The 126,458-nt window shown below is 37.9% G+C and overlaps 6 protein-coding genes across 20 annotated transcripts; 2 read left to right on the forward strand and 4 right to left on the reverse strand.

Annotated features, from left to right (window-relative positions):
* Window positions 1–5,067: 5,067 nt before the first annotated feature.
* ACADSB (acyl-CoA dehydrogenase short/branched chain) lies at window positions 5,068–16,536 on the reverse strand. The gene is made up of 11 exons (XM_026669160.2): window positions 16,420–16,536; window positions 15,165–15,324; window positions 14,498–14,598; window positions 13,747–13,953; window positions 11,952–12,122; window positions 10,606–10,731; window positions 10,059–10,151; window positions 8,921–9,010; window positions 8,197–8,334; window positions 7,117–7,216; window positions 5,068–5,936 (listed from the first exon to the last, which is right to left on the reverse strand). Exons 1-11 carry the CDS (start codon window positions 16,471–16,473, stop codon window positions 5,866–5,868), a joined length of 1,311 nt encoding a protein of 436 aa, XP_026524945.1. The 5' UTR covers window positions 16,474–16,536; the 3' UTR covers window positions 5,068–5,865.
* Window positions 16,537–16,852: 316 nt separating this feature from the next.
* On the forward strand, window positions 16,853–32,608 carry IKZF5 (IKAROS family zinc finger 5). Of its 2 annotated transcripts, none has more exons than XM_087964360.1 (6): window positions 16,853–16,986; window positions 19,481–19,600; window positions 27,667–27,753; window positions 29,435–29,598; window positions 29,751–29,933; window positions 30,357–32,608. In XM_087964360.1, the coding sequence occupies exons 4-6, from the start codon at window positions 29,466–29,468 to the stop codon at window positions 31,298–31,300; spliced, it is 1,260 nt and encodes a 419-aa protein (XP_087820486.1). In that variant the 5' UTR covers window positions 16,853–16,986; window positions 19,481–19,600; window positions 27,667–27,753; window positions 29,435–29,465; the 3' UTR covers window positions 31,301–32,608. The 2 variants fall into 2 exon arrangements, with proteins under 2 accessions (XP_087820486.1, XP_087820487.1); XM_087964361.1 differs by having other exon boundaries at window positions 16,862–16,986; window positions 19,481–19,591.
* Window positions 32,609–37,021: 4,413 nt separating this feature from the next.
* PSTK (phosphoseryl-tRNA kinase) lies at window positions 37,022–47,106 on the reverse strand. Of its 9 annotated transcripts, none has more exons than XM_087964366.1 (7): window positions 47,033–47,106; window positions 45,249–45,368; window positions 42,260–42,551; window positions 40,411–40,609; window positions 39,991–40,066; window positions 38,186–38,279; window positions 37,022–37,291 (listed from the first exon to the last, which is right to left on the reverse strand). In XM_087964366.1, the coding sequence occupies exons 1-7, from the start codon at window positions 47,084–47,086 to the stop codon at window positions 37,095–37,097; spliced, it is 1,032 nt and encodes a 343-aa protein (XP_087820492.1). In that variant the 5' UTR covers window positions 47,087–47,106; the 3' UTR covers window positions 37,022–37,094. The 9 variants fall into 9 exon arrangements, with proteins under 9 accessions (XP_087820492.1, XP_087820491.1, XP_087820490.1 ...); XM_087964365.1 differs by having other exon boundaries at window positions 45,133–45,368; window positions 47,033–47,072; XM_087964364.1 differs by having other exon boundaries at window positions 45,133–45,496; window positions 47,033–47,072.
* Window positions 47,107–51,387: 4,281 nt separating this feature from the next.
* Window positions 51,388–90,707, reverse strand: LOC113413149 (disintegrin and metalloproteinase domain-containing protein 9-like). 5 transcript variants are annotated; one of them, XM_087964371.1, is made up of 23 exons: window positions 90,530–90,703; window positions 89,398–89,495; window positions 87,460–87,536; window positions 84,068–84,146; window positions 81,320–81,396; window positions 78,549–78,750; window positions 77,972–78,037; window positions 77,576–77,644; window positions 74,130–74,302; window positions 72,925–73,009; window positions 72,035–72,156; window positions 69,155–69,326; window positions 68,275–68,364; window positions 66,657–66,852; window positions 65,268–65,373; window positions 64,444–64,618; window positions 62,595–62,675; window positions 58,484–58,589; window positions 57,559–57,691; window positions 55,306–55,399; window positions 54,511–54,563; window positions 53,623–53,663; window positions 51,388–53,592 (listed from the first exon to the last, which is right to left on the reverse strand). In XM_087964371.1, exons 1-23 carry the CDS (start codon window positions 90,600–90,602, stop codon window positions 53,393–53,395), a joined length of 2,568 nt encoding a protein of 855 aa, XP_087820497.1. In that variant the 5' UTR covers window positions 90,603–90,703; the 3' UTR covers window positions 51,388–53,392. The 5 variants fall into 5 exon arrangements, with proteins under 5 accessions (XP_087820497.1, XP_026524997.2, XP_087820499.1 ...); XM_087964372.1 differs by having other exon boundaries at window positions 53,164–53,472; window positions 53,533–53,663; XM_026669212.2 differs by having other exon boundaries at window positions 51,388–53,663; window positions 90,530–90,707.
* A 7,486-nt stretch (window positions 90,708–98,193) lies between these two features.
* C4H10orf88 (chromosome 4 C10orf88 homolog) lies at window positions 98,194–110,402 on the forward strand. Of its 2 annotated transcripts, none has more exons than XM_087964378.1 (7): window positions 98,194–98,536; window positions 98,567–99,019; window positions 102,408–102,611; window positions 103,970–104,042; window positions 105,166–105,369; window positions 106,615–107,075; window positions 107,969–110,402. In XM_087964378.1, exons 2-7 carry the CDS (start codon window positions 98,838–98,840, stop codon window positions 108,189–108,191), a joined length of 1,347 nt encoding a protein of 448 aa, XP_087820504.1. In that variant the 5' UTR covers window positions 98,194–98,536; window positions 98,567–98,837; the 3' UTR covers window positions 108,192–110,402. The 2 variants fall into 2 exon arrangements, with proteins under 2 accessions (XP_087820504.1, XP_087820506.1); XM_087964380.1 differs by lacking the exon at window positions 98,194–98,536 and having other exon boundaries at window positions 98,669–99,019; window positions 106,615–106,831; window positions 106,982–107,075.
* CUZD1 (CUB and zona pellucida like domains 1) lies at window positions 109,276–119,220 on the reverse strand. Its single transcript, XM_087965680.1, has 8 exons — window positions 119,123–119,220; window positions 117,486–117,694; window positions 115,332–115,476; window positions 114,511–114,734; window positions 112,569–112,741; window positions 111,346–111,731; window positions 109,737–110,005; window positions 109,276–109,445 (listed from the first exon to the last, which is right to left on the reverse strand). Exons 1-8 carry the CDS (start codon window positions 119,218–119,220, stop codon window positions 109,276–109,278), a joined length of 1,674 nt encoding a protein of 557 aa, XP_087821806.1.
* Between the last annotated feature and the right edge of the window lie 7,238 nt (window positions 119,221–126,458).

The raw sequence follows: 126,458 nt of genomic DNA on the forward strand, positions 1-126,458 counted from the left end.
TTTCCCCATGCTTTTCTCCCCTTCAGTACTTTCAATGCAACACAGATTTAATAATTTGGGGATTGAATGGAAGCACTCCTGTGCCCTCTGCTGTATAGATTCCAATATGTTCCGTTTATTTACAATACTGAGAAATGCACAGCCCTCTGGTGGCCGCCTTAAGTGGGGGAAAATGCTAAGCCACATGGTTGGTTGTTGTGCAACATTTCATGCTTATGTAATAAGTTTCAGAAATTGTCCCATGAGGAAGAATGTGGCCATGTTAAACTTTAATGACTTATCAATGCATTTTTTTTGTCTCCATGAAATGGACTTCAGGACTCAGAAAGTCTTTATTTGAAAAATATTTTTCCCATCTCTTGGAAACCTTAAGGCAACTTCTTAAATCACTCTGACAACAGAAACCATGATAAAATTATAACAAAAATGGTCCTAACAACATACCCATTTTCATAGGCCATCCTGGAAAAAGATGGCATTAGGTACAACCCCAAGCAGTTGGGAAGAAACTGGAGTCATCAAAGGACCTAAACAATTCAAAATAGATTTGATCCTTTGGGATTGTGAGTAAATAACTCCAGCAAAGAAACATAGCAATGATGAGTTATAGTGATGAGTTATAGTGATGAGTTATGTATTCTTGCCAAATTGGACCAGCTAGGATATTGGATATTAAGGCTGCTGATTACTGTTTATTAGGCTTGGGTCTCTTTCCAATCAATTTACAATGCAGGCTACAAGGTCATTGAAATGCACAATAGAAGCTTTTTTCTTTAAAAAAATCCTGGAACTAGTTCACCTTATACATTTCTTTCAAACAAGGCTCACAGACTAGAAATAACATTTTGGGAATAACAGCTGGGATGTTGGTGAGCACAAGGAAAGGCACAAAGGGACTCTTTCTTTTGCTTTCCCAGCCATGCTTCAAAACTACACACTTCCCTACAGAAAGTTTGCATATATTGTGTTATCCTACAATAGCTGCTTTTCCAACCTTGAGCTGTTTTAGTTATTAAGTTCAACAGGACCTTTCCCTGTCTGTCCTGATAATGTGATATCCAAATATTGTATATCAAGTGAAAGTTAGAGAAACCATAGCCCAACACCTATTGAGACCAATAGGTTGGGAAAGACATTCTTATAGAATACCTTTATTATCATTGCATTCTACAAATACAATGAAATTTGAAAGCTACTCCAGCACAGTGTCCCAAACACCACATCACAATCACACTACAGAGTATTTAAAAATTAAAATAATTAAAATAATAATTAAAAATCTAGTCTAAAACCTATCTAAAACATATAGTAAGTTAGATAGTTTAAAATGCCACTATATACACAGGGCTAAATCACATGCATTGCTTGATTCAAGACAATTATTGCCTTGGAAAAGAAACTGTTTCACAGTCTATTATTCCTCATTTTAAGACACCTATAATGCCTCCCTGGTGGTAACAGTTCAAAATATGAATGTCCAGGATGAGAATGGTCTGTGGAGATTTTCAGTGCTCTAGAGAGGAGTCTGGTCTTCGCAATCTCTTCCAAAGAACAAAGAGAGCAACCGATGATTTTTTGTGCTGTGTTTATAACTCTCTGGAGCATCTTCTTATCCACTGCAGAGCATCCGCATACCACACCGTTACACAGTATGCCAAAATGCTCTCAATGGTAGAATGGTAAAAAGTAACCAGCAACTTCTCACCCAGACCATTCTTTTTCAGCAGCCTCAGAAAGTGCAGGTGCTGTTGGGCCTTGTTTGCAGTGGCCATAGTGTGGATTGACCAAGTAAGGTTGTCAGAAATATGAGTTCCTAGAAATTTAAAACTATGAACTCTTTCCACATATTATCCTAGGGTCAGGATAATTAATCAGAACACTTTTAGGGGTCGAAGTAAATTATGTCAATGAAATCACACCAATTCACATACATGTTGATGTGGTCAAATTTAAAAGGTTGGTAATGCAAGGTATGTATGTATGTATGTATGTATGTATGTATGTATGTATGTATGTATATGAAGTAATTTTTCTTCAGCAAGCTTTCTTCTTCCACAGTGCAGAAATGTGCTGTACATCTTTCACAGCACATTTCACCAAAAGGGTCAGCAATTTTATGCATCACCCCAGTTCTTTATATATATAAAAATATTATTATAACCACATTTTAGTTTTTTGGGAGGTCAACCTTAAGAATACACTGTCATTAGAAAAATCAATCATTTTATATTTGATCTGAATGTTTTGGCTAAATTATTAATATTAAATCTATTTGCGACATATCTTGCTTCTCTAGGCAGCTCACAACCATAAAAAGTGAAGAATTAAAAATGAAGTTTAAACAAAACAAAAGTAATAGAACAATAAATAGATAGCACAAGAAAACAAAGAAGAAGAAGAAAAAATACATCAATATGACTAGTTAAAAAAATAGCAACTGGATGGATTTGACTGGTCGAAATAATTCAAAACATAATGCTCCCTCTTATTGCCATTATTATGGTTATCATTGTTCAATTGCTTTGCATATACACTGAGAACTTCTGCACCAAAGACATCCTTGCATGTCTAATCCCCCTTGGCCAAATAAAATATTCAAATCCATTCCATTCCTGGGAAAACTCAGTTCAAATATCTAGTTTGCAACTTTCTGATAAAAATGTTATTGTCTGATAATATACCTTTGATATTAAATTTTATTTGGTTAATGTTCTGTTATATATATATGTTGTTTTCTAAATTTCACTGAAAGACCATCCTGGATGTTTTTAAGCTGGGCAGTAAACAAATCTATGGAAGTAAGATTTATTGTTCAACTATCCCCCTGATGGTTTTCTAGTTGTGATGCATTTGAAGCTTTCCTGGTTGTGTTTTATTACCTACTCTTTAAAAAAAATCCTCTTTTTGGCGTCTCTTTTCTACTTGCATCTCTTTGGTGGATATGTTGTTTTTATTTTGTGAAGGAAAAATTTCCTTCTCTAATAGCTTCCTTGGCACTATTGCCACTACTTATTAACTACATTGATGAGCTGGTGGACTTGTTGAGACCTTTCCTGACCTGCAATATTCATCCTAGCTGAGTTTCTATTCGTGCAGTTTTTGAGTAACCCCAGATACAGTGGAGACATTTGACCTTTTTGGCTTTAATCTCATTTTTGAGAAGTTTCCTTTTTCTGAAGTTAAAAGAAACTATTTTGGATTTACTTTGGCAATTTTCCACATAAATATACATTAAGTTTGATGAGGTTATGCTCATTCTTTCCAATTGATTCAACAACATTCCCATCTTATACAAGGTCAGAGGTGAGCAACCAGCAGGCCTCGGGGGCCTCTGGTGCCGCCTTTGCTTTGTCACTTGCCAGCCCTTTCCTGACTTACCGATACTGCAACCGGAGCTGATTTTCTGGAAAGCTCTTTTTGCAAGATCCAGTTTCCACAGAGTCCTATCCATACTGATACAAACAAGGCTTTACTTCTGTAATAAGAATGTCCAATGGTCAGCATGTCTTGTTAACGAAAACTGGCATTATAGCAACGGCTGCAGAACTGGTAAATCAGAAGCTGACACAGAAGCGGAAAGGAACAAGAAATCTTTAAATTTCCCCCCTAGCAATCTAAATTATATTGGGATCAAAAGAGGACAGGCTTCCAATAACTTCAAGCATATAAACATTAAAAGCCTTCATATTGGGTTTTTTTCTTTTTGCTTTTTTGTGAACCTCACTCAACAAACCCTATTAGAAAGACATAATACACAATACTTATCAACTCAGATATTAATTCAGTTGGACTCAATCTTCTTTCATCTAGGATACTACTATCAACTGCTCTTTGGAAAGGTTCCTAAAAGTTAGTTTTAAAATATTTACTGTGTATTTATGTACAATACATTTTAATGGGTTTTTTTTAGTATTATGTTAAAAAATACATACATAAACCAACAGAACTTGAAAAGAAAAATGCTGTCTTTCTACCTTCTTCATGGCAACTACGTGGACTGAATATCTGGATGCCCGATAGGCTGCCAACATCGATTTGGGAATGGAATTGTAGCTTGAACAGCCATGTTGTGCAAAAATAGCTAGTCTGTAAACCACTTGTGTGAGTGCATGTGTGTGGACATGCTTATGCTTAGGAACGAATACAACCTCTGTCCTATCATAATAGCAATAACACTTAGACTTATACACTGCTTCATGGTGCTTTACAGCCCTCTCAAAGCAGTTTACAGAATCAGCATATTGGCCTCAACAAACTGGGTCCTTATTTTTCAAACTTGGAGGGATGGAAGGCTCAATCAACTTTGAGCCATTCAGATTTGAACTCCTTGAGCCTGCAGTAATGCATTCTAACCATTGCACCTCTACGGCTCTACCAGTATCATATGTTGATCTTGAAATAAGCAAGTTTCCCATCCTGTACTAGGATGTTATGTCCAAGGTCACCTTCTCTATGGCCAGTTGTGTGTCTTCTATTTCAGGATACAGTAAGCCAGTGGTGGCTAACTTTTTTGGGCTCCTGTGCCAAAAATTGTGCATGCATGCATGCACTCATGTGCCAGCACCCACAATACAATGTGCGCCCCCCTCCCCACGCCCCCTGTGCATGCACATTCAATCCCCCCCACACCACCCCCTTACCTGCACTGCACCTCACAGCTGAATTTGCAGTTGGTTTGAGGCCTTTTTTGGCCTCCCAGAGGCTTGGAAAAAGCCTCTGCAAGGCTTTTCAGGCCAAATTATAAGCCTGTTTCATCACTTCCGGTATTAAACCAACCGAAAAAAATCAGCTGTGAGGTGCGCGCTTGAGCAGTAAGGTAAGTTTGCCTGTGGCTGGCGTGCCAGCACATATGGCTCTGTGTGCCACTTATGGAACGCATGCCATAGGTTCGCCATCACAGCAGTAAGTTTTATATGACATCTGACATGTATTTGATTTTTTTTTAATGAATAGCTGGCAAGAATAATGGAAGAAGCAAATGAGGATTATGCTATGGGAGGAAGGTAAAGAAGCATGGAACTCAAACACTTTGTGATCCTTGTGTTGTGTAAATCATACCGTATAGGATTTCATTAATCTTTTATTTAATCTTTGTATTTAATTTTCAGATTCACAGAATCATTTTGCAATGAAGCTTATATCATTGTATGAAAATTACAAAATACATTTCCAAGAATCAAGTTTCCATCACCAATGCAAACATACAAGCAATAAAAACATATGTCCGTATTAGATGTTCTGTTTACAAAATTTACCTTTAGGTTGGAAAAAAACCCAGCATCTTTTAAAAAAAAATGAATATGGTTCACTGCATGCAGCCCAAACTAAACAGGATAACATTTATCCAAGCAGAGAATACTTCATGCAAATAAAAAGTATAGTTCATTTCAAATAAAACGTTAATAAGGTAAATGTAGAGTTTGCTGTGTAGGTCTAAAAATGGACCGGGGGCGGCACAATGTCGTCACAGGGGGTCCAGAATGCTTAAAGAAATGTTATGATTTAAATTTTGAGTTAAATTTTGGGGGTCCGTGGCCAGAAAAGGTTGAGAACCACTGAGCTAATACAAAGAAAGTTTGTTTCTTTGTTTGTTTAAAAGGGAGTGTGGAAGTGCATAAACTCTTATTTCAGTGATTGGGAAAACAACAAAGCGTTCTTATGGTGTAATTACTGATTCCTAATAGCCCAGCCATTTACATTGCACTCTTGCACAGAAAGTTGCACAGTGATTAAAAATTACTATCATTTGGTGCCTTGTTCTCAAACTTGCAATGAACGGATAATCTGCAACCCACAAAGAAGTAAAACCACATTTAGCTTCTGAGAAGAAATGAGGTTGGCAACAGTCATTCAATTCCTGGAATTTCAATACTCTTGGGCAATGCACTTTGCAATAGTGTTTAACTGGATATTTGAAGTTCCTTCGTATATGGTACCTGAAACAAATCATCAGGGGGGAAAAAATGAATCAAGGAGGCATTGAAAATCAAAGCGCTTTCAGCTTTACTTTACCACAAGGTAAACGAAAGGGAGACAATCAACTGTTGTTTGTCTTCTGTGTAGTCCAGACATGAAGCACAACCACAAATACAAGCTCTATCTTTATTATAAGCTTACATTAACATAATTTTGCAAGACTGAAAATATTTCTCCTCTATGTTTCTTTTACTCCCTGGAAAACTAGGGAAGAGTCCCTTCTTGCTTCTCATGCTCCCTCGTGGTTCTGAGAAATCTTCTGCATGCTGTTTGTCTAGTCAGCTCCTCCTCTTATCTCTCAATGTTATGCCCACAGGCGACTACAACCATATAAATGAAATTGCTATATTTATTTCAACGACAACCTGTATAAATGACAGTTCTCTGAAGTCAGGGATGCATTAATGAGTAAATCGTTTACCGATGAAACAATGATTGCATTTATTAGTGTTCTAAAGCATAACATGATTTATTTGATTTTGATTAACCCTGTATCAGCTCAGCCATAAGCATGTTTTATAGCATTATGTGTGAACAAAACCATCATGGCTTATTTAACAAGGATATTAATTAATTAATTAAATGAATGAAAGGAAGAAATATAGATACATTGTGTGTGAAATTAGGAAAAAGAGAACGGATGTAATTGAATTGAAGGAAAGTGGTATACACAGAATTGATGAGAATATTCAGGGAAGTGAGACGATAAATAAATGTAAAGGCTAAAATGGATGTAATAAGAGTACTTGGTATGTTTACTACCTTGAGTTACTTATAAAGTAATAAAGGCAGGGTAAAAATCTAATGAATAAATGTAATGAATAATAAAATATATACACATACACATGGATACAAAGGAAAGTTACTGCGAACTTTAACTACTACTCCTCTAAGAAAATTAGGCAGAAGAAATGTATCAGCTTTCGTTACCATATTTTCAACTCATCTATGCCACCTATCCCATTTTAAAGGTAAATTACTAAGGAAGATAATGAAGAATTTATTCTTCAGATAAATGAAGAATTTGCCTCTGAATATCTATTGGAAAACTCTTAAAATTAATGCTTTTTAAAAGCTTTGCAATAATTAAACTCTGAATTCAATACAATGCAACAAAGAAATGCATCATATATAACTTACCAATCTTGCAGTCCCTGTAATATTTTTCAATCGGATAATCTTTTGTGAAGCCAACTCCACCCATCCATTCAATGCATTTACTTGTTGTTAGCGCTGCAACCTTTAAGATATAAAAGAAGCCTGTTGTGAGGGTTTATGAACTGTTTGGTTTCTACTATTAACCACCCCTCTAATAAATATATTACAAAAGATACAAAACATTAATCGAATAAAGCCATGCTAAGCTAATGATGCATAATTAAAGAGCTCTAAAGCTTATGGATCTCAAGTGGAAAACTATAATTCTTTTGATCATTGCAGTTTATTTTAAAATATAATTTCCAGATAAGCTGGGCAGAATCTGACAATGAACTTTGATACTCATATGACCAAAAAATTAAATGGGGATGCTTAAACCAAACCAAACCAAACCTCTGAGCTCATGGCAGCCTGTGCTTTAATTTTATTTCAGAGATAACAAATCTCTATAGGGTTGGATTTACAGTCTTCTATAAGATAACGCTTGCAGTGATAGCACATTCGAATTTGTTTGTATTTCATATCTTACTTTAAGAGGGTCTATTAGCCATTGAAAGCCAATTTGGTGTAGTAGTTAAGGCATCAAGCTAAAAATTGTGAGTTCTAATCTTGCTTTTTGCACAAAGCCAATGTGGTGCCTTGAGCTAGTCACTTTTTTTCAGTCCTAAGTAGTAAGCAATGCAAACCACTCCACTCCCCCCCGAAAAAAACTTGCCAGAAAAACTGCAGGGAGTGTTCCAAGGGACCAAAAATATCTACAAAAAACCCAAAACTCCACTCACTAGTCCTTTGGGACCGGAGCAGCATATAAGTCATAGGTAGCAAATAAACCTACACATAATCAAAATGTATAATATAATTTCTCTCTTTTAAAGTAGGAAATAATTTATTCTTTCATTTTTAAATAATCCTATAAAATGCATTTAAGGTTTCATTTTTCGTCTTTCTTCTGCCCTCCCCTCTACATAGCTGACTGAAACAAAGAGATTTGAGACCTGAAAGAAACAATAATTCCCTTCAGTTCTGCTTAAAATTTAAACATAAAAAAAATGGAGACCTTACCTCTGCTGTGTAATATTTGGCCATGCTTGCTTGTTTTATAAATGGCTTCCCAGTTTCTGCAAATCGGGCTGCATTGTAGGTCAGCAACCTTGCAGCTTCAATCTGAATGGCTACCTGAGCAATCTGATGTTGCAGTCCCTTAGAAATAAAACTTTTATTGAAACATTGCCCTCAGGAAAAAAAATTCACAGCCATCAACAATACGTGGAGTTTTCAGTAGCATCCTTGCAATTAAGCAATGCTCAATTATACAGTATATCTAATTGCTCTTGAAAGTGCTTAGTTATGAGTATGTAAAGGTCAGTGGCTAGAATGGCCTAAATTGAATTAAAAACTAGACAAAGAAGGAGAAACCATTGTTGTTCTTCAAAATGAGTTACATATACTACTATTATGTACTACTACTGCTACCTGTATTGACAATGCAGAGGAATTCTGTAATAATTTTGTCATGCCATATGAAATAATAAAAGGCAAACTATTTTCATCTGCAATGGTACTGACATTTTAGATATGTTGTTCAGTTAAATACTTTGTGAGTATTATTTATTTTGCGTATGGCATATTAAATATGGAGTAGTAATATTATTACTTTATGGTAATTACTCAGTATTAGCTGCAGTAGAATAGTAACAGTACAGTATGGCTCATAATGTTTATTTCTATCAGTCATAATTATTTATATTTTATATTTATCTCTTTTACAGAACATATCAATCAATACCTGAAAATCAAAAATGCTTTTTCCAAATTGGGTTCTTTCCTTTGTGTATGGGATAGTATGATCAAAACACCCCTGTGCTAATCCCAGCATCTGTGTGCAGATAAACAAGCATTAAAATTATTGCAAAACACCTTAATTCACACAGCGACTTAATTTCATACCAACTATTGCAATAGGTTTATCACTAAATAGTGGTTCCTTAAGGGCTGGTAATTTAATCCTAGATTTGTTCATTCTAAAATAGGGCTGGCATGCTGTCCTAACATAGTCAGCTAACATGACCCAGGGCCATGAAACATGGAAACTTTAATCCAGAAACATCTGGAAGCCATAAAATGCCTCCTGTTAAAAAAAGAAGTTACTCAAATGCAGAAAACCATATTATCATTGTCTTATTCTCACTAGGAAAATACTGCAGCAAAGAACAGATTACAGAATTATTTGCTTTACTCCAAAGATTTGGATCAGTATTTTTGAAGGGAGGTCCTTCTGCAAAACGAAAGAAATCCATCTGCCAAATATGGGATTTCACAAAGAGATACAAATGTGGTGTAAGAATGATTAACTGTCTTTCTTCAGGAAAAAGTTACAAACCTTCAAAAGGACTTTTCAGAACCGCTTATAGATATGTATAGGAATTTTCCCTTCTTATTCTATTTTAATTTGTACTAATTTTTCCTCTTGTTTCTAAAACTTTCAATACAATTATATTAAGAATAAAAATAATTCCTTTTTTTCATAATGTGCCATTTTTGGAAACAGACTGCATGTTCAAAAATAGATTGTAGTATGTGACAGTTGCCTGTAGTTCAAAGGAACAAAAAAAGGCAAAAAATCCAAGCTCATGTTTTTGAGCATGCCTAAAATTATTCTTTGCACTATTTGGTATGGTCAACACTTTAATCCTAAGTATGCATTTTTTTTTGGAATTAACTGTCAGAACTGTTTCCATACTTACTGCTCTCATTCCAGCTTAACTGACTTTCTCATGCATCTGAGCTCTCTCTGCATGTTGTTATTGAGCTTCTGTTTTAGCTTAATATTGCAGGGGCAATTGTTCTCAAAATCAAAGGGGAACTCAAGTTCTACTTTTACTGTGATTTGCCCATCAAGGCCAACTATTTTCAAATATATTCACCTGTGCAGCTATGCCAATTCTTCCTTTATTCAGCATTCCAATAGCATACTTATAACCCTGACCAATCTGTCCCATTATGTTTCTTTCAGGAACCTATAAAAACAAAAACAAACAAAAGAAAACAAAGCATGATCAGTATCAACTCCTTTTTTGTTGCTGTCATTTCCAAAAGTCAAAAGGCCATTATTATGACACTGCATTCAAACACAGTTCTGGGAAAATCTAGTTTTACATTTTTAAATACATGTTTTAAAAATGAAGAAATTAAAAGCAGAGCAGAAAACAAAAAGGGTGCAGCTTTTGATATTCAGAAGTTTGCTTTAAGTTTGGGTCACTTATAAATTATGGCCATGTGCCTTCCAATTGATAATATGTATTGATAAGATATTTAACATATTAGGCTATCGCCCATATACAAAATGCAAACCTGAAATACATCATTCTCTTTCCAAATTAATGGCTTCTATAACTTTAGCCTATAAGGCTTACCTCATAGAATTACAAACTCAAAACCAAATGCAACGCTGCTTTACAAATTTTATTCTACCTTCACATTTTCAAATGTTACAGGACATGTAGATGCTGCTCTGATTCCCAGTTTATCTTCTTTCTTTCCTACATGTAGGCCATCCGTATTACGGTCTACTATGAAACATGTAATTCCTTTATAGCCCTAAGGGGAAAAAAAAGCAGATACAGTAACACATTAACCATGATGGCGACTTTATACCACATAAATACATCCCAACCCTTGCAAAATAATTCATACTCAAAGTTCCATTCAAATAAGTGGGTCCTTCTTTAGGCATCCATAGCTGAGGATTACTTTCTTCTACAAAGGTGATCCAACTGCAGTTCCTGCCATAACGTTGTATTTTGTATCAAGACTTGCATGGATTCTCTATGCCAGAGCATCCATGTTAATATAATAAACAAGTGTCTAGTTTGGCAACACGATGTCCATACTATTCCACACCACTTCTGGTCAATCTATACAGACACATATACATACCTCAAATGAAATACAAAGCTCCCAAATTTTGAGAGACTTCAATGTAAATTGCTCATGGGTAATTTCAGGCAAAGAATCTGAAATTATGTAAGATTTTGTTTTATTAAATGAGATTCAACGAGGTATCTCTTGTGAGATTTGGCACTTTTATGAAACTTCAGCTGTATTAAAAATGTATGCTTGCTATTTTACAGCATGAGATTCTGTAACATACTCCTTGATAGATGAAGAGATTACCAGTGTCAGATTTGAAGTAAACTTCTTTGAGAGCAAGATACTGTCAGGTTTCCAAGTGATGAAATCCATTTAAAAAGAAAAGAACAAAGAAAACAGTGAAGCAAAGAAAAGAAAAGCGGGATTTTGTCTGCATTGCAATTGGATCACCTCTGCCTCAAAAGACAATCCCTTCCTGAACAATCTTTTAGGCCACCTGAAAGTGGTCAAAACTCAGTGTAGTCACAAAGTACCAACACCTTATTTCCAAGCACAGTAGGCTTTGCTGGTCTGAATGAACAGGTCTCCTCAGATGAAGGGGGAAAAAACTCTCTGGAGGCAAAGATCACAATTTCTGCCCCTATTTGTCTGCTGAAATTTACAAGCAGTTTAACACGGATGTCAAACTCGCCGCGTGACATTGCCGTCACGTGACATATCGTGATGTTTTTCCCTTCATGGAGCTGGGTGGTCTGTGTGTGACGCATGGAACTGGGTGGTCTGTGTGTGACGCATTTGGCCCGCAGGCCGCCAGTTTGATACCCCTGCTCTATAAACTGAAGATTTATGTGAAAATGGCAATTAGAAAAGTTGGAATTATCCTATATTTTTAACCTTAGTATAACAATACATGCACAATCACATTGCAGTGATTTTTAACTACTTACTGCTGAAGGGTTTGCATTTGCCATCACCAAAAACACCCCTGCTTGTTCTGCAAAGCTAATCCACATCTTTGATCCATTGATGATGTAATAATCCCCTTGCTTTTCAGCACGAGTCTTCATGGAGAAGGCATCACTACCAGCTTCTGGTTCAGAAATGCAGATGGCGCCCATCTACCATTTAACATAGAATTCAGCGGTCAGCTAATCCCACTGGACACTGAAAATGTAGGTTTGGCAACGTAATCAGAGAAAACTTTCCTTTTATGGTGTTGGCCCTTGAAAGGGGTCAAGACAATTTATAAAATACAGAGGCAAAAGCCTGGTTACTGCTGTATTGGCAAAATTAGCCATTGATATAATGAAAAAGGCAGGTAGTAAATCAAAAGCAGGGGTGTCAAACTCAAGACCCAGGGGCTTGATCTGGCCCTTGGGGTCTTAGATCTGGCCCGCAGGGTCATCCTGGAAACAGTGAAGGACCACCCCGCAGTGCCTCTGCCAGTGAAAACAGAGCTTGGGAGGGCCGCATGCAGGGTTGCAGGAGACTGTCGCAGTCGAAAATGAAGCTTGGGAGCCCATTGTCTCTGGCAGAGTGCTCGGGCCACCACAGGCGCCCCTGACACAAGTGACGTTGAGCTGGCCATGCTCACCCTGACCACACCTTCTCCAGCACACACACCCCGAGGTGAAACACAACCCTGATGCGGCCCTCAACGAAATCGAGTTTGACATCCCTGATCGAGACATTTGACGAATTTTCTCATAACAACAGTTTTGAAAGATATGCTATTCAAATGTAATTAGTCATGCTACCTTTTCTATTTCACATCTATATTTCCTGTATATTTGATCACTTCAAAGCTATTAATTTAAATGTGTGTAAAGATGCTCCCTTCTTGTATTTTTAAATATTCTTTTTTAAAATTTATTGTTTTTTTATGGTCTGTTTTTTATTGTACGCCATTCAGTCATGTTCATGAGATGGACGGCTATATAAATGTGATACATTTAAAAAAATGAAATATTTAATCATTTAATAAAATTTAAACTTTAAAAGTAACATTTCAGACTTTATAACTTCCATCTTAAACCACAAGATTGACCTTGGTTTTCTAGCAGGGAAATACACTATAATTTCGAACTGCAAAATTTACAAGTATTTAAGACAGCAAAAGACCTAAGTAAGAGATTATGTTTTAAAACATAGAGATTTAATATCTAATAAATAAATAGCAACTCTACATACAGAAGGTAGCCCTCAATTTATGCCCATTCATTTAGCGACCATTCAAAGTTACAATAACACTGAAAAAAGTGACTTAGAACGGATCCTCACATTTACGAATACTGCAGCATTCCCCACAATCACATGATCAAAATTTGGATGATTGGCAATCTGCAAGTATTTATGACAGTTGCAGTGTACCGGGGTCATGTGATCAACATTTGCAACCTTTCCAGCTGGCCTCCAACAAGAAAGGTGAATGGAGAAAAAGCTAGATTCACTTAAACTGCAGTGTTTCGCTTAATGACCATGGCAAAAAAGGTCATAAAACTGGGTGAGACATACTTAATAACTGTCTTGCTTAGCAACAGAAATCTTGGCTCCAATTGTGATCCTATGTCGAGGACTACAATTCCAATTGGGAGAATGTTAATATTAACTTGAACATCACGGTGTTTCAATGTAACCAGAATGGGGATTGGGATCTTAATTTCATAGTAATAGTGATAGTGACATTACTGCAAAGTTTGTAAATCCTTTTGTTTAACTTAGTCATCAATGTGCTTTACCTACCATGTCTTTTGCCAACCTGGGCAAATAGGTTCTCTTTTGTTCTTCTGTGCCATATGTTGTAAACATTTTATTAGTGAAAGTATTTTGGAGTTCGCACGCAAGTGATACAGATGGGTCAACTTTGGCTAACTCCTCAACTACCAGAATGGTAGAAAAAAAAGAAGATCCAGTTCCTCCATATTCTGCTTCAAGCTCAATACCCATTAACTAAGAAAAAAAAGAATAAACTTTTGTTATGGAGAAGAAAATTGTACAAGTTGAGATTGATATCCAATTGAACTTCCAAGTAATTCCAAAATTAGGGGTAATTACTTGGGATTGAATCTAGAAAGTCAATGGAATATTAGGCAGCAGATCTTGAAATCAGTGATACATAAACCACTCTTGTTGATTGTAAGATCTTTATTCTTACTAAAGAATAATCAAAATGCTTGTTGCATACTACTACACATGTATCCCCCCAATATATTTCCACTGAAAATAATTTGCTAAATTGTCTCTCCTTTAAGCAGAAGATAAAAGAATAAAATCGACAGAAAAAAAGTGAATGAAAACCAGCATTCTGTCCCAATGTTCACTTGGCAATTATCATAATTTATTTTTAGATTATGCTATTCTACAACAGACTATATTATTGTAGCTAACAACTAACCAATATGCTGTACGTGCATAGAGCTTATACTGTATAAAACCTAGTTAAACTTGAAAAAGAAGCTTAAGTCATTTTAAGCATAAAAAATAAGATACAAACCCCTTGTTCAAATAGTCCTTGGAATAAAGAATCATCAAATTTTGCATCAGCATCCATTTTTTGTACTAATGGAGCAACTTGTTCTTGAGCAAATTTTTTTACTAGAAAAAATAAACAAGGATATTATATACACACACACTATATATACATACATACATACATACTTACATACATACATACAGCAGGCTAACTGACTGCCAGTAGACTGCACACACTTCCAAGCTGAGGGATACAAGCAACAATATATTGGCTTGTAAGGTAGTCTCTAGATTAAAGAACCTAGCTTGTGAAAAGCAGTACTAGAAGAACTGAATGTGTTGCACTCATATTATTAGCATATCTTTAGTATAAACAACCCAGTGTTCTGTCCTTCATAGATTACTATTTGAACAATGCGCAGATAGGAGAAAATATTTCACAAATGAACCCATTTACAAATTACTATAAATACTGGATTTGGGGTATTTCTGTATTATAATTTATATTTTTTTAAAATCAAACTTCCATCATTGAGGTTCTGCAAAATCTAATCTTATTACTGTTGCATCAGCACAGCAACAGTTGAATGATTCTAGAGGATGTTTAAATCACTAGTGAGGATCCTCCCAAATTTTTAGAGGATTTTGCTGAAAGAATTTGAATCTGTTTGATTAACTAGACACATTACCTGATTGTTTAATCATTAACTCTTCTTCTGTAAATGTCTGAAGTGGAGCACAAGTTAATCCTTCTTTGACTATGTGTGGTAAAGCTTCTGATTTGAAAGATTTAGAGAGACAAGGATGAGCCATCCAATGATTTATGCAGAGCGGCATATTCCACCTTGGCTATGGACAAAAATATTTTAATATAAAGAAAAAAAGAAAATACTTAAGAGTTAAGATTAGATTCAGAAAATGACAATTCAAAAATAATCTGCACTTCTTTGTTCCACATGGCTGTAGTGTGTGTGTGTGTGTCTGTATATGCTGTATATAAGTATATATATATGTATATATATATATATATATTCTTAAAAATATGGGCAATATTATATTTCAAAAGGTGCTAAAATATCTCGACTTCACTTTTGCAATTAATGAAAAATGGCACACATATGACAGAATATAATATATTGCATGCATCTGACAGTCCCAATGTAGCATATGTTTAAAGCTTGCCTATTACAGAGTCTTTCCTCAGTGTGAAAAGAACATAGGAGAAGGCCATCGACCAAATCAAAAGTATTTTTGTATCTTTAATGTTGTGCAGGAGGAGAAATTTCAGCAACTGGATCTCTATGAAAATTAGCATAACAACACAGAAGCTCTGACATTCTTGTACTTTCTCACTGAAAAACCCTAACTCTATCTGTACCCCTTCATTACATACCACAGCAATGCATTCTTAATTTTAAAAGGTGACAATGCTTTACCACTGTATATCACCTGAACCCTGCGATCTCAGAACTTAAAGCTGTGGACAGCAACCAAACGTGGCCATATCTTAGAGATAACAGTGAGTAAGGGAATTAACTCTAAAAATGCCCCGTCTGGATTCTCATCGGTTTACCTACTCGGTCCAATAAATATATTTTCTGTTCCCTGTCAAGGTTCATGCATTGCAACACACAAGTAATTCTGTGTTGCGAGCCAAAACGTTTGCTTCACACAACACCCCAAGCCAAAATATCTGGCAACACCTCAGAATTTGCAAAACTGGCTTCCTAACTTTCTCGCCTCGTTCCCACCGTAAAAGGACACGGATTCGCCTCGATTAGTGTCCTCGAACCAGCAACATCCCACCCCTAGTTATTTGAACATCTGGATGTGCCAGGCACCGAGCGCGACACCCTTGGGCGTGATAAACTTGCGCTCTGCCACGGAGCTATCCAGGGCGGCAGCTCTTCGCCTCTCGCCCTTACAGTTTTACCAGCCGCTTACTTTCCTGCAGCATTTCAGCAAAGCCAAAGCTCCGCCAGGTGCCATCGTTGACATCTAAAGCAATCCCGCTCCTTGCTTCTCCCAATTCGCCTTCTAGGTTCGTTCCCTCAAAGAGATAAGAGATGGTGCTATTTTCCCCCCATTTCTGGTTCCCGTTGGAATCCAGCATCTGCGGGGCTGGCCACTCATTTCATCCTTTCCAGAAGAAACGTTGCCATCCGCCCGAACGACGAATCTTTGCTTCAAAAACGACGCTCAGGTAGACAGCGTTATGCGCACCAAAATGATTGCTTTAATCCCGTTCTTCACCCGCACGCTCCGGAGCCTATCTGGCGTTTGACAGCCGGAAGCCTTTAAAAAAACAAAACATGAATCAACTACGAACTCTTTGGGAAATCCTTCTTAAAGCCCTTTTCCTTGGCCCGAACGGGACGTGCTGTGTGGAATTCTCGCGGGACTTTGTTAAGGAGAAGCGATAGGTTACGTTTAAGCTCCGGGAGACACAACAAACATGGAGGCGGTAGCGACGAGAGTTGGGGGCCCGGGTGACTGCAAAGTGCAGCGGCGGTGAGTCAGGGAAGGCCGTGTCGTCCTCCGGGGTCTTTTTCTTCCTTTTTCCCCCTCTTTCTCGCTCACCGGTAATTTAAGAAGGCGGCGGCAGCAGGCTCTGGCTTCTTGCGGCTGGCGGGAGACGGGCAAGTCAAGGGCAAAAGGCTGGCGTGTCCCGGGAGGCGCCTTGAAGAGTCCGCGGGCGAAAGGACGCCCGGAAGCTCCGGGACGAGTTTGGAGCCGTGGCTTTTTAAGCCCTTTCCCGGGAGGTGCGGCGGCGGGGGGAGGGACGGGGGGGGGGACACACACCGGTCAGTTGCTGTGGCCTTGCATCGTCTGGCTGCGCCGAAGAAGATCCTCGGCAGTCCGTGGAGCCCTGCAAGCGAGGAAAGCCGAAGCTTACTTCGGTTGCAAGGCAGCCGCTTCCCCCCACCCTCCGTTGAACTCCGTCACTCTGGCGACCATCCCAGGACCCCGTTTTCTTGGGAGGGGGGGTGGTCTATCTGGAGAGATTTAGGCCAGAGGTCTCCAAACTTGGCAACTTTAAGACTTGTGGACTTCAACTCCCAGAATTCTCCAGCCAGCTATGCTTAGCATAGAATTCTGGGAGTTGAAGTCCACAAGTCTTAAAGTTGCCAAGTTTGGGGACCCCTGATTTAGACAATGCCCAACTTTGGAGGAAGAAAACGGCTGCTGCCAGAAGTTAAAACCCGGAGAGTTGCAGACGTTGAGAGGGTGTCTGGAATGAGGTCCTCCCTCATTTTCTTCTAGTGTCTCTGTAGGGTCTACAACAACGTTTGTGTTAATAAAGGAGTGTGATTGTCTGGGGTGGTTAAGTGTGGTGAGAAAGTGAAGGTCTGGCGAGGAAAGAAAAAGGCTGGGTAAAAGTGGCTGGTCAGTAAGGAAAGGAAGCTGTTTAGGAATAGGAAGCAACAGTGGGAAATCTTCAGTGCATCTTCATCACTGTTCTTTTTACCGGCTGTGTAAAATGCTTTTAGCACTGTTGCTTCTTATTCATATACCTTTCCCTTACTGACCAGCCATTTTTATACTGCCTTTTTCTTTCATTGCATAGTAGACCTTCGCTTTCTCACATGCTTTAACCACCTCAGACAGCCCACACTCCCTATTAACACAAACGTTGTAATATAGGCTCTACAAGGAAAATAAAATCAATTCTTGACACTTCCTCACACGCTTAACTGCCTCAGACAGCCATGTTCTCCTTTCTGTTAACACAAACCAGAGAGGTGGCAATGACGCCAGCAGCCTTTGAAAGGTTGGTTGCGTCTACAAGTGTGTGTGTGTGTGTGTGTGTGTGTGTGGTCAACACGTAGACTGGCTGGCAGCTAAGCAAACAGGGAAAGTATTGGCAGTCCTCGTCTTACAACAGTGTACTTAGTGACCGTTCAAAGTTACAACGGCCCTGAAAAAAGTGAATTATTGTTTTTCCACACATACAACCGTTGCAGCATCCCCTGTGGTCACATGATCAAAATTCAGCTGCTTGGCAACTGGTTGACGTTTAGGCTGGCTGCAGTGTCCTAGAGTCATGTGACCAGCTTTTGCGACCACTGGACAAGCAACACCAATGGGCATTCCAGATTCACTTAACAACCATGCCATCAATTTAACAAATGCAATGATTCACTTAACAGCTGGGGCAAGAAAATTCGTAAAATGGGCAAACTCACTTTACAAATGTTTCACGTAGAACAGAAATTGTGGGCTCAATTGTGGTAGTAACTCAAAGACTGCCTGGCGATCTTAGCGATGAGAATAGAAGAAATAGGAATTGCATTCAATGTTTGTAGCATAGAGGTCTGGTAAGGTGTAAAAGCAGTAAGCCAGTTTTTGTGTGGGCCTGAAGAAAGGAAGGCCAGAGACTGAGTACGTCATAGAGCAGGCCTTTAGAGTTCTGGTGAATGAAAAATCTGAGTTCTATTCCAACTGCCTACTCATCCTCCATCCAGTCTCCCCAGCTTTTATGTATAGTAATTATATGAAAGAGATTGTAACCATAACTTCACAGAATTGCACAGGCAGAGTAACTAAACAGGTGCTAGCAAATGAAGTATTATTTTCTAACAGGATTGTGCATAATTAATACAGCAAAACTCTCAAGGTACCGATGAAGGTACAGTGGGTTCCTCTGCTTCATATCCTTTCAAGTTTTGTTGACTTTTTTCTTTAGCTAGGGTCACTCTTACGGTCGCTAACTTTTAACACAATTGTCTAGTGTGGTTGAGGAAGGAATCTTTCTAGTTCTAGGAACTAGTTGGAGTTCCCAGAAGATGTGAGAGACATGAGATATACAGCATTGGAAGGAAGGAATGTACATTTCTTCCAGAATACTTATGGAAACTTTCCTTTTTCTGAGACCACACTAGCATTTCCTAAGTTATATTAAAAAAAACTTGACTAGTAAAAATACAAGCAATCCTTCTGTTAAAGTACATAAAGCAAATGTCACACTTATTAAAATATATGTCCTGGTTTCATTTTCTTGCAGGCTGATTGTAGAGGCATTAATGAGGAAAATGTATTTCCAAGTATGATGGAACATAAATCTCAGAAGTGGATTTTTGCCTCTGTCAGTGATTTGAAGCTGATTTGGACTAAAGTAATAAAGGTAATTTATATAAACTCAAATTGTTTTTTTATTTTTGTTTTGTTGTTATAAGACAAACAATTAAAAATACTACCTGTATATTATTAATATTTTAATGTTTAGATAACTCAGACTTTTAAAGAAAAATAAAGGTTTATATCAGTATTAACTATGATTTGAAGTGTTGATGTTAATAAGCATAAGATTGTTTAAATTTTACATCCAATGCTAAATGTAGCATTAATAAGCAACTAAAAAAAATCACATAAAAGTATTAGATGTATAATAAAGGTTTCTATATTGAGCTGAATAATTAATACTAAGGTTTCTACTTATTGTTTGTGTATGATGAGAAAAAACAAAGCAAAATCGACAGTGACAATCAAAAAGTTTTAAGTAGTTTTTAAGGACCTTTAAATTTCTTTGTAGTGTCATTGGGTATGAATTAGGGAACTACTAGTAATAATAATAGAATAATAGTGCAACAAATACAAGATTACATAAGAGAAAGAGAAAGATTTAAGAGATGTGAATTTTGACTATTAGTAGAGGAAAGAGGTTAAATGGTAGAAATTAACTGTGTGGGATTTTCTCTCTGAATTTCTTAGGACTATCCATGTTTATTACAATTTTGAGTTTATTAGGGTTTTTTTTTTGAGGGGGGGGCTGTTCTTTTAACAGTTACCTGTTATTAACCTTGAGTAGTTGTCAACAAGTCTTAGCATTCTAAGGGTGATTTTCTATTGACACTACTTGGAAGTAGAAAAAAATGGTTAAAATTCGCTTGTTACAAGATGCAGTTATATCTTTTAAGCAAAAATGAAACTTCTAAAAACAAAAAGAACCAAAATAACCAAATGGTATAAAGACTAGAGATACAAATACAGACAAAACTTTTTGAGTGTAAGGCAGTATTTCTCAACCTTTGCAACTGTTTAAGATATTTAAGAATTCTGGGAGTTGAAGTCCACACATTTTAAAATTGCCAAGTGAGAAACACTGGTGTAAGATGATTCTGGTTTTGAGATGAAACCGTTGTTTTGAATCACTTTCAAGTGATATATTTTAAATGTGAAATAGTTCAAATTTAAAAAGCTTAGTACTTCTGTAATAAATTACTATTTCATATTTGTTTCCACTGTAATCAGTTCCTGGGTTATGTAGTATTTCTGTTGCCTGTTAAGAACTTTGATCATAAACTGAATATTTGTGTAGGTGAGTCCCTATTGAGTCCAGCATCGTAGTTGATAAATCTTATAATCTGCAGAACGTTCACTACAAAATGCTGTAGATTTTTTGCTCTCTAGATAAGTCAATTGTATTAAAACAATAGAGCATGATGTTTTATAAATATTTTAAGTTTACAAATTTTTAACTATGATGTAAATGCTTTGTGGATTCAAATGTGTTAAATAATATAAGCATATAATAAAAAAGAAGTTTAGCCGTATTTGAGAATACCACTGATGAAAGGTTTGCAGAATTAAATAAAACATTTCAAGAAGCATGAAGAAAAATATTATCAGTGTCCTGAAAGTTAAGTTAAAGAAAGGAGCACAATTCTGAAGAGAAATGGCCAATCTTTATTCAGTGATCATTGGGTGCCTCTTTTGCAAGAAAGATCCTCAATAACAGAAAGGCAGAAGTCTGTATACATTTTGGGGTTGACAAGCAGGAAAACTCAAGAAGCTGATTCATGGACACATTTTGAGCAAGAAAGATGGGTGTTGTGACTACGGGAGTTTTTGAAACTGTTTGCTTTAAATCTCAGAGTTCTTATCTTGCTCCCGCACCTTCAGCATTAATTAGGAAAACTTACCAGAGTTGTGGGATGTTTCAATCAGGGTTTATTCAGGAAGCTGACACACCCCCAGGACATATAAGGAAGTGTGTCAGCCCACAAGCTTGGTCCGGGTCAAACTGTTACAAACTGTTCTCACTGTGAATCTGTTATGACCGTCATACTTGTCGTCTTAACATTCTGTTAAACTGTGAGTTTTTGGAAGAGACTTTATTGCTGGTGTAGAAGATCACTTCAAATGTTTTTTTTTTTTTTGCTATCTGGTCTGGCCGACAGTTTCTGGGAGAACTGCTAATGATAATTTACTGTCGGGGTGAATTTGGCTCTTCAGTCCATGTGTTTTTCCAGCTTGTCAAGCTGTTGTTACTGTAAGAGTCATTCTGCTAAGTCTGTTATCTCGTGGTCCTATTGTCTGGTCATCTTGTGAATATATTATTCTGGGAGAGCTGCTAATGAGGGAATGAAATAAACTTCAGAGGAGTTTTTGCTACCTGGTCTGGCTGACAGTTTCTTGGGAGAGCTGCCAACGACAATTTACTGCCGGAGTGAATTTGGCTCTTCAGTCCCGGTGTTTTTCCAGCTTGCTTACTGTGGCATTCTAGTCTCTCACTTTGTGGCCTGGGATGGGACAGAACATTTTTGACCCAGACCTGAATTCCATCTTCTGACCAAGATGGAATAAAAACAACTGGAGCAGCATCAGCAACAGAATCAGCAGCTGTTACAGAGAACCAGGTTTTGCAGCAACAGTCAGTCATTTACTGACTGATTACCAGGGCTTTTGGCACCATCTGCATTTCATGTTTGAGGACTCCATTCAAAAGCAAACAGTAGCCAGACGGTTACGGGACGTTTGGTAGGGGAAACGCACTCTGCAAAGGTATGTTGTGGAGTTTCGCCTGCTTTGAATGGACTCTGTTTTGAATGAGGCAGCCCACATGGACATCTTCCAGGAGAGTTTGTCAGAGGCAATTCAGGATCAACTGATGCATGTGGAGCGGCCTCTAACCCTGGATGCGCTTGTGCAGCAATATTTGCGCATCGATGCCTGGCTGCAACGGCGCAAGATCTAGCGCTCGGTTCCGGAAGAGCCCTTCTGCTCGTGACCACAGCCTCTCGTGAAACTAGCGCCTCAAATCTTCCTCAAGTCTTCCACAGTGTCTTGGCCGGGACCGAGGAGCCGAAGGAGTTGGGAACACTCCGCCCACGGTTGTTGGTGCAAGAATGTGCGAGGAGATTTCAGGGAGGCTTGTATTTGTATGGTGGGGGTTCAGGAGGTTTTTCACCCTGCTGATAAAGCCACGGGCGCTGCGACGGGTGCTGCCGGAGAACCACGAGGAGCCGGCTGAGCTGCTAGTGCTGCTAGGCACGTCAGAAGGGGCACTTTGAGCACGGCGTGGAGGATGTCCGGCGAGCTGGAGCTGCGGTCGCGAGAGGAGAAGGACGCCGAGCTGGACAAGTTCATCGAGGCGCTGCGGCGAAGAACCAGGCGCTCATCCGGCGCTACCAGGAGATTGAGGAGGACCGGCGCAAGGCCGAGCGGGAGGGCGTCGCCGTGACTGGAGCACGGAAGGTCCACTCGGCGGAGGCGGTTGGGCAGCCCGAGAGACGCTGAGTGGAGACGGAGGCCGCCAGGCTTGCGGGGCAAGTCCCGCCGAGGCTCGGCAGGCGCTTGAGAGGAAGGGCGCCACCACAGGAGGCCGGGGAAAGTCCCAGCCGCCGCCACGTCCGGAACTGGGGGGGTGCTGGGGTCAAGGCGCTACACGAGATCGCCAAGAAATGGACTTGGCTATGAAAGACATTGAGCCAAGGACTAATTAATGACACTATCACCGCTTCTGGATTGTCTGACTTGGGGGAAGGGCCCTGCGGTGGGGGATAGTGTTGTGATTACGGGAATTTTTGAAACTGTTTGCTTTAAATCTCAGAGTTCTTATCTTGCTCCCGGACCTTCAGCATTAATTAGGAAAACTTACCAGAGTTGTGGGATGTTTCAATCAGGGTTTATTCAGGAAGCTGACACACCCCCAGGACATATAAGGAAGTGTGTCAGCCCACAAGCTTGGTCCGGGTCAAACTGTTACAAACTGTTCTCACTGTGAATCTGTTATGACCGTCATACTTGTCGTCTTAACATTCTGTTAAACTGTGAGTTTTTGGAAGAGACTTTATTGCTGGTGTAGAAGATCACTTCAAATGTTTTTTTTTTTTTGCTATCTGGTCTGGCCGACAGTTTCTGGGAGAACTGCTAACGATAATTTACTGTCGGAGTGAATTTGGCTCTTCAGTCCATGTGTTTTTCCAGCTTGTCAAACTGTTGTTACTGTAAGAGTCATTCTGCTAAGTCTGTTATCTCGTGGTCCTATTGTCTGGTCATCTTGTGAATATATTATTCTGGGAGAGCTGCTAATGAGGGAATGAAATAAATTCAGAGGAGTTTTTGCTACCTGGTCTGGCTGACAGTTTCTTGGGAGAGCTGCCAACGACAATTTACTGCCGGAGTGAATTTGGCTCTTCAGTCCCGGTGTTTTTCCAGCTTGCTTACTGTGGCATTCTAGTCTCTCACTTTGTGGCCTGGGATGGGACAGAACATTTTTGACCCGGACCTGAATTCCATCTTCTGACCAAGATGGAACAAAAACAACTGGAGCAGCATCAGCAACAGAATCAGCAGCTGTTACAGAGAACCAGGTTTTGCAGCAACAGTCAGTCATTTACTGACTGATTACCAGGGCTTTTGGCACCATCTGCATTTCATGTTTGAGGACTCCATTCAAAAGCAAACAGTAGCCAGACGGTTACGGGACGTTTGGTAGGGGAAACGCACTCTGCAAAGGTACGTTGTGGAGTTTCGCCTGCTTTGAATGGACTCTGTTTTGAATGAGGCAGCCCACATGGACATCTTCCAGGAGAGTTTGTCAGAGGCAATTCAGGATCAACTGATGCATGTGGAGCGGCCTCTAACCCTGGATGCGCTTGTGCAGCAATATTTGCGCATCGATGCCTGGCTGCAACGGCGCAAGATCTAGCGCTCGGTTCCGGAAGAGCCCTTCTGCTCGTGACCACAGCCTCTCGTGAAACTAGCGCCTCAAATCTTCCTCAAGTCTTCCACAGTGTCTTGGCCGGGACCGAGGAGCCGAAGGAGTTGGGAACACTCCGCCCACGGTTGTTGGTGCAAGAATGTGCGAGGAGATTTCAGGGAGGCTTGTATTTGTATGGTGGGGGTTCAGGAGGTTTTTCACCCTGCTGATAAAGCCACGGGCGCTGCGACGGGTGTTGCCGGAGAACCACGAGGAGCCGGCTGAGCTGCTAGTGCTGCTAGGCACGTCAGAAGGGGCACTTTGAGCACGGCGTGGAGGATGTCCGGCGAGCTGGAGCTGCGGTCGCGAGAGGAGAAGGACGCCGAGCTGGACAAGTTCATCGAGGCGCTGCGGCGTAAGAACCAGGCGCTCATCCGGCGCTACCAGGAGATTGAGGAGGACCGGCGCAAGGCCGAGCGGGAGGGCGTCGCCGTGACTGGAGCACGGAAGGTCCACTCGGCGGAGGCGGTTGGGCAGCCCGAGAGACGCTGAGTGGAGACGGAGGCCGCCAGGCTTGCAGGGCAAGTCCCGCCGCCGCCCGAGGCTCGGCAGGCGCTTGAGAGGAAGGGCGCCACCACAGGAGGCCGGGAAAGTCGCAGCCACCGCCACGTCCGGAACTGGGGGTGCTGGGGTCAAGGCGCTACACGAGATCGCCAAGAAATGGACTTGGCTATGAAAGACATTGAGCCAAGGACTAATTAATGACACTATCACCGCTTCTGGATTGTCTGACTTGGGGGAAGGGCCCTGCGGTGGGGGATAGTGTTGTGATTACGGGAGTTTTTGAAACTGTTTGCTTTAAATCTCAGAGTTCTTATCTTGCTCCCGGACCTTCAGCATTAATTAGGAAAACTTACCAGAGTTGTGGGATGTTTCAATCAGGGTTTATTCAGGAAGCTGACACACCCCCAGGACATATAAGGAAGTGTGTCAGCCCACAAGCTTGGTCCGGGTCAAACTGTTACAAACTGTTCTCACTGTGAATCTGTTATGACCGTCATACTTGTCGTCTTAACATTCTGTTAAACTCTGAGTTTTTGGAAGAGACATTATTGCTGGTGTAGAAGATAACTTCAAAGGTATTTTGCTATCTGGTCTGGCCGACAGTTTCTGGGAGAACTGCTAACGATAATTTACTGTCGGAGTGAATTTGGCTCTTCAGTCCATGTGTATTTCCAGCTTGTCAAACTGTTGTTACTGTAAGAGTCATTCTGCTAAGTCTGTTATCTCGTGGTCCTATTGTCTGGTCATCTTGTGAATATATTATTCTGGGAGAGCTGCTAATGAGGGAATGAAATAAATTCAGAGGAGTTTTTGCTACCTGGTCTGGCTGACAGTTTCTTGGGAGAGCTGCCAACGACAATTTACTGCCGGAGTGAATTTGGCTCTTCAGTCCCGGTGTTTTTCCAGCTTGCTTACTGTGGTATTCTAGTCTCTCACTTTGTGGCCTGGGATGGGACAGAACAGATCGGTATTTAAACAAAGGAGAGTGTATTTGTAAAGTAAAACTGGTAAAAATTCCATTGTTAAGAAGATGGGCTATCTGTGGCCTCTTCCTGCTTCCTATTTTAGGTGAGGAATTTTCATTGTTTTTGTGATAGGATTAAAAGGCAACTTTGGTGGACACATAGCTATGTTTAAGTTACGCTTTAGCCTGGGGCTGGTCTAGTTTACATATGCAAGTTGGAGGGGTGAGCAGGGACAGCAGTGGAAATGGGTAGTTTGCAACTGGAGATGCAGGGAGGTGGGAGTGAAAAAGACAAAGAAAAACAGGGAGAGGAGTTTGGAAAAGAGTTTGTAGCTTTACTTTATTATTTTCCTTCACAATCAGTATATTCTTTGTATTGGGATTCAATCAGTTGTAGTTGTTCTAGGCATGATTCTGTGAAAAGGCAGCTTAAAGATTAGACTGGGGCAGGCTTGAGGTAATTGTGGGTCGACTGCTGAGGCAGAACCAGTTTGGTCTATTGAAAAGCTGAGGAAGAAGCAAATCTGAAGGAATTTGCTTATAAAAGGAGATAGAGAGAGCATAATATGAGATGATAGTGAAGTTTTAAGAAGATAGCAAAACAGAGGATCAAGTTGAAGTCTGACAAGACAAAATTTCTGATGGTAACATTTTAGTGGAACAAATAGATACAGATCATGCAATGTTGAATTTTTTCAGTTTCCAAGGTTGGTTTTAAGTTGTAGAAGTTTCATTGCCGTACTAGGTAACAGCAGTGCTGGAATTTTGGATAAACAAAACATTTAAAAAAAAACATTAACTGACTGAGGTTATATATCTTTCTATCTTGCCTTCTTTGCTTGTGCTAAAGTGGTGGGTGGGTGTTGTTTTGCAAGTGATGCCTTGTTGTTGGTATGTTATTTATTTAACTGGTGGTTGTTTCCTGTGTCAAAGCTGTATGAGGTGATAGCCTGTTGGGAGGATGGCATTCTTTTTTGTGTGTGGTTGTTGAATTGTAATTATATTTGTGATAAGGAAATAACTCTAGTTTGTAGGTACTGACTGCTGTGTGATGGGAAGGAATGTTGTTGGCTATTGAGTTGGTCTACATTAGTGGACTTTGATTATATTTTTGACAGGTTCATAGCTAAGCGCTTTTATCCTCTAGGCTGAATTGGAGTGACATGTTTCTAAAAATTCACTTGCATTTTTCAATCTGACTTGTTGTAACAGTTCTACTGTTTCTAAGAAGTTACCCTCCAGGAGCATGATTAATAAAGTTGAGGCATACCTTGTGACAGCTACTGTAGTTAGCATTTGTGGGATATGTTTAGCTATCTTTTGCTTTTTCATCCAATATAAAGTTGTTTGCATGCGTCTTATTTTGTAGATAACTTCTGTTTTGTTTTCCTTTGGTACAGGGTTTTTTGTTTGCTTAGTATGCTTTGTGAAGACTTCATTGTTTGTAAATCATGATTATTCCAGATAATTGGACTGATTTAGTAATGGTCTATGAGATTCCTTAAGGGAAGGTTACTTTTCTGTGATCCTTCAATTGGTAGTTGGGTTGATTTGTACCTTTTGATCAAATTGCACAAATATTCCTTAAATTGAAAATAATGGTGTAGTTTATTTCTACTTTCTATAATTTTGATGTAATACAGGGCATTATGGCTGTTGAACTACCTTTGTTGGAAGTGCTAATTTGTTGGATGTGCTAATTTAGCTAATATGTTTCTGCTGACTTTTTTTCTCTTAGGAAAAGTGGGACACATCTGCTTTATATCTTGTAAAAAATCTTGTAAGATTTGAAGAATTCACAATGTTTTCAACATAACAAATTCAGGTATGATATTTCTAATAGGAAAATTGTCACTTTAGAGATCGTGCCTTTAAAACCATATACAACCGTTTAATTGTTACTCAGATCATGGGTCTCTTTTCTCATAGCACAGATGTAGGCAATATTCAGCCTTTCTAGTTCAGCACCAGCTGGAGAGCCAGTCTTGTTGTAAGGAACCATTTTAATGAAAAGAAATGTATATTTGGTAATTGCAATGATTTTTAAGTGCTCAAGGAATGTTTAATAATTTTATAATAACTCTTACGTAATCATAAAACACATATGTGAGACTTCAATCATTGCAAAATGCTTTGTGTGGAAGAAATGGAGTTAATTTATAAAGTTCTAATTATTTTATAAAATTCTAAACAGCTTCTATCCCGGGGCAGTAACTCTGTTGAATTCTACTGGGCAGTAACTCTGTTGAATTCTACTGTATAGTGCAATAGTAATGCAGTATCAGGGATTTTCAGTTCAATATAGTATATATGTGAAGGATGTGTATTTGTGTTTATTTTCATAATCATAATATACACTGAAAATGGTATTTAATTTCATTGTATGAGGTGCAATGACAATAAAGTAAACTAAACTAAACTAATGTAAACAGCCTCAGTTAGTGGTAAATCACTGGTTTCATGTATTACATTAAGCCACGATGGGATTACTTTTTATTGTGATTTAGCTTGTAGTTAAACAATTTTAGTTTCCAGTAAATCACTATCACAAAATTGGCTTATACTCTGAAAACCCAACCAGTTTCTGTTGGGCTAGACAATTTATTTGGGCTTGTTTGGAATGTCGAGAGTAAGATGTGTTCTCACCAAATAGCAACCAGTAGAACTTGCTTATTCATAAAATGACTGTCATTATGACTGGCCCAGTTAGAAGCAACCTATTTACCATGGTATGGTTGCGCCGCAGCTTTAGTCTTGTAGCTAGTTTACGCTAGTTTACCCATCTCTTTTTAATTGGCTACATGTACGTATATACAAGCAAATTAGCAGAATAACAGAATTGGAAGGGAGTTGTAGGCCTTCTACTCCAACTCCCTGCTTAAGCAGGAAATCTTATACCATTTCAGACAAAGGGATGTCCAAACTTTCTTAAAAACTTCCAGTGTTGGAGCATTCACAACTTCTGGAATCAAGTTGTTCCACTTATTAATTGTTCCATCAGGAAATTTCTCCTTAGTTCCAGGTTGGTTCATGCCTTGATTAGTTTCCATCAATTGCTTCTTGTCCTACCTTCAGGTGCTTTGGAAAGTAGATTGACACACACACCCTTTCTTTGTGGCAGATCCTTAGATATTGGAGCATTGCTATCACATCACCCCTAATTCTTCTTTTCATTAAACTAAGTACCAAGAGTGCCCCCATTTGTTTAATTAATTTATTAAGAATGTCTGTATATAAACCAGAGGTATTATGAAAAATAAAAATGGTGCTAGATATTGGCACTTTCCATTTCAACATGTTAGCTCTTCATTTTGTTATTTTTCTTTTTCAAATTAAAATCCTTTAGAAAAAGCAACAAGGAAAGTATATATGGGCACATGGCACTTATGCTTATCTTACCACCTTCCTTTTTATTGTGTGAGTTAGGATGATACTTTTGCAACAAATGACTGTACTAAATCCTGAAACAATTTTGGTATAAACTATAACTTGATATCATGTTTTAGGCTTGCAACATCGTGAATTTGTAGTGTGACTATGGGCGAAAAGAAACCAGAACCTTTGGATTTTGTAAAAGATTTTCAAGAATACCTAACTCAACAGACTCACCATGTGAACATGATTTCAGGCTCTGTTAGTGGGGACAAAGATGCAGAAACACTTCAAGGAGGTAGGTTAACGTGATGCAGCTGAGCTTTCAAACATCTGTATAAATTAAAAGAGGCTCAATGTTTAAGAAATACTCCTTTTTTCTCTTTCCCTGTAACCTGTACAATCTTTCCCAATAAGAAGCTTGATGTGCCTTTCTGTTGTTAATTACAGCAGGGACAGAAGGTGATCAAAATGGATTAGATCATCCTTCAGTAGAAGTTCCACTGGATGAAAACTCAGGAGTGTTAGTAGATGGTTTTGAAAGAACTTTCGATGGGAAATTAAAATGCCGATATTGTAACTATGCCAGCAAAGGAACAGCACGACTCATAGAACATATCAGAATCCACACAGGTATCATTCTATCTACATATTTTATATTTTTGTAGTGGTATTACACACTTTAATAAATTGCATGTGAGCTATGTGTTTTCCTTTTATATTTTCTAATAAATGCTTAAAATTTAAATAGAGTTAAGCCAAGAAAAACAAGCCACATTATATTTTTCATGTGGCAGACTTCCTAATTTCATTAATTTTTTGTTATTTTAGAAATAAAACTGCAGTTTAGATTTTGGATCTAATTGGTTCTTGTAATTGTTAAGTATCTTAACTGCTTACAGGTAGAACTTGCTAAAAGTAGAATCCTGACTTTAGAATTCATCTCAATGCAATGCCTACTTTCAGCCCCTGATTTATTTGTAGTTACTTTGCTTTATTAGGGTGCAATTGCCATAAAAAAGTGATCAAAATAAAGCTTTCTTTGTGTTTCTCCAGGTGAAAAACCACATAGATGTCACCTATGTCCCTTTGCATCAGCCTATGAACGTCACCTGGAAGCTCATATGCGGTCTCATACTGGTGAAAAACCTTACAAATGTGAATTGTGTTCCTTCCGCTGTAGTGACAGAAGCAATTTGTCTCACCACCGGAGGCGCAAACATAAAATGGTGCCAATAAAGGGTACAAGGCCTTCCCTTAGTAGCAAGAAGATGTGGGGTGTTTTGCAAAAGAAGACCAGTAACTTGGGGTATAGCCGAAGAGCACTCATTAACTTAAGTCCACCTTCCATGGTGGTTCAGAAGCCAGACTATCTTAATGATTTCACTCATGAAATTCCAAATATTCAGGCTGAAGCATACGAAAGTATAACAAAGCCAACAGAGACTAGTGGATTGCCGCGAGATTCACAAGACCTTATGATAGATAACCCTTTAAACCAGCTATCTACTTTAGCAGGACAGTTGTCTAGTCTCCCCCCTGAAAACCAAAACCCACCATCTCCTGATGTTGTACCATGTCAAGATGAAAAGCCTTTTATGATGCAGCAACCTGCTGCAGCAACTTCTGTTCCAGCTGTCACAACCAGTATTCCCCAGAACTCATCCCCTACAAGTCCAGATCCTCGTCCTGTACATTCACAAAGAAATTACAGTCCGGTGGCTGGTCCAAGTAGTGACCACAGTGCCCAGGCCAGCACCCCAAGTATCAGTAACAGTCAACCAAGTACTCCAACACCAACTCTTCCAGTTCAAGATCCTCAGCTTCTGCATCACTGCCAGCACTGTGATATGTATTTTGCTGACAATATCCTGTACACTATTCATATGGGATGCCATGGCTTTGAGAACCCTTTCCAATGCAACATCTGTGGTTGCAAATGTAAAAACAAGTATGACTTTGCTTGCCATTTTGCCAGAGGCCAACATAGCCAGCATTGACTGATTTTTTATTAATGTAGACCGTGCATTTATTTATTTGTTTAAACACATTTCTGTTTCTTACGTAATTGGAAAGTTGCCTTTGGAGGAATCCAGATAACAATTTAATGTTGGATGCAGACAATTTATATTGTCATAATTTGCTGAGGATATGTTTGCTAGTCATAGTGGTATTCTTTTATACTGAACTCCTCAAGCAAAAGTGAGGCTTATAGTGCAATTGTATCTTCTAAACAGGTTTGTTAGAACAACAAAATGTGGATTTACTTTATATAATAGGAAATCTTGGATCAATTCTAGCACAGCTACAATTCCTTAGGCTAGCCTGTGCCACAAAATAGCCTATAATTCTGCTTTTCTCAAATTAGCCTAATACAATCAGTTTGGGGGCTGCAAGATTGTATGTGTGAGCCACCCGCTAAACTGCTAGAAAATTCTGTAAGCATTATTAGCAAACATATCTACAAGAAAATCTAGAATTCCCTACGTCCAAAACCCTGTAATTGCAGTCAGGTGTTTAATAATGTTCCTTTTGTAATAGTACATTGTGGAAGTAATAACGTGAAATGAGTACAAAAATACCCATTTTCCAGTACTACTATCCTGTTCTTGGGTGGGTGCCGGGGGAGGGGGGGGAGGGGGAAAATACAACCAAACAATGCCTGATGTTAAAACTTTTGCAACTTTTCAAAACTGGAAAAAGAAAACTTTAGAACAAAATGGATAATGTGTTAAAAGAATGTACCATAAGCTTTTTGACTAGCTTTGCAGCACATTACAAATACTTTCATTGCCTTTAAGTGCAGATGTCTGTGCTAATTTGCCTTTGCCTTCTAAGCAGTAATGTTTTTCAATGGAAATGAAACAGCAAGAAAGTTATGTGATTCTGATGACCCATTCAGATTTTGTGGGTCATTTTAACTATGAACCATTTCGTTTTTGAAAACAGCATTGTAGTCATAGAGGCAACAAGGGACAAATAATAGTCTAGACTCTTGGTTTTCTTTAAAGATTCTGGACATGGTAAGGCAAGATGCAAATATGCAGAATTACATTAATGAACTGCAGTGGATATAAAATGTATGATACTTCTGTCTTAAAAATACTTAGGAAAAAAAAATAGGCACTTTAAACAAATTATGCTAGCGGAGACTACAGAATATTAGTTCATAGCACATAATTCTTTAATAGCAGAAGACAAACACTGAAATGCACTTTTATTGTATATTTTTTTATTTCACAGGAAACAGAAATATACTTTATATTGCTATCCATTGCATAACAAGTAAATATGCACATACAAACCCATTTCAAACACGATAGAGTGCATTTATTGAACTGTTCAAAAACCCTGCTTCTTTTCCTGTTTGGGAATGTCTGATTACAAGCTTCATCTTCAGAACGTTTGATCCTTCTGAAAAACAGGCCTTTCCAGACCTTTGGAAGGAGGAGTACAGGGTGGTAAGGGGGGAAAAATGTCATTTACTTAGAGACACTCTTACATGCTATCTCTGGTCAGAGCATTTTTGGAATTTCCTTTTTTTTATTTGAAGTTTTGCTGGTTAGCACTGGTTATCATCAGTGGTGGTTTTTAAAATCCCTTGCAAAAGGATCTCACAAAATGCCCTAGCGCTTAAATTCCCATCACTGCTGAACATAGCTATTGATGGAAGTTGGGCTTAGATGTTGTCCACCTGCGGTAAACCATGAAAGGTAGAAGCGTCTGGTAAGTAGCTACTATTTTTGCAAGATAGCTGTTGATGACTTCATTTGCCTACAGCAAATCAGTGGATTCATGCATTTCTTCAGAGGGGGGAATGTTTCTTTTCGGGGAGAAAAAAAAAATCTCCCAAGTATATTTCAAGTCTTATTTGCATTGCTGGTCTATGATGGTAATAAAGATTTGAGTGATTGATACTTTCATTTGCAAAAGTGCTGTAAATGGTCTCATGATGAGTAATATTCAGTAGCTTACCAGTTGAGTAAAATATTAAATATTTGAAGGACTTTTTTTAAACAGCAGATAATTATCTATTTACCTGATGTTCCTTTCTAGCAGATTTCCATGTTACCAGTTTCTAATGAGGGGTGTGTGTGTGTGTGTGTGTGTTCAGATGTCAGCTGTAACCTAGTCAATGATTTTGGTCTTTGTATAGCCACACTGGTCCATGCAGAAATCTAGGAAGCTTCAAAATATGTAGTGCTGGTATAGGAATCCAAGACCTTCTGCAGGTCTTGCATTTGAAAGAGATAATGGTGTGGTTTAGCTCTAAATTAAAAGTACAAATGGTATATTCTACCATTTTAATTAGGTTTAAAAGTGCATGTGGTTGTGTGCATAGGTATTTATGAGAAAGTATGTATCAGTGATCTCTTTTGGGAAAGCTGATCTGCAGATATTTTGGGTCCCTATAACAGCAATACATAGTTTTGCAGTTTCTACTTGGACCAATCTGGTCATACAAAGACCAAACATACTGACTAGGTTACACTGGACTCCACTATGTAAACAGTGCAAGCCTGAAGTACCAATTCTTGTGATCTGTTGATTGTCTGTACAACTTCCAAATAGGGTCATTACACGAAATAACTTCATTAATAGGTCCTTTGGAAATGTAGAAATTTAAAGATTTGGGTTCAACATCAATAACATTGCAGCAAAAGCTCAATAAATGCTAATATTTTTAATGTTCATTTTTTGTTTTATGCAAATGAGTCTAGATTTTGGCATTAAAGTGGCAGTGCTGCCCAAGGAACACTTCCACTTATTTTAGAAATTTCCCTGATGCCTTTTGCAGTACTATTGATTGTGAACTGCTACCTGTAACACAAAGACTGATAAGTAGGATAAGAGCACTGGTGGCACAGTGGTTAGAATGCAGTATTGCAGGCAAACTCTGCTCACAGCCCGGAGTTTGATCCTGACGGGCCTGAAGATGGACTCAGCCTCTCGCATATTGTTGGGGGCAATATGCAAAACAGTGTAAACCGCCAGAGTGGTTTATAAAGCCCCGTGGGATTGTATACTGTGTAGTCCATAATGCTATTTCTAGGACAAACAAAAAAATTCATGAAATTAGATATTTAATTTAAAGGTGAATGGGGTGCAACTGACAAAAATAGTGAGAAATCAGTAAATTTATTTAAAGTCCCCTATTTCAATGACAAAAGCCATATTTGAGATGTCAAAGCACTCGGCCTGGATGGAACAATCAGTGTGTCTATGCTTTTGTGATAGGAACCAAAATGCTGTGCTATTTTTAATTAACCCAATTATAGTATTGGACAGGATGCACATAGCCTTGTTCTATTTTGTTATAGTCTTGAGTTTTTCAATAGTTTTTCAAGAATACAATTTTTTTTAAAAATGTGCTATCCAGGTTTTCCATCTGTGTAAATACAAAACTTCAGCAAACTCCTTGCAGGAAACTCTTTCAGTTCCAAAAGTGTTTTTCTAATCACAATTATATTTTGCCTTTGTTTCTTAAAAAAAAAAAAAAATTCTATTCCAAAGAAAGAAGCCTTTTTCTATGACCACCACCAGCCTTGTATTTTGGAAAATGTTTTTTAATAATCTTCCTACAACAGATCACTTTGAATAATTCGTACTGTTGGATATTCACTGCTTCGTTCCCATCCATCTCAGATAACATCTTTGATCTATACAATTTCCAGTGCTCGCAATAATGGGTAAATACAGAATACAATTTGTCAGGCAGATTACTGTAGTCTACTAACCAATAACCAGTTCATTTGTCCTGTTTTGCTAGGTGATAAGGAGAGCAGGTTTAACAGGAAAATACCAATACTAGTTGGTGCCAATTATATCAAGCAAGTGACAAGATCATTGGTAGTCCTGTCCCATTCTAGCACTTCACTCGTGAACAATTAGGGCATGTTCTGCCTTACTGCACATACGAATTTTGTATTTTAAAATACTGAAACCCGTGAAATGAAAATGGGGTGTTACCTATTTCTTTTCTCTTTAATTCATTAAGAATTGAAATAACTTAGAAGCAGGGATGGGTGGGCAGAATAAAATAACAGATTCAGATATGCTAACTGGAAAACAAGGCAGAGTGCAACAATTATGTTTCAGCAAGAAATGGCCACGTAGCAATGAAGTAGGAAACAGTATTGAACAGGTGAGGGCTTCTTTTTGAAAAACAGGTAAACTTAATTTTGGAGGAAATTAAAAGACTCTTGGCAGATTGCTTTTAAGTCATGCCAGTACTTTTGTAGAATAGAAGCATGGATGATGACCAAGTTATGATCAAGAGAACACAAGCCATTATTATAAAGGATCAAACATATATAAGAAAGACAGAATGCATAGAGATATGGACATATTTCGGGCAAATCAGCAAATGTCAGTAACAAGGAATATTGCAGATCATGCACTCAGGCTTAAAAACGATATAGTTAAAAAAAAAAAACATCCTTGTTATGTGTAGGTAGTCCTCAATTTATGACCATAATTGAGCCCAAAATTTATGTTGCCAAGTGAGACAATTGTAACGTGAATAACTGCAGTTGTTAAAGTAGTAACACAGTTTCTAAATGAATCTGGCTTCCCCATTGACTTCTTGCCAGAAGGTTGCAAAAGGGGATCACATGACCGCATGACACTGAAACCACCTAAAATGTCTGAATTCTGATCATGTGACTGGGGATGCTGCAGTGATCGTAAATGTGTAAACAGTCTTAACTCACTTTTCTCAGTGCTGTCATAACTTTGAAGTTGCTGAATGACAAGGACTCATTCAGTCAATGAATGTCAGGGTTGCGGTGGCTCTGGTTAAGACGCTGAGCTTGTGGGTCAGAAAGGTCGGCAGTTTGGCAATTCGAATCCCTAGCACCGCATAATGGAGTGAGCTCCCGTTACTTGTCCCAGCTTCTGCCAACCTAGTAGTTCGAAAGCATGTAAAAATGCAAGTAGAAAAATAGGAACTTGCATATTGTTGGGGCAATATGGTGGGAAGGTAACAGCGTTCCGTGCGCCTTCAGCGTTTAGTCATGCCGGCCACATGACCACGGAGATGTCTTCAGACAGTGCTGGCTCTTCGGCTTTGTAACAGAGATAAGCACCACACCCTAGAGCCAGAAACGACTAGCAGGTATGTGCGAGGGGGACCATTAGGTAGGTCACCACTGACAATAGTGAGTTGCCTGAAATCAGAAACACTATTTTTTGATACATGGTAATATTATAAAGGTTACAAAAGAATATATTTCAACTTGGATTTTTGCTACCAACAAAAGGAAGCCATTTGGGATGAAAAACGGAATCCTAATACTTCAAACATTTATTCACGTTAAACTCATTTGGTAACAAGGATTTCTTAGTGAACTTACCTGCAGGCATTAAGCATATCTAATTTTTTTTCCTGATCAGTCAAAATCCATTAGGCATTATGAACAAATTGGTGTAATAAATACCTGTTAAAAGTTATCCTAACACTTTTATTGCTTTTATTTAGCAAGACACGGGGATCTTTCAGCCTGCTTGCCTGGCTGTTATAAGGAGCTTAGAAGGAGACTTATCTATCTCTGCAAGAGCTATAATTATAGGCAACTAATATGGAAAGCTGGCAGAAAAAAAATAGTGCCCCTTAATTAAACATCTTCAAGCCGGAAATAACATTCCTCGGATTGAATAATATATTCTACCATTCAGAACTAAATTTAGCTGCTTTTAAAATTACACAGGGAAGCTGTATCTATTATATATAGCTTTATTCTTGTTAAATTTCCATCACACCGTTGATACCACATCATGAAGCAAAATAAAATGCTAATGTTTATTTAAATACTTTTTAACAATATCATCTGTCTCTTGGGAAAATACAGAAGTTATATTAAATGGGCTATTTTCTACATAAAACTGATTTTCTTTATTAGTCTTTTGTTTTATTTTTTCTAAGAATTCCACTTTCTGCTTGTTGAGCTCCTCAGACAAAATCTTCATTTCACTTGGGGTAAGGCCTTTGGCTGGAAAACAAAACAATGAAATGCTGTACTTTAAACATGGTATTATCTTAACATTTCAGAAGGATAGCTATTATCTAAAAAGAACATGGCTACAGCTATAAAACAGATCTATAAACAAGTCTAGGGTATACTGTAGTTTGTTTCCTTTGGCTTAGCAGGTATAATCAGCCTCTGTAGTATAAAAGACATGTTTCGTGTGTTGTATAAACCCAGCCAGTTGTGGCTTAGTCTATAAATCAGCTTATCAACTCCATAGGGTATATCACCAATATATACTAAACTTTTGAGACTTAATTTTATACCTATAATACTCAACCTCCCAATAAAAAAACAGCCAACCTTTCAACTGAAAGATTACTATCCTTCTCAGATATATTACAGCCAGCCCAGCTCTCTGATGTCCTGTCTAGAAAAGTCTTGCTTAGTTTAATATATATATACCAGGTCTACCATTGCAGAACAGTGATCTGTCAATAACTTTTCAATTGCCAATAATATATATATATTATATATATGATCTCTTCTGTGTATGAAAACAGTCTCAGCCATAAAATGTCCCATAGGCATCATTTGTTAGCACCGTCTTCAGTGCAATAGTTAAATTTCCTATAGTGAAAGCTAGTTTGGTCCAGTGGCTAAGGTACCAGGCTAGAAACCAGGAGCCTATAAGTTCTAGTTTCTTCTTACTCATGAAAGCTGGCTGGCTGACTTTGGGGCACTCTCCCTCAGCCCATGACATTAGGCTCAGGAGACAAGCCAGTCAGTCAATTCCTGTTGCAACCAATGGATCAACATTTAGTTGATCTGAAAAAAAGCAGGCCTGCGCCCTCCTTGCAGTAAAATTCTCAGAAAAGTTGCATTCCCACTAGTGAAGTCATCCCTTGCTAAGCATACCTTTAGCCTTCTGCATTGTTTCAGAGATTGTTCGCCTGAGAGCTTGATCAGCTTGATGTAGAACATTGCTTGCACATATAGCCCGATCCATCTCCTAGTCAAGATCAACCAACATAGTTTTAATAAGAGTTACTGATCCCTTGGTCCACCAGAATTCTGGATAGTAAGATGGATGGTGTCTAACTTTGATAAATTAGCAAGAATTAACAATACAGATTACTTTGTATCAGAACAATTCTAGGTTACTTTCTGAAACTTACTCACCTTCCCTGCCAAGTTTTGGCATAGCCCCAAAGTGTCTACTTTTCTTCCAACTCTGCAGCAAGTTCCCTCCACAATCTAATTTTATACACAAGGGCTGAATGAACAGTATTGCCTCCAGTATTGCCTGCATAACTATAGCTTAAATAGGGGTATTTTACTGTAAATGAGAAATTATACTTGAAATGGGCTATTTTTTTACCTGTATTCCTTCTCCACATAATCAGTACACATTTTTGTCAGTGATGAACAAGCTTCTTAAACATTAAAGATTCTGTAAATCTTTTCCACCTCATTTGATGTCCAAAAATGTATTTATTCAAATTTTGGGAAAAAGTAAAAACTTCCTGGCATCAAAGACTATAGGGGAAAAGGAGGCGGGGAAATACTCCAAGATCCAACTTTGGGCTGTTTTTTTCTGGCCAGAACTAGGGAGAGGCACTTCTGAGACATGTTCACCAATCCTCCTCCTTCAGATTAAAGTTCCGTTTATCAGATCATTGTCTAGGCTACATCTCTTCCTTTGCTCTCCCAAGGTTATTCCCACATACAATTACATAATGCAACCTTTTCTCACAGCAACTTTCCATCAATTGAATTGAAAGAACAAGATACTAAAGAATGTATCTGAACTTCTAGTGCATCATTACTGCCACCTGTTTGCAGTTGATAAAATTAGAAGCATTATTTTTCATTTAACTCTCACCTCAACATTAGTAGTACTGAGTAGGATTTGCTTTTATATTTTCAGAACGCAGTGTCTTTAAGTCAAAGATCAACATTTAAGATTTTGAAACTGGTGATGCATTTGTATAAAAAGGCCAGGAGACAATTTGGAAAATTTAAATTTTGTTTTAGGAACTTTAAAAATAGAAAACAATCATAAGCAATAAGGTTAACCCTAACCCTTCTGAGCAGTAATTTTTTTTATTCTACCCAGCTTTTGGGAAGCAGAAATTGAACAATAAATAATATTTATATTTTAATATGAATAAAGTTTGGCTTCCATAGTGTGTGCAGTCCCTGCCCTCCGAAGTGTATGGCTCTAAAGCCTCTCCATTAGTTGAACAAACATGTTGTGTGTGCGCGCACACACACACACACACACCATTGATTAGATATAATTAAAATGAATCTGAGTTTTGCATCTATCCCATTTGATCTGCTTCTGAACTGTCAAAGACCAATTGTGCGCTGATCCCTTTTATCCAGTCTTTTGATTATTTTAATATCTTGATTTTAATGCTGAATGCTTTTAATGTGTTTAATGTTCTCGTTGTTTTATATTGTCCTTTTATGATGTTGCAAGCTGCCCAGGGTTACTTGATAGTGAGATGGGTAGCATATAAATTAAAAATAAATAAAAATTGCACTCCTCCATTTTAGGCAGGGGGAGGTCATTCCTGGTATAGAACAGTAGATAGCTGTCCAGCTCTCTTGTTTATTTTTATCCACAATGTCAGGGGCAAAATATATTATTCCTATCAAGGGCATCCTACATATAACAAATTTCTTGAACTTGTTACCCACAGAATCCAAGGTACCTTTTCTTCTGCATTCTCTTCCATAGATTTTACTGGATTTTCCAAAGCAGAAGATAACAAATTAAACACCTGAAGACTGAAAAAATATATAAAATTAAGTTGCAAATGCACACACATATAGACGTCTAGCAGTTTGTTCAAGGATAATATCTGAGATCAATGGGACCAATAACATCCATTTAATAAGTTAAACCCTGAAGCTCAATGTACAAACTGCAATTCAGTACAAATGAATGAGTTTCTCTACAAGTAGGAGCCTTACCCTCCCCCATATCTTCCAAAAGCAACTTTTACTAGACTATGTAAGTTTTCGCTGTTCTCAAAAGCTCCTTTCCTCTGAAGTAAGAATCCTACACACAGAGACTGCCCATAGATCATTATAAAAAGAATATAAATAATTGTTGCAATGAGATAACATACTTATCTTCAAATGAAAATTCAGCACTTTTCAGAATAAGGCTATTTTGCTCCCACGTGTATTTTTTTGGATTTGGACATTCTAGCTTTTGTGCCATTGCAAATATGGTTTCCTCAGGTAATGGCTCCTTTCTCTGAGAATTTCTTTCTAAACAAACTTCAACCTGGCTGTCTAGGAACAACTGACAGAAGCCCAATGAATCTAAAAAATAAAAAATATGTATTATCAAAAACGGTCATTTAAAATTCAAACTGTGTAAGATGCAAAAAAACTTTACTGAAATTAAAAATTAAACAGTGGGTGAATTAAATATTTATTAAATGTAATCACACACACACACAAATCTGCATAGCTACTTAAACAAGTTTTTCAGGTTAAATCTTGTTGATATGCAAGCAAAATGCATATATGCATTACATAAAATACATTGCATGAAAAATAGTTTTGGAAAACTGAAGACATCAAATAGGATTATGGGGTGATCAATTTTCCCCTTTTGAGCTTATTATGTCAATGAATTACATTATCCTTTACACGAGAAAAGCTTGACTCTTTGGTGTCAGCCTTTAAGGACGAATTTGTTTCAATACAAGAGAAAAACTATGATATTTGCAGCCCAGGGAATTTGCTCAGCAGGTTATAAAACCATCCAAACTCTCGGACATACTTCTACCCAGCACTTTATCTACAGCAGTCCCAGAGCTGGCTATGTTCTTTCCACTGGCTTCAATGAGAAGAAATTCTTTTTTAAGAGAGGTGATTTATGAAAGCTGTATTTTTCCCACTTTTATGCTGTCAGAATGAACCCTGCAGGATACAAAATATCTTAGAAGTCTCCTACCCCCACCCTAAATAAGTAGCAATTGCCTAAATTCAGTACCAAGAGAAACAGAACAATTAGATCATGCAAAGTAAAAAAAAAGAGGAAACACCTGAATAGATATGTATGTTGAAGGAGTTACCTTTAACAATCATCAGTATTTGTATTAAATGTGGAAAAACAAGGTCATCCGAACGCTAGTAAAATTTAATCCCATTCTCCTACAGACAGTTCTTTGGTGTACTATGTAATGTTTTATTGTTCTTTACTTTTTTAAAAAATGTAGGCTGTCCTGATAGAGTTGGATGGCCTCTAAATTTAATAAATAATGAATAATCAATCTTTCAAAATGTGAATTTTTGAGGTCAAAATATTTCTGTCCAGAAGAAGCTGCAGCTGGCATGCCAGCTTTAACTGATATAACAGTTTTCACAATGTCCTTCCGGGAACAGCTGAACACCACAGACTGACAACCTCAGATTCAAGAACAGCACCAATTTGTCTGGAACAGCTGGAGTAGCCCCTCCTTACACAGAGGAACTCCTAACCAATAGCCTCTTTGTTGCATACTAATCCACCAATGAACAGATGCCAATTTATCAGAATCGCTGTCCAACTGGAAAGAAAGGCAAGAAAAGAAATACTCCTATTGGCGATTGAAGTAATTTGACTCTCCATCTCACAGAGATTTATGGTCCTCTTCCAGCCAAGGCCATCCATCAGGTTGAGAAAAGTCATTTCTATACTCATGCCCCAAGATTTATAAGTCTATCAAAAACAACAGTTCACAAAAATCAGGCAAAAAAATAGTGGCATCCTGTACCATGGATGACTGCCCACTAAAGATGTTTTGGTAGAGGTGTTCTATGCAACACTTTACTGATTTGTAAGACAGCACAAAAGATGTAATTGAGAAGTTCAACCCCGCTCACCAAGAAAAATCTCTTTTAACTACAACGACTCAACATTATGGTTTGCATTGCTAAATTGTGAGGTTGAATCGCTGGCGTAAAATATAAAATCCAACTTACACTGGCGAGCTAACTGGTACACTTCATATCTCATACTCCGATAATAAAAGTTGTCATCTAAAATAAAATATATTGGCCTGAGTGGAATGAAATCTATTAAATATTGACAAAATGCAGAGTCTTCTGTTCCTGCAGATATTAATCCTTGTTCTATCAAACAGGAGGAAAAACTTTTCCACATTGTTTCAGTTCTGTTTGAAGGAGGAACATAATGCCGTCCTTTAATAAGAGCCTGAAGGAAGTGTTCAAGGTACAATAATAATTCATGCCGGTATGATCTCCAATGAGAAATCTATAATGTAAGAAGACAATTATTCATGTTAGATTACAGATTGGCTGCAGCAGCTATCAATGGCAACAAATCTGGAGCAGCTATCAATGGCAACGAATGCACTGTTACTTACCTCAATATAAAATGGAGATTTGGTCTCCATAGATTTTGATATGGTGTTCATCATATTTTAGATCACTGGTAATTTTTTTCTGTTTAGCTATGTCATTCTATTTAATTTAAATCCTTCCCCCAACACACATATTTTGATAGAAAGCTCAATTTCACTATAAAGGTACTGCTAGAGTCTTTCCAGAAAAACCACTTAACTCCAGTTCCTGTTGGAACAAATTAGCAGCAGACCCCCTCAAAATTAACAGCACAATTGGACAAAGGATTCAGTGCAAAGCATTTGAAGGGGCATTTTGCATGCGCGTGAAGAAAGTGCACTTCCTCAAAGCACAGAAGCAGCTGCATGCTCCTGAAGACTCAGCTCAATTGCTTTGAAGGCCTTTTCAGATTATCTCCATGTGCACTCCATGTGCTCCATGTGTTCAGAGAAAAAATGTCCTTTGAAACAATCTGCGATGCAAGTTGTGCATGCGTAGAATTGCTAAAAAGCAGTGCAGCTGAGCTTTCTAGAATATGCGGTTGCTTTAATTCTTTCAGGAAGGATGGTTTTGCTTATGTCCACAGGCTTTGGGAAACACCCCTTCAGATATTTTGTACAACACTTGTAACACTAACCTCTACAGAAGGACAACCATCACTGCAGCCCTCCACCAATCTGGGATACCATCCCAACAGTGAAGCATGGTGGTGGCAGCATCATGCTGTGGGGGTGTTTTCAACACCAGGGATTGGAAGACTAGTTAGGGTTGAGGAAAGCTAAATGGAGCAAAGTACAGAGATATACTCATGAAAACCTATTCCACAGTGCTCAGGATCTCAGACTGGGCTGAAGGTTCACTTTCCAACATGGCAACGATCCTAGACACACAGCCAACACAACATAGGAGTGGCTTAGGGACAACTCTGTGATTGTCCTAGAGTGGCCCACCAAAGCCCTGACTTGTATCCTATTGAACAAATCTGAAGGGACCTCAAAATGGCTGTCCACTGACGGTTGCCATCCAACCTCATTGAGCTTGAGAAGATTTGCAAGGAAGAATGGCAGAAAATCTCCCAAACCAGATTTGCAAATCTTGTCCCGTGACACTCCAAAAGACTTGAGGCTGCAATTGCTGCCAAAGGTGCTTCAACAAAGTATGGAGTAAAGGATCTGAATACTTATGCCAATGTGATATTTCAGTTTTTTTCTTTTTAATAAATCAATAGACATTTTAAAATTCTGTTTTCACTTTGTCATTATAGGGTGTTGAGAGAAAAATAGGAATTTCAACAACTGTAGAACCAGGCTGCAGCATAACAAAATTGACAAAAGTGAAGGGGGTCTGAATACCTTCTGAATGCACTGTCCACACACACACACACTCACACACACACCATGTAGGTAGGCAGGTAGTCCTTGGCTTATGACAAGTCACTTAAGGATTGTTCGAAGTTACAACAGACCTTCCAGAGCTATTTAGTACTTGTTTTTGGAATTATGATGGCCACATTCCCCCCATTAGTATATATACAACACATATTAATTTCAATTATGGAAAAGGGGCATACAGTAAGAAGATATTCTGTAACAGCTTACACAGCAATGTTTTAAGGTACTGTAAAACTCTTACTTCTCTCAGTATATTAATATAAATCTCCTAATAGTAACACAGTATCAGTTAGATTAATACTAATCTGCTAAACATTAAGCATTTCTTCAAACATAACTTTTTATTCTTCTCAAGTAATTATATATAAAAATACTATCAAAATTTAACACTATGTTGGTAATTAATATAAATATTACAACTAAAGAACAAAATAGTAAAATTTGGATACAGAACTATTTCCAGTAGCTTATTTCTGCAAGTTTTAAAAATGCAGGCTAGTATTGATGTTAATGTTATCCAGCATACATAAGTATTTAAAAGATTGATGTATTTTTATTTTTTTTACTGAGAATGTTAATATATTCTATTAAAACAAACTAATTGCTATGAAAATAAAGTCAAAACTAACATGACATTTTATTAACGTCAAGGATTTAATGAATTTGTGATAAACCAGTATGCTCCCTTTATATACAGATTATACTCGTACTAGCAAATTTAAGACTATGTATACACAAGATAAGCTTGTTAATTTTAAAAATAAAATATTGAACTAATTAAACTATAAAGTTAATATGAAATCTGAAAATGCCACAGTGCAATGACTACCACCAAAATACCACAGTGCAATGACAACCATCAATGTGTGTGCCTGTATGTAACACACATACACACACCCTTAATGGTTCTAAACATCAAGCTGGGATTTAACTCTATAAATCTCTTTATTCTCATAATTTGCTATTTGTTGTTGATTAACTTACTAAATTTGCATTAAAAAAACTTTAGTGAGAAAATCTTCCAACTGCCCAGAATCTTCTGAAGTAAGTGATGATAATACATTTGATGAAAGTCTACTACTTAACTTACCCTAATCTTACCTCTGTTTCACTGAATGCTTCCAAAGGAATGAGGTCGTCATAACTGAGAAGAATGCAGGACCATCCTTTGCACTTCCTCAAGGAGGAACTCAGCGCTTGTGCTATCCTAGTTTTACCTGCTGCTGGTAAACCACAAAGCACACACAGCCCCAGCTGATGGCCTCCAACTCTCTCTTGCTCCATGGTTTCCCCTTGATGAAACTTCTGTGAGACCAAGGAACTGACGGTTTGATGTTCTGTGTTAAGATAACATTGCACGTGTTTGCTGTTTCACACAAAGAATGATCAGAAATGCCAGTACTGAAGGAACAACTGCTTTGTCTGAATACTTTGTTTTCTGATAGCTTTTGATGCCACGCTTTTCCTAGTTAGAGGAACAACAATTGCTCATAATAAATAACAGAGAAATTTGAGTTGTTACTGTTGCAGATAATTGATAGAACATAAAAAACGCATGCATTCACTAGGGCAACTGTTATATTGAAAATGAATACGCTGAGATCTATTTTAAAAAAATAATAACATTTTGCTGTTTATTATTAGAATTTTATTCTGCCTTTATTACTTTATAAGTAACAAGGCGGTGAACAAGCTAGACACCTTCTTCCTACTTTCCCACATTTATCATTTTTCATAAGTACTAAAAAATCAATATCAAAGTATGATTTATGTTTATCGTGCAGTTTGTTCAATAACCCACAGTATTTTTTTTAAATTAAAGTAATTTAAAGAAATTAAAGAAAGTTAAAATAAGATGGGCATTACTGCCACCTACTGAAGTTATCTATAAATTAAAGCAAATTCTCAGTAATACCAATTATTGTGATTTTAAATCAGCACTCAATGAAAAATAGAAATTTGGGAAAAAAATATTGCACAACCTTATAACCCTGAGTCCACAGCATTTCATTTTGTTTTAAGTTGGCCCTAAAGATGAATGTTGAAAGATTTATGAATGAATTGGATGAATATTTACCCTTGTTTTATGTTCCTATTAGGGAATTCAGATGTAACAATTTCATAACTTTTCAGTAAAATAGTAAATATAGACCAGGAGTATCTTACCATCTTTATCTATCTTGTTCGCATGTATAACAGAATAGCCACTATTTTTTAAAAAAACACCTACTAAGATGTTTGAATTTATGGGGTGGAAATAAATAAATAAATGCTGGATTATTTTGCAGGGTTGTGCATCTCTCCGTGCTTTGATCTTTTTATTTATTTATTTATTTGGTTTGGTTTGTCAATTGCTTTCAAGATAATAGGTATAAGTAAAAACATAGTTATGAATACATGGATACATATAAGAAAAATAAAAGAAACAATAGGATAGGGATGGTAGGTTGGTGCGCTTATGCAAGCCCCCTACAGACAGACCTCTTAGGAAAGGGGTGAGATCAATAGTAGACAGTCTAAGGTTAAAGTTTTTGGGGTTTGGGGAAGAAACCACAGAGTCAGGTAGAGTATTCCAGACATTGACCACTCTGTTGCTAAAGTCGTATTTCCTTATTTCTTAGCATCTTCTTCATTCCCGCCCCGGATTTCCAGAGTCCCCTGTTCAAATAATTCGCTGAACTAAGCAAGTGAAAAATGGCTGTCACAACCAGGTCACGTTTGTTAAATGTTAAACCTGGTTCCGGGGTCGTGCATGATTTAGCCCATTTGGTTATTTTAAGTAATGCACTGGGCAAATTCAGTATCCAGATTAAGTGGATCACCTGGACCCAGCCAGTGTTTTAAAAGGCTTCCCTTTGCCACTTACCTTCTCTCCCAGACTTGTTTATCGGGTCAATTATTTCTGTTCTATTCTGTCTATCCATTCACCTGCCCTCGACAGCAGTCACCCCTTTTCCCAGCCAAGGGGGGGGGGGACAGCTGTTCCTACCACCGTCCCTACCTTATAAGCCTCTGCCAGCGACACTCTATCTTCGGGAAGGGGGGACTCTATCATCCGCTTACTAAAGTCCAGCCGAGTGTACGCGTTGAATTCTGGGAGTTGAAGTCCACGCATATCAAAGTTCCCAAGGATGAGACAGCCCGCTCTCGGGTTTGAAATTAAGAGCCACGAGTAGCTTCCTCCTTCTCAACAAGCCTCGCCGGCTGAATTCACCCAGCAAGCTAAGCCGCAAACGAGCAAATCACTGTTTAGTTTTAATGTGTGGATGTATATTAAAACTACACAGTCAGTGGATATAATTGGGTTTAAAAAAGAAACTTACATATGTGATGTTAACTTGGACCCAGATAAAAAAAAAAATAAGGGAAACAACTGCAGTGGGAATAAGAACAAGAGTAATATAAAACTTTCGGCTCCGTATAACCCAATGGAACCCAGCCGGTCTTCCATTTCGAGTTTTAGTGCCTGCTTTGGCTTCTCCCTGGCGAAGGCTTGGAAATGGCAACTAGCTCAAAGGTTGCCTTGCCTCCACGTTCACACAACCTGACCTGCGATCGGCTGAGGATGCGACTGGAGCGGCATTAAGATAAAAAACCAAAACAAAACCCCAAAGGTTTTGCTCATTTTCGAGGAAGCACAGGGCATTAGGCAAAAGAATAGCCCATAGGAAGAGAAATTTGTTGGCCAACAGCTATTGTACCCGCGGCGCCCAGCTTGCTTCTGATTGGGTCAAAACAAATAAAAAATCAGGGCTGTCCTGAGAGAGAATACTCTTCCCCACCCCCAATCTCTTTCTAAGGAAGATCTTGGAGTTTGCTAGGTCAGGGGTCTCCAACCTTAGCAACTAGCTTTGCTGGCTGAGGAATTCTGGGAGTTGAAGTCCACAAGTCTTCAAGTTGCCAAGAGGGGGAGACCCCTGTGCTAGATCACTCCTAGCTGAATATACACTAAAGCAGCTGTCTGAAACCTTGGCAACTTTAAGCCTGGTGGACTTCAACTCCCAGAATTCCCCAGCCAGCTTTAAGTCCACCAGACTTAAAAGTTGCCAAGGTTGAAGACCCCTGCACTTAAAGCAACTTTTTTCAAACTTGGCAATTTGAAGATATGTGGACTTCAACTCCCAGGATTCCCTAGCCAGCATGCTGGCTGGAGCATCCTGGGAATTGAAATCCACACATTTTTATAAGTTGCCAAATTTGGAAAAACAGTGCATAAAGCATAATGTGGTTTGCTTTGGGCAACTCCGCTGCTTTGGAATGATTTAGGAATGATAAAATGCAAAAACAAAATGGGATCGGTATTTAGAAACTGTATGCCTGAGATACAATTCCTGCAGCATAGATTGCCTCTCTGTGGAACATTTTCTTGTGATAAGAATTGGTGGTATAAAGCTCAGCAAATGTTCAGAATATTCTGCTTTCTGACCCTGCTTGAATACGGCTCCATTCTGAAGAGATATGCAGAGTCACTATGAACTGACAATTAGAATCTAAGTTCTATGATGGAAAGAAACAACTTGGGGAAAAGTAAATTGGGGTACTTTAGATAGACAATTTCTAGCATTTCTGGTTTTTAAAAAATGTGGAACAAGAGAAAATCTACAAGATAAGGAAAAACAGCAACCTAAGAATAACAATTGTACACAAAGAGATAAATATACACATGTTAATGTGTATGATATTAAATGAATAAGTGGAACTTTCAAATTACTGAATTTGCATTAATTTATTTTGCAGTCTAGACCAGTGATCCCCAACCTTTTTGACGCCGCGGCCCGGTACCGGCATCAGCTGGGCGCCGCCATCTTTTTGACGAAAAGATGGCGGCGCGCAGCGCTCCGGTGAGCCTTTTCGGGTAGAAATGGCTTTCTACCCGGAAAAGCTCACCGGAAGCGCTGGCGCCGCCATCTTTTTTTGATGAAAAAGTGCTTCCGGTGAGCTTTCTACCCAGAAAAGCTCACCGGAAGCACTTTTTTACCAAAAAAAGATGGCGGCGCCCAGCAACCAGCGGCCCGGTAAGACTTGTTCCGCGGCCCGGTACCGGTCCGCGGACCGGCGGTTGGGGACCCCTGGTCTAGACCACTTCAAAACTTTTTCAAACTCTTATTGTACATTATTATTTTTTAGCCAGAGCAATATACCGCTCATTTAAATAATTGAGAAACACTGGAAAATGTTGCAATAATAAACCTATCTCACAAGCCAGAAATAGATTACTGCCATATCTCAGATAGACTACTACAACCACATGGAATAAGCATAGCAGGACAAACAGACAGAATGCATCCATGATCACCAACTGGTAGTCAGAAGGCATGATGAAAATTCTTTAATTTCACAAAATATAGACAGATTTTACCATAGTTTCAGTTGGGAAAATGTGAACATCCCAGACCAAGCTAAGTCCAAAAATGCCAGGGAAATCCTAGAAGCCTGGCACTCTGACAAATCAGCCATCAATAGACACATAGACATTAACAACATCTATAGACTGTGCAAAAGAGACAATCAACCAGCCCCAAAGAGAAAAGGACTCCAGCACCTCTTCACCAGTAATCAGAACTCAGATCAGCATACATTAACTTCAAGGTCAACTTCAGACTAACAATCAAGTAAGCAATACTTGTGATCACCTTTTGTGACCTTCTGACACGCAATCAATGGGGAATCCAGATTAGCAACTGTGTTGCTAACTTAACATGTGCAACAATTCACTTAATAACTGTAGCAAGAAAGGTAGTAAAATGGGGCAAACTCAACACGTTTCACTTAGCAACATAAATGTTGGGCTCAATTCTGGTCGTAACTCGAGGACTACCTGTAGTTCTTTTACAGGTAGCTAGTAGATGGCACTAAATGTTTCCATATTGTATACTTTTCTCCTAAAATGTTTTAATAACATTTATACTCTAACATGAATTATTAGAAGTATTGTTCCTTTTTCATTGTCAAAACATAGTAAAGTGGTTTATAGATGCAGTAATAATCAGAATCAAAATACTTAAGTTGGCAAAAAGAAGTTAATGGCTGTAGACCAAATCAAAAAGGAAATTCTTTAAAATTCTTCAACTATAGGTAGTTCTTGGTTAATGGGGCTAGAATTACTGTCAATAAGCCACACAGTTGGAAAGCATGGTATCATGTGACTATGCCACTTACCAATGGAAATTCCGGCACTTCTAGTCGTTAAGTGAATCACCCTGGGTCATTAAGCAAGGACGTTGTATGGTCATCATTTGAAACGCCCTGCCAGTTTCCCTGTTGACTTCATTTGTAGGAAGCCAGAAGAAAGGTTGCAAATGATATCACGTGACTTTACAAAACCGGCAACAAATTCAAGGTACAATGATGAGCACCATTTGGTCAGAAAATTTGAAAGGACTATGATTCATATTTTAATACAGAAAATCCTGAAAATGGAGATATGAAAACAGAACTTTTCCTCTTGGGCTTAATGGAAAAAGAATTGGAGAAAAAGTTTGGAACTTTGTTACTATACATGTTGACAGCAGCAAGATTATTGTATGCACAAAATGGACCTTTGTATACACAAAAAAGGACACTTCGATTCCTACCAGTGATGGGATTCAAAAATTTTTTACTACCAGTTCTGTGGGCATGGCTTGGTGGCCGTGGCAGGGGAAGAATACTGTAAAATCTTCAGTCAGAGGTGGTATTTGCCGGTTCTCCGAACTACTCAAAATTTCCGCTACTGGTTCTCCAGAACTGGTCAGAACCTGCTGAATACCACCTCTGATTCACTGGATATATATATATATATATAGAAGAATGGTTGCAGAAGTTGATGGAGTTGGCTGAAATGGCAAAATTTGCTTAAAGAAAAGAACATAAGTACTTTGCTTAAAGAAAAGAACATAAGTACTTTTGTTTCCACAGGGAAATTGCTTCTGAACTTCATGCCTGATGTGGAAAAGAATGAAATTTTGATTCTGGGTTTTACAGATTAGACTGATAGATTCTTGCAGAAGTGACTGGTTTATACAATTATGGTAAAATAAAAAGTTGTGATTATTGTTAATGCCCTATTCTACTGTAATAGGTAGAGTCAGAAGTGCTTCTTTTTCTTTCCTTACCCTTACTCGCTTTTCTCTGCCCTTTCTCTCTCCCTATCCGTGCCCTTTTATTTGCTTTTCTATTTTGTATTTTATAACACTTTATAACCTAATAAAAAGTGACTTATAAGAAAAGTTTGAAAGGTTGCTGAATAAATGGTCACTAAATGAGAATCACCTATACACCTTATACTATTTATCTGCAATCATGTTGAAATATTGTAAAAGCATTAAATTTGTTACTGATTTTTCACATCAATGAAATATCAGATTTTTAAAAATATGCCATTTGTATGTCATTTTATTTTTTTATTTTTTTACAAAATGGTTCACAACATTTTAACAGAAATTGTGCAACTGATTTTTCTACCACTAAATTACAAAAGTGATTTGTGCAAAACTGCAAATAACTTTATATAGGTACAAAGCTTAGAGGTGAAAGAACCATTAATTTGATTGATTACAGGAAAATTCAATTTTGAAGTATTCTATAGTCTCTAAAATACATATTAATATAAATTTTCAGACAATGTAAACATTAAAAAATATGTTTATATCTAAATTTTGACATTTGTATCCAACATACGGTATTTGTTCATCAATACAATTACATTGCCAAAAATGAGATATTAAAAACTTTTCAAAAACATTTTGTAATCAATTCTGCATAGAATTTCATGTATGCCTGATAGTGGAAAGAGGTTGTCATATAAATCATTCATTAAATTTGGTGGACCATATGTCTTAGTCTTGATTTACAGGTCTGAACTGGCTATTGTGCCTCCTAAACCATATATTAGGAAGCATAATTATTCAACACTTTGCCCAATTTTCAAATACATTATCTTTTTCAAAATATGTATTTATGCAAACTGCAATTATGTGTGACTTTAAACAAAGGCTGTAACACTGTAAGGATACAAATTGCTCTTCCTCACCAGAAAACTACTCTTTAATCAAATCTTTGGTTTAATGAATCCATACTGAAATGTCATATAATGTTTTTACCAAAATTACTAACAGGGCTGGTATTGCAGAAATGTGGCATCGCTGCACTTTAATGAAAAATGGTACAAATTACTATTATGAATCTGAAATGGTTTGACATGCTTAATGAGCCCAGTCAATTGTGTTTTTTTCATTAAAGCATAGTTAAGAAAACATGTCTTATTATGTTTCAGCATGTAGTCGACCTTTTGTCTCATGTTGATAAAATATTAACATGACTATCAAAATGATCAGATAAAGCTATAAATAAAAAATGTGTAACTTTCACAGATTTATGATATGAAAACAGAAGTATCATCTATTTCAGTGTTAGAATAAAACATTTAAAATATATTCACTTTTTACTTGGAAAGTTGAAAGAATATTGAGAAATATCTTACAATAACATGGTCGTTTAAACACTTAAGAATAAGTGTTTAAAATCTTCCTGTGTGGGAAGTTTCAGCTGTAAACATGCAGATCAACAATACAGTGCTGTCAAGTCACATTTGTTGATTTTAAGGCAATACAAATCACTTTCTGATCTTTGCTCAAATAGATAATACTACACTATATAGCCCTTCCTTCACTGATTGACTGATTTTTGAAACCCATCTTGTGCTTCACTTCATTATATTCCATTCACATTGTTTCTTAATGTAATAAACCAACTGACTACAAAGAACCAATTGCACACTTTAAAAAAAATCAGAGCAACTACATAATTAGAAAATCTGTCATTGATGTAAGAGCAGCAGTCTCCCCCAATTTTTATTGGGATCAACAACAAGGTAATTTTTATGACAGATTTAACTACTCTTTCTCCAACCATGACAAGTAACTTCAATAGGTGTTTTCTTGTAATGTTAATAATTAATATATGTTAGGAGTGAAGAGAGAAAGGGAGGAATCTCATTGGGCCCACAACTAGAGAAGAACCTCACCACCTCTTCTTCTCATAAAAATTGCACAAGCATGTCCTACATTTTATAAGTCTGGTAGGGTTTCTCATCACATTTTCTACAATATCTAGTTTGGCCCTATGTTAGGGTAAAAGATTTTTACTGGTATGAGTATTATTTGTAAAAGCAATATCCTGTGGTCTAATAATTAAGGCAGCACTTTATTTCCTAAATAATGATTTGGTAGAGCAGCAGACCCTAAAGTAAATTAAGTTTAATGTCATTCTGTTTTAGAAATTAAACTGAGGTCTTCCTTTGTATATTTCTAAAAAAAACCACTTTTAATTTATTTCATTAATATAATATTTTTCCTAGTGGCATACATGTCTTTATAATTCTTCAAGATGGAGGAGAGAAAACGGGTTTTTGTGGGATTGGTGGTCTTAAAGGTGAGTTTCGTGGAATTGGTGGTCTTAAAGGTGAGTTTCGTGGAACTGGTGGTCTTAAAGGATTTTGTGGAATTGGTGGTCTTAAAGGAGGATTTTGTGGAATTGGTGGTCTTAAAGGAGGATTTTGTGGAATTGGTGGTCGTACGGGAGGTCTTTGTGACATTGGTGGTCGTACCAGAGGTTGTTGTTGAGGTGGAACAAATTGATTTTGTACTGGTGGCCTAAAAAAAAGGAGAGGAAAACAGTCTGTAGATAAGGATTTCAGATAAGGTCTGGATAAGGATTTCAGATAAACAGTCTGTAGATAAGGATTTTTGGTGGGTACAAAGAGCCCTTATAAAGAACTACTTATTTTATTTTTATTTTTATTTACTTCTATTTCACATTTCTGAACTGCCCATCTCCTCAAAGAGACTTACTGTAGCATCGAAGTACAAGGAAGTTGATCTGAGATAACCATATGCACATAGTAATCCTTTAACTGAACTGGGAAACAGTATGAATTTGTTCTGCTGGTTGAGCTAAGCCTTCATCTTCAAATGATCTCAAACAATTTTTACTTTAGTTATTGAAATAAAAGCCACCTAAACAATTGTGCCAGACATGAATGAAGTGCATTCAAATGACTATAACATATTAATGTATGAAATGAATATATGAACTATTATTTATTCACTGAGATTCTAGTTTCCTTGAGGCATCAAGGCCTTCTGATTCCTACAACATAAATAAACACTGTTGGGTTGAAAGAAAGTAACTGACCCAAAATCACCCAGTGAACTCTGTGGTTGAGAAGAGACATTGGCTTCCCACTCTTTAACCACCACACATCATTATACGGGAAAAGTGTGCTTATCACTGGAGACAGTTGGAATTTAATGGTGAACACCAGCTTCCATTTCTAGCCATTACTCTCATGTGGCTGCAATAAATTGCTATAGAGCATGCAGTCCCAACCCTCTGCTGAAAAAAAAGTTATCCACCTCTAGTTTTTAACATGTTTTGCCTGTACTTAAAACCATACACTATATGTGGTTCTGCTGAAAAGTTATATCAAAAAGTACAAACCTTGGAGTTGGAAAGTGAGATATTGTAAAGATTCCTGAATTTGAAGTAGTAGGCTGCAAAAGATAAATTAATTAAATAAATAAAAGGTCATGCTTATGTTTAAAAAGATAATGGTAAAGGTTTCCCCTGTCCAGTCATGTGTGATTCTAGTGGGTGGTGCTCATCTGTTTCTTAGCTCAGTAATCCCCAACCTTTGGGGCACCAGGGTCTGATTCCATGGACCAGAGGAGGCATGGTTTCTCCCTCCTGCATCCCATGAATGGGGCTTCGGTTGTTTGCGTGGCCCAGTTTCTGGCATGCTGTGGGCTGGTGCTAGTCCACAGACCAGGCGTTGCGGACTCCTGTCTTATCCAAGGGAACCAGCATTGTCCAAATCCACTTCTGCAGTCATGTGACCAGCATGACTATACACTGAAGCGCACAGAACTCTGTTACCTTGCCACCAAATTGGTATCTATTTGTCTAGTCGCATTTGCATGCTTTCAAACTGCTAGTTGGGCAGAAGCTGCAGCAAGGAATAGAAGCTTACCACATTGCGTGGCACTTGGATCTCGAACCTGGACTGCCAGTTTTCCAGTTGACAAGATCAGTGTTTTTAACTGCTGACCCACTGCTCCCTATGCTTATGCTTACAATCCAGCAAAATACTGTTGTTCTAAATTCTGCAAACTGAATTTCTGAATAAAAAATAATTAACTGAAAGAAAAAAGTGCTCAGCTGATATTTTGTACTAAAAGACTCTTATTAGTGGAAATTACTTAAATGTAGACATTATAATTGAAAGTACATTCTTACCCGCCTTCTATTTTTTTCCTCTTGTGGATTTGGTTCACTTGGAGTATTATTCTGGTGTGCAGGTAGCGGTCTTCTTTGCTGTGCATTTTCAGCCCTTAAAGAACAATTTAAGCAAACAGTTAGAAATTATATAAACATAAATGCCCATCTTGCAGTATCCCCAGATCAACAGACATAGCTAAAAACCAAAAAGAAAAAAAAAAGTTTTGTTAAAAGCCACTGTGGATGCAGAGAGAGTGTATAACAATATTGAAAGGAGGACAATCACTGCTAACACACATAGAGGTGTATTTATTCACAATAACAGGGAAATAGGTTTTTGCTAATCAACCATTCCTGCTTGAAAAATACTACATACTCAAAATAAGGTGTATGGCAAAGGGCATAGAGGATGTATATAACCTATCAAACAAAAAAAGTATTTGCTTGCGTGTAAATGTTATTTTTCCCTGGAAACAAAAATATATATATATGGGATGACAGAAATGAAGCAATTCAAAGCATTTTTCAGCTGTTGGCTGGTTTCAGTTTAATTGGCAATAATGGATTAAGTTCATTCCACAACCATCTACCAGGCTTGAGTTTGATTCTGATACGGTTTTAGAACATTATAATTTTTAAGTTCCTATGTTCAGTGTTGGCTTCGGGTTTTTTTAAATTATGAAGTCAGGAATTTCCCAGCTAGTAAATGTGGAAGTAGATAACTAGATAATACTCTTTTACAGTGATTCAGACAAACAGATTAAGAAAAGAACCATAATGATGATGATAAACTAGAAACAAAACCTCGAAAGATCAAAGAAGCTGGAATGTTTAGTTTTTGGAAAAGGTAACTGAGGAAAGGTATGATAACACTCTTCCAATCTTGAAAGCTGTAATGTGGAAGAAGGGTCCCAGAGTGAATTTTTTCTATTGCCCCAGAGTGAACATCATTGATTACAGTAAAGCAAATCCCAACTGAATGTCAGAAAAAAACAACTTGAACTACTTGAATATGGAAAGTACTAAGAGGGTTGGTAGGCCCCTTTTCAGTGGCTAGACAGCCATTGAATTGGAAATTGAAAAATGTTTAGACTGAGTTTCCTTCACCGACTAGGCTAGTAGTGGGAGTAGATTTAGTGCCCTAAATGACTTTTCCCAAAATGATGATTCTACCTCAGGAGTACCTTACTTAGTTGATTTTCATATAAAGTAAGAGGTGTAGCCTAGCTAGTCTAGGATTGAAAAATCAAAATGGATGAAGGAAAAGCAAAGCAAAGAGCTACTTTAGTAGGAAGCACTGCCAATACCTAAAACAGTGGCTCTCAACCTTTTCTTCACCATAGACAACACCCCCTTTAAAAAAACTCTTTTGTGACCATAAACCATGCCCCTGGACCCCCAAGACTTAACTCTAAATTTAAATCATAACATTTCTTCAAGCTTTTGTGGATTGCCTATGATGACAGCGGCCCATCCCAGGGGTCTATGGACCACGGGTTGAGAACCAACTGGCCTAAAATATTATCTGATTTTTAAAAAATCAGAAAATATATTTTTCTACTGAAATGATCAGTTTGTATTAGAGGAATCATAATTTGTAGAATCAGTAACAAAACTAGGATCTGAGAAATACTAACCATTCTTAGAGAATTACCCAATCTAGGCAGTGTCTTCTATTGATGCTGGCTCTATGACTAGCATTATGAGGAATAACTTCCTAATATTTTCTAAGGCATTTTTTTTTAAAAAAAATGAAAAGCCAAAATATTACATTGTAAGTTACAGATGGGTAATGAATTGTCTGAATATCATAGAGTTAAGGTTTAGGAAAATAATATCCTTTCCTTGTCTCTTATATGGACGAAGTGTAATTTAAACCCTTAAACAGAACTTGCTTCTTCAAGCTTGCCAATAAAACCTAGATAAAAATCATGAAAAGGATATTATTTTTCTAGATTTCTGTCTGCTTTTTCAAGCTTCATTCCAAACATTCCTAAAAACCTCTATAAATCTTGTCCCCATTGTCATATATAGCTAATCATATAAGGGTATCATTTCAAAAGGCTTCAACCTTTTTATATTTTATTTAATATTTATTTCATATGTTCATAGAATTCAGTAAAGCTTGCTTCTGAATGGCTTGCACCACAACATTTAGTTTGTCTTTTAAGATCACTAGGCCAACAAATTATGTTTCTAATTTGAATTTTTGACTTAACTTTGCATAGATATGTTCTGTTCTCAATATCCTCAATTGCATAAATGTTGTACCTGTGTTGTCTTCTACGTTCTCTGAAGAGACGCCTTTTAATTTCTTTTCTCTTGACAAATGCAATTGCAAGTAGAATTAATATAGGCAACACAAGTAAAAAGAATATCAGAAGACCATCTCGAAGGGACGTATCTAAGAAAGAAAATAAGCATTGTACGCTGATTTAAATGTAGAATTTGGACAATGGGGCTATAAGAAGGATGGTTTGATTTCTCACCAAGATAAATTATGCATTTTTTGATAATTTTCTTCACTAAATAGATGAAAAAGTATAATATTTTGACCCTTTTGTTTAATTTTTCTAGTTTTAGGACTTATGCAATAGAACAGATCATGTTTTAGGTCATATTTAAGCAGCAATATCCCAAAGGTGCTTTTTCAAGAGGTAACTGGACTTTCTGATTTTTCTTTGAATTCAGAGAAAAACCAGAAAGTCCAGTTGCCTCTTGAAAAAGCACCTTTGGGACAACTATGACCTGGATGACTGAAAATCTCCATAGACATTGAGCAGCAATATTGAAAATTCAAAACTGTTGGCAAACATTTAAGCACCACTATATATATATAAAATTTCCAAGAAAGGAGAAGCTCATCTTCCAAAAATAAAAGACCCAAACTTTTAAAATGGACATATGCTAATTTACACCTATAGATTCAGATTTAAAGATAATTATTTTCCATAGAAATAAAATCCACCAAACTAGAGTAGCAAAGGCTATGCTGACTTTTGTTCTTAGTTTTCATTTTTAAACTAGAATTTTTTTTTGGACAGTTATTCAATTAAGTGACAGTTATTCACTTTAAGATGAAAGTGACTTTTGCCAAATAAGACATAAAGCTACCTTAACAGGTAGCAACATTAACCAATGTTCTAAAGTGACTAACATCAGTTGAAAGGTAAGAAAGAGGAATGGTTCTTGATACCTATATGTGTTGGGCCACTATCTATGCTGCCCCCATAGCCAGACACGTCACAAAAAGGAGGTGCCCACCCAGGATCACAGTGGCAATTGCCTTTGTTGTTACACACCTACAGGAACAAACAAAAAAAAGAAACAAAATGATGAAATTACAATTTTTAAATAGGTTATAGAAATTACAATATCGTAATATTAGAGTTAGGGTGTTACGTTTCTCCCCCGAACAAGTGTGCAAGAATCCATGCACATCTCTTAAGGAATTTAATTGTAGAAGAATTCAAATGCCATTATAAAAGAATTCTATTAACAGCTGAATATCAAAAGTGAGATCTATGTAATAATGAACACATTGTTCCATGGTTTCTCCCGCCTGTGCTATGCAATGTATCATATTGACTTCTCTTTTGGATGGGAAGTAATGGTGTGGTATGCAGATCAATATTTAACAACCAGCTCTGTTGGCTCCGTTAATACATATTGATTTTACAGAAGACATTGTTGAAAAAGCACTGCACAATCTAAAACCATCTCTATCTATTGGGCTGGATGGAATATGTGCCTACTTCTTTAAAAAGCTATCCACTGCCATAGCAGAACCTCTAAGCATAATCTTTGAAAAATCTTTCAGAACCAGCTCCTTGCCAAAACTATGGTCACAAGCCACAGTCATCCCCATCTTCAAAAAGGGAGACCCCAGCCTAGTTGAAAATTACAGACCAATCTCTTTATGCTGCATCATGGAATCAATTATTAACCAATCCATCATGCTCCACTTAGAAACAAACAACCTACTCTCTAATAAACAATTTGGTTTCAGGAAAAAACTATCATGTAATCTGCAACTCTTACACCGCAAAAACATATGGACTACACAACTCGATCAGGGCAAAGCAATAGACGCAATCTACATAGACTTCTGTAAAGTCTTTGATTCAGTGGTACACGACAAACTACTCCTAAAATTAAAATCTTACGGTATCTCTGGACACCTGCATAACTGGATAGAAGCATTTCTCTTAAACAGACAACGAATGGTCAAAATTGGGAGCGTCCTATCAAATTCTGTACCTGTCAACAGTGGTGTCCCCCAAGGCAGTGTTCTAGGACCAACTCTCTTCATACTCTACATAAATGACCTCTGTGATCATATTAAGAACAACTGCATTCTCTTCGCTGATGATGTAAAGCTATTCAACACCACAGACAATACTGCTACCCTTCAAAAAGACCTTGACTCTGTATCAGAATGGTCAAATAAATGGCAACTTCAAATCTCAACGAATAAATGCTCTGTCCTACATATTGGCAAAAAAAAAATCAGAAAATAAAATACAGGCTGAACAGTCAAGACCTTGTTGATGATCCAAACTCTGTCAAGGATCTTGGAGTACTCATCTCAAATGACCTAAGTGCTAGAGCCCACTGTAACTACATAGCCAAAAAGGCGTTAAGAGTTGTTAACCTAATCTTACGTAGTTTTTTCTCTGGTAATATTACACCAATAACTAGAGCATACAAAACATTTGCTAGACCAATACTCGAATACAGCTCATCAGTCTGGAACCCACATTACATATCTGATATTAACACAGTTGAGAAAGTCCAGAAATATTTCACAAGAGTCCTCCACTCCTCTACTTCTTGCAGAATACCTTATGCCACCAGACTCGAAATTCTAGACCTAGAAAACGTAGAACTACTCCGCCTTCGGGCCAATCTAAGTATAGTTTATAAAAACTCACACTGCAATGTCCTACCTGTCAATGAATACTTCAGCTTCAACCATAACAACACTAGAGCAAACAATAGATACAAACTCAAGGTTAATCGCACCAAACTTGATTGCAGGAAATACAACTTCAGCAACAGAGTGGTCAATGTCTGGAATACTCTATCTGACTCTGTGGTTTTTTTCCCAAAACCCCAAAAACTTTAATCTTAGACTGTCTACTATTGACCTCACCCCTTTCCTAAGAGGTCTGTAGGGGGCGTGCATAAGTGCACCAATGTCTCTGTCCTATTGTTTCTTTTATATATTTTTTAATTTTTCTTATATGTATCCATGTATTCATAACTATGTTTTTACTTATACCTATTATCTTGTAAGCAATTGACAAATAAAAATAAATAAATAAAATAAATAAATAAAACAGTGTTGGCAGTGCTACACCAATGGCTTCCAAAGAGGTGATTGGGCTGGCATTGGAGATATCCTTTCCTCTCAACTTCTTCTTCTTCTTTTTCTTCAGTGTTTGTCTCGCGCTCTGGCGAGGTCCGCTAATGTCCTTGAGTACTGCTTCCACGCCTCTCTGTCCTTTCCTCTCAACTAGTTTGCAAAATTCCGGGAAATGTAATGATCACCTGTAATAAGTCAATATGAACCACCTCCAGCAAACCACTGATGGGACCTACTGTTTTCCATCCATCTATTATTTTGTTAGACACTAAAGAACATATCAATAATTCCCATAATGTCACAGGAAAACAAAAACAATTGTTTTCCTATGACAATCTGGTAATTAATTTTCTGACCCGCCTCCCGAACATGACCAGCATGCTGTTTTTAACTAAACGTTCCCTTTATTAGGAGTGCCAGTAACCCAAGCAAAGAGTCTCTCTCTCTCTCTCTCTCACACACACACAGCAGACTAACAAAATCTCTAAGTGCCTTTGGAAAGCGAAGCTTGCTCCCTTTCCCCCTGAAATGGTTCCAACACACCAAGAGAGTCTCTCTCTCTCTGACTGACAGAAAGACAAATAGTTGTCTGCCACACCTATTTATCTCCGCCCCCTGCCTTTTATCCCCAGAGCTAGGGTGGGGCTTAGCTAGCACGGTGGCTCTTCCATAGATTCCTGATGCTCTCCTCTCCCCTGCCTTCTGCGCATCTATGTTTCAGGCATGGAACCCAGCTGTTCCTCCTCTTCCTCATCATCCACCTCTGGACCTGGGGGCTGTTGACTCCACATTTGGTGGCTGATGGACAGCCCAGGCTCCGCCTCTGTCTCTGACAGCTCCATTTCCTCTTCCCCCTCAGAGCTCTCAGACTGCCTTGATGCCCAACTTCCACTCTACCTTCTCATCTTATTTGGCTGCTAGAGGGGCCGGCGGCCGACAGGCCACAACATGTGGTTCATTTCTTGTATGATTAGCTTTCCTATTATTTCTGAGCTTGGCAAATTTAACTTGATGGAAAATAAGTATTTATTTCTTTGAGGAGGGGAAAAAAAGCAGAATTTCCACATTTTAACTTGCTTTGGGCATCCAAAGGGAGGGAAAGGGAAACAAATGGCAAATCATGTATTGAACATTTTCATGCATACTCATCTCGTTTGTACTTGTACTATGTTTGCATATTGAATGCAAACCTGTAAGAAGTGGGGCTTGAGTTATGATGACACAACATAGTTTTTTTTCATTTGACAAAACCTCTAGGTGTTATATATGCCTATGTTTCTTGAAATGCAAAACGTTTTCTTAAATAAGATGCTGGCCAAAAAAAACAACCACCTGTGATCTACATATATGTTCTCTAGATGAGGTAATACTTGGGTTGTGGTATAATGTCCCATAAATAAATGGGTAGAAATGCTACAAAGAACTACCATAACACTGTTGTACTCCAACCCTATTTGACCCTAATAGTGTACTACAGGTAATCCTCGACTTACAACAGTTTATTTAATGACTATTCAACAGCACTGAAAAAAGTGATTTATGGTAGTTTTTTTTACAGTTTGTGACCACTGCAACATCCCGATAGTCAAGCGATCAAAATTTAGACCCTTCGCACCTGGTTCATATTTATGACCATTGCTGTGTCTCAAGGTCACGTGATTCCCTTTTGCAACCTTTCGACAAGCAAAATCAATGGGGAAGCCAGATTTACTTAACAGTTGTGTGACTAACTTAACAACTGCAGTGATTCACCTAACAACTATGGCAAGAAAGGTTGTAAAATGGAACAAAACGCATTTAAAAACTGCCTCACTTCACATAAATTTTGGGCTCAATTATGGTCATAATTCGAGGACTATCTGTACTATATGCCAAGATACTTATTTATATAATTTTGTCTCATCCTGAACAATATCATCATCATAATATTTTAACTTACCGCCCGGCCATTACATTTTTTCTTTATGTCACAGTTGTAACCCAGCAAGCTTGCATTTACGCACTTGTAATCAACACAAGCCTAAAAAGGAGGGGAAAATAATTGTTTTTTTAGTATGGTCTTTGAAAGCATGTTTTATCTGCAAATGCACAAAGGTATCAAGAAGAGACTGTCATCGGGTTCAAGAGTAACTCTAAACCAAATTTAGCATGATGGTCTTCCCCAAGATGGATAGTGACCTAATCTTGAATTGTAGCCTCTTAAAGAACATGGCCAAAAAAGATGGACAAATCTAAGCCTAAAATGATGCTGCTGGAAATGGGAGCAAAGTGAATTTTGTGTCTCTGTTTCATGCAACAATACAATTTGTCTGGGTTCAACTTGATACAAGTATGAATCTAGACCTGTGATGGCGAACCTATGGCACGCGTGCCACAAGTGGCATGCAGAGCCATTTGTGCTGGCACGCGAGCTGCAGGCAAACTTACCTCACTGCGCATGCGCGTGCCTCACAACTGATTTTTTTTCCGGTTGGCTTGAGGCCTTTTTCGGTCTCCCAGAGGCTGGGAAATGCCTCTGCAAGGCTTTTCAGGATGATGGCCTGTTTCGTCACTTCCTGTAATACTGGAAGTGATAAAACGGGCCTATAATTCGGCCTGAAAAGCCTTGCAGGGGCTTTTCCAAGCATCTGGGAGGCCAAAAAAGGCCTCAAACCAGCTGAAAAAATCAGCTGTGAGTCACAGTGCAGGTAAGGGGGTGGGGGGGGACCGTGCGCACATGCACAGGGAGTGTGGGGATGGGGTGCGCATTGCATTCTGGGTGCTGGCACGCAAGTGCATGCGTGCTGATGCGTGTGCAATTTTTTGCACAGGAGCCCAAAAAGGTTAGCCACCACTGATCTAGACACTATGATTTGGAACTTACAGCTTACAGTTTAAAATTAAGCATGGATCAAGTCCCAAATGATGTAATATAGGTTCTTTTAAGTTTCATCTGTTGAAACAAAGTAAGTGTAATTGGCAGTATTCCCAACACAACACAGTGATGACAAATGATGCCCCGTGCACAATAATGTCAGCATGCAAATACAATTATATACTTGTGTCAATCTACAATTAAACTTGCAATGTTTCCATGATTACATCATTATGCAAATGTCATTTACATGTGTCTTTTGTCCTATCTATTAGTGTAATATTATACTATAGAGATAGTTTACAAACAACACTGGATAGTTTTGCACAACATAGTGAACAGGCAACCTACAATGAATAAGATGTAAACAGTCCCTCAGCCTCCAAAATCATATGGGCAGGATTACAAATTCCAGAGGTAATTCTTTGTTCATCTTTTTTGTGAGATATTAAAATATGGGTCTAAGTCTTCCAGAGGCTGAATGCTAATGTGTCATTAAAAACTGATTGATTGATTTAATTAATTAATGAAATCTCCCCAATTTCCAATAATTGGGCTTCTTCTATCGAGGTAATGATTTTAATATACTTTTGCCTGAAATCCAAATATTTTAGCCCCAACCTTTTTGAAAGTGTAACTATGTTGCTAATGTGCTTATTACATCTCCCAGCTGGGAAGGAAGAAATAATATGACTCTTCAACTGGAAAAGTTTCCTGAACTCTGTTATCTATTATTTTATATTAAATAATAATGTGGCTTTCTGATTTTGGCTTAGCATATAGAAAATACTCAACCGCTATTGCATATAATCATGATTTATGCTTAGGAGTAACAAATTAACATAACAAACCATGACTCGGTGCCGAGTGCAAACTCAGCCAGTGATTTGTTCAATAAGCAAGTGAGATCCACATAGATGCAGAAAATTCTTACTTTTCCTTCAGCACAAGAAGTGCCTTTATGAACCAGTGCTGGATCAGGAATATCTGATCCTAGATCAAATTCAGTAGTCACACATTTAATTCCATCTTGATTCTGGAAATACAACTGGGGCGGGAGATTCTCTTCTTTGAAAGATGTACAATGAATCTTGCCACATAAACTGTTGCTGCAAATAGTAATTATATTAATTATTATAATACATATACATAGTAAGGAATAGTGAAGCAGTATGATAAATAAAAAATGTTATCCTTCTCTGGAGTTTTTCCCCCCCTCCTTTGCTGGTACTTTGCTTGTGTGGAGTGATCATTCAAAGTTACAATAGCACTGAAAAAAGTGACTTATGACCATTTTTCACACTTACAACTGTTGCAGTATCCCCACAGTCCTGAGAGGCTAGGCGAGGAGATGCGTGCCTCGATGTGAGTGATGTTGAGTTGGCCACACCCAGCCAGTCACATGACCACCAAGCCACACCCACCAACTAAGCCATGCCCCCAGAACTGATTGTTAAAAAATTTGAATCCCACCCTGGGTTTGAATGATCTGAACAACTTTGAACGGTCACTAAATGAACTGTTGTAAATCAAGGACTATCTCTAATAGGAAATTTTGTCTTAGTGAAGTAGGCTGTTGGTATGCTTCTTTAGAAGGAAAAGGAAGAAAAAGTGCAGAGCTGTGACTCTGAATCATGTTGCCTATTATCTAAATAAGAATAGTCAGTTCAATGAGACTTAATCCCTAACTGAGTCTGCATAGAGTCATATAGTCTGAATGTGCGTTCAGAATATAAAATATTTTTTCTGATTACTTACGCTTGGGAACATTTTACAAAATTTGGCCCATTCATTCCACAATTGCCAAATCTGTCTCCTTTGCTATTGGCTCTTTCAAAGCAAACATTTGGTCCTCTTTTTGCTCCTACAAAATAAATGAAAGTTCATTATTCTACGTCGAGGATAATTCTGACACAAACAATGGATCCCTACATCCTCTTGGCATCCCTGTAGCACATAAACTAACAAAATCCCCACAAAAATCTCTTAAGCAAACCGAAAGATGGCACAAACAACAAAAGTTGACTGAATAATCAACAACGTGCAGTGTAAAGATGGGAACACACATTATTTAAGATAGACAGGTAGAAAATAGGCAGAATGCTTCCAGGAATATAAACTGGCAGGTAGAAGGCATGACAAAAATTCTTTAATCTCTCCACACGGAAAAACTCAACCACAGTTTCAACCGTGAATTGGCAACATTTTAGATCAAGCCAAATGCAAAAATTCCTGGAATTGGCATTTTGAGAAACCATCCACTAGCACACATAGAAATAACTCATCTATGAACCACAGTGTCGGACTCTACAGTTCTCGGCAGAGTGCAACACACAGCTAGTTCTTGACTTAGGACCACAATGGAGCCCACATTTTTTTGTTGCTAAGGGAGACAGTTGTTAAGTTAATTTTGCCCTATTTTACGACCTTCCTTATCACTGTTGTTAAGTGTTAAGTTGTTATGTTATTAACATAGTTGTTAAGTGAATCTGGCTTTCCCATAAAGTCAATGGGGAGAAAGTCCGCAAAAGGTGATCACATGACCCCGGTAACCTGCAACCATCATAAATATGAAGAAGTTGCCAACCATACAAATTTTGATCACGTGACCAGGGTGACACTGCAAAGTCTGAAAATTGGTCTTAAGTCACTTTTTTCAGTGCTGTTGTAACTCTGACTGTCACTAAATGAATGGTTGTAAGTTGAGGAATACCTGTGTTCAAAGGACTTAACTAAAAGTTAAGGAAGGAAGGAAACATCCTATCTAGCAACCAACACCCAAACAAGCAGGAAACAACACCAGATAAACAATGGGGGAAGAACGATATCCTAACTAAAAGCTATCAAGAAAGTAGCCACACCCCAACCAAGACTGACAGTATATATAAACAACTACCAAACCCCACCCTCCCACATACTGATGATATTACTTAGTCTGGTGGCAAAACATCTATAGGAAAGCAACCAAGCTTGTAGAACACCAAGAATTCAAATAGATCAACCCCAAGTTACATACATTCTTTACCATTGGAATAAAAAAACATTTCAAAATAATAAACATTTACATTCCAATATATGAATATTTTCTATATAACACCTGCCAGTTTAATTATCGGTTGTATCAATCACAAATGATTCAAACCATACCTTTTCCAAAGAAGGATTCACACTGAGAATCGTAACTCTCACAAATTCCACTGTAACAGTAATCTTTCATATTATTACATGGGTAGCCATCCATGACATACACATCTTCTGGACAGTCATAATAGGTCCCATTGCAATATTCAGGGAGATCACAGGTATTTGATTTGGGTCGACACTCCACTCCTGCTACCTTGAACTTGAAAACACAGTTTTATTGGTTTTATTGGTTTCTAATTGTAACACATTGACAGCATTCATATCTCTTTAATGATATGGGAGGAGGAGAAAGAGACTTGTGAAAAGGAAAGAGAGATTGGAATGGTTCCTTGGCCAAACTGCTGGAACGGTATGTCACTGATCACATTATTAATTGTATAGGCAACAAAACAAAACCCAAAGCAAAGCCACAAGACATGTTTCAGTCATATGCTATCATCTTGCACCTAACAGCCAATATTTATTGCCTGTATGAGTACAGCCTCATAGCTGCACTGAAATACAAATGTATCAGTCCTTCAACTAGCAGAATTACACTATTCTCATTGCTGATCTGTACGGTACCTCAGTACCAAAGTCAGCTGGTGGAAATGTCCTTATTTGAACATGGAACAGCAACTGGTGGATTTCTGCAGCTTAGTTTTCTCTCTCACTAAATATATTTGCCAGCTTAGTCTCCCCAGATGACGCTAGATAAATCATTGGCATAATAGGACTACTGTAAAGGAGTCTTCCTTTGGGAGAAAGGAAGGATAGGAAGGAAGGAAGGAAGGAAGGAAGGAAGGAAGGAATTCAGACCACACAATTGCAAGTAAGGTATAGGATCTGGGAGAGAAGGTTACAGTCCAAGAAGCAAGTAGGATAATTCCAGCTAGCGCTAGAGGTGTACACACAATCATTCCTTTTCTCCATTCTCTCCCTCCCTCCTCTTTTCACCTTCTGAGAATGTAAATAATTTACTGGAAAACTAGAATGTATACATGTAGGCATTCAAAGTGAACTTTTCATTAAAATAAACCCAAAGCAGCCAGCTAATTTTTATATGCTTAATTTATACTGCTGCCCAACTCAACTAAGTAACTCTGAGCGGCAACTAATCCTTGTTATGTGACATACACACATACACAGTTCTAAGAAAATACATTTGTGTTCTCCAGAATCGTCTACTTTTTTGCATTCTTTTGTCACCAAATATGATCCGAGCTTCAGGTAGACCTTGGTGATATATACAGTATAAGGAATTTGAATGAACAAACATCAATGTTTGGTGCCCGTTTCATCTGTTTTATTTAAAAGGTCATCCCATATGCCACACAATAGAAGACCCATCCTTTTTGCATCAAAGCATTAAGGCTTTGATGGTGTAATCACGGATGCCACCCTGAATTTTTTTAATGTTCATGTAGAGTAATAAAATGTTACTGTGCACATAAACACATGCATACAATATTGACAAACGATAATGAATTTAAAACACACCTTACACACTAAACACACTAACTCTGCAATTCTATGTATATATAAATGTTGGGGTACACCTACTGAACATAATGGGGTTTAATACAAAACATGCAAGCACGGGAATGTACTCCACATCTACACAAAGGACAATCTATTTTACCTGGCACTTTTCACAGCACAATCCTTCAGCACATGCTGATCCACTTGTTAGCTTGCAGCTGGCAGCATCACAGCAAGGATTGGTACATTCCTGTTAAGAAAATGACCTTGGTTTGATATCCCATGGTCAATTGTTCAAAAAAACTTCCATTGGACTCAATAAGATCAATATTCTCACTACTGGGATGTGACTAAAAGAGTTTTAAGAAACATTTCACAGTACTTTGCTTTTTAATTGAATTTTTTTTAAAGCACCAATTTATACGTGATGAAATCAATGTTTTATAAACACCTGAACAAAACGTGCTTGATGGCAAGGAACTTTCTTTTTCTAATGTGATTACTACAAAATTTTATTTCATTTATCATTAAGGAATGATTTTATAGAGAACAGAAAACATCATGAACATGGGGCAGAAATCAGTGACAGTCTCCATGTTCTTCACCAGCAAAGCTAAACAGAACAGAAACTTTTTGTCAATTTACAGTACTCTTATTTTCAAAAATTGCATTATTGTTGCATTAGGCCAGTTTCAAGGTAGCACTGAGGAACAAAATATAGCAATGAGCGTTATATTACTTCACTTTCTATTTCAAAAAGCTGTGATGGGACACAAATGAAACATCTATCTACATGTCTTTAAAGCAACTGTATCTTTTCCTGGTTTCTAAAAATGATGGATGAGCATGTGGATCCAGAAAAAGACACAGCTGTGCTAAAGTGTTATAGAAAAAATCTGTGTAGGGTTAGCCCTAACCCTAACCCTCACTTAGCATTTTAAAACAGAATCTGGAACACTGCATTGCACTAGTATTGGTGTATGTGTATATGTATAATTCTAGCATATCAATATTTTAAAATATAAATACAAATTACCTACTTTTGGAGTGCCACAATCGCATTCTTCATTCCTATCCACGATGTTATTGCCACACATGGGTTCTGTAAATATATCACTCGGCTTGGGAGAGTTTCTGAGACAGCTTCCTCCACCTCTCAAGATAAGTTGCTCAAAATCAGTAGCGCTGCAGCTGCTGAAGTTCCTGGACCCACTAGAAAGAACGATTTTTCCAGGGTATGGAGTAACAAATTTCCCATTTTGCGCCTACATTTTAATGAGTTACATTTCTACAATTATACTATACTTCATCGTAACACTAAAGCAGTGCTTCCCCCCACCCTCCCTCAAAATAAGCCTGTTTCTGACTCTGAGAATTACATGATAATTGTGAGCCAGAAACTGGCCAATTGTTGAAATGGGGAAATATACAAAAACTGCACTGTAATTCCTTTAATAGGCTTGTCATAACTGAAAAAAGAAAACTTCCAAATCTGCACCCCAGCCAATTTTGAAAAGCCTAACTGTCTCCACCCAGTTGATCCCTTGATTTTCCTTTAAAATGTTAGGCCAGCTTCATAACTTGCAAAATGTGTCTCAGATCGATGAATCACAATGAAAGCTATGACTTCATTTTTTCCACTGGCAGCATTTCTTATACATGACTTGGCGCCACGAATGTGTAAACTAAACTCAGCATCCATGAACAGTCTTCAAGGGTGGGGAATCTCCATCCATTATTTCTCTGACATCTATCTCTAGGGTAAAGATTCCGACTATGATTGTTTTCTGTCATTCAGAAGCTTTCTCTCAGTTCAAGATTTTTAAGTGAACTGTTCCATATGGAATTTGTTTCTTAAGTCTATCCTAATTTATCCACTTCTACCCAGTTCATTCTCCAGAGAAACAACAGCTCGTTGTTGCCTCTTGAACCATTCAAGAAAAGTTTAAGGAGTGCTGAAATTGTTTTCTTTTCTTTTGATCGATGCAACTGGCTGGGGTCCATGGGATTTGACAAGTATTTTGGATGCTTAAAGTCCTTGTCAAAGTCTTTACCTTCTTCAGGAATGAAAATAGCTTATAAACAGAATGATTATTAGCATGTACACGTAGTCCTCAACTTATTTGTTTGTTTGGTGACTGTTCAAAGTTACAACAGCACTGAAAAAGTGACTTATGACCATTTTTCATGGTTACGACCGTTGGAGCATCCTCATGGCCATGTGATCAAAATTCAGATACTTGGCAACTGACTCATATTTATGACGGTTGCAGTATTCCTGGAGTCGTGTGATTACCTTTTGTAACCTTCCAACAAGCAAAGTCAAAAGGAAAATCAGATTCAATTAATAACAGAGTTACTAACTTAACAATTGTGGCAAGGTTGTAAAATGAGGCAAAAGTCACTTAACAACTGTCTTGCTTAACCACAGAAATTTTGGGTTCAATTGTGGTCATAAGTTGAGGACTACCTATGATGCTAATCTACATGCATGCAACCTGACAAATGTCTGGATTGCTGTGAACTCTTTGGACTGAACTCCTTTTACAGTCTTTGTTAGATTAATATTCCAGCTTTACTCCAAGAGCTTAAAGCACGGGTGTCAAATTCGTGGCATCATGTTGCTATCATATGACGTTTCACGATGTTTTTTTCCCTTTCGTGGAGCTGGGGTGGGCGTGGCCTATGCATAACGCATTCAGACTGCAGACCGCCAGTCATATGTATTTCCCTTCTCCAGTTTTATCCCACAACAACTGCTCTGTGAAGATACTGGACTGAGAGAAACCAGATCAAATCATTAAGGGGATTGTATGAATATGCTTTGACTTGACCCTGAGTCTCTTCAATTATAGTCCAAGACCTTAACCTTATACCACATCAGATCCAGGATAGGTAATTATCTGTGTTTTTTTAATTTTCCTTTTTATTTAAATGAAATGATTTCTGTATTCTACTCCAAACATTGTTCAGGCCTATTACACTTCTATTTTAAGTTATTCCTTGTATCTTTTCCTTGTCCTCTAGTCAACACCTGACTTTTCCTTGCCTCTTCACTTCTCTACTAATGTAGCTATGTGTCGATCACCTACGTTTAATTAACCAACTTTTCCATTAAAGGAAAGCTGTATATAAATAGATAAAACATATAATTTTAGCCTCCATCGGTTTCTGTTCATTAAATTTAGCATAACTGAAAACATAAACACCCTGTCTATAATGTGACTCTAGATTCAAAAGCTGTTTCATAGAACAAAGATTTTGTGTTCTCATCAACTATATGTGCCTACTTTTAAATGCACAAGTATCAGTGTTTGAAAATATATAGTAATAAAATATTACTGAAAATAGCCTACTAATACAGAACACTGTTCAGCATATAACTCAGCAGTCCTTGATTTTCAAAGAATATTGAATGCTTGAAATTATAATAGTTTGCAATGACCAATATTTTTATTAAAGCTAGTATCTATAACATGTTTGTTTCTGACATCACTGAGCTAAATGCTCTAACATTGTATCTCCATTGGACTGCAATGCTTGATCCTAAACTCTCTAATTCAGGAGTTCTTAAACTTTTCTATACCCCGCACTCCTAACACTTCTGATATATCTCGCACCCCTTACAAAAGTAAATCATTATATGCACATAATTATGCATATACACTATAATTTTGAAACTTTTAAACCCAATTTTTCATACCCCATGGAATATTATCTTGCACCCCCACAGGGCGCGAGCACCCCTGTTGGTAACCCCTGCTTGATCAAACACCAACAAAGATTTGGCATGTTAAACTTGATACACAGCATAAATATAATTTTTTAAAAAGCATATATATATATATATATGTTTTCTGAGGTTTGTTTTCTGAGGTTATTATATATATATAAAAATAATGTTAAGCAAATGTGCTTACTTATCTGAACTGTGCATTATATAGTTATTTGAACATCTTCCATCATCATGATTCATACCGAGATTATGTCCCAACTCATGTGCAACCACTGTAGCGTGACTTATGGGAGACTCATGACCGAACTGGCAGAAATATCAGCATTATTAGCACAGGAAGTGGTGGGGAACGATTCTTTTTTTAAACAAGAAAAACAGCAACAGAATAGAAGAACAGGAAAAAAACAGCTGAGCTAGGCAAATTAAATCAAAATGACATCAGTCATTCTATTTTCCACGATGAACTCCAAGTTCTGATGAGAAGAAGCTCACAATTAGTTGCATTAGTTGCACAATTAGTTGATGTTAGTTGCAGAATTCCATTCCTGCTCAGTTTTGGCACAGAATCACTAAGACCCTCTTTTCAGAACATCTTAGCAGGTGGCAATTATGAAAGTTCACGGTAATGAATTGCATAGTTACGAACATTTTGAAAGATTTTCTCTTTTCCTGCTCTTAATTAGACCACCCATTTTTTTTTTTTAAAAAAAATCTGTTTTAATTTTCGCCCTATTGTATACAATTTTATAAAGCTCAATCATGTTGCCTCTTATCAGCCTTTTGTTTATCATAAAAAGCCTTATTATTTTAAGCTTTCACTGTAGGACAACTGCCTTTGCTCTAACTTTTCTATGTTCCTGGTTGCTAGTATTATACTTTGTAGCTGTTTAGCATGACTTTGTCAATAGGTTCGCAGTCAACACCAGCATAGGCATCTGCTAAGTGCTTCTGCTTTCCACAGATATCTAAACTCAATGTTGAATGTTTACAATCCTGACACAATGTAATATAACAGATGAAAATGTTCTCTATATAAAAGACTCTATGTTTACAACTGAAATGGGATATATTTACCGTAGTGAGAGACCCTGCGTGATCTGCAGTACAGACTGTGCCAACGTAAGCCATTCCAACTGTTGAACCAAATGGGCTTCTCCCTCTGAAATGCAGGAATAGATTAAAGGGCGAGATGGGTTGAGATCCATCTCCAGGTTGAACAATATACACATATTCTTTATTTATAGATATTTTGGTACATACACATACACACACACACACACAAAGTGTCTCCATTGCTTTCCATATCTTTTCAGATGCTATAGTACAGCGGTGTCAAACTCAAGGCCATGATGCGGTCAGATCCGGCTGCGGGGCCAATCCTAGAAAATGTAAGGGGGTGGCCTATGTCACTTCGATCTAGTCTACCCGCATCACTTCAACCCAGACTACCTGCATTGCTTCGGCCCCATCTACTTGCGTTGCTTTGGCCCATCTACCCAATGTGAAGAGGAAACATCAGGCCAACATGGCTTTGGCCCTATATCTACCGAATGCAAAGAAGAAACATGCCAGTAGTTTGGGGAATGGCATCAAGCTGGCCACACCCCAATGAGTGGCATCAAATTGGCCATGCCCCTGTGCCCCTCCACCTCCCCAAGGTCAACCACAGCCTTGATGCGGCCTTCAGTGAAATTGAGATTGACACCCCTGCTATAGTATTTAAACATCCTGAAAAAAAGTTATTTAATTGGATGTGAGATATGTTGGACCCTTGGCCCATTGTTTTAATTTCATTTGATTATAAGACAGATATAATGTCTTTGGCAGACTGAATATCTTGTATTTTATGTTAATAGCAGATAGATGCAGTATAATTACCCATACTGTATCTTTCCCCATGTCAGATTAATTCTATGCCATGTTGATGATAATTTAATTAATCTGTTGCATGAGAATTTTAAACTTCTTTGTCCTTTATTTATAATATACTATAATGGTGTAAAATATACTATATTCAAAAATTTAAAAATAAAGTTGAACCATATTTTGATTTATGTTCTAAGAAAAATATATTTTCTTAGGCAATTAGCAGCAAAAAAATATTTTTAAATCCTTGCCAATCCCCACAAACATCCACAACCATATCCACAAAAATCTTTCACTAAATGATACTGGGATATAAACTCCTAAAATTACTAGAATATTACAACTGTAGAATTTTCACTTTGTTCTCAACATTCCAATATATCTGTATATATAATATAAAGAAAAATCCTTACATGATGAGATGAGCAATATCATTTCTTGATCTCGTAATAAGATTTGTTTTCCTCCAAGCCACAAATTTGTTCAACACATCTCCAGCTGAATCACCACCCACCTCTATCTGGTTTCCACTTGTCCATATTTCCAATCCAATTAGGACAACTTGTATGTTTAAGGGTCTGAACATCTGTAAATATACAGTTGATTGCCATTATGTAGGTTTCAGTAAATTTAGATAATTTCTTCCAAACTGTTCCATCTCTGCAAACCCTCTTTGCAATATGCCATGCAAATAAGTATTTATAGTTAGCCAATAAATGTGAATCAGCACACTATGTTTACATGTTGAACTCATAGTCCACTTTACCTATGAGTTAAAAGGCAAACTATAATTGACATAATACACCACAAAAAGGCATAGTTTACAAGTTCCAAGGTTGTGATTTGCGAACCTGGTTACTTAAGAATATTGAGTTTGTTTGAACGGATTCCACAACATGCACACATATGCCCCCACTGAGGCTTTGTTGTAGGTAATTCCTGCTAACGCATACAAACACTTCTCCAAAATTATTACTCTTAATATGAATTATGCTGTTTATGAGTTGAACAGCTATATTCATTTCAAGGACAAGCAAAACAACTAATGCAATAAACAAACATTTTAATCCAAAAGTTCCTGTCTCCTAAAGTTTACTAGTTATCTTCTCCCAAACCATTTGAGATAAAGGGGTAAGGTTCGTAGCATGAGGAATCTTTGTGCAATCATGTAAGGCAAGCTAGAAAAATTTTCCTACAGCAGACTGATTTGTATAAGAATTGTATGACTTCAAAAAAAAGGATTGAATAAAGATAGCAAGTTCTGATCTCTGGAATGGGATAGTAATACTTACAGAAAAGGTCCCATGTATCCATCATTATCCAATTATGCAAGGAAGGTGACATTTTATAGGCTGTTGAGGTGAACTTCTCTTGATAAGCTGCTACTCTCCATATATTAAAAAGTATAATCACTATTTCCCTAATTGTCCAAATAATTACATTGTTTAACATGCAGTGTTTTTCTAATACCAGGGAAAATGGCAGTCACACAGACTAGAAAAGATTTAGGTTGTAAATCCCAATCAGTTCAGGAAATATAAGATCATTTGAGCCTCAGTGGCACAGTGGTTAGAATGCAGTACTGCAGGCTACTTCTGCTGACTATTGGCTGCCTGCAATTTGGCAGTTCAAATGCCACCAGGCTCAAGGTTGACTCAGCCTTCCATCCTTCCGAGGTGAGTAAAATGAGGATTCAGATTGTTGGGGGCAATCTGCTGACTCTGTAAACCACTTAGAGAGCACTGTAAAGCAGTATATAAGTCTAAGTGTATTGCAATTTACTCTTAAACTTGTTCCCCTTGTTAGTAAGATGAAATGATAATGAAAAAAAATACTTGCCTACTGCAACAACTCTTAACACTTAATTACATATATTTGACATATAATTTTTACATAAACACAATTTAAAATTCCACAAGTATTATTAAATATAAATATTAAAATTCTAAAGACAGCAGTAAGTTTTAAGTTCTGTTCTAAAGAATAACAAGGGCCCTGCCACAATTTATATATATATAGATTCCTTTAATAGATCACAATCTCATTCTTACAAATATATTTGCTTTTGTCTGGTATATATATATATATTGCTGTTGATTTCCATACACACACACACACACACACATATGTGTGTGTGTGTATGTGTATATGTGTATGTGTGTGTGTGTGTGTGTGTGTGTGTGTGTGTGTGTGTGTGTGTGTATGTTTTCTTAAGTTTTCACGGGTATTTATATGTATGGTATTCAGCTTTGTTCGGGTATTTTCCCGTGTAAGATTAAGAGTATCCTGGCGATGTTTTGGCGAGGTCCCACTTGCCATCCTCAGGCTGGTGCTTTCGACTTCGTGCCAGTGCAAGCAGTGTGTGTTTGGAGCTGCCGTCTCTCTATAAATACTAGTGGTGGGGGCTGGTGTGCTGGACTGGTTGGCTGTGCTGTTGCCTCTTGATTGGTTGATGGAGTTGATGTTGGTATAATGGACTGTGTGATGGCCTTGTGAGTTTTGTTGTGGAGATATCCTGGATCTTGTGCTGTAATCTCCTGGGTCGTTTGTTTTGTGGTGATCTTTTTTCCATTAGCCTCTCGTGTTTTAATGATGAGGGGGATTGGCGGTGGTGTCCCGTGTTGTTTTGGGTCTGGTGTTGGTTTTCGTGGCTGGGACTCATTTGTTGGTAAGGGCTAGCTTCCAGATGTCTGGTAGGCCAATCCCCCTCATCAGACCCAGGCCCAAGCCCATCCTATAAATGAAGGACAACCATGATCCAGAAACCAGACCACGGCTGCTTCGCCAGCTGTCACACCCCCCAACCCCAAAACCAAACAAGCTGACACACGCCAAGAATACAGACCCAGACCCCAAACTCGAAGCCAGACTAAAACCCAGAATGCTACATCACGGCCACCCACTCAGGATATCACATCAGAAAACTCAGGAAATTACACCACAAGAACTCAAGAAGTTGCAACACAGCAAATGACCCAGGATATTACAGCACAAGACCAAGGATACCACAGCAATAAATCTCACAAGGTCATCACACAACCCATTACCCAAGCCGTTACAACACAGGAGGCTAATGGAAAAGAGATCAAAACACAAACAACCCAGGAGATTACAACGCAGGACCCAGGATACCACAACAAAAGAATTCGCAAGCCCATCACACAACCCATTACCCAAGCTGTTAAAACACCAGAGGCTAATGGAAAAAAGATCACTACAAAAGAAACGACCCAGGAGATTACAGCACAAGATCCAGGATATCTCCACAACAAAACTCACAAGGCCATCACACAGCCCATTATACCAACATCAACTCCATCAACCAATCAAGAGGCAACAGCGCAGCCAACCAGCCCAGCACACCAGCTCCCACCACCAGTATTTATAGAGACGGCAGCTCCAATCACACACTGCTTGCACTGGCATGAAGCCGAAAGCACCAGCCTGAGGATGGCGAGTGGGACCTCGCTGAAACGTCACCAAGATACTCTTAATCTTACATGGGAAAAGACCCGAACGCACCTAGACCTACATACCTGTACCCGTGAAAATCTACGAATATGAATATATGAATATGAATATGAATATGAATATATATATATATATATATATATATATATATATATATGGAAATCAACAGCAAACAAAGCCTAACTATAAACTAAATTATGTTACATAAATAGAATGTAATTTTATACATTCCGCAGAATGTTAAACTAACTTCTGTATCTTGGGCTTGGTTTTTTTAAAAATCTATGTTGTGACCAGCTTCAATTATAGAAATTATATTATTGTCCTTTTTTATTTTCTCTTATAAAAAGATGACCTAACAAATGAATAACAAAATATTCTGACTTACCCCATCTACATAATTAATCAATTCAACTGTTTCTTTCTGTACAGCTTCAATAGTTCTTTTGAATATATACTAAAACAATTAAAGAAAGAAGACATTCTAATCAGGAAACGCAATTAGGAAAGTTTAAAAAAATCCCATAGCAATGTTGGCCCACCCAAAATATCCAAAATCTAAAATTAGGTAATATGTACCTTCATATGGACCAATCAACTTAACACAACTTAAATATCATTAAATTAAAGTGATTAGTCATCTATTTATCTTTTGCTTAGGGAGAAAATGAACCTTTTGTCCTGGCAGAAATAAAAACTTACTACTGTGTTCATATCAGCAATGGAGCGACAGAGAAATTCCAGATATAATACTAGGAAGCTAAAGATATTTGAGAGAAATTACCCTGTTGTTATCAACAACCATATAGAGTTCGACGTATCGTTTCTCTGGCAACACAGTTCTTCTTTTCTGTAAAATTGAAAACAGATCCCCATTACATAGCTGTTTTATTTGGAATTAGTTCAAAAATTAAGTAAAAGTTAACACCAGGCATTTGAAGCCAATTCATTATGTGAACTATTGTTGTTTGAAAATAATCAATCTCATTTAGGCAGGTCAAACAATTACTTTCAAAATGAAGTCAAGTCAAACTTCTTTGTTTGCTTCTAGTATTTCAATTCAAACTGGATTTGGAATCAAACTGTGAGGAAGCAGTACATTTTCAACTTTTTTTCAGTGAAATTACCTGTATTTGACTTCAGATGTAGCAACTCAAGATACAGAATTTTAAATTATTATTTTATCTTTGTTCCCCACCCACTTTTCAAGCATTATTTAATTTCAGAAAGAAATAACATGAGGAAAAATTTCCTTGGTGTGAAGCAAATAATTTATTAAAACTAAAAGAGCTGTGGCTAAAATCTAGAATACACAGATTAAAGCATGCAATATTTGAAAAATAAGATAAAAATATATTCACCCTTCGAAGTGTATCCTTACTGAAAGGATAATGTGATATATTAGTATATTTTAAAATATATTCATGATACTGGTCATCATTTTGTACACCACAGGAAAAAGATTCAGGAGATTTATCTAATACATAGAAAAAGTGTTCAAATTTATTTGATCCCTTTACTGGCTCCATGCCATATTGCTTGTCACCAATATAGAGGATTCCCCTAAAAAGGACAAGAAAAGTTATTTAATCAAAGGCCAGCTATGTAAACAAAAATAACCCTAAATAAGTACCACAATGTAATACGTAGCAATATGACAGTACAAATCTACTAGTTTCTCAATAAGGAAATATAATGACATGTCTTTAGTCCTTGATTTACAACCACAATTGAGCTCAGAATTTATGTTGCTGTGAGAAATTTGTTAAATGAGTTTTGTCCCACTTCACAACTTTTCTTGCCACATTTGTTAAGTGAATCACTGCAGTTGTTAAATTAGTAACATGGTTGTTAAGTGAATCTAGCTTGTCAGTAGGTTGCAAAAGATGGCCACATGATCCCAGGATACTGCAATGGTCATAAATATGAATCAGTTGTCAAGCATCTGAATGTAAATCACATGACCATGAGGACATTGCAATGATTATAAGCAGGAAAAATGGTCATAAGTCACTTTTACAGTGTGGTAGTAACTTCAACTGGTCACTAAGTGAACTGTTGTACGATGAGGAATACCGGTATAGGGTGAATAAATGTCAGATTCAGTTCTGGCACAAATGTCTAGAAGTATACACATTTTGAAAGACCAAATAACTTTCCAAAATTCCAATAATGTAAACTGGGCACAGGAACATCTCACTCTCCAAATGTTTCTGCAATACACTCTCTTGTTCTCCTTCACCATTGGCCTTATTGGCTGTGACTACTGGGAGTTATTCTTCAGAAAATACTGGAAGGCAATAGATGTAAACCATACTTTTAATCTACATCAATAGCAACACACTCTCTCTCTTATCAGCCTTTTTTAATTTGTCCTTGTCCTGAGGCTAGAACTCTGTCAGTATAGCTAAAACCAGAGAATCTTAAGAATTACAATCCTAACACATCTGGACCCTTCAAACTTTCAAAAGTAACATGAAGACGATCCATGATTATTTTCAGCATTGCTGAACTGAAATACTGGGAAGGAAAAAAAAATCACTAGCCTGCTCAAAGCTACTGCTACGATCAGAGGTGGTATTCAGCAGGTTCTGACCAGTTCTGAAGAACCAGTAGCCGAAATTTTGAGTAGTTCAGAGAACCGGTGATTACAGGGGTGGGATTCAAATTTTTTAACAACCGGTTCTGTGGGCGTGGCTTAGGTGGTGGGCGTGGCTTGGTGGTCATGTGACTGGGTAGACATGGCTTGGTGGTCATGTTATTGGCTGGATGTGGCCAACTCAATATCACTTACATCGAGGTACTCATCTCCTCGCCTGGCCTCTCAAGACTGTGGGGATGCTGCAACAGTCGTATGTGTGAAAAATGGTCATAAGTCACTTTTTTCAGTGCCATTGTAATTTTGAATGGTCACTCCACACAAGCAAAGTACCAGCAAAGGAAGGGAAAAAAACTCCAGAGAAGTTCCTGAGACAGGAAGTCTAGTCCTGCCAAGAATGTAATAAGGATTAACGGAGAGGCAGTTTCTGTAAGCAACACCGGAATGTTTCCTTCCTGCCTTCCTTACAGGATTAGGCCAGTAATTTCTTCTAACAACCGGTTCTCCGAACTGCTTACAATGTTAACAACCAGTTCTAGTGAATAGGTGCGAACTGGTAGAATCCCACTCCTGGGTGATTACCACCTCTGACTGGAGATTTTACAGTATCCTTCCCCTGCCACGCCCACCAAACCACGCCCACAGAACCAGTAGTAAAAAAAATGGAATCTCACCACTGGCTCTGATTCACTATAACAGCAGTGTCAAACTAGATTTCAATGAGGGCTGCATCAGGGTTGTGCTTGACCTTGGAGGGGCTGAGAGGGGCACGTCCAGGGTGGGCATGGCCTGCTCGATGTCACTTGTGTCAGGGGCACCTATGGTGGCCCGAGTGCTCTGCCAGCAAAAACGGGCTCCTGAGTTCCATTTCTGGCTGTGACAGCCTCCTGCAACCCTCTGCCAGTGAAAATGGAGCTCGTGAGGGCCGCTGGTACCCCTCCCAAGCTGTTTTTGCTGGCAGAGGTACCACAGGCCAGTCCTTCACTGTTTCCAGGGCAGCCTCAAGGGCTGGATCCAGCCCGCAGGCCTTGAGTTTGACACCCCTGCACTATCATAACAATTCCTTATTCTAAAACAGTCTATGATAGCAAAATGAAGATGTTGTATTTGCTATGGTTGTGGAATGGGACAATCCTGAGCTTTTCCAACCCTTTTATTCTATGATTAAATAAAAGAATAAAAGGAATAGAGGAGAGTGGGGATCTTAGTTATTTGGTTATCTCATTTTGCATTCCAGTGTTAAAGAAAGAATGAAGACAGGCAAAACATTTTATTTTGGGTACTACTAGAGGAATTAAAATAAGTTCTCCTTATTTGACTGAAAACTCAGAAGCAAAGACTGGATGAGACAAGACACAAAACAACACAGTAGGTTCAACTATATCCCAGCTGAGTCAGAAATGACTCAGAAAAACTCTTGAAAACAATTTATATTTGTGGGAATCTCGACAACAGAGGTGATTTCAAATTTCCTCTGTTGTATTCAAAACTATCCATCTGCAAGTACCGACAAAAGGAAAAGAAGGATTATACCTAAGGCCATCACAGGTACTGAGGGCAAGCAGAGAATCTGGAACTCCTTCAATATTTCCATGGTAGTAACAGTGTGTCTGAAATCAGATAATTAACAGCATTTTCATAAGGCAAACAGCAGATGCAATTTATTTTCTGATGTAAAGAAGGATGGCATATAGGTAGCTCTCAACCTATGAACACTATTGGCACTGTAATTTGTGTTATTAAACAAGGCAATCGTTAAGTGAGTCATGTCCGATTCTACAACTTTGTTTTGCCATTTTTAAGTAAATCACTGCAATTGTTAAGTGAATCATGCAGTTGTTAAAGCAAATTTGCTTCCGCCATTCAGTTTGCTTGTTGGGCCTAGCTGGGAAGGTCACAAACGGAGGTCACGTGACCCCCCAGGACACCAAAATCTTCGTAAATACATGCTGGTTGTCAAGTGCCCAAAATTTAATCATGTTGCCATGGTTATAAGAGCAAGGATTACTTATAAAGCACTCCCCCCCGCCGTCACTGTAACTTCAAACAGTTGCTACATAAACCATTGCAAGCCAAGGACTATCTGTATTTACTCAGTTCCCAAGACGTTTGTTGTACAATTTTGTGGATTGTAGTGCAAGTAATGTTTATCCTGCTACCTTAAGATGATCAAAGCCAACAGAACCACAACAGTAATAGAGCATGTTTCTCTTCCTGCCAAGCATCACTTGAAAAGAGAGATTCTGTGCAAGTACTTAACCCCAGCCATTTTATTTTCCTGTGAATGGCACATGCGAAGGGAAAGATGTAAAAGGAACATGCTTACCATGGAGGTTTCATTTTCTTTCCTTCATGTCTCACAGAAAAAATGAGATAAACTTTTTGTATTATAACATATGGATCATTATAATGTCTTGCTCAGGTTTGAAACAATTACGATATAATTCTCTGGATCATTTTTAGATAAAGGATATAGTGACAGGGCTTTTATAGTATGTTGCAATGTGTGATGTGGTTTGTTGGGTTTTGCTCAGTGTAATGTACAAACACTAAATTGCTGCTATTTTAGTTAGATAAACCTGAAGGCACAGGACTATTTTATGTAATACAAAACATTGTGATTTTGATTTTCACAGGACTTTTCCATTGAATTAGGGAACTTCAGCCGCTTTCTAGATATAGTTTCTTCCCCCCATTTTTTTTTTAAACAAAGCTTTTTTGCATTGGAAGAGAAGCAGTATCAAAGAGCTAGGTTAGCTAACTATCTCTGCAGAAAAATATACATCAAATTTAATTTAATAGTCAAAACCTCCAGGTCTTGGGGGTTCCAGGACTGTCAAACTCAATACAAGTGTGTAGTCTTTGATACTATGTTTTGCATAAAATTCAGTCAAGACAATCATAATATTTTAATTGGCCCAAAAAGTGAGAAGCTACACTCTAGCAAGATTTGTTGGAAGTCTAGAGCTAATCCTGCACTCCTTTTTGGAATGGAATTTTCTAAGCTTTGAATCGACTCCTCTCTGAGCCACTAATGCCTTAGAATGGCAGCCTTTTAAGTTTTCAAAAAATACTTTTATTAGCAGATAAAGTTATTGGCAAAAAGGTCAACTTAGATAACAAATTATCAAGTTAATTACTCATCTCTCATTTGGCACCAATAGCAATGAGTTGATCCGGGGCTCAAAGGAAGTGAATTGTACATATTTTAGATTCATGATGTCTATTTCCCACACACACAATAGAAAGAATATTCTGGGGGTGCTATTTTCTGTGGGAGTCCTAGAACATCAGTCAGAAATATTTGGAACTCAAATTCACAGGCAAGTTCAGGCTGTGTAATAAAATTTATTATAAAACCAGTTGTTAGTTGTATGCTAAAAATGCTGCTAGTAAAAGAATATAGTTTCTTAAGATACATTGTTTAACTTCCCAGACTATTAATCATCATGGCAAAGGAGAAAATACAGTGTATTCCAAGAACCAAATATGACAAAGTTTGGCAAAGAAAAGTGGTTTTCTGGAATGGAATATTATCTTTTTCTCGTGTTTCGCACATGCTAGATTACAACTCACACCACATCCAGCTAGCAGGGCCATTGGAAAAGGTTTTGTTCAACTCAAAGCCTTATTTATTCATTTATTTTTTACCTTTCCTTTAGGAACTCAAGAAGGTGTATCTGTCACTGTTTATGCCCCGTATTTATCAAAATAGATGGCACGGCAGTTAAAAATACTGAGCTTGTGACAACCTGGGTTCAAGACCCAAGCGCTGCGTGGGAGAGTGTGCTCTTGTACTTGATCCAGTTCCTGCCAACCTAGCAGTTTGAAAGCACGTAAATCAGAGGTGGTATTCAGCAGGTTCTGACCAGTTGCGGAGAACCGATAGCGGAAATTTTGAGTAGTTCAGAGAACCGGCAAATCCCACCTCTCACTGGAGATTTTACAGTATTCTTCCCCTGCCACGCCCACCAAGCCACACCCAGAGAAGCTGTAGTTAAGAAATTTGAATCCCACCACTGATATAAATGCGAGTAGATAAATAGGTAAAACTTCAGTGGGAAGGTAACAGCGTTCTGTGCGCTTTGACGTACAGTATATTCATTCTGATCACATGACCACAGAAGTGTCTTTGGACAATGCTATCTCCCTCAGTTAAGAAATGGAGATAAGCACTGCCCCCCCTAGAGTTGGACACATCTGGACAGGGGAAACCTTCACCTTTACCTTTAATAATAAAAACTGGAATAGAAAGTTGGCTTCTTCACAGATACAACATACCTGAGTTTCCACAGGAGTACTCTCCAGCTTGCCCTCTTGGTTATAAGTATATATTGTAAACTTTTCCCCAAGAAGGTTTCTACAACAAATTTCAAATCAATAGTATTTTAAGATGCAGGCTATTCATTAATGAATGATAACACTACAGCACTTTAATATACTGGTTAAAGTTCATAATAAAATTTATCCACATACCAACATTTTAATGAAATATAAGCTGAGTTTGATTTTTTTTAAAAAAAAATATTAAGTAAACATTCAAGCAATTTTAAATACAGAAATCTAATCATTTTAAGCAATGCTAGTGCCATATCCTATTAATCTACTATGTAGTGTAATGTTAAAGTGTAATATTAAGCAATGATTTAATACCATGTTTCTCACATAATAAGGCCGGGCCTTATTTTTTGAGCCCGAAAAAACGGCTAGGCCGTCTTTTCGGGGGTGACTTAATCCCCCCTTGCATCCTCGCCAACAGCCGCTCCTAACGGGCGATCATGGCGAAGCGCAGAAGCTCCCTACTCCCACCTTTGCTGCAGACACCTTTGGCACCCGCCGCTGTTGCTTTCCTTCTGCCCATTCCACCACCACGTTTGGAGCTGGCGCTTCCGTGTTTGGAGTGCCGCCGCCATTGCAGCTCCAAACGCGGAAGTGGCAGCTCCAAACATGACGACGGGCGATCTTTTTATTTTGGTCAGCGCGAAGTTCAGAGCGAGCAAGAGAGGGAGACTGCGATGCCTCCATCCGAGATGGCAACCTCACTAGTGGATCACAACATGGCTGGAAGCCCGAATCGGCGGGATACGATGACAATCTTTTTGGAGCGAGAGGAAAGGGAGAGAAGAGTTGCGAGGCGTAATTTGCAGGAGGAAGTGGGTGTACCCCACGGCAGGGAGTCCAAGGAAGAAGGGCGGTGAGGCAACGGAGAGCGTCCCGTAGCTCCGGAAGCAGCCTAGAGACGCGCCCGGGAAGAGGCGCAGATGCTGCCTTGTAGTCCCCAAACCAACTCCAAACGCGAACATGTTCCAAACGCGAAGCCGGTCGCTAAAGAGCCAGAAAGCAGCAAGGGCGCCAGGTGGAAAGGACAGGGTCACGATCACACGGAGATGCCCAGAGAGCGGAGCGCACATAACTAAAGGCGGCGCACGCAGTTGGTTTGGGGACTACAAGGCAGCATCTGCGCCTCTTCCCGGGCGCGTCTCTAGGCTGCTTCCGGAGCTACGGGACGCTCTCCGTTGCCTACCGCCCTTCTTCCTTGGGCTCCCTGCCATGGGGTACACCCACTTCCTCCTGCAAATTTTGCGCTTGCAACTCTTCCCTTCCTCTCGCTCCAAAAAGATCGCCATCGTATCCCCGCCGATTCGGGCTTCCAGAAATAATGCTTGGATCCACTAGTGAGGTTGCCATCTCGGATGGAGGCAACGCAGTTCCATTTCTTGCTCGCTCTGAACTTCTTCATGACCAAAATAAAAGATCACCCGTCCATGTTTGAGCTGCCTGCCCGCTTGCTTGGAGCTCCAAATGGCGGCAGCACTCAACACGGAAGCGCCAGCTCCAAACGTGCGGCAGAATGGGCAGAAGGGAAAGCAACAGCGGCGGGTGCCAAAGGTGTCCAGCAAAGGTGTTTGTGGGGAGTAGGAGCTCCCCGCGCTTCGCCATGATCGCCTGTAGGAGCGGCTGGTGGCGGAATTCCTGCCCGCTCGGGCGCTCCTAACGGCAAGTTCCCCGCCTCTTCCCCTTATTTTTGCATATTTTAAGATAGGCTTCCAATTTGGGGGAGGGGCTTAATTTTGATTTTTTATGCCCCAAAACATGCTGGGCCTTCCTTGGTGGAGGTCGTATTGTTGGAGAAACACGGTAATACCGTAATAATACCGTAACTATTAATAAATCATTAATAGTTAATTATTAATAATTATTTTTATTCTATTAATACAAGAAATAGAAGCATCCCATGTAGTTTAGCAAAGATCTCAGTTGTCATTATTCCAACTAACAACCTCCAAGAAAAAGACTCAGAGAATATCATCTTCCCAAAGATCCATTTTATTAGAGATGTCATATTGGCACATCTGGGGAAAACCCCAAACTGAGAGTTCCGGGTCTGAATGTAATTCTATACTGGGATAACCTTCCATCATCTAAAGTCTTTCCCTAGTCAATAGGAGTAATAAGCAACACCTTCATTACCTAAATCACAGACACCAGGAGTTCTCACTTTTATTGTGCAATTACCCTGCTTTATTCATCATTTAAAAGCCTGCCTATATTATCCTGCATTTATAATATTTTGATATTTTTCTATGACTATTTTCATAATTTATGTTTCAAGAGAAAATCAAGGTGGAAAAGAAGAAATAACTATGCACTGCCTTGGAGCTTAGTGTTAGATTAGACTTGCAATATCTTTGTGCCAAAATTAATTCTACAATAGTTATCGTGTAATAATCTTAAAATGCCAAGTATTTTGAGCAAGCAGAATTCCAGTAGGTATTGCCAAGATATTATATATACTGAGTTACTCTCACAAGCTATTCCTATGGCATGCTTATTCAAGCCAGTCACTAATTATGTAAGATTTCCTTATTAAAAGGAAACTAACCCAATTCAATTAACCCATTTTGCTGTTTCTAAGTCACATTTAATCATCTCATTGATCCAGTTATGCATCTCATGTAAATAGGGCGATGGAGACCTTCCAATAGATATCTATGATTCAAGGTAAGATTTTATGATTTAGATATAGATTTCTTTGTCTTTTGCTTTTCACACATATTACTTATGGGGGAATGCTTGTTGTATTGTCGTTACCAGATCCTAACTGACAATATACTGTATTTATCAAGATACTATTAGCAAGTAATGCTTTAACTTGTCCCTCCTATTTTTTGTTCGTTATGCTTTGCCCTTAAATGTTCTCAAATGACAAGGAAGACTTGTATCATTTTCACTGTATGACCTAATGCTCCACTGAACTAAATCCAGTTTAGCTAGAGTGTGGATTCCAGAAATCCCATCTGTTTCTCATCTGCAAAAGCCATCTGCGTTTTGCAAAACTTTTCATTCTGATAACATATGCTCATAAAACATAGGATCCACACCCAAAATATTTTCTTTCCTCAGGCACCTACAGTAAAGTTATTTCAGCCCACAATCTAGCATAACTTCTCAGTTCTTGTGAGATAAAGAATATTCTGGTTTTTTAAATTCAATGTCTCATGCCCAATAGAATATTTTTATCTGATCTCTATGCTAGCAAATGCCATTCTTTAAAGGATTCCTTCTATTGTGTTTTACTTTTCAAACTGCTTATTTTAGTGAAATTCTCATATCCCTCAAAAAAAAAAGTTAAAATAAAATAGAAAAAAGATTCAGAACTGCATCCAACATACTTATTTTTCTTTAATTTCAGAATGTGTGTTCCATTTCCAGTTTGGATCAAGTAAGATAGCTGATCATCTACATGTTCCTGAAATATAATCAGATATATATATATATATTTATGTATATGCATAAAGAACATTTGACATGTACTTCACCAATTCTTTGAAATGGTGCTGTTGCTTACAAAAAAAAGTATGCTGGTACAGTTATGCTTACTTTTAACCAGAAAACAAATCAAACAGCTCACTCCGGCTTGACATGTAACATACTGTATGTTTTACCACATCTTCTGCAACTTAGATGCATCTAAAAACAAAATGTGTGTGTGTGTGTGTATATGTAGTACACATACATACACATACATATTCATATACATACATAATTTATTTATTTAGGTATTTGGGTATTGAAAAGAGCAGTGGTGGCGCAATCAGAATGCATCACTGCAGGCTACTTCTACTGGCTGCCGGCTGTCGGCAGTTCAATTCTCACCAGCTCAAGGTTGACTCAGCCTTCCATCTTTCTGGGGTCAGTAAAAAAGGACCCAGATTGCAAACAGCTTAGAGAGACTGTAAAGCACTGTGAAGTGGTATATAAGTCTTATTGCTATTGCTATTTAGGTATGGCACAGACTTACAACATGTATTAACATTTCGCCTAGATTAAAAACACAGTAAAATATGAAGTTTAAAAAGAACTGTATTCAGGTACCAATGTCTAGGCCATCTAACTATTGAAGCACAGAATCATTTATCTGAAAAAAAAAAAAAAAGATACTGGACCGACATATGCCCTCTGCTTACAGCTGGTCACGATGTGATCTACAGTTTGATGTGAGACCCCACAGTCACATTGAAGGGAGGATGCTATGCCCCATTTATACAGTGAATCCCTGAAGATGCCAGGTGAGGTGCAAATCCTATTCAGGTTACATATATGTATGTATAGAGTTAGAAAGCCCCAATATAAATCTGCAATGCACATACAAATGTATTACTCCAAGGTTGCAGATCTACCTAGTATAAATTATATTCTGACAATGTAGCTAAATTCACTGGATTTCTTGATGGACTAACATGGTGAATAGAATATGCTGCTACCTTTTCCCAGCATGTTTTGCAATTGCAATAGTGCTTTACAGCCCTCTCTAAGCAGTTTACAGAGTCAGCATATTGTCCCCAACAATCTGGGACCTCCTTCCATTGACCTCGGAAAATGGAAGACCGAGTCAACCTTGAGCGGGTCAGGACTGAACTCCTGGCAGTTGAATGTAGAGTTAGCCTGCAATATTGCATTCTAACCACTGTGCCACCACGGTTCTTGATTCAATTGCAACAATGATGTTACTGTTGCAGTTGATATGCTCCATCAACTCTTGGCTTGTTCAGAATCCTTCCATTTTCTCCTGGGTATAAGGCTAGTTTTCTTTGACATCCAAAGGATCTGCTGGATCCAATGTTTTCCAACTCCTAATCTCAAGGAGATTAATTTATATGCATTCTAGACCTGCCATGAAGACATTTGTTCCAAAAAGGTGGTTGGATGGATGGATGGTTGGATGGATGGTTGGATGGAAGGGAGAGAGGGAGGGTTTTTTCTTCTTCTAATGGCAGTGTCCAACCTTTCTATATGTTGGAATATCCAGCACTGGAGTCCTCTTAACTGAATGATAGGATTGCTGTGTCTGGCTACCAACCATGTTGACAGAAAAATGATAAAATATGTGATAAAACATTTTTTATTAATACTATGGCTCCATAGTACCCGAAATTGTCTTGCAATAGCAACTAAATCAATATAGTGCTATTATTCCCCCTGATTTTGTTTAATTAGGATATAGATTGACCAACATTACTTGTCTTGTCTACTTATATACATTGTTAAATACTGTAGCATATTATCGGAGGAGCATCACAGGAATGAAAATAACTTAAATAGAAACAAACCTCATTAAAATATGTCCAGCGCTTCTCCCTGTCTGTTAATCTTCTAGGAATTATAATCTCATATGTGGAAAGCCTAGAGATCTGTTGAGTATGTCCACCTACAAATAATTAAATTAGTATAGATTTTCCAATAACTTCTTAGTTTTATTAAATACAATTATAAAGAATGCAGAATTTTACTTTACAGCAACTACAGCAACATATTTATAATAAGAGAATCCCAAATCAGAAACAAGGTAGTGACACCTTCTCAGACCAACAAATTTTATGAAAAAGCATATCAGATGTGGAAAGTGGCTAAACTGATGTAGGACTGAAATCCCCAGAAATATCAATGATTTCTTTGCAGTATGGGGAGACAATTCTTGCCTGGACAGCAGAAGCTTCTAGATCTGGGCCTAAAAGGTCAGCTCCATCTTCTACACTTCCATTTATTTCACCTCTACACTTTGTGCATAAGCATGAAAAGTTCAAAGAAACCAATTCAGCAAAACCAGGGACAGTTTCTTGGATAGCTAAGAGTTGCAGACAACTTGACAAGGAAAAAACTGGGCTTAAAGTGAGCAAATGAATAATCCGGTGTGTAATTAAATCTCTCTCTCTCTCTCTCTCTCTCTCTCTCTCTCTCTCTCTCTCCCTCTCCCTCCCTCCCTCCAAACAAGTACAGTATTTCATTTTGACCACCGATAAATAGCCTTTCACAGGGGCACCAGGGCTCAACTTTTTCTGTCATGCTCAGCATCATTAACCCAGGACAGCAATGGACATTTTAAAGAGGAAGAGTGCTCTCTCTCCCTCTCTCCCTTAACCCCTTAGTAAACCCTAACCCTAACCCTCTACGGAGGTCTATATGGCCGGTCGATTCTGAAAGATCATCGAGAAACGAGAAGTGGTGTGTTTCACAACTGCCCTTGAACAAACAATGTCAACTGCCAGTCAACTTTCTCCGAAAACGCCTTTGCTGGGAAGCGGACCCACTGACAGCATTTCCTTCCATATAAGGAACCTCCAGATCATTTCCCAAGAACTCGGGCTTGACCGTTTTGGGGTTGTTGTTTTTTGTTAAGCTGCCACTTTCCGCTGCTCTTTTCTTTTAAAAGCCGCCCGAAAGCCAACCAAGACCATTACTTGCCCAGGGCTACGACTGGTATTCCCACGGCGCTGAGTCCCAAGACGAGGAAGTTCAAGTAACAGGCTGCTAACATGATCCGCTCTGCCAGCTTCGACGACCGAGGCGGGGACGGCCCTGGAGGAGTTCATCCGAAAACTGCTGGTAAACAAGCGCGCTTGAAACCTTAGGCGCCCAGCGGGAGGAGTTCAACAAACCCCTCCCCACCGACGGGGGAGCGCCGGTCCTGAGATTTGAGGAACTCGTTCCGCCGCATTTGGAGCATTGACCACGTGCGCGCTCGGCGATTGATAGAGCAGCGAGCGAAGCCGGGGAAGTCACCCCCTCCCCTGTTTTTAAGCAAAGGGAGGTGGGGGAGTTTTCGCAAAAAAGGAAGTTGAAGACAAGTGATTTCTTTTTTTTAGACAGTCTCAAGCCCGGGTTGCTTCTGAGGGGGACAATGAGGCTTGTACAGATTCTCAATCATCCAGGTCACGATTGGATGAGAAGCGAAAGGTCTTTAAAGAAAAAGAAAAAAAGGAGGGGGAAGGAACCAAGAAAGTCCAGTTGCCTCCTGAAAAAGCACCTTTGGGACATTCTGAGGGTAATGATGGCCAGCTAACAAACCATGATGGCGTTTTATATAGATATTTTAAAATCTCATTTACACTCTAATAAAGAGAGCGCGTCCCCCTCGTGCGTTTAGATTCGAAGAAGCTGAAAACTTCGAGCGAGGTGGGGGGGGGGGGGGGCTTTCCTTGAAAGGAAAAAGACCAAATTCCAGACCCAGAAAAAAACGAAATTAAGTAGCTTGATCATACTGTGGTTCAAATCAGCGTTTCTCCCATTCAGCAACGTTAAGCTGTGTGGATTTCAGGGAAGTCCACACAGCTTAAAGTGACGGAGGTTTTTTTTTTAAACAGTTGTAGAAACCTTGTAGGTCATCTAGTCCAACTTCCTGCCCAAGCAGGGGACCCGTTTCTGACAGATGGCAGTCCAGTCTCTTCTTGAAAGCTTCCGGTGATGAAGCACCTACAACTTCTGAAGGCAAGCTGGTGGATTGTTCTCACTGTCAGAAAATTCCTCCTTATTTCTAGGTCGAATCTCTCCTTGATCAAACACTAGTTTAAATCACTTGTTAAGATGAGATCTGTGGCACTTCCCCCTTTTCTCCACATATTCTTTTATCCTTATCCTTCCCCTTAAAAATAAACTTTGGAAATTGGAAATTTACAGATGTAGAACATATAAATAAATTAAATGTATATATATCATGCCATAAATACATGCCTTTCCCCTCCACAAAGGATTGCATTAAAATGTCCAGCTTTATTATTGTTCATCCAGGGAGGGAATCCTGAAAGTTTCCTACACTTTTAAAGATACCCCTTACATTTTCTTCTCTGATGCTTTGCTGATAATAGATGGCTTTGTCAAAAGTAGTATGTGCAAAAACAAACAAACACTCCCTCCAACAGTGGTGGATAATGGTCAATGTGCACTTCATGAGTAATCTATTTATAGCTCTAATGGACATCAAGTTGCTAGGATTGTATACCAGTAACTGTTTCTTGATTTCGTGTGTGTATTATCTGTGACAGAGTGAGACCTGTAGTCTTTTTTTTGAGTACATTCAATTTTTCTAACCATCAGGGTCTTTTTCAGTGACTCTTGCTTTCAACTGAGCATTTACAACATTTCAGCTTTAAACATTATTACTAGTGCTTCCAGTGAACAATCTCGTTTTACTTCATACATTGGAGTATTTGTTTTTGTGGTCCAAAATATGACCAGCTATTTTCTTCAGTATCATAATCCAAAAGTATTCATCTTTCTTTGTTCAGATCATCATCTTTCTGATGATCATCATTCCTCTGTTACCAGATTGATATCTCTATATGTTAGTATTTGTCTAGGTCTGTCATAATCATTTTCTTGTTATGGTTACCAGCTCTGTGAATTTTAGACTTTCTAGCACAGTGGTCGCCAACCAGTGGGGCGGGGACCACTGGTGGTCCACGAGAAAATTTTGGTGGTCCGCAGAGAAATGTTACCCCAAAGCACCCCCCAAAGCAATTAATCCAGGCTGTGCTTGAACACAAGGCTGCGCTGCCCACATGGCCCGCGGGAACACAAGGCTTGCATCGCTTGCATTGTGAACAACATGAGGTACTGAGGGGAGGGGGGAAAGGGCGGAGGGGGGAACTTGCCCCACTCACTCCATGCGCCTGGCCTGGCCAGCGGGCTGCTTCTTTTCGCTTCTTTCTTCTTCTTCTTTTGGCTGCATGCAAGGAAAGCAGCAAAGACTTTCTTTCTCTCCCCCAAACTCCGCCAGAAATGAGTCTTTGGGACCCTGCAAGGCTTCCTGCTCCAAGACGCTGCGCCCGTGTGACAAGTCTCACAAAGACTCATTTCTGGAGAAGTTTGGGGGAAAGAAAGAAAGACTTCTGCTGCTTTCCTTGCATAAAGCCAAAAGTCTCTGTCCCTCTCTCCCCCTGAGAACAGAGCTGGAGACGGTATCCTGCGATCCCAAATAAAAAATGATTGATTGGTAGGAAAACGGGGCGGGGAATTTTCCTGCAGACTTTTGGGGGATTTTCCCAGGGTCTCTGGTCTGCAAGATTTAAAATTATGAGTTTGGTGGTCCCTGAGGTCCAAAAGGTTGGCAACCCCACCTCTAGCAGATAAACTTACTTTAACTTTGCTTCCTATTGTATTGAGTTGGCTTTATCTTTGACATGATTTCTCTTTTGTTTTTTGTTTTATGTAATGTTGCACAGCAGCCCAGCTTTTGTTCGCTTTTCTTTTACCTTCAACATAGTATTTCTTAAATTTTTTCTCACTGGCACATCAACGATGTTAAGATTGCTTAAATTTCTCGAAGGAAATTTCCCAGTGTCTCCATTAAAGGAGAATATTTGTAGCTCAGAATTGAAATGAGGAGTCCTTGGTGCTCTCTGAGCTTAATTGTCTTTTTGCAGACATTTCATTACCCAAACTAAGTGAATACTGATGAAGTTACCTAGTTTGGTAAAGTTTGAAAGAAAACAAGCAAGCTCAGAGACCACCAAGGACTCTCATTCCCAGTATCTCTTTCTTCAAGTCCAGCATTGCTCATAATGTATTAAGCATATAAATTAAATAAATAAGGGAATAGTAGACAGCACTAGTATATCCATTCCCAGTCATGACTCATTTGTTTGCTCCATATTCCATTCTAACTGTTGCTTCCTAGACATTTATTCTTCAGTATGAAGATCAGATGCCTGATATACCCATGACTTTATTTATTTATTACATTTATAAGGCTGCCTGACACCATCATGATTTTCTGGGTGGCGTACAAGATTAAAGCAATACAAAATAACAAGGTGAAAAGGAGAAAAATGAACAGTTTCCAACTAACCATTCATCACAGAAAAGGCTTTGTGTCTGTTGCCTTTAGCTTTCCAACTTTCTTCCATTACTTCCAACGTTTTAACAGTCAGCTGGTTCTCCTTTTGTTTTCTGCATTTTGGGATAGTTCTGTTTGTTCTTATTTAATGTCACAAATTTCAGTTCATATTTCTTCAGGCATTCTGTCAAATCTAACCCATGTAGGTGGGAAATAAATGTGTAGATTGTACTATGAACTATTTCACGTAAGTCAACAGTTGGCCAAGAATTTGATAGATATCCCCGTCACCATTATGAAATGTTATAAAATCCTGGGCAGGTAATGTCAAGGTTTCCTCTGGGTGTGGAAACCTGAATATACTTGACACATTAACTACAGAATTATACTAAGTGATAAGAAGGCAAAAGTGCTTTGGGAGTGGAAGTAGTCATGAATTATGAGTCAATGAAATCTTTGATTAATTTCAGTATTTTTCTAAATGCAGAAAGTATCTATGCATGATGGTCTCAGCATCTTTCAATACCATCATTTTTTTTTTAACTAAGTGGTTTGACGGAGAGATATTTTATGCTACTTCATTCCTTGGATAATTGATTCCAGAAGGTAAGCATGGAAATTCTTTTTTCGTAGTCTCTAGGTCTTGGATATATTTACGTAGTCTCTAGGTCTTGGATATATTGTATTTCCTTGAGACCTTCAAGATTGAGAGATCTGCATGGAAGAGCTGGGGTTTTTTTCATTAAAGGCAAGGAAGATGTCTCTGCACCAATGTTTGTGGAGTGATGGCTTGACTGGGGGTCAAGGAACTGAAAACTCAGATGTGAATGATTGCAGACTTTCACTTGCCAGCTAAGCAACTTTCATCCTATTTTTGAGATAGTGGAACTTCCCTTGAAAGGTCAAACTCATATTTTTTTGGAGGGGAATATTCCTAGATCTAGCCCAAAGTCCCTGTTATAAGTTAAGATGATATACCAACCACAATCCTGTTGAGACAAAAGTAATCTTCTGGCAATTATTTAAGCAATTAAATATTTCCCATTTGAAATATGAGAAAAAGTTCTTGGATGACACCCCTCAGTTGTTTTTTCTATTATTTATATTTATCATTTATTTCAGCCTTGAATCAATTATGAAATACCTAGACCTCTAATCAAGGGTAACTATACAACTACAATAAAATACTTTTTATCTGTTTGCAAATTTGTTGAAGGACTCTGGGTACCATCTCCAATCAGCTGAGGATGGCAAACTTATAGACCAGTTAATCTAGAAGATATTGAATTTGAGATAAGAGTAATTAATTAATTAATTGTCAGGGCATTGCATAGAGAACTGGTCGGTTTCCCTATCAAATTTAAGGAGGCTTTTAAAAAGGATTTTTAAAAAATGCATTTGCCTAAGGCCAGGATACCTGTGGTCTATCACTAGCCGTGTTCACAGATTTGAATCCAAAGTACTGTACTTCTGAAGCTGTCCTCTAGGGCAGTGGTTGCCAACCAGTGGGCCAGGAACCATTGGTGGTGCACGAGAAAACTTTGGTGGTCCGCAGAGAAATGTCACCCCCAAAGAACCCCCCCAAAGCAATTCATCCAGGCTGTGCAGGAAGACAAGGCTTGTATCGCGAACAATATGAGGTAGTGGGGGGAGGGGGGAAAGAGCGGAGGGGGAGAACTTTCCCCACTTACCCCACGTGCCTGGCCTGACCACCGGCTGCTTCTTTTCGCTTCTTTCTTCTTCTTCTTTTGGCTGCATGCAAGGAAAGCAGCAAAAGACTTTCTTTCTCTCCCCCAAACTCTGCCAGAAATGAGTCTTTGGGAGCCTGCAAGGCATCCTGTTCCAAGAGGCTGTGCCGGCGTGACAAGTCTCACAAATACTCATTTCTGGCAAAGTTTGGGGGAGAGAAAGACTTCTGCTGCTACTGCTACTTTCCTTGCATGAAGCCAAAAGTCTCTGTCCCTCTCTCCCCCTGAGAACAGAGCTGGAGACGGTATCCTGTGATCCCAAATAAAGAATGGTTGATCGGTAGAAAAACAGGGTAGGGAATTTTCCTGCATACTTTTTTTTGGGATTTTCCCAGGATCTCTGGTCCACGGGATTTAAAATTATGAATTTGGTGGTCCCTGAGGTCCAAAAGGTTGGGAAGCCCTGCTCTAGGGTTTGCAATCAGATAAGGAAACAAGAGTGGCATATACCTTTTGAATAGCTAGTCAAAAAGACTTTTCATATGGCATCAGATAGATATCCCTTTATTTTCTGGTCATTGAAAAATGGGGTGCTTTAGATTTGTGTTTTATTTATTCTCCATTGCTAGTTTGATCTATGTATTTGTTATCCTATGAATCAACTTACCCCCATAAGTGTGTGTGTGTATGTGTATGTATGCACACATACATACATACTATGCTCACTAGTTTGCAAAAAAAAAAGCAGAAACAAAAAACATGACACTAAACTGTTTCTTTTTTTGTTCACAAGGGGAAATAGATGTTCAGAATAAACTTTTGCCTTTTTCACAATTTTCCATAGAACAGCCCAAATTAGCTTTCATTCATTTTTTTAAAAAAAAGTCTAATGAATCATGTAAGACAGGGGTCCCCAACCACGGTCCGCGGACCGCACCGTCCGTGGAACAAGTCCTACCGGGCCGCTGGTTTGTTAAGCCGCCATCATTTTTGATGAAAAAGTGCTTCCGGTGAGCTTTTCCGGTAGAAAGCTCACCAGAAGCACTTTTCATCAAAAAGATGGCGGCGCTGCTCTCCGGTGAGCTTTTCTGGGTAGAAAGCCATTTCTACCCGAAAAGCTCACGAAGCGCTGGCGCTATCTTTTTGATGAAAAGTGCTTCCGGTGAGGTCACCGGAAGCACTTTTTCATCAAAAAGATGGAGGCGCCCAGCTAATGCCGGTACCGGGCCGCGCCATAAAAAAGGTTGGGGATACCGGGCCGCGGCATAAGAAAGGTTGGGGATCACTGATGTAAGAAATGTCTTCTGTAGAAAATATTGACAAACTACAAAAGATGACAGTCTATAAAAGCAATTCAAAGCATATTATTTATTTAATAGTATATAGGTAGTCCTTGACTTACTACCACAATTGGGACTGGAAGTAGGAAACAGACTGAACAGATATTCTAATTTTGGGGAATGAAAGATATTATAAGGGAGGTGGAAAAGGGAAGATTTTTCTGCCTTCTTTTTCAAGTTCACCTGAAGGAATCCTTCCTGTTTTAGATTGGTCACTCAGCTTGAGTTTCTTGAGCTGTACAGTTTTCTGCTATTTAGACTGACAGCATTAAGTTTGATGAACTCGTATGCATTTTCATATTTTGTCCCCCTTCCACAATTGTCATTAAGCAGATTTAAATAACCAATGGTATTCCTGCAGTGCCAGAAATAATCAACTGATCTGAAGTACTGATATTTGCCCATGAATCAAAAAACTTACCAGTGGATTTCTAAAATACTCTTTCATTTCTTCCTGTTAGTTTTATCCCAGATAATTCAGCCCTTTATTTTTTATTCCATCCATTCTTTTGGCAACTCCTTGTTTAGCTCTTTATTATCTCCATTTTTCTAACTTTTAACCATATCATCTGATGAAAATTGTGTTTACAAGACATACTTATTCATTGTTAACAATGGTTTACTCAAACCAGTTTTATGAGTTTGCCTTGACTAATCAATGTTTGGTTTGTGCAACATACTAACATGAAAATGTCATGCAAACTCTGAAGAATTCTTGAAAAACTATTTTATAAAACTTCATTGGCCTAAGCATGACTTTCAATCAAAGTATTTCTACTTTCCGTGTGTTTGTTCTATAGCACTGCAGTTTCAGTGATCAAAATGTTGTGAGGGTTTTTAAAGCCTGAATGGCCTCTACTCCAGCCTTTGAAAGCCATTGCAAACAGTGTTGCATATCTGCACTATACATATAGTACAGATTTCATTCAATTTCCAAGGTTGCAACGGTGTTTTTTCAAGAGGCAACTGGACTTTCTTTGGAACAACCATGACCTGGATGACTGAGAATCGCCATAGCCATTCATTTTCAAGGGTTATGCAAATAAATTTCTGTTAAGTTTTCACATCAACCCAAGCCATAAAGCAGTCTATAATCCATGATTGCCTAAACTGGGCAAACCCTGACAATTCTTGTTAAGCAAATCATGGCTTTGTGCCTAACGTGAATCCATTTCCTTATATTCCATCTCTCTCTCTGCCCTTCCCTCACACACACACACACAAGCAAACAAACATGGAGCAGGACAGACCGCGCGTTGCAAACTTTTCATTACAAGGAAGACCCAGCTTTATAATCACTACCTGCAGGCAAGGGATGATGCAATCTTGGATTGTCTGAGAGAAGTATGGGCATTTTTTCATTTTTAGTCATGCCGGGCAGTTTAATTTTCCTCTCGAATACAGGAAACATCAGGAAAACATTTCCTTAAAAACATACTACATTATTTGCTCTGCACCCAGAACCTTAAAATAACCACGAGTTTCCTTCTTGGCTTCTATTGCCGAAGAGGGACTGGATGCAAAGACACTGTGGCTACGTTACAGCAATCAGCAAATGCCGGTCTTCTATTAACTCGACAGACAGTTGCAGGAAGCACAACTCCCCGGAGTTCTGCTTCCACTCAGCAGGGTGGTTGAGTAGCCACAGCACCAAAAGCAGGCGGGTCGCTCTACTGACAAATGAGCCGCGGCGCTATCACGTGCTTGTTCAACTCACTTCCTACCTATACCGAGGACAGGAGTCTCTTTGTCTATGGTTAAATTTGTGAGAAGGCGGAAGTTCCATTAAACATACGTCCGGTGAGCAACGCGTCCCTTGGACATTCAGTTCCGCCTTAAAATTACTCCGCCAGGGTTTCACCCCGGCCGGGGATGCTGTGTTACAAAGGCCCTTGGGTCTCTTACTGGCCATGGCGAGTAACAGGAGCAGCCTGACGGAGAAGCCCCAGGCTGGCTGGGACGACTCTGCCGGCGGCCCCCGCGTCTCGGTCGCCTGTTCCTGGGTGTGTCCGAGCGATCTGGCGAGTGTTCTCTGCGTCGTCCCGGCGGGTGAATTCGATGCGGAGGAGCTTTCGGAACCCGCCCCGAACGGGTGAGAAGGGCCTTTTGAGTCGGGGAGGGAAAAGGGGACCACTGAAGTGTAGCTAACGGCCGAGGAGTGGCCTGGTGATGCCAAGGCCTCCTCAGCAGGGTGGCTGAGTAGTTCTTTCCAGGCTCACATTTCTGAGTTCAGAATAGAATAGAATTCTTTATTGGCCAAATGTGATTGGACACACAAGGAATTTGTCTTGGTGCAAATGCTCTCAGTATACATAAAAAAGATACATTCATCAAGAGTCAAGAATCATAAAGTACAACACTTAATAATAGGGTAAATAAGCAATCAAATCATATTAGGAAACAGTCAATATAAATCGTAAGGATACAAGCGACAAAAGTTACAGCCATTACAGTCACAAGTGGGAAGGGATGGGTAATAAGGAGTGATGAGAAGGTTAATATGAGGATAATGCAGACTTAGGAAATAGTTTGACAGTGTTGAGGGAATTATTTGTTTAGCAGAGTGGTGGTGTTTGAGGAAAAAACTGTTCTTGTGTCTAGTTTTTCTGGTGTGCAGTGAGGAGCCCGTCATTCATTTAATTCGGGCATGGGCTGTGGCATGCATTCTGTAAATCGCGGCATATGGTTTACCTGGATGTGTGAATCCAATCTGTTGGGATTTGCTGGTTAAGCCAGGCTTCAAAAAAATAAAAAAATAAAACTTAAAACCATTGAAATAGAAGGACTGGATTTATTCATGGCACCAAATCTGGGGTTAGCAAGTGGGAACGGGAGGAGGAGAAACAATTGATGGGGTTTTCTGCGGCTCCCTCCCCAACATCTTGGAGCAGAACTGCTGACAATTAACTGTATGCTTTTCTTGCCCCCCCCCCTTCCCATTTGCTAACCTCAGATTTAGTGCCATGAGTGAATCAAATGTCCAAAAGTGAATTAATCCATTTTGAATTAAGCCTTATTGTGTGAAGGGTAAGGGGAAAATAGTAAGAAATAGCAAAATAAATGAAAGGCAAAAGATAGAAGGAAAATAAATTGAATCAAAACTAGTTTACATTTAATGTATCAGTCCAAACAATTCTGTGCAATCCATCCATCCATCTATTGCACCCATTCCTTTCATCGGCTTTTGGTTTTTTAACCTTCTCTACCTCCCTCTTTCTGAGTTCTCACCATCTGCATCCAGTCACAACTTTTTCGGGCTTACTTTTCTTCTGGACCTGTTTTATCTTCCTTTATTGATTTGTTTCATGTTTGGTTCTCATTCATTCTCTATACAAGTAGTTTTCATTTAATGACCACACATTCAGATATTATGACATTGAATAAGGTGACTCTCACTGGCCCTCATTGTTGTAGCATTCCTACGGTTGTATGATTGCAATTTGGGCTTTTGGCAGCTGACAATTAAAATGGTTGCAGCATCCTCTGTTGCATTACAATTTGAACCTTCACTCCTGGCTTCTGACTAACAATGTCTGTTAGGTATAACATTGATACCCAACAAGGTTTGGGTGGATAAATATATAAACTAAGGTATCATAGTTTAAGTGTTTGTAACTTTAAGCACCACACTGCATGTAATTAGCCAATTAAGGGTGCGGTTAGAAACTGCAATAAGAGGAAGCAGGAGAAAGCTTGCTGCTTACTGCCTACTGTCTTTACTGCCTACTGTCTTACTGCCTACTGTTTTACTGTTTACCGTTTGCTGTTCACTGTTTACTGCTGTTTACTGCTGGATACAACTGTTTATTACTGTTTTACTGCGACTGTCTACTGTTTGATCGTTCTACTGAATATCCAGCGTTATCCTCTGGAGAAAGGCATCGGAGGAGGAGAAGATATCTTTATCGGCTGATAAAGATATAGTAAGGACTATTATCTGGACTGAGTTAGTGAGTCTTACTGAATGGATATATTGTGAATGACATACGGACTGATTGACAATGCTTAAACTCTAACTGGATTAAAAACTATTTAAACTACAAACAGTGTTTGTGTTCAGTGTGTGTATACTCTAAAACCCTTCATCTCTCATTTGGCTGCCTGGCTTGACTGCTGCTGCATACTCTGCTAGGGGTTTATCCCCAAACACTAACAATGTCAATGGGGAATCTGGCAGGAGGTCGTAAATGACAATCATGTGATGTCACACCTAACAATATGGAGGATTTGCAACAATAACTGCCATTGTAAATCAGTACAGTCATGTGACATTGCTTTTTATGACTATGTTGCTTAGCATGGAGTTGCCAGCCCCAGTTACTGTTTGTTAAGCAAGGCCTTTGTAATCAAACAGTCTCAACATACTTGTTTAATATTGATAACTCATTTTTGTGTTCGGTTCATACTTATTTCATTAGTCATTCATTCTTGGTTGTGTAAAAGCTCCAGTGCAGATCCTAAAATAAGCTAGACAGATTTAAACATACACAAGATAAATAATAATCCACACTTATTTTAGCAAAGCAAAAATTCTCCTCCCCCCCCCCAACCACTTACTATACATATAAGGTATCCACAGTGTTTTTCTCCACTATCACCCAGTGCAATCCCTTGCTGTCAATAAGTTGATTTTAGTCTTTATCTTTTGTATCAGCCCAACACAAAAATGTTTAGATGTACACTCAAATCTATGTATCTTGTTCAGCTTCCCTGATTTGTTAACCTAGGGTTGCCAGCTCAGTTAAAAGTAGTCTTGATGATTATTCTTTTATACATATACTCATTTGCCGGAATCCATATTCTAAAAAATTGATGCCTTCGTCACACATACACATCCTCTAACCATTTTCCTTTACCACCGACTACTGCCTCATTCACTTATACACATTCAGATACATAAATATCTTCCTTTATTTTACCAAGTAAAACAAATAGAAAACATGAGATGGAAATAGGATGAGAAAGGATGGCTACGCATGAAGAGAAAGAACGAGAAAACAAAAGAGGAGATGAGCAGGAGAGGTAATTGACAGGGTAGAAAATGTAGAAAGTCAATGTCTTCAATGAAACAGAAATAAAGAAAAGCTGATGCTGTCCCTAGAGAATGAGGACTGTAGAAAAAATGTTTGGAATCCTTGGATAATAGCAGTTTTCAGTTCTTTTATGTATGGACGCCATACAGTTTTTGCTCTCAAGATTCATTTTCTTCTTTTCAGTAGTCCATGCTTCAGTTTTCTGAATCTAAATTTAGCCTCTCTTTTCAAAGGGTAGGAAAAACCACTTCTTCATGTATCTACAATAAAACTTTGAAGAGATAGCCATTTGAACACCTGTGTCAGATTTTAGCCATGGGATAAATATTTGGATTTTTGTCATGTACATTTGAAACATTTGTTTCCCAGAGGTACTGATTATTCAAATGAGTAATTAAATTACTCATTTACTTAAATTACTTAAAATAACCTTTCTCTCTTATTTAGTCAGAATGTTGTTGTTCTTGAAGAACAAATAAATGATGACGGTGTAATTCCCTGTTTACTGTACTTGCACTGTGATCCATGTGGATCTGAAGAAATTGTCAGTCTAAGTATTATAAGTGAAGCAAGGAACATGGAAGTCTACTTAGGAGATGAATACTATGGAACTGGAAGGGGAGAGCGAGTGTTTACTGTCAAACATGGCAGGTCAGTTGTTTGTCTTTTTTCACATTGATTTAGTCAATAATATAATGACATTATATTTAGTCTCGCAGGTAAGACTTCCAGAAATTATATATCAAATATTTTATTATTTATATGTCAGTAATGTGGCTTGATTGTTTTTTCTTATTCTCCATTCTTACTGGAATGTAGATTGCATTTTGCTAAGGTAGTCAAACTAAAAGCAACATTTTGATGATTGGTTAGAAAATTTTTGAAAGGTCTTTCTCCTAAAGAATCATGTTGGGATAGCAGGAATATAATAGATACGATATTAATAATTTGACATACTAATAGAGATCTTAACAATGTTTCATTTCATGAAAGAAAAAAAAGATTATTTAAACATGCTCAAATTATATAAGGAGAGGATAACTCTTATAGCTAGGTTGCTTCCAAGAGGTTTATTTAAAAATACCCTGTTTCTCCAACAATACGGCCTCCCCCAATAGGAAGTCCCAGCATGTTTTATAGGCATGAAATGAAATTAAGCCCCTCCCCCAAATTAAGGCCTATATTAAAACATGCGAAATGGGAATGGTGGGGGGCTTGCCATTAGGAAGTACTTTTGTTGCACACCCGGATATGGTGCTGCCTGCGTTGACCCCGATACGAAGTGCCCCACCAACGCCGAGGTCAACATCCAAGCCGTCGCCACCTGCCCGAAGATGCAAGGGGGGAATTAAGTCACTCCCGAAAATACGGCCTAGCCATTTTTTGGCTCAAAAAAAATAAGACCCGGCCTTATTATATGAGAAACACGGTAATCCTGGAGCAGACTTTTAATCATATATGGATGACTAACTTTATAAATTTATTTTTGATATTTTTCTCCAAAATAGCTAAAATAAACTATAAAGTTCATTGTTAGAGCTCCTGCTGAGCATTAAGCATTGCAATTTTCTCATTCATCTCACTATAGCTCTTAATATCTATTTTCCTGACCTTGTGATTTTTTGGGGGGAGGGGGGGACACCTTCAGTGGAATTCAGTGAGTACCACATTTGATAGAGGTACCCATTTAATAGAGGTACCTTCAGTGTTAACACTGAAGTGCTTGCCATGTACATAGAATTTATGGATTGTGAGTGGGGTTTTTAGTTTTTTTGCTATATTTAAGTAACTGCTTATATTATGCAGATTACTAAGAAAATGTAAGAGCTATTGAAAATTTCTAATATTTGAAAATGTACTAGTGCTGTCTTGTTTATTTGGACGTTAGAAAAATGTAAGTAGCATCTTGAAAAACATCAGTATTTCTTGTATTGTTCTTTATGAAAAACTATTTCATTGATGCAATATTTATAAAAAATTTACAATTCCTTTATTTTACTTTTTTCTAGCAAAGGTGACCAGGTTTCATTATACAAAAAATATCTTAAATTGGAATGTCCCACGGTTTCTTGTAAGATTAAGGTAGGTTATTACAAAAAAAAAAAAAAAAAACTCTTAAATTTTGGCTCATTTTTTAAAAGATAGTTTCAGGAGTTTTGCAGATTATTTTAAAGAGGGCCTTTGCAAAGCATGATAGTGTGCGAAGCACTCCTCCTGAAAGCATTGAAACAACTGTCTTGCAGCTTCTTTGAAAACTTTCTCCAGCTGAATGTACGTACTGTATGTGTATCGGTATACACAGGCAATACTTCTGAAACTGCAAATAAAGCAGCTGGACATGCACACCTGCAAACTGCTTGAGACAATATTTGAAGTAGTTGTACAGGCCTTCCAGTGATAGAGCTGATTTGAGAAGAGATGTGCTTTATAAAGAGCCTCTGTTGACTGCCTTGTACTACCCTAATGATGATAAATAAAATTATTGTGTTCCCTCTTACATTTCAGAAGTTGTAAAAAGAAGACCATTTCCTTTAATCTGTGATATTTTTCTTTCAGACATTTTGATTATAAGTAGTTTTTAATTATCTCTTTCTCTCTGTTTGTAAAGAAGATATTTAGAGATGGAAAAAAAGCAATATAGCACAAGTAAACTATGATAGGGAGACAGATTGATAACTTTTAGAAGCACCAAGGGTTTGCTCTGAAAAACTATTCCTTCCCAGTTTCAAATGTGCAATAAGCATATCTATCCCAGAACTTTCCTTAATTCTTTAACCTCCATCCCTGGCCTGACTCAGTATGCCTAACTAATATAAAACTGATCAGAGGAAAATAGAAAAGAGGTTCTCCATTTTTCAGAAAATAAAAGATTAGAAACTCATGTTACTGACATAATGGACATTTTGCTTTCAAAAGTTCTATAAGATGTAAGCTTGAAGTCACATGAGTGCAGAATCAAGAAACTAATCCTTCTTGAAATTGTGGATTTAATGGTATCTAATAACAAATTTTAATACAACTAATGTTTTGCTTCAACCTAGTATTATTAGCCTATTCTTACATTTAGTTATATCAGACCTATTATTAGCACCTGCATAAAGCTTACCATGAGAGTTAAGAGGAGAAAATTGGAGGTCATTTTTAAAGAGGTATCTTAAATTAATTGAATTGTTTCCTCAATTCACCAGAATTCTCTTTTCACTAGCTATTATCCATCAGTGAAAAACAAAGAGTACTCATCAATAAAATCATAGTACAAGTCCAGTCAGCCTGTGCAAAAACTGTGCCAAATGTTACATTAGGATCAGGAATAGACCTAGATAAAGTACAAACTATAATGGAATCAATGGGATCCAAATTATCACCTGGGGCACAACAACTCCTAGATATGGTTCGTTTTCAACAGAAGGTAAGTTACCATTTGCAAAACACTGTTCATAAAACGTCCTTTTTATGTGCAAGATATAGAAGAGACTGTATAATGTGGGATATTTATATTCTCAACTTGTATATTATTTGTGTGCTCTTAAGTAACAGAAATAAAGGCAGGTTTTGCCTTTCTAATGTCTCATAAAAAATTTAATTGTGTAGTAGAATTTCTTTTTATATATAGTGTTCCTTTACAGATTAATTATGTGGTCTTTTTGCATAGTGAAGATAGATAATTAGATATGTAACACAAAGTTGCATAATTGGTCTGGAAAGGTAGGGGATATATAAGTTGAAGTTAAAGTAACCCGTGAATCTTCCAATTAGACTCCAAACATAGATAAGCTCAGTTTTGCATAGTACTTGGGAGGCTACCAGAATCCAGAATTGTAGGATAGTCTAGAAGGAAAAAATGAACTGGGGGATGGCAAACAATTCCTATATTATTGCCAAGACAATTGCACTGGTGTTTCAGGTAGTCATACTATTCAAATGTGAATGTGGGTGTCATTTAATTGAAAGCTATGTAATTCATTAATTATCATGGTTCTAAGGTCTGGATCAATCCAGTAATGAAGAAAATAACTGTGAAAATGCAATTATATTCTGCTCTACCACTGTTACTCTCCTTTTCATTTGTCCTGCTCATTCCATAGTTAGCACAGTGTGAATTTAAGATAACAATGAAAAGAGCTATTTATACTTTCTTCTTGAAAGCTCCAAATTATTTATGTCCTATCAAAAATTATAGTAAAATAAAGCCAAGTTCAATACAATATTATCAAACAACCTGTTAGGCATGGACAATCAGATCTATACAACTCAATGAAGAATTCCATTAGTTACTTTCTTGCTCGTGCCTATTTCACAGGTCATTGGCAGTTTGCATCTGGGCCAAACTAGGTTCAACAACATTCAAGGGGGATTGGACCTTGCCCTGTTATGCCCACATAACAGTTCCAGACTAATTCCTGCTTGGTTCTTGCCCCTGGCTCAGTGAGTTTCTCTCCAACATAGCCAGGGTTAGCAGAAGCCAATGGGTTAAATATAGAAAATCGTTAGAAAAACAACACATTGAGCAAATGGTTTTCCAATAAGGGCATTATTCATCAGTTCAATATGAATCTGCAATATACAAAGAAATACTATTGAGATTAGAAATTGTACAATTGTTTTTTCGGATTATATATCTAATTAATGAGACCATGCATTTTATTTCTATTAGAATGGAATTTCTTTTGGAGGCAAGTTACAAACCATCTTAGGAGGAAATGGATTTGTGTATGGAAAAAATCATCCCATTGATGGATTGAAAAAGACCTCTGACTTTGAACGGTTAGACCACTTGCCCAACGGACCTTCTCTTTTAAAAGCTAATTTGGTAGCTAAAACAGTTGCAGAGGATTTGAATGCACACTCCAAGATAACCAGACAGATTACAGGTAATTTATTTGAGCTCCCTGGACTTCAGCCTTGTACTGTACATTCTGAAAGTGACTGTAAAGGATTGCTAGCATCGTTTTTTCAAGAACAAAGAAATGAAAATTCAAATATACCTAATTCCTCATTGCTGCTTCCACTTCTTCAAACAGTCTGTGGTCAAGTAGATCGTCTACCCACAGATGAAAAGGATAAATGTTGTGAAAACAAGTTTGCTTCTCAGAAAGATGGAATTCAAACTGTTGGGTGAGTTTGTATTGAAAAAAAATATCCATTTTTAAAATTGGGCTCAAAATGCCTCTTTGAAAAAACGTAGACTTTACCCAGGCAGTTGAACTAGGTAACTGTTAACAAAACCTGAGTTTGAATTTACCTGGGTTTTTTAATACATTAAAGTTGAGGGCACTCAAATTACTAACTTCTGAATGGTTCACTTTCCATAAATATTTGCACTCTGATAGTAGGAACTATACAAAAGATTAATCAGTTGAATTTGAAAGATAGTTCACTATGCAGATATTTTCTGAATATTTACTGTTTTAAGATACTGGCATGATATCACGGAAAAGAAAGATATTTATTTGCTTATTCAGTTTATATGGGTGCCCACTTATCAAATGATTCTGAGTAACTCACAGTGTTAAGAACTCGAAATAATACATCAGTAATAAAAATCCAACAAACTTGTAGAAGCACACTATAGCATTGGGTACAATAATTCACAAAATTCATATTGAAACAGTGTCCTCTTCCAATTCCAATGTAATGTAATGGTTACTTTATCTGTACTCAAATGCTGAAGAATTGTATGCCTCTGTATCCATTAAGGGGCTATAACCATATTTTACTTGCTGACTTACCAGAGGTATTTGATTGACTTAATTTAATAAATCTTCTTCTCATTTGATTAAATTAGTGGTAGATGATACTGCTTAATATTTAAAAACACACATTTAAGATTTCTAAATTATTAGTATGTGTACTATTAAGTAATGTTAGCTTTGGAAGATTTTCAGATTTTGATTGTTCATTGTCAGATATTCTACTAGAGTATTTGTAAAATTCATGCTACTTAGGGTACATAATTTATACTTTTGGATAGCATAGATCAGTTTTTGGTTGTTTGCATTTTTTTGCAGTTTAGAACAGAAGCATATTTGTCTGTATTTGGAAAAGTTCATGTCCAAAAAGATTGACGTGACAGAGAAGAGATTAATGGATTATATTGACCTACGTATGCAAAAACTTCAAGAACATGTTGATAATAAACTTGCTTCAATCATGGATTTGGTTAATAATTTCAATATTGTTTCTCAAGAATGTGATCCTTTGAAAGAAGGAAACACAGATGGGAAGAGGTAGGAAATCCTTATAAAAATCAAAGACCTTAATATGTTTTATAAGAGTGGGTCTGTATTTTACAAACTTTTTGCTTATAAGCTTGTAAACATTTACATCTCAAATTTCGTACTTTTTCTGTAATTTTTCAAGTATGATGTGCTAATGTTAATTGTTATATATCTGTAATGTGCATAATAAGTATTTTTTACATTTCAGAATATTTTCTACATCTACTTATGACCTATTTATTTGTAACTATTTAAAAATTAGTCTGGGGCATGATAAATGTCTTACTAAATTATTTTGAAACATTCTAAATGTTTCAAAATAAGTGCTTTGTAGCTTTATCAACATTTAACAATATTTTTATAGTTAAGTGTAGGGTAATTTCACATAAAATAAATTATATCCATTCATTCTGGGTTCTAAATAAATCTTAGAAAAAAGCAGATTAATTAAGGGAAAGGAGTCAGTGTATTTCATTGGCACATTCTGTATCTGGTCTTGTTATCCATGTAGAACTTCTAGATATTTCAAAATGTATTTGCTCTGATCTTATTTTGTATATATTTATCTCTATTTGACAACGATTCATGGGTAAATACACATATGATGAATTTTTGTAGTACAGCAATAGAATCAAATGATTTCTGACATCAAAAACTATTTTTTCTCTATGATTTATTCATGTATACTTTAGTACTTTCCTTGAATGATTGTGTATTAATACATAAACAAGGTTAAAGGGTTTGCCTGAAAATAAATTTAACGTGAAGGAGTTCATGGAAGGAGAATATTCCTGGCCGTTTTCTTTCCCACAGCCATCTGTGTTTCCTGAAAAATTCACCAGAAGGAAAAAGATGGGGGAAGAGAACAATCATATTTATGACCATAGGTTTCCTCAATTTCTGTTTCCTTTTTTTGGTATCTGATGTAACTGTGTGTATGTGTGTTTTGTATTTGGCTATTTCCCTTCCAGATGTGTTTAATGCTATAATTCATTTATCTTAAATGAAATTATCCTTTAAGGAAAAATCATGGAAAGACGACAGAACATTCCATTCATATCTCTGTAGATGAAAAGCGAGTCAGGTGAAGATCCTTGTTAGTTACTCAATTTCTGGTATCTGTATCCAGTTTCTCGAGTAATGAGACGCTTTGCTGCTAGACCAACCAGGAGTACTGTGTTTGTAGCCAACACAATAAATGCAAGGATATATAGGGTCTGGGGCTGTGCATTAAGACTTTCTTCTGGATAAACTTCACTGGAAATGGCTGAATATAAAAAAACAGAAGACAAAGAGGTTAAAGGGTCTTCACAAATTCCAAAATCATGGAACAATAGAATAAAATCTGTAAAATTGTTGGCTATAATTTTTTTAACCGGTATTTTATGACTGATTGGGTAGAGATGGAGATACTGGCAGTTCTGCTTGTCTGTAGTTCAGTGGCAGCATGCTTTGATTGCTATTTATAATACTGAAAGTGCTCTTAAACAATTCGCAAAAAAAAAAAAAAAACCTGTTAAATGTACTGATGTAATCAACTCCAAGAAAACATTCTCACCTGAGCGATCTATGGAACTTTCTTCTCTTTTCAGTCTGAGGGGTCCAATCACAGCATCGCCTTTCCATTTGTAGGAGGAAATCTCTCTCTTATGCCGAGAAACGCAACCTTTGGTACAGCGAGAATTAGAATCCTTGCTGTCACAAATTAAAACTTCACAGCGAAGATAAACGGATGGGTAATGTTTTAGAAATCTGAAGGACCTGAAGCTGAATCTCCCGTAATGCTCAGTGATGGGATAGGCCATAAAAGTATCATCCTTAGTGCAGCTGAAATAGAATTTTCAGATTATTTTATCATGATTAATAATATGCATTGATATATTATGCTTATCAGAACTGTAAAAGTTCAAGAATGGGTTCTTTTAAGGCAAAAAAAGTTTCAGTCCTACATCTATTTCTTTCCTTTGGCACATGGATTCTTTCAATCTGTAGTTACCCCTCTTATATTCTGTCCAGAAGGTTACTCATGTTAGTCTGTTGCATGTGTACAATAAAGCCATGTGAGATGTATTACAATTTATATGCTTGTAGTTATTAATCTATTTTATCAAATGCCTGGAGTCTTTTGAGCAGATTATTAAATATATGTAAAGGTGAATGAATGGCTATAGCCACACTGTACCACTTTTGTTTATAAACAAAAGTCGTACTTACTGTGTTTCCCTGAAAATAAGACCGAGTCTTTTAAATTTATTTTTATACATATACATATACATACATACACACACAAACCAAAAGACCCATTAGGTCTTATTTTCAGGAGATGTCTTATTTTGCAGGCGCAACGGCTTACAGGGCTTCCCAAGACAGACACAGTTTTCACCTGGACGGAGAAATGCGGAGGCTCTAAGCTTTGTCTGCTTGTAAATGGGACGCTTTGAAACAGAGCTAATCGCTCTGTTGCGAAACGTCCCATTTGCAAGCAGAGAAAGCTTTGTCTCCCTGTAGGCAAAAAGTGATGGTAGAGCCAGGCAGAGGCATGGGGGGAGGAGAGGCAGGTGATGACAATGTGCTGCCCACTCCGTCCCACCAACTCTTGGCTTACTCGTGCCAGGCAGGCACCCGCACAGAGCATGGAGATTGTCTGCCTCGCCTTTTGTGCCTCTGTCTCCGCCTGCTGCCGGTGCCACAGCGTGAGCCTCCCGTGAGCCGTGCAGTCACACAGCACATCTGCATCGCCTGTCCCCCACCGCCTCTGTCTCAGGGCTCAGACTTACCTGCACTGCACCAAGGGGTCAGCTGGCTGCAGTGGCGGCTGGATACCGTCGGCCCCCCATACACACCATCTCTTCTGCTGGCCACGCCCATCCCCTAGGCTTATTTTTGAGGTAGGGCTTGCTTATATTAGGCCCACCCCCCAAAAAATATCAGGCCAAGGCTTATTTTGGGGGTGGGTCTTATCAGGAAAACACGGTACATGCCATTCAGATATCCAGATATCTTTAAACAAGCAATGTATGTAATACAGTATGAAACCTTTGTCCTATTTTACCTTTTGTCCTATTTTTCCTCTATGAGGGAAATTAACATCAGTTCTATTTATTGTAATACAGCTCAGTTTATAGTTGCAGTAAACCCTAGTTGTAATTAACAATGAATATACTTACCCACTTTTAACTAAATCATAGTTTGGTGATTTAGAATTAAGATCTGGAGATGCAGTGCAAGTATCCACAAACACTACCAGATTTGGATCACTGGAATGTAGGCTGATCTGTGCATAGAGCATTTGGTTCAAGTCAACAAAGTAGGGATTTTCAAATACTGGTTTGGAGAAGGAGTCTGTTTCATAGAACGACATGCTGAGATTGTATCTACCTACAGTCGTTGTGTTGTCTAAATGTTCACTTTCTGTTACATACACAATTTCTACTGTTGAATTGTTTTCCATTATACATTTTACAACAATTTCCACTTTCTTTTGGCGGGTGATCATAACGCCCACTGGCAAGGCAGTTACAATATTGCTATATGAGATGCTTTGACCTTCAGTCTGCCAAAGAAAGAAAAGAAGATATTTTTTTAAATGGTACAATGTTTCAGGAGACAGAAACAATGTTTCTGAGTTACAAATAAAGCGTCTAAGTTTTTATAATCTCTAATTATAAAATTATAGTTAAGTATTTTGTTTAAATGTAACAACCAGTAGCAATGAAATCATATATGATAATACATTGAAGAACATTGGAAAAGTATAAGTTTTCTCTAATATCAGTTTCTTTGATACTACTGCTTTTGCCATTTGAAAACTAAGAAGGTATCTTGAAAAAAAAATCAGCATTTGAATTCTGTAAAAGCATAGGACATTAAATGAAGCAGGCTGTTGCCAGTAAATAAAACTACAAAGGAAACCAATGAGGTGTATGCAGTCCATTTACAGCTTTGATCTCTAGTTTCAGGATTGTAACCACTTTGTAAGTTCCATTAATTTTAGTGGGATCTGGTGTAAATGCTCCGCATATTTTGCATCCTGTTTGATGCTTCCCAACTATCTCTATACTCATGGGGTATTTTTTATTTTACTTACTTATAGCTTGATAGCATTCTTTTTTATATTGAGTTGTGTAAAAGCAGAGTACAGAGATATACAACTATATTGGACTCATTTAATATTGCATGCCATTGATGGGTTTAAATCTAGGGATAGCATATGTGGAAACAAGTAAAATAGAAAATCTGATAACCAAGAAAGAAACAAGTCCAGTACGGAAAACTAACTGATGTCAACTCATCGTCATCTTGATTTTTTTCAAGCCTGATTAGTGACTCTACTAAAAGCAACTACAGCTTTGGAAAAAAATAAATGAATTCACAGAAAGACAAATGTTACCTTTTTAATTGTTCCACAGCTGTTGATTGGAAAAGAAAATATCACTGGGTTGTAAGAAGTAGGCTTGCAAGTTTGGTTATTTAGAGATAAGAAACTTGCATTATAGTTGAGTGAAGCCAAGTAAAAATTACTGAGAGTAATTGTCATCCTGTCTGAAGAACAACTGAGGGATGCTAACAGGAAAGAAAAAAAATAGAATAAAGTCATGAATAATACAAATTTTTTGTCAAAGGAAGAAATATGTGACTGCTATTGCCGATGGATAATACAAATTTTTTGTCAAAGGAAGAAATATGTGACTGCTATTGCCGATGGATTTGAAACCAAGTGATAGAGATTAGAAAATTGTTTTGTGTGAAAAAGAGATCATTTCTTTTTCATTTTGTGTCAAAACCAAAACATCTCTGACAAGTAGCATCTAATCAAGACTTTGTTGAAAAAGCTAAGTAGTGTTAAACAGGTTTATATATAAATGGGAGATCCCCAGGGAAGCCTGGTTCCATGGCAAAATAGTAAAGTAAAACAAATAGAAAACTGACTATTACTATCACTTTGGAAATGTTTTGAGCTTGAAGCACTTCCAAAATGGTGAAGAAAAATATTAAAACTATTTCTTTGAGTGTAAGCAAGATATTAGCATATGATACTGGGCGTTGATTCTGAAATGTATATTTCATAACAGCTGCTCTGTAAAGAGAGTAAAAAAAAATAAGGTTCAAGGTACATCATCATTGTTCTCTGTATGATGTTATAATCCTGCAGGCAGAGATCCCAGCAAAGCTCCATACTTTCAACGTGTGGTTTTTTTTTTAGGATTTCTCATAATTGCTGTTTTTTGAACTAACTTGAACTTTAAAAAAGACCCACAAAACATCTGCTGGCTGGTGTTTTAATTGTAAATTGTAAATTGTAATTAGCTGTATGTGACCTTGGATATTTATTATTTAAATTATCTAAATATTTGGTTTTAACTTTGCATACTGCCCAGAGTCATTGCTGTGACATTGCTGTGGCAGCTATATAAATTGTATCAATAAATGATCTTACATGTCATCAGGCGTATATAATTATAGTCAGGCATAGCTGTATTGAGAGTTAGTATGATGTGATGGATAAGGAAATCAGGAGATGGTTGCTTGCTAATGTTGGAGAGAGAGAGAGACTGACTGACCGACTGACTGACTGACTTTTGGCTTCATGTAAGGGAAGCAGCAGAAGTCTTTCTTTTTCTCCCCCAAACTCCGCCAGAAACGAGTCTTTGCTGGCATAGCCTCTTGGAGCAGGATGCCTTGCAGGGTCCCAAAGTCTCATTTCTGGCGGAGTTTGGGAGAGAGATAGAAAGACTTTTGCTGCTTTCCTTGCATGCAGCCGAAAGCAGAAGCAGCCCAATGGCCAGGCCAGGTGTGTGGGGTGCATGGGGCAAGTTCCCCCCTCCCCCCTCCCCTCACTACCTTGTGTTGTTCGCAATGCAAGCGACGCAAGCTTTGTGTTCCCGCGCAGCCTGGATTGTTTGGTGCGGTGCTTTGGGGGTGACATTTCTCTGTGGACCACAAAAATTTTCTTGTGGACCACCAGTGGTCCCCGGCCCATCAGTTGGTGACCACTGCTTTAAGCCCAAGGAAACAAGCAATAGTAAATCAAAATCCTGCCAAGAAAGTCCTACAGGGGCTTGTTTAAATACTACCCAGGAATCAACACTGACTTGAAGGCACAAAATAAAAAATAGGAGTAGGAATCTTTGATGATGGATAAAATATCTGAGTGTGCTTGTGCCTATGTTAAACTAGTCATAACTTGAAATAAGGACAAAATCCTTGCCATGTTTCCAAATCTAGAAAAGATGTCATAAAGCAGATTTATATACGAAACATCATTGGAAGAATGGATCTGTATTTGGTATTCCCTTTCCATATCCGTATAAATCAGTATAAATCAACCTCACTGGACTTACTGTTCGGTTGTGATATTGGTGTAGTAGTGTAAAGAGCTGAAAAGCCCCTGTAAGAGTTAGCATAGTCCGTTGACATCACAATTGTCATAGCATTAGATGAAGACTTAAATGTTGGCGTTGAGTGACCACACATTTTTTTGATTAAAGGAGAATTGGACGTTGGACCATCAAAAATGGCGAGAAAATCATATCTGCAGTATTCATCCATTTCTAGCCTGGACACAGACAAAAACAACAGTTTTTTATACTATTATTTCCATACCACCTTTTCTCATTTATCTTCATTTATCCTTAGAATAACTTTGGTTCCAGGTTTTCCCCAGTCCTAGTTTGGGCAGTCTTAACTTATTCTCCATGTTAGTTCTATGCCAGATAATACCTTCTTGACTTTGTGGGACTAACTTTCATAAGTGTTTGGATGCTGGCTGCAGAAGCTAAATGGATGTAAGGTCTAGGTTGGATTTAGGCAAATGTTTCCAAAATGTATATAATTCATGAATCAATGTATTATAGTGATTATTATAAAATGGGGGACCCAAGAATGAATGAAAATAGGAAATAAAGAGCATCAGTTTGGAAAAAGGTGACGGTCAAATATTAGTTTAAGATAAGCATATGGTAATTATTTTGCTAAAATCCCACTTTTCCTTTATTGAATGATTTTTATTGAGATGCCATCATATGATTCTGCCTATTTTTAAATGCAAGGTTAATCTGAAAACTTATTTGAGCTTATTTCTTTATTTATAAATTTTAACATTTCATACTCTGGCCAGAATTTGAAACACATATGTAAACCAAAATGTACTTACAGTATATCCTTGAAAATTAAATTTATTTGGGTATATGGTTCTGTTTCTATATGCCAGACACAATATGTAAAGGGTAGGTGTTTCTTGGGGTAATTTGGGCTGTTGAATGTTCCTTCTGGGCCAGTAAAGTAACCTCCACATTTGGCTTTAGAAAGATTAAAAAAAAACACTACATCAGTACGCAGAAAATACAACATAGTTTGCCATTCTTCCTGTTCCCACCCTTTGCCAGTGGAAGGATTCAAGCTGTTTAGAAATTATGCAATTGCCTTTATTACCTTTACAGTAATCCTTAGGGTTCAAGTTTAGATTTTTTAAAAAGATTATACATGCAATGTGGAATTAATAGAGCTTCCGCTAAATTTGTGTGCTGATCATAGAGGGATTGGCCATAAACAGATTGAGCCCCTGTGGGGCCTATGCACAATTGTTTGGTATTCGGTTACAAGAACTCATGTTAAAATTCAGAGTCACAGTCCCAACAGGCTGTAAAACACTTGCGGCTGATGCAAAATATCACACCGCTTCCCGCATTCACATGATCACATTTTGGACACTTGGCAATCTGTTCACATTTACAACTAGTTGCCAAGTGCCCAGCAATCATGTAATCATTTGCAAGCTTCTCTGCTGGCTTTTCAGGAAGTATATAAGGAAGCTATTGGGGTAGATTGCAAGTGGAGGCAACATTGGATTTGAGGTCCGTTCCTCCCGAATGGTATCCTTCCACATCAGAATGGGCTGCACATATTGTAACAACTGGTTCGCCTAGTGCAGAACCAAAAAATGTGAGCACGCATGGTTGCAAAAACACAGGGGTTTCCTGCACGCAGCAGCTGTGGCGAGTAGAGCGGGTAAGGCGCGGAAAGAGCCGGGCTGTGTGGGTGGGAAGAGCGAGCCAGATATATAGGACAAGATAGCACCGGGGTGGGTGGACGGGCCCAGCCCATGGTCGGAACTACCAGTACAGGCGAGCCAGTCTGAACTGGCAGCAGCACACCACTGTTCCACATGCTGGAGGAACAGATCTTAGATCTAGTAAAAATACTAGTGAATGCCTGCATTTCAGGCCTTTCAAAACACTGGTATTCCATAATACTTTCTACTTCGCTCTGGAAGGATTGGAAAGGCTCCATAGGGAAGGGGAAAATAGCAATAGCAGTTAAACTTATATACTGCTGGATGGAAGGCTAAGTCAACTTTGAATCAGTCAGATTCAAACTCCTGGCAGAGAGTAAAGTCAGCCTGAAATATTGTATTTTAACCACTGTGCCACTCTCACTCTGGCATTTGCTAGACACAAGCTTTCGCTAGCACTTTTGCTGGATTTGAGGTCTGTTCTCCAAGTGAGCTGACAGATTTCCCCTCCAGAGGGGAACTTCTTCAATGTGCTGGAGGAATGAACCTCAAATTCTACCGGTATGAAAATGCTAGCAAACATCAGCATTCTCACAATCGCTGTCCCTGGTGGGGTGGAGAGAAGGCCTGGGACTGTTATACTCGATATAACAACTGCAGTCATGTGGCATCTCAGTGACAGCTCAACGACCAAGATTTCAAGCTAGGGGTGGGATTCTACTGGATCGGGCGAACCCCTTGTTCCTATGTTCAGCTAGCTCCAAACCGGTTTACTGCAATGAGGAAGTGGGCCCGTCCACCTGCCCCTGCTCTTTCCTGTGCTTTATGCCTTTGTCTAGAGCCCAGCAGACTCACGCGGCAAAGTGGTTTGCTGCGCCTCCGCTGTTTTCTTCACAGAAGCTTCAGTTGAAGGTAAGTATGGGCTTGCCTTTTTAAAATGCGGAGTGCGCGTGCGCGATCACCAAACCGGTTGTTATACCGGTGGAATTCCACCCCTGTTTCAAGCCCAATTGTCATAAATGAAGGACTACCTGTAAGGTGGAAATCTCTCTGGTATTGAGTATATACAGAGTATATTGAGTATGTACAGACTTCTTCAAATTCTCTGTACTCAAGTATTTTTACTTCATTTTTAACTCACTTTTCAATTAAGAATTCATCATAGCTATGAAAAGCTAAGTGCAATTTTTATAGATTCAAACAATTCTACAAAAGTGTCATCGATCAGTTTCTATTCTATAACTCCCAGGCGATTCTGGATGGAGATCTCCCACCCATCTTCTGTGGATGACTTACGTGTATCTGGTGAAATATAGTAGTAAAATGCATGGATCTTTCGTGTAAAATTTGTGGAGCCTGTTGATATGCGAAACGTTAAAGCCGAAGATGATGAGTGAAATGCGGAGTCTTGAGTATGGCATATTCTTCCTAAGACAGCTGAATTTGTTGAGGGACCATCATATATTTCAATATGTTCTTCGTCACATGAGGACAGTGGGCTAAATCTAAGAGAAAAAGAAGATTGGTTTTTGTATGTGTTGGTATTAATGAAATCCCATGATAAAACAAAACAATCATGCAATCTTCTGATGATTGAAACCAAACCAAATATTTGCACTAAGCTTCCATTATAGCAGTACAGTATCTCCCTCCTGCAAACATTACACAGGGTCTCCAAATCCTGGCTTTATATAATTGTGTCATAATTCTGCCGTCTGAGTCCTTTGTCACTGAAAAAAGAAAGACACCCTGCACAAATGATGCCTATATAGGTAGTTCTCGACTTACGACTATAATTGCACCCAAACTTCTAAGCGAGATAGTTGTTACGTGAGTTTTGCCCCATTTTACGACTGTTGTTGCCACAGTTAAATGAATCACTGCAGTTATTAAGTTAGTAACATGGTTTTTAAGTGAATCAGGATTTCCCACTTACTTTCCTTGCCAGAAGTTTACAAAAAATGATCACATGAATTCTCCCTTCATCTTTGCTTACTCACGATCTTTGTGCCAACCTGGTTTGTTGCTTGTGTCTGGGTCAGAGATGGCAAAACTATGACTGTGGGTTACCTCAAGATTAGTCTAGCTGGGGGAGGGGTATTTCTCTCTCTCTCTCTCTCTCTCTCTGTGTGTGTGTGTGTGTGAGAGAGAGAGAGAGAGAGAGAGAGAGAGAGAGAGGAGCAGTCAAGTTAGGCATTTTCTAAATATTTGATGCACTGAGTCCAAAAGGTGTAGTATATATTGGAGGTGGCCCTTTGAGAGCTATATGCAACTAAATTTCATTTTAAGGTATGCCGATTAGTGGATATTCAAAGTGACAATAAAGTTAATCTAAGTGTTCCATTATTTTCTTTCTCGGGTTTTTTCCTAATGCTACCCAAGCTAAGTTGCTTTGGTTTTTCTCTGTTGTCCTTGGTGCATTTGTGTGCATCTATGGCTTGTGTACTTCACAGCTTTTTTTGTTTCTTTGGTCTATATGGCTAGATTTAATAATTTGATAAGGCTGAATTAGTTCTATATTAACACTGTATGGATATATTTTTACTTTCTTCAAATGTCATTCATTTAATCATTCTATATATTCCTGCCTGGTTTTATTAGCACTGTTAATAGTTGTACATCATATCTTCTAGTTATTATATTTCACCAATAAAACATTTTAAAAAACAAAATTTTATTTCTTGTCTTTCCAGCTTTTGAGGTAAATCTACAAATCTCTCTTCTATAGATCTCCAAATCTGATTTCTTTACTGACTAAACAATGCCTAACAAAGTCCCACTCCCCTCTCTTCTCTTAATCTCACTCTCTAGTTAACTTGCCATTTCCAAGGATCTTCTTTCCTTTGCATCTTGTTACTTCCAGTTTGCGATCTAGTGCAGATACTGGTTGCTTATCTAATTTTTCTGGCAGAATTCATACAAAGAATACTTACTCGACGTAAGAAAAAATAAGTCGAATGGTTTGGTTTGTATCCCTTTCTCCCTTTATTTCCCAGATGCAATTTTCACTTGCGTTGAGTTGAATTGGCATTGCTTGATAATTTTTCATCAGTGTTTTCACACATGTTGTGTTCCGTTCTATAAAACCAGCATTAATCTCAGTAAAATTTTATAGAGAAATTTTGACTGAAAACTTTTGGCAATTACTTACGTAAATATAGAATTCCCATAAAAGCATCTATATATTTACATGTTCCTCACTGGAAGTAGTTAGTAGACTGAAAAGATAGGACTTTCACTCCATTTATGTTTTGGTTTCTATTTTACCCAGGTTTTTTTGTTAATTTTCAATGATCAATGTTTTACCTTTTTAATATTTTAATGAAGTTATAAGCCACTGAGAGTCATTCGACAGAGACATAAATAGCATATAAATGTAACAAGTAAATAAAGTTTAAATGTGTGCATTACACTTTGTCTTACATAAGAGAACAATGTAACCATTACAATATTTTTATAAACTATAGTGATAGTGATGTCAATAAAAGAACTTATCAAATATATAACATTTTGAATTCATTTACAAGAATGAAGACTATGCTTAAAATATAGTTTCATAATTTAGGCAAAGATTGATTTCGAAGCCACTGCACATTAACTAGATATATATATTAGTTTAACTTTTGTTCTAGTTTTCCATACCTTGTAACTTAAGATTTTGTTCAGCAAAACTCAAACCAAATAAAAATGCCAAGAAGATTGTTGCAGAAGCATATTCCCTCAGTGTAGACATTTTGCTGTGAAATTGTTAATGCCTTTCAAGGCCTTTTATATCTTTGCTTATTTCACAATCATTAATGTCTGAGTGCAATTTGGAGATGTACGTGAGAAAGAACCAGGTGCGAACATTATGGATTTTGCATACTATAGATTTTTTGAAGATCGGAATAAACTATTTATAGTTACCATGTAACGTCCGAAAAGCTGGATTTTTTTTAACTATTTGCCTTAATTCATTCAAAATCTACAGGTCTACAATTTCATAGATGGACAAATCCTAAAGCTCAGATTCCCTAAGAGTCATGGTTATGCAATGAAGATTAAAAAGTCTGAAAGCAGATTGTATGTTGATCCAGGTTATTGGTTGAACTAGTTTCTAATACAGACAGTTCTCGACTTACAACAGTTGGCTTAGCGGCTGTTCGAAGTTACAATGACACTGAAAAAAGTGACTTATGACCGTTTTTCACACTTACGACTGTTGCAGCATCCCCATGGTAATGGGATTTACATTCAGACACTTGACAACTAAGTCACATTTGTGCAGTGTCTTGAAGTCACACGATCCCCTTCTGCAACCTTCTGACAAGCAAAGTCAATGGGGAAACCAGATTCATGCAGCAACTGTGTTACTAGTTTAACAATTGCAGTGATTCACTTAACAAACATGGCAAGAAAAGTCATAAAATGGGGCAAAACTCACTTAACAAAATTCTCACTTAGCAACATAAATTTTGGGCTCAATTGTAGTCCTAAGTTGAGGACTACCTGTATAAGAAATTGTCTTTTAAAACAACCCACTGTGGATGCCTTTTTGTTCAACAGTTTTTCCTGTAGTAGGGTCCCAATTAGATATTTCCTCTCCAAACTTCATTTGTACTACATAGCATTATGAATAAGAATTGCCCCATTTTAGCATAAGAACCCATGAATCTTTGCAGGATTAATGGTTTATTGGAATGTGCTTAAAGTACATTAGATATACAAAAGAATACTTCATCATTAATAGTTGTTGTAAATGATTTGAAGTAATATATACAGGTAGTCCTTGACTTACAACCACAGTTGAGCCCACAATTTATAAGCGAGATAGGCGTTAAGTGAGCTTTACTCCATTCCATGATCTTTCTTGTCAGAGTTGCTAAGTGAATCACCGCAGTTCTTAAATTAAGTAACATGATTGTTAAATGAATCTGGCCTTTGCTTGTCAGAAGTTCGCAAAAGGGGATCCCATGATCCTGGGACACTGCAACCATTGTGAATATGAACCAGTTGCCAGGCATCTGAATCAGTGGCGGGATACAAATTGTTCTACCACCGGTTCGGTGGGCATGGCTTGGTGGGCATGCTTTGTCTAATGCAGGTGTGCAGCTTTCCCCATACCAGCTGAGACCTGCAGCGCCAATCAACTGAGAGGATAAGAAGGGAAAAGTGCAGGGGCGAGTGGGAGGGCTGATCCTGCGCTTTTCTTTTCTTTTCCCTCTCAGCTGATTGTCCAGAGGATTTTTTTCCTCCTCTTAGTTGATCGTTGGCTTTTTTTTTTTTTTTTTTACTACCGGTTAGGCTGAACCGGTCCAAACCGGTAGCATACCACCACTGATCTGGATTTTGATCATGTGACCATGGGATGCTGCAACGGTGCTTCAGTGCTGTTGTAACTTTGAACAGTTACTAAACGCACTATTGTAAGTTGAGGTTTACCTGTTTTGTCAAAGAGGTGAAGCAAGACTTCTTTGGAACAGACTTCCCAATAAAGCCTGTTGTATTTGTGAACCCTCACTTCATCTGATATGTCACTTTCATGCTATGCTCAATCACCAGGGCACAAGCCTCATCCTTTATGCCCACCTATTATAAGTAGTGCTCTTTTTCCCCCTCGGGTTATCCTATCAAGGGCTTTACAAGCAGTACTATAGCACCTTGCTTTACATGAGTTCCACTAAATCTAACACCTTTTCTTATGCAATATAAAATAAGTTTGAGGCATGATAGCAAATATTTGTTGACAGCGTACATTCCATTTCTCATGCTACTACTGAAAGACAATACTTGAAGTTGGTTGCCCCTTGCTGTGGAGGCTCTTCACTTTGAAGATCCTTTCATAAATGACATGAAAGGGAATGTAGGGTTGATCGTGGGAAGAAATGAACCAGACTTTAAAGGTTGTGTGAAAGTAGAAAATTATGGAGCAGATCACACATTCCTGTAAAGGAGGCAAGCTTGAGAAAAAATGCTTAAAAACCCTGCTTTAATTTTGTTTAGTACAAGGTGAAACATAGAGAAACTTGGACAGGTTTGCAAGATTCTTATATATATATATATATATATATATATATATATATATATATATATATATATATATATATATATATATATATATATATATTCTGAGGTTCTCGGGTATTTGTATGTGGATCTTTGGTTTTCGGTTTTCTCCATTGATGAAGTCTCATTCATCATCTCAGGCTTGCTGCTCTGTGCTTCTCAGAGTGAGAAGCACAGAGCCAAGACAGAGCCTGAAGATGATGAATGAGACTTCATCAACGTGCTAGATACTTCCAATCTCCGGAGAAAACCGAATAACCAAAGATCCATATATATATATTATTATATTATATTATATTATATTATATTATATTATATTATATTATATTATATTATATTATATTATATTATATTAATTATATTATATTATATTATATTATATTATATTATATTATATTATATTTATTATATATATATATATTTTCTGAGGTTCTTGGTATTTGTGTGTGGATCTTTGGTTATTCGGGTTTTCTCCCGCGTAAGATTGGAAGTATCTAGGTATCTATACACACACACACACACACAGACACACACACACACATACATATCACCAGAGCCGTGGTTGTGCAGTTGTTAGAATGCAGTATTGCAGGCTAACTCTGCTAATGGCCAGCAGTTCAATTCTCACTGGCTCAAGGTTGATTCAGCCTTCCATCTTTCCAAGGTTGGTAAAATGAGCACCCAGATTGTTGGGGGCAATATGGTGATTCTGTAAACCACTTTGAGAGGGCTGTAAAGCACAATGAAGCGGTATATAAGTCTAAGTGCTATTGTTATTGCTATTCCTGGAATGCCTGCAATGCCTGTTTCTTGAACTGGCCTATCTCAATGAGCTGATGCTACTTAAAAAAAAAAAAAATCTAGGTCTTTAATTCCCACAATGTCCTAGCTTTAACTATTCTAGCTTTATGCAGTAATAAGAATAACTAACAATGACAAAACTGGGAGGAAAATTCAGCCTCAAATAGTATTATTATGGCTTGTCACACAATAGGCCAGATGATGAGACTGAATTTGGCCTTTTTATCCATTTATCCAGCCCAAGGACCTGAAATAGGTTAATGTTACTGCTTGATGAAGTTAAAGGTGGGAGGTCCTTAGTGCTCTCTGTTCTTGCTTGTTTTCTTGCAAATGTTTCATTATGCAAACTAAATAACGTCATCAGGACTAGCACTTATGATGTTGCCTAGTTTGGGTAATGAAACATTTGCAAGAAAACAAGCAAGCTCAGAGACAGCCAAGGACCCCACATTTCAAACCTGAACTATTAATGTTACAGGTATCATTTGATCCCCATTTCCTAATAACATTGGGCAACTGACATTAAAAACCTCTCCAATGCAGATTTTTTTTTAAAAAAAGGAAAAAAATATGAGAAAGCCACCTGTTGCATCAAGTGCTCTCCTTTTTGAACAAATAAACCAAAGGAAATGCAAAAAGACATTATCAAAGGAAATGTTGAGATTTGGAGGAAAAAATAAAAGAGAATTATATTGATAGGAAAAGTTACTGTTGATTATTTATTTTTCACATTTCTGAGCCACTCATCTCCCTCAAAGAGAGATCCTGGGCGGTATACAATAAAATGTTAAGATGTAAAACAGTATATATAAAAGTTAAAAATTTAGGAGGAAGGAAGAGTCTTTGAATACTTTTAAAATTAGTTAAAATGTGAGGGGAGGGCTTTCAGAGGACTAACCAGCCCCATACGAGACCCCAGAGTCACGTTTTAACTCCTTTTTCCTTCACAGATTTTTTTATTAGTTTATCAAAGCATAAAATACAGAAACACAAGGAAAAATGAAAATAAAGATAAGACAGGAGGAAAAGGGAAAGAGAGAAAAATTAGGGTATAGAGGGGAAAAAAAGCATTGACTTCGGATTTGTTTTGGTGCTGTAGAATAAGGTAATAAACACGAAATCTCAGTTTTTTACTTCTATACATGGGTGTCAAACTCGATCGCTTCATGTGATGTGTCACGGCATTTTTTGCATTTGCGGAGCCAGGGTGGGCGTGGCCTGTGTGTGATGCATCTGGCCAGCTGGCCACCAGTTTTGACACCTTGCTTTTATATAATAATATATACTAGCCATTTCTATAACGCCAAACCTATCTAATCAGCAAAACCCAAAATCAAAGTTTCATTTTTTCCACTTCGAGCATAAAACCCAAAAGCAGTTTCCAATGAGAAACAAAATCAATGGGTTCTTTTCTTTAAGCAAAGCAGTCACTTTAGCCATCTCTGCTAACTCCATCAATTTTTGCAGCCATTCGTCCTTCCATTTTTGTGCATAAAGTAATCTTGCTGCTGTCAGCATATATAAGGTCAGTTATGGTGTTTTAGCTTCCTTTTTGAAAGGCTAGGAGAATGAGGGCCTGCCTCACCTCTGGGGAACGAATATCACACAGGGCAGGAGCAATGGCAGAGAAGGAGCTAGTCAGAGTTCATGACTGATGGGTCTATAACATATCTTTCTTGCCTGACTGGGTGAGAAATGCTGAGACAAGGATTCTTATAGATTTTTCCATGTACCTAGCAATGACCTAGATCCACAGGTGTGATGTTTCTCAACCTCAAACCATGCTGCAAATGGGCACATGTGGGATTATTTTTAAAAAATATTCTTGATAAGTGTGATACGAGACGTTTTCTGATTAGCAAGTTATATGCACCTGTGTAGATAAAAGCACTGCTCTGGAAAATTGGCATTTACCTCATTCTCTAAATGTATCCCTAATACATTCTTATGGGGGAGGTGCTCACATGGTTCAAGTGAATCTCCTTAAGCTTTAAAGGTATTCTGTTCAAGCACCGCTCTCTGTAGTTTTCTTCTAGTAATTTGTTGTTCCATGTTTAGGGACATGGAAACAAAATTACCCCCATTGTTTTACAGACTCTATAGGATCTCATTCCCCTTCTGACTTTTGCATAGCAAACCTCCCTTTCTTATTCATTTTAGTGAGAAGTTGTTTTCCATACCAATAAAAATATCATCCCTCCAATCCAGTTTTGGGCTAAAGCTGAAATGAGGATTAAAATCTTCGTTTTCTTCATGTTAAGCTCCAAACGTGGAGTGAATATTGACACTGGTGATTTGCAAGAAAAAGCAATCTACACCTAAGACAAAACTGTTAAGAGAACTATTGTATGCAAGTTTGGCATTGGAGTATCTATATTATATACACTAAACTTCTCTTGTGATACTTAGATTATAAAACTTCTACTTAGGGCAAATTGTTAAAGAGTCTTTTCTTTGTTGAGAAGATATTGTTTAGGTTGTTTTCTTTCCCCCATTTGCAATAATAATTTCTTTTGAGCCATGCTTATTAATTTTTATATATTAATATATAATTTTTATATATTGTTAATTTTTAGCATTATTGTATTTATTTCTTATAAATGATTGGGCATAAATGGACAAAGAAATAGCAAAAGTAATATGAAATTGCAGAATGGGCTATATGTAAAAGCTATACTGTATATTTGTCCGTTGTCCACTTCACAGAAGAGCAGAACTTAATAGTAGGGGATTTTTTTTTACTACTTGAATTAGCATAAGAATTTGACTATGCAAATTCCAAATTCCAAGAATTTGACTATGCAAATTAAACCAAAGCCTTTTCTAAATAACACAACATGTAGTAAAAGAGTCCAAGGCTACCTTTTTTCTCAAGAGAAAAAGACCAAAAGTCTGTTCAAATATAGTCAAATATTGTGCTCTTCTGGTAGTTGTAGTTGTGAGGGAAATAAAGAGCACAATACTTTATACTGATAAAATATAGATTAATTTGTCCTGAAGGACACAGCCAAAATTCTTCATTGGGGCAAATCAAAACAGTGCACCATTATAATGCGATACTACCCATAACCCAGAACATAATTGATTTTCTATTATATATTCCGACATGGAATTAAAGTGACAGACCTGACATTCAAGGGTCTTCAAACTTAGCAAGTTTAAGACTTGTGGACTTCAACTCCCAGAATCCTGAACTAACATGACTGGAGGAGGAATTCTGGGATTTGAAGTCCACAAGTCTTAAAGCTGTCAAGTTTGAAGACCCTTCATTTCAGTTATTTAAACAAAATTGACAATCCATTTCTGCATTATAACATCACCTACTGTTATTCTATTGTCATTTAGACAAAGGTCCCTACAGTCCATTAGTTTCAGTCTGTTTTTATATTTAATTATTTTCTTTAGAGCAATTTGTCCTATGAT

Source organism: Notechis scutatus, chromosome 4, assembly GCF_049901735.1.
Source record: "Notechis scutatus isolate UNSWTSFEM ecotype Mainland chromosome 4, rNotScu1.2, whole genome shotgun sequence".
NCBI classification, from domain to species: Eukaryota; Metazoa; Chordata; class Lepidosauria; order Squamata; family Elapidae; genus Notechis; species Notechis scutatus.

What these genes read in the sequence shown, in the direction of transcription:
- ACADSB (XM_026669160.2), bottom strand. Translation starts at nt 16,473, where the DNA reads ATGTCAACGATGGCACCTGGCGGAGCTTTGGCTTTGCTGAAATGCTGC. An exon ending in AAGGACTATTTGAACAAGGG is followed by an intron (nt 13,954 to 14,497) that starts GTTTGTATCTTA and finishes TTTTTTTCTTAG; the next exon opens with TTAATGGGTATTGAGCTTGA. An exon ending in AAAGCATTTTTGATTTTCAG is followed by an intron (nt 8,335 to 8,920) that starts GTATTGATTGAT and finishes TTTATTTCTAAG; the next exon opens with GGACTGCAACATCAGATTGC.
- IKZF5 (XM_087964360.1), top strand. Translation starts at nt 29,466, where the DNA reads ATGGGCGAAAAGAAACCAGAACCTTTGGATTTTGTAAAAGATTTTCAA. An exon ending in TGCAGAAACACTTCAAGGAG is followed by an intron (nt 29,599 to 29,750) that starts GTAGGTTAACGT and finishes TGTTAATTACAG; the next exon opens with CAGGGACAGAAGGTGATCAA. An exon ending in ACATATCAGAATCCACACAG is followed by an intron (nt 29,934 to 30,356) that starts GTATCATTCTAT and finishes GTGTTTCTCCAG; the next exon opens with GTGAAAAACCACATAGATGT.
- PSTK (XM_087964363.1), bottom strand. Translation starts at nt 46,955, where the DNA reads ATGGATAGACAGAATAGAACAGAAATAATTGACCCGATAAACAAGTCT. An exon ending in AAACAAGTCTGGGAGAGAAG is followed by an intron (nt 45,497 to 46,897) that starts GTAAGTGGCAAA and finishes TCCTCTAACTAG; the next exon opens with GAAAAGCGTGGCATCAAAAG. An exon ending in AAGAGAATGCAGAAGAAAAG is followed by an intron (nt 38,280 to 39,990) that starts GTACCTTGGATT and finishes GATCTTGACTAG; the next exon opens with GAGATGGATCGGGCTATATG.
- LOC113413149 (XM_026669212.2), bottom strand. Translation starts at nt 90,602, where the DNA reads ATGTTAGCAGCCTGTTACTTGAACTTCCTCGTCTTGGGACTCAGCGCC. An exon ending in GTAAGGATACACTTCGAAGG is followed by an intron (nt 78,038 to 78,548) that starts GTGAATATATTT and finishes TCAATTTTACAG; the next exon opens with AAAAGAAGAACTGTGTTGCC. An exon ending in GATATTGCTCATCTCATCAT is followed by an intron (nt 73,010 to 74,129) that starts GTAAGGATTTTT and finishes CCTGCATTTCAG; the next exon opens with AGGGAGAAGCCCATTTGGTT.
- C4H10orf88 (XM_087964378.1), top strand. Translation starts at nt 98,838, where the DNA reads ATGGCGAGTAACAGGAGCAGCCTGACGGAGAAGCCCCAGGCTGGCTGG. An exon ending in TCGGAACCCGCCCCGAACGG is followed by an intron (nt 99,020 to 102,407) that starts GTGAGAAGGGCC and finishes TCTCTTATTTAG; the next exon opens with TCAGAATGTTGTTGTTCTTG. An exon ending in TTTACTGTCAAACATGGCAG is followed by an intron (nt 102,612 to 103,969) that starts GTCAGTTGTTTG and finishes ACTTTTTTCTAG; the next exon opens with CAAAGGTGACCAGGTTTCAT.
- CUZD1 (XM_087965680.1), bottom strand. Translation starts at nt 119,220, where the DNA reads ATGCCAATTCAACTCAACGCAAGTGAAAATTGCATCTGGGAAATAAAG. An exon ending in CTTATTTTTTCTTACGTCGA is followed by an intron (nt 117,695 to 119,122) that starts GTAAGTATTCTT and finishes TTTTTCTCTTAG; the next exon opens with ATTTAGCCCACTGTCCTCAT. An exon ending in ACAACCGAACAGTAAGTCCA is followed by an intron (nt 112,742 to 114,510) that starts GTGAGGTTGATT and finishes CTTTCCTGTTAG; the next exon opens with CATCCCTCAGTTGTTCTTCA.